General features: G+C 54.2%; 27 protein-coding genes across 27 annotated transcripts; 12 read left to right on the forward strand and 15 right to left on the reverse strand.

Annotated features, from left to right (window-relative positions):
- Positions 1-6,142: 6,142 nt before the first annotated feature.
- BDZ83DRAFT_716570 (uncharacterized protein) lies at positions 6,143-9,221 on the forward strand (the record flags this gene model as incomplete). Its single annotated transcript, XM_060511859.1, has 3 exons — positions 6,143-6,863; positions 6,928-7,887; positions 7,933-9,221. 3 exons carry the CDS (start codon positions 6,143-6,145, stop codon positions 9,219-9,221), a joined length of 2,970 nt encoding a protein of 989 aa, XP_060369180.1.
- Positions 9,222-9,918: 697 nt separating this feature from the next.
- Positions 9,919-10,249, reverse strand: BDZ83DRAFT_748577 (uncharacterized protein; the record flags this gene model as incomplete). Its single annotated transcript, XM_060513634.1, has 2 exons — positions 9,919-10,099; positions 10,242-10,249. The coding sequence occupies 2 exons, from the start codon at positions 10,247-10,249 to the stop codon at positions 9,919-9,921; spliced, it is 189 nt and encodes a 62-aa protein (XP_060369181.1).
- Positions 10,250-12,422: 2,173 nt separating this feature from the next.
- Positions 12,423-13,877, forward strand: BDZ83DRAFT_67871 (mitochondrial 39-S ribosomal protein L47 (MRP-L47)-domain-containing protein). The gene is made up of 2 exons (XM_060511182.1): positions 12,423-13,405; positions 13,466-13,877. The coding sequence occupies exons 1-2, from the start codon at positions 12,884-12,886 to the stop codon at positions 13,862-13,864; spliced, it is 921 nt and encodes a 306-aa protein (XP_060369182.1). The 5' UTR covers positions 12,423-12,883; the 3' UTR covers positions 13,865-13,877.
- A 455-nt stretch (positions 13,878-14,332) lies between these two features.
- On the forward strand, positions 14,333-16,895 carry BDZ83DRAFT_606843 (GDP dissociation inhibitor). Its single transcript, XM_060507399.1, has 8 exons — positions 14,333-14,850; positions 14,975-14,999; positions 15,070-15,129; positions 15,198-15,225; positions 15,292-15,637; positions 15,708-16,247; positions 16,303-16,457; positions 16,516-16,895. Exons 1-8 carry the CDS (start codon positions 14,805-14,807, stop codon positions 16,708-16,710), a joined length of 1,395 nt encoding a protein of 464 aa, XP_060369183.1. The 5' UTR covers positions 14,333-14,804; the 3' UTR covers positions 16,711-16,895.
- A 548-nt stretch (positions 16,896-17,443) lies between these two features.
- Positions 17,444-19,835, reverse strand: BDZ83DRAFT_648119 (nucleolar GTP-binding protein 1; the record flags this gene model as incomplete). The annotated part of the gene is made up of 6 exons (XM_060510150.1): positions 17,444-17,485; positions 17,560-18,802; positions 18,866-19,094; positions 19,163-19,294; positions 19,410-19,732; positions 19,825-19,835. 6 exons carry the CDS (start codon positions 19,833-19,835, stop codon positions 17,444-17,446), a joined length of 1,980 nt encoding a protein of 659 aa, XP_060369184.1.
- A 594-nt stretch (positions 19,836-20,429) lies between these two features.
- On the forward strand, positions 20,430-21,134 carry BDZ83DRAFT_648120 (orotate phosphoribosyltransferase; the record flags this gene model as incomplete). The annotated part of the gene is made up of 1 exon (XM_060510151.1): positions 20,430-21,134. One exon carries the CDS (start codon positions 20,430-20,432, stop codon positions 21,132-21,134), a length of 705 nt encoding a protein of 234 aa, XP_060369185.1.
- Positions 21,135-21,779: 645 nt separating this feature from the next.
- BDZ83DRAFT_748582 (uncharacterized protein) lies at positions 21,780-22,987 on the reverse strand (the record flags this gene model as incomplete). The annotated part of the gene is made up of 4 exons (XM_060513635.1): positions 21,780-21,842; positions 21,899-21,985; positions 22,056-22,469; positions 22,709-22,987. The coding sequence occupies 4 exons, from the start codon at positions 22,985-22,987 to the stop codon at positions 21,780-21,782; spliced, it is 843 nt and encodes a 280-aa protein (XP_060369186.1).
- A 1,534-nt stretch (positions 22,988-24,521) lies between these two features.
- Positions 24,522-25,339, reverse strand: BDZ83DRAFT_68529 (uncharacterized protein). Its single transcript, XM_060511249.1, has one exon. It carries the CDS (start codon positions 25,235-25,237, stop codon positions 24,818-24,820), a length of 420 nt encoding a protein of 139 aa, XP_060369187.1. The 5' UTR covers positions 25,238-25,339; the 3' UTR covers positions 24,522-24,817.
- Positions 25,340-29,060: 3,721 nt separating this feature from the next.
- BDZ83DRAFT_569181 (methyltransferase-domain-containing protein) lies at positions 29,061-30,662 on the reverse strand (the record flags this gene model as incomplete). Its single annotated transcript, XM_060504160.1, has 2 exons — positions 29,061-30,104; positions 30,183-30,662. The coding sequence occupies 2 exons, from the start codon at positions 30,660-30,662 to the stop codon at positions 29,061-29,063; spliced, it is 1,524 nt and encodes a 507-aa protein (XP_060369188.1).
- A 5,713-nt stretch (positions 30,663-36,375) lies between these two features.
- BDZ83DRAFT_68875 (uncharacterized protein) lies at positions 36,376-40,354 on the forward strand. Its single transcript, XM_060511288.1, has 6 exons — positions 36,376-36,923; positions 37,040-38,014; positions 38,071-38,677; positions 38,735-38,797; positions 38,853-39,807; positions 39,924-40,354. Exons 1-6 carry the CDS (start codon positions 36,773-36,775, stop codon positions 40,266-40,268), a joined length of 3,096 nt encoding a protein of 1,031 aa, XP_060369189.1. The 5' UTR covers positions 36,376-36,772; the 3' UTR covers positions 40,269-40,354.
- Positions 40,355-40,701: 347 nt separating this feature from the next.
- On the reverse strand, positions 40,702-41,626 carry BDZ83DRAFT_748586 (proteasome A-type and B-type; the record flags this gene model as incomplete). The annotated part of the gene is made up of 3 exons (XM_060513636.1): positions 40,702-40,875; positions 40,975-41,513; positions 41,602-41,626. 3 exons carry the CDS (start codon positions 41,624-41,626, stop codon positions 40,702-40,704), a joined length of 738 nt encoding a protein of 245 aa, XP_060369190.1.
- A 1,201-nt stretch (positions 41,627-42,827) lies between these two features.
- Positions 42,828-45,503, forward strand: BDZ83DRAFT_648126 (Spc97/Spc98 family protein; the record flags this gene model as incomplete). The annotated part of the gene is made up of 3 exons (XM_060510152.1): positions 42,828-42,945; positions 43,010-44,973; positions 45,054-45,503. The coding sequence occupies 3 exons, from the start codon at positions 42,828-42,830 to the stop codon at positions 45,501-45,503; spliced, it is 2,532 nt and encodes an 843-aa protein (XP_060369191.1).
- Positions 45,504-46,097: 594 nt separating this feature from the next.
- Positions 46,098-46,682, reverse strand: BDZ83DRAFT_748588 (Yqey-like protein-domain-containing protein; the record flags this gene model as incomplete). Its single annotated transcript, XM_060513637.1, has 1 exon — positions 46,098-46,682. One exon carries the CDS (start codon positions 46,680-46,682, stop codon positions 46,098-46,100), a length of 585 nt encoding a protein of 194 aa, XP_060369192.1.
- A 532-nt stretch (positions 46,683-47,214) lies between these two features.
- Positions 47,215-48,091, forward strand: BDZ83DRAFT_68996 (uncharacterized protein). Its single transcript, XM_060511300.1, has one exon. It carries the CDS (start codon positions 47,372-47,374, stop codon positions 48,032-48,034), a length of 663 nt encoding a protein of 220 aa, XP_060369193.1. The 5' UTR covers positions 47,215-47,371; the 3' UTR covers positions 48,035-48,091.
- A 1,326-nt stretch (positions 48,092-49,417) lies between these two features.
- Positions 49,418-51,651, reverse strand: BDZ83DRAFT_716580 (UMTA methyltransferase; the record flags this gene model as incomplete). The annotated part of the gene is made up of 8 exons (XM_060511860.1): positions 49,418-49,508; positions 49,588-49,681; positions 49,735-49,893; positions 49,950-50,131; positions 50,203-50,294; positions 50,607-50,768; positions 50,834-50,934; positions 51,648-51,651. The coding sequence occupies 8 exons, from the start codon at positions 51,649-51,651 to the stop codon at positions 49,418-49,420; spliced, it is 885 nt and encodes a 294-aa protein (XP_060369194.1).
- Positions 51,652-55,318: 3,667 nt separating this feature from the next.
- Positions 55,319-55,758, reverse strand: BDZ83DRAFT_69015 (uncharacterized protein). The gene has a single exon (XM_060511303.1). The coding sequence runs from the start codon at positions 55,633-55,635 to the stop codon at positions 55,366-55,368; it is 270 nt and encodes an 89-aa protein (XP_060369195.1). The 5' UTR covers positions 55,636-55,758; the 3' UTR covers positions 55,319-55,365.
- A 953-nt stretch (positions 55,759-56,711) lies between these two features.
- Positions 56,712-59,248, reverse strand: BDZ83DRAFT_569050 (phosphatidylinositol 3; the record flags this gene model as incomplete). The annotated part of the gene is made up of 3 exons (XM_060504144.1): positions 56,712-57,645; positions 57,743-58,525; positions 58,581-59,248. The coding sequence occupies 3 exons, from the start codon at positions 59,246-59,248 to the stop codon at positions 56,712-56,714; spliced, it is 2,385 nt and encodes a 794-aa protein (XP_060369196.1).
- Positions 59,249-61,303: 2,055 nt separating this feature from the next.
- Positions 61,304-61,804, forward strand: BDZ83DRAFT_748591 (uncharacterized protein; the record flags this gene model as incomplete). Its single annotated transcript, XM_060513638.1, has 1 exon — positions 61,304-61,804. The coding sequence occupies one exon, from the start codon at positions 61,304-61,306 to the stop codon at positions 61,802-61,804; it is 501 nt and encodes a 166-aa protein (XP_060369197.1).
- A 2,015-nt stretch (positions 61,805-63,819) lies between these two features.
- Positions 63,820-67,331, forward strand: BDZ83DRAFT_648132 (SNF2 family domain-containing protein; the record flags this gene model as incomplete). Its single annotated transcript, XM_060510153.1, has 2 exons — positions 63,820-63,844; positions 63,994-67,331. 2 exons carry the CDS (start codon positions 63,820-63,822, stop codon positions 67,329-67,331), a joined length of 3,363 nt encoding a protein of 1,120 aa, XP_060369198.1.
- Positions 67,332-69,364: 2,033 nt separating this feature from the next.
- Positions 69,365-70,857, reverse strand: BDZ83DRAFT_716583 (cytochrome b5-like Heme/Steroid binding domain-containing protein; the record flags this gene model as incomplete). The annotated part of the gene is made up of 2 exons (XM_060511861.1): positions 69,365-70,679; positions 70,739-70,857. The coding sequence occupies 2 exons, from the start codon at positions 70,855-70,857 to the stop codon at positions 69,365-69,367; spliced, it is 1,434 nt and encodes a 477-aa protein (XP_060369199.1).
- A 2,271-nt stretch (positions 70,858-73,128) lies between these two features.
- BDZ83DRAFT_69133 (uncharacterized protein) lies at positions 73,129-74,118 on the forward strand. Its single transcript, XM_060511315.1, has one exon. It carries the CDS (start codon positions 73,416-73,418, stop codon positions 74,013-74,015), a length of 600 nt encoding a protein of 199 aa, XP_060369200.1. The 5' UTR covers positions 73,129-73,415; the 3' UTR covers positions 74,016-74,118.
- A 1,448-nt stretch (positions 74,119-75,566) lies between these two features.
- On the reverse strand, positions 75,567-78,453 carry BDZ83DRAFT_569159 (kinase domain-containing protein; the record flags this gene model as incomplete). The annotated part of the gene is made up of 2 exons (XM_060504158.1): positions 75,567-77,486; positions 77,536-78,453. 2 exons carry the CDS (start codon positions 78,451-78,453, stop codon positions 75,567-75,569), a joined length of 2,838 nt encoding a protein of 945 aa, XP_060369201.1.
- Positions 78,454-84,157: 5,704 nt separating this feature from the next.
- On the reverse strand, positions 84,158-87,576 carry BDZ83DRAFT_569087 (lon protease; the record flags this gene model as incomplete). The annotated part of the gene is made up of 2 exons (XM_060504149.1): positions 84,158-84,352; positions 84,427-87,576. The coding sequence occupies 2 exons, from the start codon at positions 87,574-87,576 to the stop codon at positions 84,158-84,160; spliced, it is 3,345 nt and encodes a 1,114-aa protein (XP_060369202.1).
- A 1,426-nt stretch (positions 87,577-89,002) lies between these two features.
- BDZ83DRAFT_748596 (uncharacterized protein) lies at positions 89,003-89,542 on the forward strand (the record flags this gene model as incomplete). The annotated part of the gene is made up of 1 exon (XM_060513639.1): positions 89,003-89,542. One exon carries the CDS (start codon positions 89,003-89,005, stop codon positions 89,540-89,542), a length of 540 nt encoding a protein of 179 aa, XP_060369203.1.
- A 143-nt stretch (positions 89,543-89,685) lies between these two features.
- BDZ83DRAFT_69739 (URE2 protein) lies at positions 89,686-91,324 on the reverse strand. Its single transcript, XM_060511382.1, has 5 exons — positions 91,148-91,324; positions 91,012-91,076; positions 90,596-90,823; positions 90,281-90,432; positions 89,686-90,042 (listed from the first exon to the last, which is right to left on the reverse strand). The coding sequence occupies exons 1-5, from the start codon at positions 91,182-91,184 to the stop codon at positions 89,829-89,831; spliced, it is 696 nt and encodes a 231-aa protein (XP_060369204.1). The 5' UTR covers positions 91,185-91,324; the 3' UTR covers positions 89,686-89,828.
- A 4,460-nt stretch (positions 91,325-95,784) lies between these two features.
- Positions 95,785-97,765, reverse strand: BDZ83DRAFT_648139 (uncharacterized protein; the record flags this gene model as incomplete). The annotated part of the gene is made up of 5 exons (XM_060510154.1): positions 95,785-96,208; positions 96,247-96,343; positions 96,726-96,882; positions 97,399-97,478; positions 97,723-97,765. The coding sequence occupies 5 exons, from the start codon at positions 97,763-97,765 to the stop codon at positions 95,785-95,787; spliced, it is 801 nt and encodes a 266-aa protein (XP_060369205.1).
- A 1,390-nt stretch (positions 97,766-99,155) lies between these two features.
- On the forward strand, positions 99,156-100,522 carry BDZ83DRAFT_716587 (guanine nucleotide-binding protein alpha-3 subunit; the record flags this gene model as incomplete). Its single annotated transcript, XM_060511862.1, has 6 exons — positions 99,156-99,279; positions 99,350-99,695; positions 99,758-99,886; positions 99,943-100,072; positions 100,134-100,372; positions 100,423-100,522. The coding sequence occupies 6 exons, from the start codon at positions 99,156-99,158 to the stop codon at positions 100,520-100,522; spliced, it is 1,068 nt and encodes a 355-aa protein (XP_060369206.1).
- Between the last annotated feature and the right edge of the window lie 3,034 nt (positions 100,523-103,556).

Consider the following 103,556-nt stretch of genomic DNA (forward strand, 5'->3'; position numbering starts at 1 on the left):
CCGGAAAACCCAGGACAAGTACCTAGCGTGGTAGGAAGGTTTGCCCAGCCTCCTTAGTTCAAGGCCGTCGAACCACTGGGTTTCTGGATGTTCTAAAGAATTTCTGGACTTGGGTGCTCAGCTCGACGAACGAGGGGTTGCCTTGCTTCCAACATGATTGCCACTGCCGCTGCTGGACCATCGTGTAATTCCAAGGCTGGATGGCATGATGGCTCGAAACAGTAGTTTTGGACGATAGGTGACGGTAAATTCGCGAAGCCCGAGTGGCTATACTCAATTGATTCATGCTCGTTGCTTGCGATCAGTAAGTGCAAAAGATGGACGGAGTGGCAGAAGCAGCTGGCAATACGTGACAGCTGGCAGCTCACCGCGGTTGATGCTGCCCTCCATGTTGCACAGGATGGATGCAGGGTGTGATTGGGACGCTTCGGCCATGGTGTCCGAACATTGCCCTCAACAGAACATGCCAAAGAATTTTGACATACGTCATACTGTCAAAGTGAAGGAAGTGTGATGACTGGGAGGGTGCGGCGGTTACGCCTGCTGTGAACTGCCGTAGCGAATCACCCAGAGCAGTGTACGCTCCATTCTAGCCCAGCAGCAGCCATCGCCCATCTATTCTTCGATGGCGCCAGACGATTCGTGTTCGTAGTAGCGTGACCCTGCATGCTCTTGGAGGCCAGGAGGTTCGTTGATAACGCTTGGCGTGGAGGTTCCTAGTGTTTTTGTCGGTACTCGGCCCCGAAGACCCCGCTTTCCGTTACTTGTACATCGTCGTGATGTATCCGTACTTGTGCAATCGGCGTGATGCCGGCCGCATTGGACTGTCAAGATTGAGTCGACCCATATGACAAGTAGGCAGCTCGGAGCTCGTCCGCACTCCGGCCACCGGACGTGTTTCCTCACCACCCCAGGGGTTACTTATTTCTCTCGCGTGCAGGCTGCTGCTGCTGTACATTCGGGATGTCAGAACGAGCCGACCATCGCCTGTATATCCATACGGCTAGGAAGATGAGATCAAAGTTGACTTGTGCGCGGTTTTAATATACCGCGTATGCAGCCACATCCCTGGCGCGTGTTTTTGTTCTGCAGCAGACAGACAGCAGGTGCCGCCAAGAAGCGTTCCCGAATGAGAAGAGAGGTCTGAATGCCGCCCAGTATCCCACGCCCAGCGAGCATCTGCATGGTTGGTGCATCCATAGAGCAGGGGCAGATCCTCGTAAGATGCAGCTGGCGGGTACCTCGGATCTCGAGGCGGCGAGCAAGGCAGTGGGCAGCAAGGTGCCCTACCCTGCCCTGCCCTTTTCAGGTACCCATACATTGAACGTGCCGTGGCCGGACTGCAGCAGTGCAGAGTAACGATACCACGTCGATTCGCGTGCGGCGGTCGTGACGCTTGCAGGGTTGGCAATCGTCTCATCAATTTTGGGCGAGCATGGTCAGAGATATGTACCTTGCCCAATTGGAAGGACACCCATGGCCATGAACTGTTGGAAGCGGCGGATTTTCCGTGTGTACTGTACAGAGTACAGAGTAGTAGCATGGTTTGTAATCTGTATGGATGGTCAATGTCGGTGATGAGAGCTCGTGTGGGTGTCGTCGAAGATAATTCTGATGATTGTGTGGCCACCTAGACGGTGCGACATGGATAGTCCAGGCTGTCAGCGATGTGAACGAGCAACGAAGCTCGCGTTGATGGTAGGATTAGCAGGGGTTGACGTAATGATGAGTGTTTCCCCGGCGTCTTTTGGGTGTAGGAGAGGCCGCCAGAAGACGAATTGGAGCGATTCAACCGCGTGTATCGTGTGTCGTGGGTGTGTCAAGTGCATTGTAACAAGAAAACAGCCGGGCGGCATCCAGGAAGGCCGAGATACGGAGAGCAAGCAGGGCTCCGAGAGGATGAAAAGCTGTTTCGAGTAGCTGTGCGCTGGCTGTTATGGTGGTGAGAGAGCGATACGATACAGTATGATATGTTGAAGTGCAATTGGCAGCATCAAGACAAAAATAAGGGTTCATCACATCTGCTGGCGCGTGCTGGCCTGCAGGTGGAATCCAACCCGGAATCCACCCACGCACGTACGGTATTCTCATCCTGAAGAAAACGGGAATTGGGGAGGGGACCTTTTTTTTGGGGGGGGGGGGTTGACGGCGTAAGGTAGTGAGAAGGGACGAGGAGGGGTCGAGATGGCGGGCGGGCGGCTGTTCCTTCTGGCGGATACCTTACTTCTCCTGTATATTCCTTGGGTTTGGGGAAGGAATCTCACCATCCATCATACCCGTTGGCCGTACCTACCTTACCTTAGGTACGGAGTACTCCGTACAGGCCACTTACTCCAGCTGACGGGAATCGAAAGGAGCATGGTCGTGGGAGACTAGGACCACAATCGCGGGAGTGGCATGCTGCAGTCTGCACAGGGCATGTCTCTTTTTGGGGGGAAGAAGCCACTGAACGACACCGCCAGCAACGTGCCAGCGTGGGAACCACAGCGGCACGGCGGCAGTGCCAGACAGTTCGGGGTGTGTGGACCCTACGAAGTAAGGTAAGGTATGAGGTGCGATGATGGACGTTGTTCACTGCTGGGCCCCTAGGGAGGGGCAAGTTAGAGATGGATCTCTAGCCATCTCAGTTGGGTCGGATACATGGCGGGAGTGGTGGGAAGGTCACTCGCTGTCAAGATAGAGCAAATTTTCTACACAGAGTACCAACTCAAGACGTACTCTTCCTGAACCCGGGGGTTGGGAAGGGTGGTGGATGCTTTCTTGCTGGTTCGGGGCAAAGGCGCACGAGGAACGACAACCAGGACGGGAACCAAAGGAAGTGGGAAAAAAAGGGGGGTCATGGAAGTATTGGAAGAATTCGAAGAAGGGAAATAAAACCGGGACAAGACTCAAGCAACTTCATCTTCCTAGTCGACAAGGAAGGAACCACAAATGCTCGGCAGGCACAGATTAGCATCGAGTACGAAACTACGAAGAGTATCCGTACTCCGTACTGTGCCTTCGCTCAATCACCTCAGGCTCTTACGATACAATCCAATCCAATGCGACACGACACAGTGGTGCAGGTGCAGTAAACCAGCGTGCCAGACCTTTTGCTCGAATGCGGTTTCATTTTCAGGAAGGTGTGCGGATGCGGAGTTCTTTCCGCCCATGCCCACGGCAAACTGGCAATAGAAAGACATGGCAAGCGCCAGGGCAGGGCATCTCAAGCAAGGAAGGCGGACAGGCAGACGCTACTACCTTGGCTTAGCACGGCATGGTTGGCATGGCATGGCACCGCCGCAGGAGAACCGTCTTGAAGAAACGTACGGAACTCTGTACCAACCACCAAGGTACCGGCCTGTTTGCTGCCACCTTTGCCTCCCTGAAATCGTGCAAAAGGCTGTCATCTGGATGGTAATGATGAGAAAGTTTAAATGTCCCGTCCTTGTTTTCGCGACATTTTTCCTCCCTTATGTTTTTCCCTCCTTTGGGGAGCTTTGAAGGCTGAAGTCATGAGATACTATCGAGGGGAGGGTTTCCCTGGAAGATTGGAACAGCGTTTAATAACGAACCTACCGCGAGGCATGTAGCATTGCTCGGGGAATTAGACTGATATTACGGTAAAAGCAGACGGTGAGACAAGTGACTCGATACCAGCTAAATCATTCGATCATTACTCGCTAACCTATGCACTACTTCCTCACGATGTACATACGGTGAGGTGAGGTAAATAGGATACCTAGGGCGCACAGAAAAAATATGATGTGCAACCGACCGTTTAGAGTCATGGAAAACATGGCAGCGTCGAGCATAATAATATAGTAGTGCATAGCCCAGCCGATCTAATGCAGGCCTTGACAGTGCTATGCCTGTTTCTCTCTCCCGCCAACCTCTACTTCCTCTCTCCCGGTCATCTCTCTCGTTAGGTTGTGAAGCGCCAAACTAACACCGCACGCAGTCTCACCTCCTGCGTAGGCACCTACCCATTCCGGCCCTGAGCAGCGGAAAGGAAATACGGTGGTTGACGAGATACCTTATTCCGAGGTAGCTAGCTGCGATACCGGGTGCACCTCAGGTGGAAAGGAAAATGGAAGGGTGTTAGAAAAAGGGTTCGCGTCACCGCCCTGTCGCAGACCACAGTCACGGTAGGCGTAAGCCCTGTACAAATACTGACAGGTTCCCTCGGCCAGGTATCTTGTTCCGTACCGCCTTCCTCAGGCGAACAGACATGAATGGATTACTAGGTGCAGCTAGTTCGATTTTTGACACTCGCCTGCACAAGTGACCATGGACGTCGACCGAACCAAGCACCCAAGTTCGCATTACCTCACCTTTTTCCCCCATTCCCTCCCGTGTGTCTGTTTCCCAGCACACACCACCGTCTCTTGAATCGCGTACCTCAGGTATTCCTCAAGGGCCTCGTTTCTGCTTGACTGCGGGCATACACCGTAGATCTGACCATACAGTGCTCGCCCTGTGTACAACGAGGGTCGGGTCTTCGAGGCAGGCGTGCCCAGGCAGACGCAGGCATTGGCAGGCGCTTCCTCAAAATTTTCTCAACTGCCCTTGGAAATCAGGAAGGAACATGGGTGCTTGTACCTTCCTGGCTTGCTGCACAGCTTGTTGTCGTCTTGTCGCGCGGTCTCTCCCCGTCTCTCTCCTTCTTTTGCGCGGTCCTGGGCTGTCTGCGTAATTTATTCTTCCTTCTGCGTGTAGGTGTGCCTAGGAACATTTCCTTCTCTTTCGGAATTTCCTACCTTTGCCTTCCACCTTTCACTTCTTCTCTGCCCATTGAGCCCTGCCTCTTGTTCGTCTTCGTCATCCAGCTGCCGCTTACCTATTCTTTGACTGCACGACTGACTCTGACTCGACCAAAAATTCCATCACCGAGAATCAGTCCTCGAAACGGGACACACAGGCAAGAATCCGGCAAATCCTCTGATATTTATTACCTTAGCCCAAAGTGGATTGAGTGCAAAAAAGGAAAGAAAGCCAAACGGGTCACCCTCCCACGTCCACCTCAGTCACCCACCATACTGATTTTCATTTTCGCATCCACCCCCCCCCCCCAAATTTCATACCGTTCGCACCTCACTCAGATGCTTTGATCTTGGACCGCGGTGACCTCCAACTTTCTTGTTCTGCTTCGGCCAAGTCTTCTCTTCTCTTCTCTACTACCCAAGAACTCGAGGAGCTCGTTAAACTCTACCTGATCTACACGACAACTTCAGCAAAAATATCACCTACGTGCCATTCGCAGTCACCTGCATCAATACCGTACTGTATCGGAGTATCCTGCCTGCCCTTCGTGCCTTCCTTGCACAAAAAGGAAGAAGAATCCACCGGTACACACCATCCCACCCTGGTCTGCCTCCTGCCCACCTTTCCCTTCCTCACCTACCGATCCATTATCCGTCAACCAGGATTCCGACCAACGGCCAACCTCCCACACTTTCTCCGAAAAAGGCCCTTCATAAAGACCACACCGGATCCACTCCTCCCAGAAGGGGCGACGTCCAAACCCACTTCTTCCCTTTTTTCCCCCCTTCACCTCTTTGGACGGAGTGACCATTGCTCAACGGTTCCTGCCTCGCACACCCTCGGCACCCACCCCGGCACCCACCCCGGCAAGACCACTTTTTTCTTCCCACCCACACCCCCTCCCTCCTTCAACACCCCTCTCGGCGGCACCAGGTACCTGACAGCTTTTTTTTTTCTTGCCGAAGACCAACGCGAGAGAAAAAAAAATAAAAAGGATCGGGGCCCATCTGCTCCACTCCCGACCCTCCCCAAAACCACCTCCAAACGGGATCAACTGGAGCCTCATCCCACCACAGAAAGTCCACCTTACAAACAACACCTCTCTGCGCGTGTTGTCTTCTTTGGGTTCGCGACTTCCTTCATTCGTCTGGCGGAAAGCTTATCCTGAAGAACTCCTCGACTGTGCATCACTACACTCGAGTTTACTTCTTTCTCGCCCTTGCATCAACATCTCAACTGGGTCGGCGACTTGACTGTCCTTGTCCCACAAAATTTTAACACGAGGCCCTCGACGAGTCCCGTACAGACAGACGTGAGAACGCGTCTCGATCTCGCAACAAGCAAGCTGCTCTGTGCGCCTTTGTCTCGACAAAAGGCCAACAGACCTGCCGCGGATAGCATGGACGCTTCCCAGTACCCTACCAACGGTATAAACACGACCTCGGCCTCCTACCCGTCGCCCCCCGCCATCACGCCTCATCAACTTCAACACACCAACTCCCCGCTGCCTCACCAGACTCTGCCGCCTCTGCAGCCGCAGACCTCCGCCGCCATGAACCAAATGTACGGCAGCAACCCTCACACACCTCGCACTCCTGCGACGCCCAACACTCCGGGCTCCCAGAACAACATGCCGCCGTACCAGCCTCAGCAGCAGCAGCAGCAGCAGCAGCCTCGCGGTCCGTACCAGCAGATGGGCCAGTACCCTCCCCCGCCTCAGGCGTACGGCACTCCGTCCATGCTGCCCCAGACCACGATGGCTTCTTCTCACCCGCAGCCCATCGCGCCTGCCCCCGCGTCTGGACGCGTTCCTCCTGTCCTGCGTCCCATGCCCGCTGGCGGTGTCATGCCCCAGCCCGGTATGAACTCTCCCTACGGCCCTGGCGGTGTCATGCCTGGTGGCATGGGCGAGGCTGACCAGCCTACACACGTCGTTGGCTCTCAGGGTCGCCGTGGCATTCTCCCCAGCGCTCCTGGCCGCCCTGCCGCTACTCCCGCTGGCGCCGGCAACACCAAGAGCACTGTGATCCCGGTCAAGGATGCCGATGGCAAGTTCCCTTGTCCTCACTGCACCAAGACCTACTTGCACGCCAAGCACTTGAAGCGTCACCTTCTGCGCCGTAAGTTGCAATCCACTACTAACTCACGCAGCTTATTCCCTTTGCTGACATGGCATATGAATAGACACGGGCGACCGCCCCTACATGTGTGTGCTTTGTCGCGACACTTTCTCGCGAAGTGACATTCTCAAGCGTCACTTCCAGAAGTGCTCTATTCGCCGAGGTAACCCGACTGGTGCTAGTCACTTGTCTCACCCTCAGGCTCATGTCAAGAAGAACGCTGCTGTGCAGAAGGCGGCTCTTGGTCAGGATGGCGGTCTGAACCACCTCAATGGTCTGGGTAACATGCCTGCGGATGGCATGGTTCAGCCTTTTGGTATGATGCCTGTGTCGGACGGGATGAGCAACCTTGCGAACGATCAGAGTCAGTTGTCGCGCGCCAGCAGCCTGACTAGGCTTGATAATGGCAGTAACCAAGACAGACGGGATTTGACAGGATCTGTCATGGATGCTTCTGGCCGAGGTGGCAACTTCGAGCAGGCATACAACGGCAATGTCCCTAGCTCCATGACGCCCAATATGAATCAACAGATGCAAAACTACAATATGCCCCCGGGTCAAAATGGAATGTCCATGTATGGCGGGTCGAACTCGAACCAACAATCGGGCCTTGATTGGTCTCAAATGTTCCAGGCTGGTGCGCAACAAACCTACGCAAATCATACTCAATTCCCCCCTAATCTTGGACAGACGCAGATCGCAACCAAACCAGAGCCTAATACCGGCGTCGAAAGTACAGAAGGTCCCCTTGGCCACTCCAACCACCCCGATTCCCTATTTTTCTCGACCTGGGATGTGCCGCCATCGATCCAAGACCCCTTTACCCATCTCTCCAACCAGATCCTCAACTTCTTTTACCCTCCAGGTTCCCCGATTACCGATGAAAGCGCCGGCTTCAACTTATACTTCTCCGCCGAAAACATACGCGACTTCTTGGAAAAGTACACTCATTTCCATGTCCATTTTCCCATTCTCCACACACCCACCTTCCGCATTATGGAAGCCTATACTGGCTTGCTGGCTGGCATGTGCTGTATGGGCGCCTGCTACTCTGACCGTCTTTCCCCAGATCACGTGCGCGACATGATGAATTTCCTTAGGTCCGCACTTGTTCGCGACGTGCAGTTCTTGGCCAACTCGGTGGGCCAACAGCAGAATGGTAACGCTGACGCTGGTGCCTCAAGTAACGGTCACCGCGACCTTGAGCAACTCCAGGCCGTGATGCTGCTCCAAATTCTGCTGATCTGGAATAGTACACCACAGCATCGTGAGAGCGCTCGTGAGATTTTCCCAGCCATGGCGGAGCAGACTCGTCGTCTTCGTCTGTTGGAGGTCTCCACTAGCATGCCCCTCTTCAGTCCGCTGCACCAGAGCAACTTTACCCCTCAGAACTTCGATGTCTCCACATTCGATTGGGGTGTGTGGGTTGAACAGGAAAAGCGGATACGCCTGATGCACATCATCCTTCTCTGCAACTCCGCCATGGAACTTTATTTCAACGCCCAGTCTCAACTAGACAGCTTCGAGATGCACATCCCGCTGCCATCTGATGATGCAGCTTGGGACGCACGGACGAAGAAGGATTGCGAGGATGCTCTGGGCTTACATGGAGATGAGTTGGCACAGCAAAAGAATCCAAACGGAACACGGCGCAGCAAGCAACCGGAAATGGACTATGCTCTCCAAGCTTTGCTTCACGGGTCCTACCAGATTCAGCCAGGCAGAACGAACCTGTACGGAAAGTTCATCTTGATACACGCCATTCTGTCCTTGATCCGACGAGCTCAATTGGACGGCAGTGCCGTGATGAAGGGTTACGCAACTCCACCAATGAGCGACTGGATGGTGAATGGTGGATCAGACAACGGCATCAACAGCGGCAGGGCAACACCTGTTGATCCCGCTTTGCAGGGCATTCCGGTACATGTGCACGAATCATTCCGCATGGCTTTGCAAAAGTTCAAGACCAACTGGGATACCGACATGGTCAACCAATTCCCTCCTGGATCAGCAAAGAACGTCCGTAGGTATGGTTTCTCTAGGGACGGCATCCATTTCTACTGGCTTGCCAAGTACCTGTTGAAGCATACCCGGTCATCAGAGCTGCAGATGGAGTCGGATGCGCGTTTCATGCAGGTGATGCAACTATTGAAGTCGGTGAAGGCGTGGGTAATGTCGGACGGGGCGTCTAGGGGTGAGGATATGGGATCGGTTGGAGAGATCGACAAGGATTTTGGAGTGTCGAATCTGACACTCGACATGGCGCGACTTTTCAAACCTCTTCCGGCGGTGGTGGAGGATCCAGGCATACCTTCTGTGCAAACGAACATCGGCACAACGGGCGGCGGCATGCTTTGACATTCACAAAAAAAAAACCTACTGCATTTGGTCGGCGTTTTGTTTCTTTTTACTCATTTCCACCATTTCTGTTTTGTTTCCTCACGGATCCGTTCTCATCAACTCATATGCTTTGTTGCGGAAAAGCATCTCGATTCCCTCTTGCATCAAAGCCGGATTGACGGTGGTTACTTCTGATATGCATCTTGTGGCGGGTGGTTTCATGCGATAGACGGGGAGGTGGAGTTGGCACTGCATTAGACTGCGATCAGATAGAACTTGGGAGGCTCTCGGGTGGCACCAGCGGTGGCCCGATGAGGTTGTCACGATATTCATGGCTTTTCGCTCATAATGACTTGTTTCGGCGGTTTGCGTGGCTAGGCTGGTCTGGTCTAATGTTAGATGTCTCAAAATGGGTGGTACTCGTCCTTTTATCGCGACAACGAAGAAAAACAAACGAGATGCAGAGGCAACACTGCCAGCACAGTTTTTCATTGTTCTTTTGAACTAGTAGCATGAACTTAGACATTAGAAACTGCAAAAATCGACTCGACTGTATAAACTCAACCACCTTGGACATGTCTAATCTTCTTACCATCCAGTGAAGACAGTTTCTTAATCTCGTAGACAATGCGGAGTAGAGACACTATGTCTTCTGTCCTCAATAACAAGACCAGTCATCTTCCCTGAGAATGAACATCCTGCTCGCTCACTCACTTCATTCGGACCTATCGACGACGGTGACCTTGGGGACGTACTTGTCGACGACGGCCTTCTCCTCGGGCGTGGGCTGGTACTTTTCTTCGGCCCGGTCGGAGAAGTAGAGTCCCGCGCCGCCCCAGGCCAGGACCGCGACCCCGAAGCCCAGGCGGGTCTTTGGGGTGAGGTTCTTGTATGCCCTATTGGAGCGGGACGGGGGTTTGTTAGTATGGTATCAGAAGGACTTTAGGTTTCCGAGTTTGGGGGCCGTGGGAAAGGGAGCGGGAACGCGGGGAGGGGGGGGGGGGGTGGAGGTGAGGGTCGTGGTGTGGATGAGCTTACTTGAACATCTGGTCTATGGCGAGGCCGAGGGTAATGTGAGATGGAGTGGGAATGCGGGTTGTTGGCGGGTGTGATTTAAGGGGGCCCTTATGTAGAGAGAGGCACGGTACTTCCAACCCAGCTTTTCGAGGAGCGCCAGAAGAAGACAAGATAGACACGAGAATGACAGCCTCTTCTGGTGAGATTTCTTGAGTTTCGAGGAAAGGTTTGTACGTCGGACGCGGCGGTAGCGATGGATAGCAAGTTTTTTGCGTGGATGAGTTGACTGCTGCTGGGGATAGTGTTTCTAATGTTGGGAAAAGCTTGATCGTCATTGGTAGGCGAAACTTTGGGCAATGGAAATAGTGGGGACACGGAGGACGTCAAGGCTTCCTGACCAAAAAAAAACAACTTTTGACACTGCTTTTAGAGGTTCCGGGCATGCGTGCCCTGGATAGAAGACCCGGACTTTCAAGTTGAAAACAACCAGATGAGATTATGGCAACTCAAGGTTCTGGGCGACGCTGTGTGAAGTCAGCTAGTATTCTCCACCTTTAATCACCGCCCAGCTCCCTCGGCGCTCGTGTGAGACGCTGTCTTCTAGATTTATGTCTTGCTCTTATGTTTTGTACATGAATCGCCGTATTTATCTTGGCGCATGATATCACGAGGCTTGACGAATGGAGTGGGGATGACTTCCGCCGTATGCGCTGGGCATGAGGGCAGGCGAGCGACTTCAGCGTCATCGAGCGTCGCTTTTCAAAAAAGCAGGCTGGTTTTCACCGAGAACCTCTGAGAAGCCTATTTTGTGATTCCTGAGAAAGGATATGTAAGTCATTCCCAGAAAAAGGTCAATGTGCATGGTAAGCCCGTTGCGGCGGCGAGAATAAGAAGCGCAATGGGTATAGAATCGTTTGTTTGGAGCTTCCGCTGGATATGTAGTCGGATATCTGAGAATGTTGGTTATGGCATCTTTCACGATTCCCAAGGGGCAAAATGGGGTCTCTATACCTTTGGGCGTTGACGAGGATGCGAGCTTGAGAGCCTCAAGGATGGGCTCGGATAAACTACTGCGATAGCGGGCCTGAAGACCGTGGCTGAGATACCTGAAAATGATCGATTCGGGAGCTGGAGATGATTTCTAATGAGGAGGGGATTGGGAGGAACATAGAATGCCTCCGCACGGTAAGTGCGCGCGCCGTCTGCCCTTTGGGCAATGGGCAAGCTGCAGCGCGACCTTTTGAAGAATAGGGAGACGATGTATCCAGGTTCTTTCCTCTACACCTCCAGATTTATAAAGGCAATAGGCTCGGATGCCTGGTTATATCAAAGACTGATGTAAAAATTCAGCTTTTAGCATCACCGTCGTTAGGTAGCAACAGGATATACAACCAAGGCACGTCTGAATGACCAGAATGGTGGCAGGAAAGAGCTCAACAACGGTGTGACTACATCTCTCGGCGGTTACTTTGGCGCATTTGCTGGGATCGTTTGCAAACTCGGACTTGTATGCTGTCGAAAGCAGGCTGTAACGCGGCTGTAATTGAATGTCGACCTGTGACCATTCCACAGTTTGTCCTGACCAACCGACCAAGGAAGACGCCTGCTGTTGCTGGTGCCAGGACTGGGATTGGAAGGGCCTATAAAGTCTTCTATCTACCTGGCACTCATCCGAAAAGACAGCACATGGCAGAGATTGTTGATGGAATATGCCAAGAACACCTGGTGGCGCAAGTGTAGCTGTGCGGGCTATACGGCCAGAACACTGCTCAACTGGCTTCCTTTGCTTGCCCAAGAGTGAAATATGGGTCAGTTTGATGAGTGTGTGGGAATCAGCTGGCGCTTTAGTCAGTAGAGATTAACCTGTCACCATATGTAGTCGATTAATACATCTTCAACGGCCTCGATGATCCAGAGGGCGAGCTTCCGACGGGGATGACTACTGTGAGATGACTGGCGGGCACTAATGAAGATACTAGGTACATCTTCGCCACTAAAAGTCTCGAATAGAGTTTGAGCAAGGTGTTCATGTCGTTCGCTTAGGAATAACTGAGCAAAGGGCTCGGGAGATGAACTTGAAGACTTCATGAAAAGCCATGCCGGCTCATGGCTGATTTCCTAGGTTTACCTCATGGTTCAACTGATCACTTCTTGATGCAATGAGGTCTGGTTCTGGATCACCATTTTAAACTTCGTGCTGGTCCGTCAGTCGATAAGTGCCTCGTAGCAAGCGGGGGGATGCGGTTAACAGGGTTGAGAGCAATGAGTAGAAAAGGCTGGCCTCTAATCCCGGTTGCCTCATTGAGAATCGATGGAAAGAAGACTCAATCAAATTCCATGATCGGGGAAAGAATATGAAGAAGGGAGATAGAAGCTTCAGGTGAAGCTGGGATTCAGCAAGATCGTAGGACGTTGAAGAAAGAAAGAGGACAGGAGGTTGTACCCAAGCCACACATGAGCTTGTCAAGCCACAAGTCTGTGATTGTGCTTGTCCTTGACAGCTGCACAGACCCACCCGGTAGCTCGTTCACCCGCAGCCGCAGCGATCCGGCGTGTGATTGGTTGGAGGCTTTGCCAAATTTCTGAACTGGCGAAATAGTACGAGCTCTCAGAAAGGGATTCGTGATCCTTACCAGCACCCACGTTGACACCAATTGCCAGAAATGGCGAACCCCAATGCGATGCGGCCATCGATAGGTCGCGTATTGCGCCTCCAGGAGACTCGGCAATGGCTGCCTACGACACCCGCAACGGCCACCCAATCCCGAACCGCAGCGGCATGCTTCTCGACTTCGGCTGCGCACTCGGTGCGCAAGACGCGCGACAATAACCGCCTGCGAGGTGTCAGTACCATGAAGAGATCCGGTCCCCGTGAGCCGCTGTCCGTGTCATGGGAGACGCTACCCAAGCCGTCAAACTACAAGCGTGAGGTTCCTACGGACCCGAACCACGGGCTCTGGGATTTTTTCTACGGCAAGAACAAGCTCTTGAACACGCCTAAAGAGGACCAGTCTCACGGCCGTGCATGGACGGTGGAGGAGCTGAGAAAGAAGAACTGGGAAGACCTCCACTCGCTGTGGTATGTCTGTCTGAAGGAGAGAAACCGCATTGCGACGACGAGTCTTGAGCGTGAGAGACGCAAAGTCGGTTTCGGAGGCTTCGAGGCCAATAGTAGGGACGAGACGGTTCGTATTTTGCCTGTCACATAAGTTTTGGGAGATGGGTGCTGACCGGCGCTTTTCTAGGTTGTCACGACGATGAAGGCGATCAAGCACGTCTTGACGGAACGTTTTTACCTCTGGGAGGATGCGCGCAGGTTGGCCGAAAACGACCCCGAGATCAATCTCTCTGGTGAAGGAGAGGCATACACGCCGCTGGCAGGATACGAGAACATGGAAGAGGGCAACAAGTACCTCGCCGAGGAGGTCGAGGCCGCAGCTGTCGAGTCACCAGTTATCGAGGCCGCAGCTGTCGAGACGCCTGCCGAGCCTCAGGCAGAGAAGAAGGAAGCCGCACCTGTCACGCCAGAGGCTGAGGAAGAGGTCGAGGTCAAGGTAAAGCCACCGCACCCAGCGAAGAAGGTCAAGCCTAGCAAACCGGTGGAGAGCAAGCCTGCGCCGGCGATGCCCAAGCCGAAGATCTGAGCAACTTTGTTTGTTGTCTCCCCGTTCAGCGCAAGGGTCGTAAACGGGAGAGCCATGTACCATTGTATCCAGACATGTATAGAATCTTGTACGATACGAATATTTTGTGCCAGGCGTACTGTGGAAGCCATTCCCAAGACATCATTCTCCCTCCTGACACCGCTGGCAACGTACAATTGTCAAACAGAACGTAAAGCGTGCGTGATATGACAGCAATGCTTGCTATGATTAATTTCAAAAAGAATTGAATCAGATCTACAAAAAGGTCTTGCATAAGAGAGAGAAACTGAATAATAGATGAGACTTGTATTCGCATAATGTTACAGAACTGGGACGGGGAAGGGCGGGAGCTGGGTCCTTGTAGCAGAGACAAGCCCACTCACACCGCCGAGGGCGCCAGGTACACGCAGAGTAGAGAAAGGTCGAGGTACCTTTAGAGCTAAGGCACTTGCAACTTTGCGGCCTCGGTCGGTCCATGTTCAGTCTGCTAGCGGTGAGCAAGTGGCCAGCATAGTTTGCAGTGAGAAGAGCGGGCGGAGAGCGGACCTTGCATGGGCCATTTGGAGGTACAACTGGAGCCAGGACGGGCCCCCCCCAGCGAGCATTGGCACTGGTCACTGGCCACTGGCCACCGGGCTGGCCCCCAGTGACACTGGATGCTCGATGTGCTGCCGCATGCACTGCTGAACCCCTCCATGTCCCTCCAAAACCCAACTGTTTCTAGCAATCTACGGCAAAGTAGGTGGCTCTTGCCCCCCCACTTGATCCTCCTTTGCTGCATGTTGCTCCCCCATGTCTCTTCTTCACAACACCGCAACTACTTCTCCAGACATCCAACACCTCATACTTTTCTCTTCCCTTCTCCTTCCGCTGCGAAACTACCGACCGACTTTAATATAACAACAACCGTCACACACGCACATACCCCTCAGCCGCAACCATGGATGAGATTGCAAAGGAATACGATGTCATCGTGCTGGGCACTGGTAAGTGACGTTACGCCATCCTCCTTTATTTGCCCCGCATCGTCGCTCGTCGGCCTGTGGGGTCCCCGACTGCTCGACAGAGCTTCCTGGCTGACCGGTCGACCTCACCGTCTTCTCTTTCTAGGCCTGACCGAGTGTGTTCTCTCTGGGTAAGTCAGCTCTCGTCGCCATCCGCCCATCCATGTGTGCGCTCCGCTAATCGTTGTCCTCCCCGCGCAGTGTCCTCAGTGTGAAGGGCAAGAAGGTCCTCCACATTGACCGCAACGACCACTATGGCGGGTAAGTCTCGCTGCTCCAAGGCCACGATCTGGCTCCCGCCCATGACAGACCCAGCTAAACTTTACCAGTGAGGCAGCTTCGGTTAACCTCGAGACGGTATGACACCCACGACTCCCCCCTACCCTCCCGTCCGAATGGGGCTCTAACCCGATAAACTCGCAGCTCTACAAGAAGTACGGCAACTACGCAAAGGGCGAGGAGCCCTGGACGAAGTATGGACGTCTGAATGACTGGAACATCGACCTTGTCCCCAAGTTCCTCATGTCCGCCGGCGAGCTCACCAACATTCTCGTCTCGACCGACGTCACAAGATACCTCGAGTTCAAGCAGGTTGCGGGCAGCTACGTTCAGCAGGGCCAGAGCTCCAAGGCCACTGTTGCCAAGGTTCCCTCCGATGCCGGCGAGGCTCTGCGTTCACCCTTGATGGGCATCTTTGAGAAGCGCCGCATGAAGAGTTTCATCGAGTGGATCGGCACCTTTGATCGCAAGGACCCCGGTACACACAAGGGTGAGTTTCGTCATTTCGAAGCATCGAGGGATAGAGGAATCGTGGGACAAGACTGACAATCATGCGCCAGGTCTCGACATCAACAATGTCACCATGAAGGAGGTCTACGACAAGTTTGGCCTTGAGACCGGCACTCGTGACTTCATCGGCCACGCCATGGCTCTTTTCACCACGGACGAGTACCTCACTAAGCCTGGTGCCGCCCCCGAGGCCATCGAGCGCATCCGCCTGTACGGAACCTCTGTGTCCCGCTACGGCAAGTCTCCTTACATTTACCCTCTCTACGGTCTCGGCGAGCTTCCCCAGGGTTTTGCCCGTCTGTCGGCCATCTACGGCGGTACCTACATGCTCAACACCAACGTCGACGAGGTGCAGTACGAGGGCGGCAAGGCTGTCGGTATCAAGGCCACTATGACTGGCGTTGAGGAGATGAAGTTCGAGACCAAGGCCAAGATGATCCTTGGTGACCCCAGCTACTTCCCCGGAAAGGTCAAGGTTGTCGGACAGGTTCTGCGCGCCATCTGCATTCTGAAGCACCCCCTGGCCGGTACCAACGACGCCGACTCTTCCCAGCTCATCATTCCCCAATCCCAGATTGGCCGCAAGAACGGTAAGTGCAGTGGAATAGAACAGTGAACCTTGAATGTACGACTGACGGAAGCTAGACATCTACATCGCCTGCGTGTCATCGGCACACAACGTTTGCCCTAAGGGCTACTGGATTGCCATTGTCTCGACCATTGCCGAGTCGAACGCCAACCACCACGTCGAGCTTCAGCCCGGTCTGGAGCGCCTCGGCAAGATCGAGGAGCAGTTCATGGTAAGAGAGAATCCCGAGTCCACGCAGTGTAAGAAGCAGGGTACTAATTCTTTTGAAGGGCGCCCCGATTCCCATCTACGAGCCCACGGACGACGGCACCGGCGACAACGTCTTCGTCTCCAAGAGCTACGACGCCAGCAGTCACTTCGAGAGCACGACCGACGATGTCAAGGATATCTACCGCCGCGCCACCGGCGAGGAGCTCAAGGTTGAGGGTCTGAGAGAGGGCCTGCAAGTTGCGGATGAGCAGTAAGTGTGAGGGGATGCTTTATGGAAACTTTTGTTTTCAAGCGGGTGAGGGGAGGAGGGGCAAGTCTGAGAGGCATTGAGTCCTCGCACATCATAACAGACGGCAATCCGGGGTATATATATCACATATCTTGGACGTAAACATCTGAGGGTGGTGCTCTTCAAAGTTATTCAAGCCATTTTACCACATTTTTCGGTTCCATCTCCCTATGCAATTGGTGCAACATGTCATGATGTCCGACATACAATGCTGATGGGTGAGCTCATTTCAAGTCTTCTCGTGTTTTCTTATAGATTTCTCATTCAGGGTATTCAATTGTCTTTGATTTGATGGCTTTTGAGAAAACCATCAAATGTCGAGACACGTAGAGCTGGTAATGCTACGACACTTTTTCTTTTGACATACGTTTCTCAAACAGAAAAAGGCATCACAGATTCTCCCCGTCTCTCCTATCCCTCTCCTTCTCTCCCTCGTAGCTTCCCAACTCATGGGAGCCTCGTGCCGACCGACCTCTTCAGGTTGTGATGTGATTTGTGTCGCAAGAGAATTGAAGGAATGAAGAAGACAAAAAACACAAGGCAGCAGCAAAACGAAACAAAGACCGCAAAACGCCTCCATGCCCCCCAAAATAAATAAAGCATATTTACTTTTATTCTCTTTCCGTAAACATCCATTACCGTCTTTTTGAACCCTACCGCTGCTGGCGATGACGGGGTTGGTGGTGGTGGTGGTTTTCTTAACGTCTCTGGTTCTTGCCGAGGCCACGCTTGCCGGCAACCTGTAGTAGTGGGTTAGCATTTGCTTTGCATTTGGATACGATATTCCAGGGTGGCGCATGAGATCGAAACTTACCAAGTGCCTTTGCAGCGATACGGTAGTGTGACGATCACCCTCACCCTGTCTCGCCATGCGGTTGCGCTTCTTCTGGGAGAGCTTGGCGAGGCGGTCGGCCTTGTCGCGGGCTTCGTCGTCCTGGACACCGTCCTCACGCCTGTTGACAATGGGAGCGCGGCTCTGGCTGCGGGCGCGGCTGTGGGAGCGCAGGCGCTCGCGCGGGGTGGCGTCCGTGTCCATCATGTCGACGTCCTCGGTGCCGGCGCGGGAAAGGCCGGAGGAGCGGCCGCGGGGGCGGGACTGGGCGCGGGCGCGGTTGACAATGTCGGTGGTGTCGACACCGAGCTGGTCGAGGGCGTCGTCCATCTGGGAGAGGGGCACCTTTTGGGACTTGCGGGGGATGATGGCCTGGTTCTTGAGGCGCTTCTTCATCTTGGCCTCGTTGCGGATGAGGGCCTGCTTCTCGCGGATGATCTCGGCCTTGGAGAGGATGTCGGCCTCCTCCTCGTCGTCGAGCTCCTCGTCCGACTCGTAGTAGCCCTCCTTCTCGAGGCGCTCCTCCTCCTCCTCGAGGGCCTGGAGCTTGGCGTCGATATCCGGGTCGATGAAGTCGTAGACGTTCTTGCCGTCAAAGACCTCGGGGATCTTGTCGTGCTTCCACTCGTCGTCGGCGAGGAGCCAGTCCTGGCGCATGTCGACGCTGTAGACGCCGGCGCCGCCGTTCTCGGCCTCGACGTCCTTGGCGAGCCTCCGGCGCTCCGGGTCCTCCTTGTCATACTTCTTCATGTTCTTGATGCCCTCGGGGATGAAGGTCTGGAGGGGCTGGCTGGTGCCGGGCTGGGCGACGTGGATACGCGCCATGACGTCGGCGAGGCGGCCGCCAATGTTGCCGCTGCTGTTGGTGCCGGCGTTGAGCTTCTGGGAGACGCGCTCGGCGATGAGGCGCTCGCAGACGGTGTTCTTGACGTTCTGAACGCCCTCCTGGGTGTTGCAAGAGAGCTGGAGCATCTCGACCTCGCCCGACTTGAGGAGACCCTGGAGCTGGGCCTGGGTGGCGGCGTCGAGGTCCTCGGGCTTGACCACATCGATCTTGTTGACGACGATGAAGACAATCTTGTTCTGGAACAAGGGCTTGATGCTCTGGAAGAGGTTGATCTGGGCCTGGATGGAGTAACCGCACTGCTCGCTGAGATCCATGAAGTAGAGAATGGCGGATCGCAGATGGGCAATGGCGGTGACGGACTGCATCTCAATGGTGTTCCTGTATGGGCTGTCAGCGTCTGAAAACCCTCCACTGCGTTTTGAACATTGAGATTTTGCTTACATCTCCTCGAGAGGGTGGTCGAGAATACCAGGGGTGTCAATGCACTGGAAACGAAGGTACTTGTAGTCAAAGTGACCGCAGAAGAGCGACTTCGTTGTGAAGGCGTACGGCTGGACATCGACGTCGGCTCTGGAGACGGACTTGAGGAAAGAAGACTTTCCGACGTTGGGGAAACCCGTGATGAGAAGGGTTCTAGTGTTGGGATCGATCGAGGGAAGACGGCCAAGATCTGTTTGTCGCTCGCAGTCAGTAAAAAAACTCTTGTGCGCGCTCTCGTTGTCGTCGGATGCCACTTACGCTGTCTAACCTGGTCCAGGTAAACCAGAGGGTCTTTGAGGCGCTTGATGAGCGTGGCCATGCGACCAAGCGCGGCACGCTTCAGCTGCTTGCACTGGAAAAGCGACTGGCCATACTTCAAGAGTCGGACGTCTGCACGAATTGCACCAGGTTAGCCATTTTGCATTTCCCCTCCCAAAATCGAAAAATCGCCTTCCCCCACACCACGCAGGGAGAAGGCCTTCTGAAAGAGCTGGATTCTACGCACAATCTCTGGAGATAGTCTCGATAAGGTGCTTCGCGGTCGAGAGCTGACCGAGGGCGATCTTGAAGTGGTCGGCATCGTAGAGGGTGTTGATCAGGTCCTTGTGGAAGGGGTGGATGTCGTTGAGGCGAGGGAACGACTCGATGATCAGGCCGAGCTTCTCGCTGATGGTTTCCTGGGTGAACTTGACCTTGCGGGTGTAGAAACCTCTGATTCTGGAAATCTTGAAACCCGAGCGGATCTGGGTCGGCAGCCGGCGCTGCGTCCTCGAGAGAACGATGTCGAGGAACTCTTGCGAGTTGGGGACCGGGGGGAGATCCTTCCACCTGCCGCGCAAAGCATGGTCAGCAAAGATTGATTCTTTTGTAACATGGCTTCTCTTTGAGAAGTGATCGCATGTAGAAAGGGTCCAACGTACTGAGTCTTCATTTTGGCGGCTGGGGTCTGCGTTGGAAAAACTTGAAGCAGTCCTCAGATGTTGCGATCGGTCAAGGTGCACCGTCGGTGAACTGCAACAAAGTATTTGGGACGGGGGGCGGTGTTCAGCACTCGAATTTTTTTCTCTCGTTCGCTTATCTTATCGGCACGGACAGGTGGGGCGGGGGGACCCCATGCCAGTAGTGGCCGCTCAGACGTTGTGGTTGTGCACTCAACGCTGATGGACACAACTAGGTAGGTACCTCGCCCATCTGGCTTAATTATTAGTCTTAACTACACTCTTAAGGATACCTCCGTTCCAAATTGTCTCAGTAGACCAAAACATCAGTGAGTCCGTCGCGTTGGCTGAGTCCATGCAGGGTCCGGCGGTGCGGATTCCTCGTCTTATCACAACTTTATCGCAATAAATTTTGCTTGGTGGGGCCTCTCCGCGGGGCAGACTTGAATGGAGGGGTATCCGTTTCGCGGAGCAAGTTCCCTTCAATTTTGAGATCTTTCATCCTCCAGCCTCCGACAAGCACAACCCTCTGGAAGACCAACCCAAATCCCATCTCTTCTATCCACTTGCAAACGATAACCCCCAAAATGTCCTCCCAACTCGCCCCCTACAAGCAGGACTTCCTCAAGGCCGCCATCGCCGGTGGCGTCCTCAAGTTCGGCTCCTTTGAGCTCAAGTCGAAGCGCATCTCCCCCTACTTCTTCAACGCCGGCGACTTTTACCGCGCCGATCTCCTCCGCGCCATCTCCGTCGCCTACGCCCACACCGTCATTGAGGCCCGCAAGTCCTCCGGCCTGACCTTTGACATCGTCTTCGGCCCGGCCTACAAGGGCATCCCGCTCGCGACCTCGACGACGGACAAGCTCGCCGAGCTGGACCCCGAAAACTACGGCACCACTTGCTACTCGTTCGACCGCAAGGAGGCCAAGGACCACGGCGAGGGCGGCAACATTGTCGGCGCGCCGCTCAAGGGGAAGAAGGTGCTCATCGTCGACGACGTCATCACCGCGGGAACCGCCAAGCGCGAGGCGATTGCCAAGATCCGCAAGGAGGGCGGCGAGGTCGTCGGCATCGTCGTCGCGCTTGACCGCATGGAGAAGCTCCCTGCTACCGATGGCGACGACAGCAAGCCTGGCTCCAGCGCCATGGGCGAGATCAAGAAGGAGTACGGCATCCCCATCTTTGCCATCCTGACGCTCGACGACATTATCGAGGGCGCCAAGAGCTTCGCATCCGCTGAGGACATCAAGCGCACTGAGGAGTACCGTGCCAAGTACAAGGCTACCGACTAAACCTTGAGAGTCAGAAAGCCAGAGCAGGAGGCGGTTAAATTTTGCGGGCAGATGTGACACCAAGAACATCATGTTCAACGGTCGGCGCTCGAAAGGATGGATGGATGGATGGGATGGAATGAACGGAACTTTATAGGACCTCCCGGGTCAGGCGCATAGGATGATAAAAGTGATTTGGGAAGTGACTTTGCAGGGCCTTCAAAACCTCACGCATAGAATAAAGATGAACAGAGGACACTGTGAAGGATCGTATCTTGATTTTGCCCTGCTCGCCCTCATCCAGGTGGCAAGGCATTCTATGTCATGTCCTCATCGTTAAGGTAGTCTTCGGCCCTGTCGTCTCATGATGCTACCACCCTTTTTTTTTGAGATTGTAACAATCTCGTGGTAACCCGACAACATGGACGCGGGTAACAAAAGAAAAGAGGAAGAAAAAAAAAGCAAAGCCATCATGCAAAAGTGAGGTTGTCAACTCAAGACAACCCACTCAGTATGGCACTCCCAGTTCCTCCCGGTTTGTTCGTCTGGAAACAATTAGGAGCGTACTTGTCCTGTCTAGAGCTCGGATAGTCATGACTCATAAGACAGGACTGCAAAAAAAGATGACGAGAAAGTCCCGCAATGACCTCAGTGACCACGGCGGCACTACTCAGCGAACGCCTTAAGAGCATCGGGACCCTTCTTGGGCGGGCCGGAGAGTTCAATGACCTGATGTCATGTTAGTCATTCCGCCTGAATGGATGATAGACAGCAAGAGGTTTTACCATGTCATTCCAGCCGCCACCAGCGAAAGACGCCTTGCTGGGACCAACGCGTTTGAAGCCGAAGCGCTGGTAGTAGCTAACCAACCACTGCCGATTCATCAGTGTCTTGCGAATATTTAAAGAGTAAGGATCACTCAGTGAGCTAGAAGAAGCTTACGTCCTTGCAGATGAGCGCCACGCGATCCGCAACGCCAGAGTTGTTGATCTGCTGCAGGTACGACTTCATGAGAAGCTTGCCGAGACCCAAGCCCTGGACCTTGGGGTCGATGGCAAAGGAGTGCAGACACAGCGTGCGACCCATGATCTTGTGACCGACATCCGTGCTCTTGGCCGACTTTTGATCGCGCCAGTTGTCCGGGTAGGCCATGTCGTCATCGCTAACGACAGGGCCGTCGCCGAGGGTCGCGACGGCGTGGCCGAGGAGGACCAGCTTGGCTCCGTTGGCGCGACCTGTCTCGACGGGGCTAGCGACGGTCAAGGTCGAGAGAGGGAAAGCCTCGGCCTCAGCCGGGACGACGCTGCAGAAGAGACCTGTGGATATGTCTGAGCAGGTCGCGAGGCGATACATGAACTGCGATGAGGTGTGTAAGCTTTGCGTGAATCATGATACGAGGTGACCTGGCCATGAGATGGCACGCGAGTATCCGCCCTTCAACGGTGGGAACTCGCAGAGCTCTCATTCTCATGTATGAGCCGAGTTCTTCTTAGTTCAGGCTCGGCAGAACCCTGAGACTCGATGGCACAAGGAAATGAGAATGGGAAAAAGGACGAAGGTGACGTGGGAAGAAAGATAGGGACAAATCGGCTCACCTTGACGCGGGTAGCGCGATGACTCGGATCGGTGAACGCAGCGTCCTCGAGGGCGACGCAAGACTCAAGGTTTGACTCGGTCAGAGGCAAAACCAAAGGGCTCCATTTGAAAGGAACGATATGCTGGATCGTCCGGCGCTGCGTCTGCTGCTTCTTCTTCAGCTCGGACTGGGACATCTGGGTCTCGATATACTCGTCGTCGGCATCGTCAGAACTGTCGATGGCGCAGTCGGATGCCTCCTCAAGCTTGGTGACCGGGGAATCTTTCTCGTCAGGCATGATGACGAAAGATCGTGCAATCGTGTATGCCGCGTTAGGTAGAGAACGCGGAAATGGAAGAGAGGTTTGAGGAAAAGGGGGAGGATACGTCAGGAGAACGTATGAGAATTTGTAGAGAGCTGGGCAGAGTTGGGGGGGGAGGGGAGGAAGAAGTTGGAAGTGGGAAGGGTTGTTGGTGACACAGAGAGAAGAAGCGAGGCAATGGAATCAGCCCGAGAGCGGCTTGTTGGGTCAAACTACCCCCGTCAGCTGGCAGGCAGAGAGACTAAAGGTTTCAAACAAGGCAGGAAGACACTTCAGGATAACAACCAGAAGAGGCGGGTGCTGTTGGTAACTGGGAGTGATGGTTGAAGGGGTTGATTGGGCGATTGCACAGGTAGCTCCGGAGGGGCATCGGGGAGCTGCCGGCCGTTGAACTCGGCGCTGTCGTTGCAGAGCGGGGCCTGACGGGGCTGTGAGTCAAGTAATGCCCGGCCGGTGTGTGCCGACAGGCAAGGCCGAGTAAACACCTTAGCTCGGTGCAGTGGGTGTCGGAACGGAGGAGGGAAGACGTCTCAGAAAGGCTAAGGTCAGATCGGGTGGTCCACGGCGGAGAGGGGACAAAGCATTGGGACAAGTCAAGTGAACCTGAGCCGTGAAGGCGATAACGGGATTGCAAAAAGAGGAGTAACCTGGCTGCAGACCAAACAGAAAGGTATGGAGTTGGTAGAAAATGGGATTGGTATTGCAGCAGCCAAGGAGGGAACTGGCGGGAATTGGAGTTCAGTGACTTGCCATGGACCAAGGCAGAGCAACACCCTCCATCATTGGACACTCTATGTGAGGTGTGGTTGTGGTTATGAGGTGTTTGTCGCGTGACTGGTCTACCCGCAGTGGCACAGTTGTGGCCTGTTCAGCCCATGGGTATTTCTAGGCGACGCTGGAATCGTTGCCCGGCTCCATCTTATTTCCCACTCTTCCCAGAAATCTTCCCCAAGTTGTGGCATTGGTGAAAGAGACATGACACTGTTCATGTAGCATCCCAGCCTTGCGATGTGGAAAATTGCGGAAAAGTTCTTCTTTGTAGGGCATGACGGGTAATAATGGGTACTGTTGCTTTCTTTCGATCCAGGCCATCGCCCAAGGACAGGGTAGAACCGAAAAGAGATGCTTGAATGGCTTGCACATAGGGCAAGGTTGGTTGGGATCAAGGGAAGAGAGAGTGAGAGAGAGAAAGTGACCTGACTTGTACTCAATTCCCCACAGTAAGCCAACTTCAACATCACTCCATGCTCCGATACTGCTATTCAGATCAGTCTTGCCCACGCCCCTCAGGGTTCAACCACAGAGTTCTTGAGTCTGTAAACTCAGGGTCGCATCATGATTTTTCCGGGGTTTCGGCGTTGAAAAATTTGGTCTTTGGCAGACTGAGGAATGCGCTGTTTGCTTTCAGACCGCTAATTGCTGGTCCGTCCCGTCAGATTGAGGCTGTTTTTGGCCAATGCGGCCGATAGAAACCGAACAAGATCTAGGCACTGTCAGCGACTGCAACGACAAAGTTTGAAAAGAGGAGTTGCGATACAATGTAGATTCAGACTTTTGGTTTCGCGTGGGTGGGCGAGGGACTTACCTTAGTTGGGTCTTGGCCGGCATGCTTGTTGCTCCTTTCCCCTGACTCCGCCTGCTGCGGTGTGCCTCACACTTGTATGGCACACCAACCCAGCCGCCATCGAATTGTATAGAATTTACGCAGACCTACGGAGTACTCAAGAGTCAAAAGCGATGGATATTGCCTTGAAGAGTGAAATAACTGCAGCAACACCATACTGTGCAGGCAAGAAGACCCTGAGCCTATCGATCTGCATAGGCCTTGGCTTTCGTCTGGATCTTGACCGATAAGACAGCTGCAACCCGGAGGCCGAAGCAAGCAGACGAAAAACTTTTCGCTGTGGCATGTTGACAGCTGCAGGTATTCACCGAAATGGACATAACTGCAGTATCGACTTCGAGAATCTTTCCGGGTCGGCGATCCAGAGTTGCATTGCCCCGCCGCAATGCAGCATATGCAGCAGGCTCAATGAGGTCTAGGAAGGGCCCTGAGGCACTTTTTGGGCTTTCCCACCATGTCAGATGGGCGAAGGCCGAAGGCGTTCTGACTTGTAAGTTATGACTCAACCCGCTTGGGCTGTGGTCATGGACCTTCCTAATGAATCGGCGTGGGTTGCAGAGGCTGAGAGCGCATACTGCATCAAGTACGAAGACGCGGAGCATTGCAACTGAACAGCGTCGAGAACCCGGAATGCGGCCACCACCGGAAGCCGGATCCGACCGACTTCAAGGCCGGCATCCGAGCTGACTGCAGTTCCGACCCTCCAGCGGAGCGAAGTTGGCACGCCGATCTCTGCTCGCCTTCGAGACGTCGCATGCGAGATATTGGTGGGAGCAACGGCAGCTTGGAAACATGATCCCGTGCCGTCAGATCATGAACATTCCGTTCAGGGCAAAATGCCCGGTCCTTTGCAGTCGCCATCTAAACGAGATATGCAATGTCATTGACTCGAAGCAGACCTGCGAGCCTGCTCTCCGAGCGGAGCGTGAGTAGCGAGGTCGCAGGCTGGTAGATAGATGCTGGGACCTCTTCAGCATGGGGTGATGAAGAAGAAGCTGGACAGGATGTCTCTTCTTCACGCCGCGTCCATCGTCGGCCATCCGGGCAGGTCATGATAGACGTTCTTCGTCATGACCAAAGGCATAAGACGGACGCAGGTTCCAAGCGAGGAAGCAGGGTGCTTTTCTGCCTCGAGCAGCAGCAAGTTGAAGTGCTCGTAGGCTTGTCATCATCGCACAGAAACCCACGGGCGGAGGTGGCAGGAGATGTCGCTGCTAGACATCGATTGGCGGCACATCCTGAGGATCTATGACATGTCAGTTTGGCACAGGAAAAGAAAGAGATGCAAGTGCAGAAAAAGTAGAAACAAGAGGGGATTCTCAGCTCTTGTACCTGCTCCAGAAGCAAGTACACGAGCAGATTGCAAGGGTTGTTGAGGTCGCTTGCTTGGCTCGCGCAGCTGCCGCAGGTATAGGTCAAGTACTTGGTTGCGCCATCCTCCACCTGGTTTGGTGTCAAAGATACTTTGAAGACACTTGATGGCTTAGTCAACGATTAGCTCGTGGGGCTGATATGCCGTAGGGGAACCTGCCCGTGCTGCTGTGACCTCAGCAACCTTGGAACTGGGAAGCTCAAGTCATCAATGGCCTCCTTGCCGCAGGCTAGGCAAGTCGATGCCTTGCGAGGCAGAGATTGACGCGCGAAAATACCCAGATTGAAGAAAAAAAAAACAAAGCATGCGTCTGTCTGTCTGGCTGGCAGGAAACACACCGTCGGAGTCTCTGTAAGTTAAGCTAGGGTAAGCGGAGAAGTTCCCGAAGCCTTCCATGAGCTTCTGTTCGCCATCTCGTTCCGTGGCCAGTGCTTTCCCTCCCGTCTCTTTGGAGTACCTTAGCTGCTTAGGTACCAGTGCGGATAGGTAAGGTATTCGTGCCTTGGGAGCACACAGGTTTGCTTTTCACAGTGTTTGTATTCCGGTCGCCCCATTCTACCTTGCCTTGCCTTACCTTACCTTACACTAGCATACTCCTTACGCAGTAGGTAGCTAAGTCCGCAGTACGGAAACATTCCCCGTCCTGGTTCCCCGTCGACCCCATCTTGAGCCACTGCAAACGGGGAAACGTACTGTGTAAGGTAGGGGTCTCGTCACTGCACCCACCTTCCTTACGAAACACTCAAAAAGGTACCCCAAGTACCTGAGCCGAGCTCTACCTTGCCTTTACCTTCCGCTACCTCCCCCGGCTCCCTTTCACTTTACCTTGAGATCCTGTCTTTGAGACCAAGTGTCTCTCAACTCATCAGATACCACCTGTCCAATCGTTCACCACCGCTACAAGGCTGCGGAATCACGTCGAAACTTTTCCCGGAGCTCTGCTTCATCCCACCGTCCATCCAGCAGCTCTTTACTTTCCGGATGAGACGTCACTGTTGTGTTGCCTGAATTTCGGTCCCTCCAACACCCCTCCTCCGCACCTAGCTCCGTGCTGAGGGTAACTTCAACTTCGCTTTCGCAACAGTGAAACCCGGCGATTTCCCTCGACCAGATCCGGCCTCTTGCCTTCTCGCCGCCAGTCCATTTCTTCCATCAACCGATCAAACCCGCGGCAAACAGTTCCTGCCTGTACGCCAGGAACAAAAACCCATCATGTATGCTTTGCCCCTTTGTCGGGACTTGACACGTTCTTTCTCCGCTGACTCTTCTTCCCTCTGACAGGCGCATTACACTGAGCATAACGAACCCCGAGGTCGAGGACCAGGACCTTCTCACCCTCGAGATCTTTCCCGATATGCCCATGTCCACACTCCGCGAAGCCATCCAAGCCGAGACCAACATCGCACCCACCTCCCAACACCTCTACCACAACGGTCGCTTGATCCAAGATGACACTCAGACGATGGAACAGTTGCAGATTGCCGACGGCGAGATGTTGGCGCTACACGTGAGGGACATGCAAGGAAGCACTGGCTTGCCGGACCAGGGCAGAAGGGCACCGCAGCAGCGCCGGCGACCAGGAGGGCAAGACCCAGAGCTCATTCGCCTCCAGATCCTAGGCGATCCAAACTTACGTGCCGAAGCCACCCGCCAGCAGCCCCAGCTCGCCGCCGTTCTCGATGATCCCCAGAGATTTGCCCAACTTTTCAACCAGAGCTACGACCGTGAGCAGCGGGACCGCGAAGAGCGGCAGAGGCAGATTGCCCGTCTGAACGAGGACCCCTTTGACATCGAGGCTCAGCAGAAGATTGAAGAGATGATTCGTCAAGAGAGAGTTATGGAAAACCTCCAAAACGCCATGGAGCACAACCCTGAAGGTATGGCAGAGAACCCAGGCACCACAAGTGCATACCTAGAGGCTAACTTTACACAGTATTCGGACGAGTGCACATGCTGTATGTCGACGTCGAGGTGAACGGCCACAGAGTAAAGGCGTTGGTCGATTCTGGAGCACAGGCAACCATCATGTCCCCCTCATGTGCCGAAGCCTGCGGTATCATGAGACTTGTTGATAAGCGGTTTGCGGGTGTGGCTCGTGGTGTAGGCACAGCCAACATCATCGGACGCGTGCACTCTGCCCAGATCAAGGTCGGCACCATGTTCCTGCCTTGCAGTTTCACCGTCATGGAGGGCAAGCAGGTCGAGCTTCTCCTTGGCCTCGACATGCTTAAGCGCTACCAAGCCAGCATTGACTTGGCCAAGGACAAGCTGATCATTCAGGGCGAGGAGGTGTCGTTCTTGGGCGAAGCGGAAATTCCCAAGGAGAGCGAGGAGGCTCTGGAGGAAGAACCCAGATTGCCTGGCCCAGCTGGAACGACCATCGGTCAGCGTTCAGGTGTGGTCAGTGGTCCCGAAGGCGCTGCTGCCGCCGCGCCGACGCAGCAAACCCTTCCACAAGGTCGGCCAGCACCTCAGCAGCAGCAGCAGCCAGCGGCGCCAACTTTCCCGGAAGAGCATATCAACCAGCTCATGGCTCTGGGTTTCCCTCGTGAAGCCGCGATCAATGCTTTGCAAGCTACAGGTGGCAATGTCGAGTTCGCAGCCGGTCTCTTATTCGGGGCATAGACTGGATTAAGGGGCGTATCGGAAATTCTTTGGTTGAAATGGACCTGCATGGTCGGACAGCAAAGGTATGGGACAATCTCGGGCTGGACAGGTGGGATGAATTGGAGTCGTCGTATCATGCATGCGCAGCTCGACATGGTATGCGTTTATAGCGGTTTGATAGACACACTCGGCACTTTTGAATTTCAAGTAATGCCAACTAAAGCTTTGAGACTCGCCCATGCTTTGTGTAAACGACGACGCTCAACGGCATCCGCTATGATACCCTACACGGTGATCGCAGTACACCCAGCTTCATTCAAACAAGTCCGATTGCAGTTCCGACATATAGGCATTTTTATTTTGACAAACGTGATGTTACCCCCCAAATAAAGACAACTTTTGTATGTACCAAAACCCTGACAAGAACAATATACAACCGGTCACCTCTACCGGATCTTGTACACACACGGCTTCAGGATACCCGTCTCATCAACCTTGTCCTCCTCCGTCTCCCACACAAACCTCTTTTGCTTCTTCTCCTTGTCGACATAGCCGGCCGCCTTGGCCGCGGCAAGACCCTTGCCCTTGGTGGGCACGGCGCCCTTGATGAAGTGCATCTTGACAAACATCTTGTTGGACAGGTCCACCGCACCCTTGTTGCCCTCGCCCTGGCCCGCCAAGACGAAGCCGCGCTTCCGCAGCGCCTCGACAAAGGCGGAGACGTCCGTCTCGCCGCGCTTGTCCTCGTGGCCGTCGACCTCGACGGCGAGAGCCGTGCGATCCTCCTCCGTCTCCTCGGGTTCTTTGGTTTTCTTTCCTGCGGCGGCCGCTGCCTTTTTGCGGTTGCCGACGCTGTGCGAGACGACGGCATTTTTGCGGTGCACGGGGCCGAAGCGGGACTTGATCTCGGCGATCCAGAGCTCGCCCTTCCAGTGGAGGATGCGGTAGGCCTCCTCGATGAAGTCGAGCCAGTTCGTGCCCATGAGGGCGAGGCAGAAGATGGCGATGTCGACCGAGTCGTTTTCGAGGGGCAGGTTGGCGATGTCGGCCTTTGTGACGTGTTTCGCGGGGGAGTGGAGATCGTAGCTCATGATCTTGAGCTTGAGCTTCTTGGATTCGGGCTCGAGAGTCGAGGCGAGGCGGGCGTCGCCGCAGCCCAGGTCAGCGACGTAGCACGTCCCGTCGGTACGGGGCAGAGGTTGAGGGCCGTCGGGCTTCGATGGTGCGCCGCCGGGGCGTCCACCACCGCGAGCGTTGGGGAAGCGGGCTCTGGCGCGGAGCTTGATGTCGCGGATGTAGCCGTCGACGGGGTTGGAGGGCCAGACCTCGACCTGGCGGCGGAAGCCCTCGTGGTACTCGGAGAACATCTCGGGGGAGTCCTCGAAGAGCTGGTAGGCCTGGGCCGAGGGGCGGGTGTAGAGCGTCTCGTTGAGGTGGCGGAAGCGGGCCGAGACGAGCTTCTGGCGCATGGAGCGCTGGAGGGGGGTGAGCTTGGCCGCGGCGGGCGGGACGGGGGGTACGGAGGCGGCGATGGCGGCGGCGGCGTCCTTGTTCTTCTTCTTTTCGACCTTGTCTTGCTTGTCTGTCGAGGCTGTCTTGTGTGTCTTTGACGGTGTAGTCTCTGCTGCTGCTGCTGTGGCTGGTTCATTTTCGTTGTTGAACTTTTCTTTGCGCTGCTTCTTCTCCTTCTTGTCGGATTTGGGCGTCTCCTGCGTCTGTTCTCCTCCTTCGCTCTTCCTTTCCTTCTTCTCCTTCTTCTGCTTCTTGCTCGGCTTAGGCGTCTCGACCTCAGCCTCATCCGCATCGTCACCATCGTGATCAGCCTCAGCCGTAGCAGCAGGAGCATCCTCCCTCTTTTCTCCAAAGACGCGAGGGTTCACCAGGACGGAGTTAGCGCCCGATGTAGGCGCCTTCTTCTCCTTCTTCTCTTGCTTGTTGGCCCTCTTGCGCTTCTTGCTCTCGTTCTTGGCGGGGTTGCTGGCCTTCTTCACCTGGGTCTCGGTTTTGAGACCCTCGGCCGCGACGGACCATCCTGGGACGGCGAACATTTTTCAATTGCCAAGAGTGATGTTCTTCGAGATGTCCGGATTCTGTGAGCTTCTCGTCGTGCTTACGAATCTAACAGGATGTGGTCGGCGAATGAGTTTGTTGCTTGAAGCTCATGCGCATCTCATGGCTTACTCTCATGGCTTATCGACGTTGGAATTTTTTTTCTTTCCTTCCTTTCCCCAGAGGTCGCTTATCGTACCCCTGCGTTTTGATCGACGCCAGGATGGGCCGAGTTAGACTGGTGGACCGTGCATCCCGTCTCTGTTTCCTCTGCTTCCTCACAGTTGCATCCCGTCTTCAACTTCCTCACAACCTGCCCATTTCATCCAAACTTCGGACAAGATGTGTTCGAATCATTTCCTACAATGGAGAGGCCTTGGAGAGTGCTTTGTTCATTCTATCTCAATCCCTTGTCTAGTCCTATTGTCGCTCGACAACCTTGCTCTAGTTACCAACATGGTAGTCAGGCTTCAACGGTCGTCGCCACAGCGGAATAATCATTAGAGTCGATCCAACGGCGCTGGCTGATATTACTAGGCCTTATTCTTGTCAATCTGAAAGACCCGCAAACGCGGCATTTTGCGCAGCCCGGCGTGCCGGCGTATTGTTCATGTCGACCCGAAGGAACTACAGCCAGTCGATTACGGAATACGCTATTGGCGAGCTAGGCCGCTGATGAGCTCGACCTAAGCCCAACACACTGGAAACCCCTGGAAGTGTTTCTACACTTTGCAGCTGGCCGAGTGGGTGATGGCCTGATTTGGGGACTGGAGAGTTCAGGCTGGTCTTCAGGACAACGAGTCCGCGTTTACATTTCATGCCAACACGAGCTGGGGGCCTCGTCTGACTTGGGGTTCTGGGCAGCGCTGCCGGGGCCATACTGACTATTAATCAAGCTGCATACTGTTGCGGCTGCAACAAGCTCCAAAGCTGCGCTGATTGGAACAATAGAAGAAAAAGGCAAGTATATCGGACCGGCGATTTATCAACTGCACGTAGCCTTCATCGACGTCAACGAGAAACGGTCTACAAATTGTCACCGAGAGGCGCTGCAAGACAATCTAATCACTTCAGACGGCTTTCACTCCCGGATCCGGCCGCATGCAACTCAGAAGACGAAAACGACGTGCCCGGAGTTATGAGCCTATGAGGCTACCCCACCTTGTTGGGTCTTTTGGCGCAGGTTTACGACACCTCCGAGTTGCGGACGGAGTATGATCCAAGACATCAGCCATTGGTCGCATGCTCTACAAGTTCGTCTTGCTGAAACGGAATGTACTTTACGGTTCTCGATTCCCACGTCAGACGTCAGCAACCCTCATCATCATAGGGCTTTTCGCACTATCATGCCAAGACGTTTTCGCGAGGCGCTCCTCGACACAGCCAGATCTGCCTGTCTGTCAAGTGACTCCTGTGTAGATGCATACGTGTAGGAATACCACCTGCCAAAATATCCCTGGGATCCCCACCGACCAACTCCTGTGCCCGAAGGAGGAAGGCCACGACACTTGGACCCCGACTGGTATGCGGTCAATTAACCAGTTTCTCGGCATGGGCCGGTTCAACACAGAAGCCCCGATCTTTGGCCCGAAAACATGGGTACGGCGTATTGCCCGGCTCAACGGAAGGTTGTTGATGGACGCTTTGCTACATTCGGCGTAGAAGAGAGACGACGAGGTGGGGAGGAAACGGTGTGGCAGGTCAAGGTACCTTACCTGTTCGAGTACAGAGACCCGTCTTTCAGATTACTCTCTTCTCAAGAACCCAAGTGGAGATTTCTAAAAGACTCTATTCCCAGCATCGAGCTTCGAGAGAAATAGTCGAATGGTACCGCTGGCTTCATAGATAGCTGCCTCCGACGCAAGTCCCGCGTTGACGAGGCGCATGTCTGGAAGACTATCTGGACCATCGACAAGAGGGGCGTCCAGCGAAGGACCGACTCCAAGGTCCCATACAACCCGCGAATCCAACGCTCGAAAGTAACCCAGGGATGTACTTCAGGAGGGCCGGAATCTGTTTTCCCTACGGCCATGAGCCGGACTCTGCGGCTGCGAGAAGGCAGAGTGCATATCTGACTTGCAGTTACCGTTGTTGCAGGCTTCGACCGAGATCAGATAGAGTAAACAAACGTCTGGGGCAATCTGCCAAGGTGCGGTGTTTCCTGCGCGTATCGAAGGGCACCGGGAGTGTACCAGGCGATCGACGATATAGGGAGCTGGATGTGACCGGTTCGTTCAAGAGAGCACAGGCAAAGGTGGCTCGCGGTGATCAACACGCCTCCTTTCGTTCAACAATGCGCGACGTTTGTGTTGCACCGTATGCCAGTCAACGATGCTGCGACCAGTGATCGGTCACACCATCCAGCAGGTCGGAAACGCGACGATTGGCCCCAGCTTGGATCTTGGATGTATTGGAAAGCGTTCTCAGACGGGGGAATGTTGCCGGAATCCTTCAGTAACACATCGTTTCCGGCGTCTTGTTCTCCCGCCCAGTGCGTGCCGGCGAAATGCTCGCACCCAGCAGATATGGACCCTGACATTGCTTAGATGATGAGCACCTAGTCGAGCAGGGAACGTGACATTCGCCCGAGTACTAGGTCCATTCTTCTGCCACGCGTGCCATTGTTCACAACGCTTGCGCAGGGCGATATGGAGTATCAGATCATGCCCCTCCATTCGCAAGAAGAAAACGAGACGGCTTCTATACAAACCCCGGCCTTGCAGGAAGTTGGAAAGGAAAAAAAAAAAAACCTTAGTTTCCCGCTCGGCACATGGTAATTCGGCTCAAAGCCAGTGGATCCATCCCGCCTGGACTGAGACGCCACCGGTGCGTTGCCTTTGGCGGCGACCGAGAACCTGTCAAGATGCCTCTCGAACAACGACTGCCCTCAACAGTGGTCCAGACCTGGCTGAGGGCCGACTTCAGACCTACGGACGGACAGTTTTGTGGTTTTCAACGTTGACGGGCCCTCAGGAAGACCGATCCCGAGCCGAAGACCTTGCGCAAGGCCTCAAGGAATTCCGCATGCCATGTCGACCGTCTTTTTCTCCCCACCAGATTACCGCTTGGTCATTGCTTACCTCAGGGCAGAGGATTGGTGAGGGGCAGAAGGCTGGCAGGCTGGGCAACCCTGTCGGGAAGTGAGTCCAGACCACTCAAACCTCGGACGAAAATCAGATTCGGCATCTACATCTCTTGCCCCCATGTCGTCTGCGAGAAGACTGTGACTTCAGGCGGGCTGTCTTGATCGGACGGCATGTCACGTTGATACCTAGTCACGCAGCCCAATGGTTCATGCCGTCTACGGAGTATCCGTCCTGCCAGTGTCCACAGACTCCGTACCTACGGTCCTACGGATTGCCCTGGGCACGCCTTGTCGACCTTGGCCTGACACCCGGGAATGCGAGGACAAAGTTTGTTGGATGAGGCCGTTGGAATTTTCAGCTTGGCGGCTCCCCTACACTACTCAATTTCAAGCTCTTACGGCTCCCAATCTCCGTGCGCAATTACAGCTGTACAGTTTAGCTCATCGGAATAGATGGCTTGTCACCCAGGGGAAAAAGAAAGCCACGCGAGGCACGAGGAGGCTCGGTGCCGTGGCCCGTGGGTGCCTTCAATACCTCGCGGAATTCCACGCAGGTCTTGGCTCCCCGAGTTTCCTCTACTTTTCTCACTCATTCAGCCTCAGCACACCCACTCACCTCGACTGAATTCGGCCGCTGGAGATCATCAGTCAGAACCTTCTTGTGCCAAGGATGTTGGTACTTGGTTTCTATGGAGTTCTGGCCTACCGGCACCTACACTACCGACAGACGACAACTGTGTGTGTAGGCTGACTGCCTGAGCGACGGAGGCACGTTAGCTGGCCTTACCTTAATTAGTGCCGCGCGCTATATCCACCGATGGGCTGTCATCCGGGACGTGACAGACCCCTGGGCCCTGCCGCCCTGGAAGAAAGGAGGAGGTGGCCGTATTTCGTACACCACAAAATACGTCGCCGTCGCTGCCCGCCGCCCCTCGGCCCCTCTCTCAGCGGTAACCGAGAGACCCTAAGGCCTAAGCGGCCTAAACCTGGGCGGGCCCAGCAGCAGTGCAGCAGCGCATCACCCTAGCGCGGAACCTTGGTCAGAATCATGACGGCGGGGAGCTTCGAAGCTAGACCATCTTGACTGCTACCACCCTGCGCCCCCTTCCGATGTGGCAGTTTGATGCCCTCCTGACGCCACGGGGAGAATGGAAATGGGAAAGAAGCAAGCAATCTTTTCCTGCGGCTGGTTGCCCTGCCCGAGGACAAGGTATCCATTCCGTACGAGGTACAGATGCTCTGTGCTGAGATGTTCACCTTGCAGGTTATTGTCCAGTTCGGTGCCAGTGTCTTAGCACCAGCAACAGGGGATATCCAGTACCAGATGGAACCTGACCTTGAACAAGAGAACCAAAGACCAAGCCCAGCCAGCGGGAAGAGGTGGGTGTGCTGCGCTGTGTTGCAATGCTGTGCGGCGTCCGCAAGCCACCGTAATGTTTCCTCCCTTCCCGTCGTCTTGCCGCACCACCAACATGATCCACGAATAACTCAAGGGTACCCCCGTCCCCGTCATTGCTGTGGCTGGCTCACTAGCTGCGCCTTTCTTCTCTTGTGCTCCCCCCTCGAATAGTACACCCAAGTCCCGGGAGCGATCCCATACAAACTGTTGGTGCGTTTTTTCTCTCTCTCTCTCTATCTCTCTAATGTTTCTCTCTCGTCACAATAGCAGCAGGAGAGACATTGGCGGCTTCCATGACCCCCCTGTCCCCCGCGCCTACCAGAGAAAGGCACAGAGTCAGAGAGAGAGAGAGAGAGAGAGAGAGAGAGAGAGAGAGAGAGAGAGAGAGAGAGAGAGAGAGAGAGAGAGAGAGAGAGAGAGAGGAAGAGAATGAGAGGAAGAGAATGAGAGAGCGAGCGAGGCAACTCAGGAGCAGGAGACACACGATAGAGACGAGACGCACATACTCTTATCTTGTTCTCCATTCTCGCCCTAGCGGTCAGCGCTCTAGAGGTAGTTCTGTACCTCTCTTGATGCACCTAGGTAAGGTACCTTGCCTTACGGAGTACTCGCCAGTCACGACAATAAGGCACACTAAGGTACGGATACTGAACCATGACTGCTTCCTAGGTGCCGGCTTCCATCCTCGTCGTCCTTTTATCAACCCCGGTCATCCCGGCCTCCTCTTAGTCCAAAGAGAAGGTACTTGCTGCTTGGCGGCTCCCCCGTTGTTTGTGGTCCATCTGTTCTCCCCACGCTGGTCTTCTCTAGTCTCGAATCAGATACCCTAACTCAAGGCACAATACATTGCCTTGGGACCTCTACTTCTTCCTTGGTCTATCCTTCCCTGTCTAGGGTGGGCAAGTGCCTCCATCTCACTGTCTCTGTCCCTCTCACACACACTCTCTCTCTATGGATACCTAATCGTCGTTCCTCGTGTCGTGAGAAAGAGACGGATACTTTCTCCTCCTCCTCCTCTCTCACCTTCTCTTTCGCTCTCTCCCAACTGCTGCAGACATCCCTACCCTTCCTTTACCCCCCGTCCTACCCCACGAGACCATGCATCTTGTCTAACCCATGACAACCCATTCGCCGAAGACAAAGTAGCACCGGCCTGTTTCACTTCCTTCCACCATCTATGGCTGCTTAAAACTCATCTACATCCTTGGGACCCCATACCTGCGTCCTCTTGATTCTCTCCTTCGATCCGGGTGCCGCGCACAAGAAACGGGAACTATCCACAGTGTCTCGTTGCGCTGCCGCTAGACCATTCAACAACACACCAGAAGCTTGGTGGCTCAGAAGATTACTTGTAGTCTTTCACAAATTCGACAGCGGGTCAAGCCTCGGAACTTGGCTTGTCTCGTAACCATTCTTATTAGCTTCACGATACCTTCCTTAGACTACTACACGAATCTCAGAGAGGAACCCTCCCACTGGCAGGGACGAGACATTCGCAATATCACCGCGCCGCAGAATTACAGACTACTACCAGACAATGCAGTGTGTCGCCGTCAATATACTCATGGATTAAGAGCCGCGTCGCAAACTCCCATCTTATTCGTAGCGCATTAGCATCTACTAGGATGGATTCCGCCGAAGTGGTCATCGAGGACGACAAGTCACCGTCCAAGACCTTGGAGAACAACAACAATAACGACGACAATGAAAATGAAGACGCGAACCGCAAGAAAGAGAAAGCAAATGTGCGGAAAAGGACGAAAACCGGCTGTCTCAGTATGTTCCATGTGTTGAACCCCAACTCTGACCCTTAGCCTCCATCCACCTCTTTTCCTCCTGGCCTCCCCTACTCATATTTATACTTGGTCTCGACGTCTGACTTGACTCCCAAGCATGTCGCAAACGTCGCATAAAGTGCGATGAAGGGCGGCCCATCTGTAACAACTGCATCAAGTCCAAGAGGCACTGCGAAGGGTACAATCAGCGTGTCATTTTCAAAGAACCCATCGCCGGATTTAATATCAATGGCAGCTATGGTCCTATTGTTTATCCTCCCGAGGCACCGAACCAGTCATTCAACCAACTGCCCAACCCGCCACCCAAGTCCATCAATGGTCCTCCCCTGGCACCGATTGCGCCTAAGCCGCCGCAACATCTAGATTTCCAAGGCCAGCCGATGTTTCCCTTTGGTCAAGGCTTTTCCGGTCAGCCTCAACACCAGGCCCCTCCTCCTAGTGCCTTCGACTTCAACCAGTTCCCGCATGGCGAGCAACACATGCATTCAAGTTCTTCCATCATCTCACCAGCTAGTCAATTTCAGCCGCAATTTGGTGGTCAACAAAGCAACTTGGTCAGCCCCAACACAGACAGTGGCGCGTTTGTCCACAGTCCGACAGAACCATGGAGACAGCAGCCGCCGAGAGCTCAGGCGCGGGTGGAAGATATGGATGTGTATCCCAGCGCCAGTGCCGCCCCTCAGATGGATCACCCTGTGGAGGATGCAGAGTTCCAGTACCCATGCTCGGACGACGATGCCTCCATGCCCGACTCCGAGGACGCATTCGAAGATCTCATGGGCGAGGAGAGCGCGTACGGCCAACTAGTGCAAAGCCGGAACGACGGACCTTGGGATGGATTTGGAACTAAGATGAGGTCCTTCTCTGCCTTTGCTGACGAGACCATTCTCACATCGTACATACCTACACCCAACAATTCACCACTCAATGACGAGCGAACTGCTGCTTTGTTCTGGCACTTCATCAACGTCACGGGGCCAAGCATGTCGCTATACGAGCGACATCCTTTCGACCACTCAAAGTTGACAAACAACTTCTCCGTGCCTAAAGCAGGACACAACATCTGGACCTGTAAGATGATGGAACTCCGACTTTTGAGCTTCCCCCCTTGACTAACCTTTGACCAGACACATTTCCCATTATATCATTTACACATCCTGCCCTCCTGCAGGCAATGCTTGCATTGGGCGCCTTGCAGATCGCCAAGCTACAGCAGATACCGCCGACAGCGGCCATGAAGCATTATCACCTTGCCATCCGTAGGATCGCAAAGAATCTACGGAGCCCTAAGAGGAGAACGTCTCCAGCAACGCTGGCCGCCTCCCTCTTGCTTGGGTACTTTGAGGTTTGGAACTCGGATCACACAAAGTGGTGCAACCATCTCTTTGGCTCCAGGCTCTTGATTAGGGAGATCCCCTTTAGGCAAATGACAAAGAACATTCTGCCGCTGAAACAGGTCAGGAGGGCGCTGTTCCAAGAGAGCCAAAACCAGCCAATGGACCCTTTCTACATGGGCCACGACAACACGCACATGATGAGCCACGACCTTGATGATCTCGATCTCGGCTTCCTCAGCAAGCTTACTAACCAGCACGTCTCATACGAGGACGACGAGCCATCTCCACACTACTACACAGACCGCGATATCGAGCACTACGAACATCTAAGAGATTTGTACTGGTGGTACTGCAAGATGGATGTGTATCAAAGCATGTTGGGCGGAGGGAAACCTTTGTAAGTTTTGGAAAATCTGGATACTGATGCAGTCTGTTGGCTTACAAGCAAATACAGCATGGATTACCAGCACTGGACGCAATGTCCGCCACGAGCACCTATGGGCCGACTTGAGGCCATGTAAGTCTACCCATGGTCGCCATATGTGAGGTACGACTTGGCTGACAAATAGAAGATACGGGACGTACGACCATCTCATGCTGCTGCTCGGACGCCTGTGCAGCTTCGCATCTAAGGATCTGCCGAGAAAACGGAAATCCTTCAAGGGTTTTGGTCCTCCAGGAGGCCCCCCTGGCGGACGGCCTGGAGGACCGCCGCACGGGGGACCGCCGGATGGTGGACAACCACATGGAGGACCACCAGGTGCGGGTGGGCCACCGAGAGGTGGGCAAAGTTGGCCGCCGCCAGGGATGGGAGTGCCGCCGGGAATGGCAACGGGCATGCACGGAGGAGGGCCTCCCGGTGGGATGATGGGAGGGATGCCCGGTGGGACTCCCGGCGGGCCCCCGTTGGGTATGCCGCCGCCAAACATGATGGGAGGACCGCCGCCAGGAATGGGGCCGCCACCGGGAATGGGTCCCGGCGGTCCCGGCGGCTCGCCGCCCATGTTCCCGGGTATGCTCCCCAACCTCGGAAAAGTAACGCTGCCAATGGGCTTCAGCCCCCCGCGCGACGACTCCCCGCCACCGCCCGACGCCCGAGACGAAGACGACCTTGACTCGGACGCTGCCGCCGACGCTGCCATGCGCGAGTGGACCTCCCTTCGTGAGGCCTTTGAGATGCTCCGATCCCGCTTCGGCCCCGAATTCCAGCCCTTGGGCGCCGAGTATGCCGACCGCCGAGATTCACCCTTTGGTCCCACGCTGCAGTACCGCACCTTTTCAGTGGCGGGCATCTGGATGAATTACTACATGGGCCTCATCCACCTCTACCGCGCGCATCCCAAGATGCCGCCCGCCGCTATGATCGCCGCGGGAATACAGGCGCAGCACACGGCCAAGTTCGCCATGGAGATTGGTCGCATTGCGGCTGGGTTGACGGACGATTGTAGCAATGTGCTCGAGATTAGCACCCTCGTTGGCGCGGCGCTGATTGAGAGTTCGTTCTGTCTGTTCGTCAGTGCTATTCAAGTAAGAAGAAGCCCCTATCTTTGCCCCTTGTTTTGCCCACTTTCTCCCTCAAAGAAACACTCTTCGAATTCCCCTTTAACTTTCGTATGTATTACGCCTGCTAACACGGTCCACAGTACCAAAGCGACGCTCAACGCCACTGGATCGTCAGGCGCATGCACGATATTGCCCGCCTCACAGGCTGGCAGTCGGCGCGGCAGATCGCCGAGGGCTGCGAGTCCGGGTGGAAAAAGGCGGCGGCCATGGGCCGAGGTCCGCCGTACGCGCGCGACCCGAGCCTGCAGACTGTGGTGCCGCCGTCCGTGTGGTCGAACCCGCGGCGGATTGGCGCACGGATCGAGCAGCTCGATAGTGACGACACGGTGCTCGTCGTCGCCAAGTCGGAGAGGGCGTTTTATGCTCTCGGTCTGATTAGCGTGGAGGAGGAGATGGAGAGGTTGGTGATCAAGGATGAGGGATAAGAGGACGTCGACTCCCGACGGAACATAGCCAGTGTTCTGAGCGATCATAAGCGTTGATACAAGCGTGAGCACGAACGCATCCGCGTCAGCAGGTGGAGGCGCAACTTAGGTAACGTCTTGGAAAGACGTCACAGCCCTCAGTTTTATAGATACATTATGCCCATTCACAGCATCACACCAAAGATGAAATCCAAAGCACGAAGCCATCGTCACGTTGAGTACAATAGTGATACACTTTCGGAGGCGAAATTCGTCTAGACGTCAAGTTCCCAAGTTTCGTAATCGGGTGATTTCTGGGTCTCTCGCTTTCTCTCTTTTTCGCGCTCTCTACCTCTTCCCCCATTCAAGTGTATTCTTTCACTTTTTCCAGAGTCGCCGAGACCGAAAAAATTACACCCTAGATCCTCTTTCAAACACCACGGACCCCCTCCCTTTAGTTCGCAGGGAGTCTCTCCACCACAGCGGCCATCTCCTCATCCGTGTATATTCTGAAGCCCTTTTCCTTCGTTACGCTCGCGAGCTGGACGTTTTTCGAGTCGAGCTTCTCCTCCATAACCTGCTTGAGCGTCTTGAGCACCAATGTCTCGGCATCCGTAATTGACAGGGACTAATAGGGTGTGTTAGTGCTTGTTTGAGAGAGTCGGCGGGGCACCAAGTGAGAGAACAAACGTGTCAGCGCCTTGGGTTGGGGAGAGGAAAGACTCACCTTGTGGTACTCGTTCTGCAACTCAGCCTGCGCACCCTCGGAGCCGGAACCGATAGCCTTGGCGTCGTAGCGGTAAAAGGTGCCGCTGGGCTCGGCGTGGAAGAGCTGGGGCCCGTCCTCATCGTAGCCGGCGATGAGGAGGGCGACACCAAAGGGGCGGGACATGATGGTCTCCTCGCCTTCGGCGCCCTCGCCGAAGCGGAGGGCGAGGTCGCAGATGGCCTGGGTGCACGACTCGACGCGGAGGGGCTCGTTGTAGTTGAAGGAGTGGGACTGGGACTCGACGCGGGCGTGCTCGACCATGGAGCGGGCGTCGGCCTGGAGGCCGGACATTGCGCAGCCAATGTGGCGGTCAATCTCGACAATCTTTTCGACGGACGAGGTCTCGAGCAGGGTCGAGGTGACGCGCTTCTCGACGCCGAGGACGACGCCCTCTGCGGTAGCGACGCCGATGGCCGTGGAGCCGAGCTTGATTGCCTCGAGGGAGTATTCGACTTGGAAGAGGCGGCCCTCTGGGGAGAAGGTGTTGATTCCTCGGTCTGTTGGATTGGAGGGGATATGTTAGACAAGAGAGCTCTCTGGCGAGGGGGAGGAGAAGCTGGGGTTGCTTAGTTTGAGGTGCTTTACCGTATTCAGATCTTGCCATAAACATCTTGGCGGTGTTATGTGTGTGTTGATCCTAGAAGGAAATGAGGGGTATTCGGGTCGGTAGGGTCAATGGATTGGACGTCGTCGGGGTTGAGGTCGTCGTGGTTCGGGGATTGCGTGGATGGGGGTGGTTTGGATTGAGGTGTGGATGAATGGAGGGGGAGCTTGGAGGAAGGTCCAGGTAACAAACGGTGACGGTGGAAGGCTGAGATGGCAGGCGTGGTTAGGCATGCACCTGGCCTACGCAGCCGCACCTCACTACCTAGGTAAGCTTCCAGTGGCCAGGTTCCCTTTGGGGGGCGCACGGGGGTGTGGCCCAGCACCTCAGCAATTGGAGCGGGCCCCGGGCCCCCTGTTCTCTGGCTTGAAGCTCCATGATTGGTCATCTTGGCCACTCCCAGATCCCCCTCCAACAGCTGCCGTCCCTCCGAACGCTAAACCCGGAATATTCCAGGGGAGGTTTACCACATCCGGGACCGGGGTCAACAACACGCGAGGATTTTCCGACTAGACGCGCTCGAGATTAATGGCCCTTTACCGCGTTGAAGTACCTGAGTATAGCTAAGGTACCGTACGCAGTGCCCAACCCACCTTCACGCGCGGAGTGTAAGACTGCGACTCTGCGATAGAGGGGCAGAGAGACAAAGACCACAAACCGCAAGACCAAGCAACGAATACCTCAAAAACACCACCAAACCCCTCCAAATATCACGGCCGAGTCGACGTCTTGTCATAAGAATAACACCAAACCCCTCAAAGACGGCTCCCACACTTCAGATGCAGTCGGCGATATGTCGTCCGGCACCACCAGGGTCTCAACCCATGAGCGGCGCGTAAACGGCTCAGCCGCCGGCGTCGACCAAGACCGACCTTCACGAACGGCACGCATGAATGCAGCAGGCGCAGCGGCGAGCGGCACGGGCACAGGTAGCGGGCAGACGAGCTTCAAGAGCGAGCGCAGCGAGAGGAGCGATGCGCGACAACGAGAGAGGGAACGAGAGCGGCCGCGGGAGCGCGAGCGTGAGCGTGAACGGGAGCGGGACCACCACCAGCAGCGCGAGAGGGGGGAGAGAGAGGCGTCGCCTGGGGGCAATTCGCACAAGAGATCTGCGTCGGGGAACCCCAGGGCTACGAGCAGGATGCACGACGACAGGCGTGTGGAGGAAAGGCGGACGGAGAGGACGTATGTGACGGAGCGCGAGACCATGACGCAACGGACGAGGAGCCCCGCGAGGGGCGGAGGCGATAAGGGGAAGAGCGGCGAGGCCAAGTCGCGGACGGCTGAGGCGAAGCCCAAGGAGGCCAAGGCTGACACTCCGCAAGGTTAGTTAATGCGATTGCATTGGTGTTGGGAGTAGTTACGGCGTCTAACTAAACAACTCTGTAGCACCTTGGAACCCAGAGGCGACACTCCTACCTCACACATCGGCCCCCCTGGCCTGTCGAATATCCATACCGCCGTTGGCGGCACAGGCGCCGCAGCCTCAACAACCGAAACCCCTAAACGAGCTATCCCTCGAAGCGCAAGAGGCGGTGATGCTGGAGGATCTCCTCTTCGTCTTCATGGGCTACGAGGGGCAGTACATCCGCTTCGCAAAGACGTATAACCCGCATGAGGAGAGGGACCGGTTGTCGGGGCCCACATTCAGGATACTGCCGGGCCTGGATCCTAGTCTGCAAGACCTTACGCTGTCGATGCTGAAGATGGCGACGTATTATTCAGCCCTCGAGATGTTCATCGACGTGCAAAGTAGAGAGGAATTTGGCGCCGTCAATCACGCTCTTTGCGCCTCCATCAGGAAGTTCTTGCACGACTACCTCATCATGATCGCGCAGCTGGAGACACAGTTCCTAACCAACGAGACTTTTACACTCCATGTCTTGAATATCCACACATTACCGACAAGCAAAATGATGTCGCATCTATACTCCCTGGCGCACGACTTGCTCAAGAGGAATGCGCTCCTAGACGACGATGACGAAGAGGAAAGCGATAGCGCAGACGACTTTGAGAATATACTCGAGTCGCTGCGAGAGGGCGGCGACCTGGTCCCGGGCTCGGGCAAGAAGATTTGCAAAGGCGGCGTCGTGTTGGGTCTCATCACGAAGAGGCTCGAGTCCATGTCCGGAGACCCGGCCGCGCGCGCGCTGTTGACGTCGCTTTTGCGTGATGCAAGTAAACCTTACATGGTGATGCTCAACGAGTGGCTGCACCACGGCAGCATCAACGACGCGCATGCCGAGTTTCTGGTCAAGGAGCAGAAGAGCATTCGGAGAGAACGGCTGGAGCAGGACTACACGGACGAGTACTGGGAGCGACGGTACACGATCCGGGAGCACGACATTCCCCCTCAACTGGAAGGTGTCAAGGACAAGGTACTATTGGCGGGCAAGTATCTCAACGTCGTCAGGGAATGCGGCGGCGTAGATGTGAGCAAGGTCGTGCAGGACGTGCCCACGTCATTTGATGACAGCCGTTTCCTGGAGAACGTCAACAATGCGTACGCACACGCCAACGAGTCCCTCATGCAGCTGCTGCTCACGACGCACTCGCTACCCATGAGGCTGCGGTCGCTGAAGCATTACTTCTTCCTGGACCCGTCCGACTACTTTTCCTACTTCCTCGAGCTCGGCACGTCCGAGTTGCGGAAGCCTGTCAAGTCCGTTAACACCGGCAAGCTGCAGTCCCTGCTCGACCTGGTGCTGCGCCAGCCGGGCAGCGTCGTCTCGCTGGACCCTTTCAAGGAGGACGTCAAGGTGGAGATGAACGAGATCACGCTCGTCAAATCCCTGCAGCGGGTCGTCAACATCACGGGCATCGAGCAAGGCGAGACGCTGCAGCCGCTCGCGAACCAGCAGCCCATCGAGAACGACAAGAACGCCATCGGCTTCACGTCGCTCCAGCTGGACTACACGGTACCCTTCCCCGTCTCCCTCGTCATCAGCCGCAAGACCGTGTGGCGGTACCAGGCGCTGTTCCGGTACCTCTTGTCGCTGCGCTACCTCGAGTCCCAGCTCTCGACAACGTGGTACTCGCAGACCTCGGGCCTGACGTGGTCGCACAAGAGCTCCTCGCGCGGCCTCGAGATCTGGAAGCGCCGCGTGTGGACGCTGCGCGCGCGCATGCTCGTCTTTGTGCAGCAGCTGCTGTACTTTTGCACGGCCGAGGTCATTGAGCCCAACTGGGCAAAGTTCATGTCCCGGCTCAAAGTGGGCGAGGAAGGCCAGGAGGCGACAGCGCCGGGGGGCACAACGCCGACGCGGACGGTGGACGAGCTGATGCAGGATCATGTGGATTTCTTGGATACGTGCTTGAAAGAGTGCATGCTCACCAACAGCAAGCTTCTCAGGGTATGTTTTTTCTCCTTCTTACCACCACTTTTAATGTCGCGCCTGGTACAGCCTTCAGCTAACATGCGAACCTCGGGCAGATCCACTCCAAACTCATGCAAACCTGCACAGTCTTTGCAACCTACTCCAACTGGCTTTCCCGCGAGCTAGAAAAGGCCGACCCAGACCTCTCAGGCGCCACGCGCCCGCCCAACATGACGGCAGACCAATGGCGCGCCTTCCAGGCCGTCAGGACGCAGAAGCCCTCGTCCGGGCCAGGCGCGGGCGGCACCTCACACAACGATTCGACTTCATCGGCGGGCGGTGGTAATAGCGCCGCCGAGCAAGAAGCCCGTGTGAGCAACCTCTTTGAGATTATGAAGAAGTGGGAGGGCAACTTCAGCAGGCACCTGCAGATCCTGCTCGACGCGCTGAACCACTACGCCGCGACGGAGACGGTCGTCCTGCTGAGTCTCTGCGCGAGGTTGAGTACCGCGAACCAGGGGACCGAGTATGCGGGATTGAGAAACGAGGACGATAGCGTTGCGTAAAGGAAAAGAAACATACCCCCCTCTCTCCACTCCTAAAAGACGTCTTTTTAATGTTTCCAAAGAGAGAGATTCATGGCATGGCGCATGGCTTTGCGGGCGTTTCTGGCGGCGTTACAACGGGGATGGGAAGAATGGCGGGTGCCTAGTAGCTTCAAGTACTGCGGAAAAGTCGAAGGAGTGTGTGCGCATGTGTGAGAGAGAGGGAGAGGGAGAGAGGATAAGAGAGAAAGGGCCAGCTCATACGGAGGGACTGAGCCCTTCAAAACCTATGCTAGACAGATACCAAGACCACGGATCGAGTGTTGTGCCTCTCATTGCTAAGCCCAAACATTGACCATGGTCTGAGCTCCCGTCCGAGGTATCAGCATGCGTACACTTAATGGGGCATTTTGTGCCGTGATGTTTGTACAGTGACATTATTTTATTCGTCTCAGTATCATCCAAGAGAAGAGATGTTTCCTCTCTCCCCAGGCGCCCTTCTTCTTCGCCATAATTTCGTTCCGGGTATACAGATATGATACACGATTGTTGTTGGTACAGATTGGTACAGCTTTTTACAGCAATATGATTCGAAACCTTAACCTCTCTCCTCCTCTAATCCTTCTTGAGGGCCTCCTTGACGAGCTCGGCAATACGCTTCTTCTCGACCTCGAGGTCCTTGTCCTGGGTCGCCTTGTTGATGAGCTTCATGACCTCCCCGAGCCCGCTCTTGCCCGCTGCGATGGAATCCTCAATGGCCTTCTGGATGAGAACGCGGACGTCGGCCTCGGTGACGGCGACGACGCCGCTGTTGGCAATATACTCAGCCATGACCTTAGCCTGGGTGTCCTCCTTGTCGGCGAGGTCATCGCGGCCAGCGTCACGGAACTGCTTGGCGGCGTCCTGGGTGGCGCGCTGCGTCTTGCGGAGGAGGGCAACGAGCTGGGCGTCGGTCGCGATGGGGGAGTCTGTCTTGGCAGCGTTGTTGGTGGCGGAGAGGACGGAGCGGAGGACCGAGAGACGGGGAGCGTCTTTTGCACGCATGGCGGTCTTGAGGTCGGTCTTGAGAGTGGCCAGGAGCTTGGGCTGGGCCGGAGCGGCATCGGAGTAGAAACGGATCGTCGTCCGGAGGGGGTGGACGCAGCCCGGCACCAAGGGCCGGAGGGCTTGGGCGAGACGGACTGACGTTCGTGAGGCCATTGTGAATGGAGGGAGGACTTTCGTTTGTCTAGGCTTTAGTGTTCGAGAGATGTTGACGTTTTCCCCTCAAATGACACGGTTTTTGTGTCGTTCTGGCAGTAATGAGGTAGCGGTACAATGCAGTCGCCAAGCTATTGCTATGTCAGTTGCAGTCATGTAGAAAAAAAGTTACTGCTGGGAGCTCTCAAAATGCATAAATGTTCGGGACAGCTTCTGATTGGTTAGCAACGGTTGGCTGTTCTGGCCAGGTCCACTGCAGCAGGAACATCCCCGGATCCTCTCCTCCACAGGTGGCGCGAAGTGGCACCAATGTCTGGAAGTAGCGTCCGTGAGGATGCATTGGCGGGGGGGCCGTTGAATAAAAGTGTTTGACATATTGGATACACTATTGGCAGTAGTTTCCTCGCATTCTCCCGTTCGAGGGTACCATCATGTTGGCTGAAGATGCAGATGCCAGATTGACAGGTACAATGAGACCTGATGGTTCGGATGGCACAATCAGTCGCACACTTTATGCGTTCAGGGAATCTCGCGGGTATTCCAACTTCCAAGCCATTGATGCGCGCATAAATGAGGATACGCGGTCCGTCGATGGTCGTCTTGGGTGATAAGTCGCGGATCAGTTGAAGCTTTTGTGAAGTAATGTGAGATTGCGAAGCCTATGCAAACCCCGAGGCCCAAATCACCTGATGTGCCGAAGATCAGGGGAGCTGCAGGAAACAAGGGTCGGGGCATCCGCGAAAGCTTCCCGATATCACATCCACCGGGTGTTCCAGGTTCGAAGTTCCAGCAGCTGCCACCAATGTCGATTTGGCCCCGGTGGTCAATCTGCCAGCCAAGCTGAAGGGGGTTGTGCGTCCATCGGATCGACATGCATAGAAACTTTGACCGTTGCATGCTTCATCATCGCGGCAGCTTCAGTTGATGTCCCTGGCATTGTGGCATTGTGGCATTCCAGGGGCAGTGTCGGTATCCGCATCCGAACACTGCAGCTTGCCCCAGCATCTATCTACTCGGCCAAGAAGGAATCGTCAGCCGAAATGTCTGTGCTCCTGATCATGCTAGGGAGGAAGTTTCTGAAGCCGGGGATTCTAGATGGCGCAAGGGCTCTGGGCACTCACCGGCGTGGAACTTGGCTTGAACGCTGGCGTGGATGCTGGCGTGGAACTTGTAAGGGCGGCAGCGAGTGCGGAGGCGGCAAATGTGGCATGGCGCCAGCAAAATTATCTCATCTTCAGATGAAAGTGGATTCCGTTTCTCTATTTGTCAAGGACGCAAGAGTCAAGCCACGACTCGACAGACCATTCCGCTCTGACATGGGTTCGATGTGCCCAGCTCTGGTGGTGTTGTAACTTGTGTATATGTGAGAGATTGTGCAGGCTCAATGTGACGTGAGTTGTTCGTCTGCAGTCCACCTCGGTCCTCACCGAGAACCCGAGGAGACGGTAGCGAGTAAAAGCCCATGCAGACCTCTTGCGTTCCTGGCGAGGCCTGGCGTCTTGCCTCCCTCCAATCTAACCCAACGTGGAACAAATAAAGCAACAGCAGCGGATAACAAGGTAAGGTATCCGTCCAGAGAAGGTAGAAGAACAAGAACTCGTGCCATCCCCCTGGCCCCTTGAGCCTACACGTTCACTTCTTCCACCTTCAAGACGTCTCTTCCAAATCGATCAACGTGGAGGGGGGGGGGGGTTCTTACCTTCCCTTACCTTGCCCTACCATACCAACTTACCTTACGTTCACACCACCTCAGGCAAGTTCAGATTGTACGGTACTTACCTACGTCAAAAGTAGGCAGGTACCTTCCTTGCCTTGAACATGGGCATGGGAAGCCGCCGTCGTCTTTCCCGTTTCTTCCTTCCCACCACCATCCAATAAGGCACTTGCCTTAGCTTCCGCCGCTCTCCACATGCGCCTCACTTTCTTTCAACTACACGTTGATCCCTTCGGCTTCAACCTCTGGACATTATCTCTTCAGGACATGTTCCCTTCGATGTCTGCCTTGCATAAGGTGCTTCTTATCCTGAGACAGGAATAACAACATCCTCGTTGATCCACAGCATCCATTTCCGTTCTCTACCCCTCTATTTGCCGTCTAGTCATCGACAACTAGTCTCCCCTTGTCACTTCCGACTCATTTCGATAACAATAACAACCAGTCGGCAGTCGAAACGAGTCCACGTTCTTTGCAAAGCGACTTAAACCTTGCTCGCCGTACATTACTTATCTGCTGCCACACCATCGATGACTGTCTTTCGAGAATCAGTAATGATGCGGGTACGGAAAGGGCAGCTTTAGATGAGCTCTCACAACTCCGTCATACAATCCCCAAAGCCGAAGAATCGTACAGCAAACAAGCACTACAATAGCGAATTGATCAAATAGGATTGCGAGCTAGACACGGGGTATTTGCTGCCGTCACATCGTCATTATCGTAATCCCTGTCCAAAAGAAAAAGCCCATCAAATCCTGGCTGGGAAACAACGCTCTACGCCACCATACGAAACTTGCTCTGAAAAAAGCAACAACATCATATGGCCCTTATCTACTCGGCTCAACGACGAGCCTTTCGTCCTATACAAACGTACCTTGAGGGCCAACAAGTCAGTAATCGTAGGAAATTGGGCGGCTGGACAACTTGGGAGTCACTTACATTGGAAAATACGCCTAGAAAGAGCCGCCGAGAGTGGCCTGAATGTCAGTAGGCATTCCCACTCGAAAAAAAGAGACGAACATTATAGGGGTAGGGAACTCACCCTGAACGCCGGATTATCAGCCTCGCTCCTTGCTTGAGCCACCAAGACTTGGAACTCTTGGGATGTCATTCTGCAGTGCCAGTCAGTTCAAATCGATCGGAACTCAGCGTTAAAGACTGCAGAAAACGGGAAAAGGAAACTTCTCTTACCCTCGGAACTCTGTCATGGGATACATCGCCAGAGACGCAAGCATCCTCCTCACATTTTCTCTATTAGCCACACCGATTTGGTGCTGCCTCGGATCTAGTCGAAAATCAGGTCAAAATTTCTGCACTTCGGTTTCGAGGTTTCAATACCATTTGACCAGCCGCAAGTCGGGAGAGGGATCATTTGGGTTTCCACCGAGTCGAATCCAGCACTTTGCATCCAGCTTTGCATCTGCATCGGCGCCCTGGGGTCTTTGTATGGTTGCATACTATCCAGGTATCGTCTCGACCACCTACGAAGGGCGTGATCTGGCACAGCAGGCGGTCAATGGTGGGCTCAATCTCTAGAAGGGAATCCGACCTACTTTGAGTCAACGTTCCGTTGTCTGACTGCGCATTAAAGTATATCTCCACCATTTGGCACCAACCACCTGGCCGAAGGACGCGATGAATGTCTCGAAGGTAATCTCGCCATCGGTTCGAGTGGATACCGCCTGCCATCATCTGGCTATGGACGAGGTCGAAATGATTCGATGGAAAGGTGAACCTAGGCCAAGTCAGCTGAGCCAGGGGCACTTGAGGCTCCAGCCTGCGCCCTAGACCCCTCAGGGGACATACCTGCTGTTAAGGTCATCGACTTGCAGGTTCAAGTTTGTCGGCGTCTGGCTTTCGTCGGGCCAGATGTGTGGGCAGATATCGATGGCTACCACCTATCGGACAAAATCAGTACTGCTAACGCAGCGGCACCCAGAGCGGTGAGGCGATAAATCCGTTCCTGTCACTCGCCATCATGATATGGATGAGACAAAGAGAACTGTAGTCCTCTTAACCAGAAAACATGGAGTCTTCTGCACATGAACAAGCGCAGAAGGGGGAGACGACACCCCGTCGCGTTGGCGATGGATACGAACGGCTGGCTGGTTCGGTCATCCCACCACTACCGGCAAAACGCGTCAAAGGCACGGAAGCCGACTATCGTACAATCGCGAAAGGAGTAGGACTTGAGTGTGTACAGCACGTACCTCGCAGTTCTGGTATTGTTGTGCAACGTCGATAGCCCAGTCGCCGGCTCCAAAGCCGCATTCGAGAATTCGCCGGGGCCTGGTGATCGGTGGAAAAAGGAGGCGATTTTCGAATACTATGGAGAGTACGACGTGCATCATTTGCAAGCGTTCAACTTCGTCCTACAGCCGGGTTGGAAAATACACTCAGCAAGGCGTGGTGTCTTCAGGGGCGGCATGTCTCCTACCTCATCTATCGGCGCGAAGTATGCTCCATTGTCAACTGCGTATCGTTGGTACTCTCTACCTTGGTACGTGATTGTTTCCAGGAAGGCGTTATCCAACGGAACTGTCTGTGGATCACTGAGAGTGGTTTAGCGATCACAGGAATCCTTCGCAAGAGGAGATGAGTTTCAGCAATACCTTGCCATGTCGACAACCACAATGGTATAACTCTTGTTACGAACAAGTTCGATTAGACTGAGTGTCTTTCGTCCAAAGTTTGCCTTTGGAATTCGATATTGGGATGAACTAGAGCTTGTATGTGGTGGTTACGTTGCTCCAACGAGGCGCTGTTCCTAGGGATCCAGGACGGGACGGAAGGCAAGGACTAATTCTCAAGCACTGCCCACAAACGAAACCCGAAAGTCCGTCAAAGGAGCCATATCCGAATCACAGGGGTTTTCACGAAGGCGGCAGTCGTGTCTAATAGACATAAAATTAACTGCCTACTACGTCGGAGGTGGAGACATCGGTCAAGTCGAAGGGTACTCGACATTGGCCGGCCATTGTTTTCTACACCCCACGACGTCGCTGTCGATCTTGGGTTAGTACACCATGACCTTCACTGGAAAAGTTGGGAGCCTGTTCGGTACCCTTTGGTACGCGGTGCGGTGCGGATGAGGCAGTCTTCGGGTGACATGGATATGTCCTCTGCTGTTATTGCTGGCCCCGGACCCCCCTGTACACACGAAAATTCGAGAATGGGGCCGGCAGACAACCAAGACGTGCTAATCCCAGGCCATTGAGTGGTATAAGGCGGGTGTGGCAGCGGGTCCCAACCCATCCTGGCAACTTGGACACCGCTTTTACCAGTTGCCAGATCCATGGATCCCGTTAACCGTAGCTTACCTTTCAGAGGCTGTTCCGGAAGCCAGGTAGACGGTTGTCTTCCTGAACGACCTGGTCGTTGTCTAGCGGGACGCACCATCACAGACCAACATCCCACAAGGCTGCAAAAGGGTCGGATGTGGCTTCTCTATTAACCTAGGACGATGAGTTTTCTGAGCTTCTTTGAGCGGCTCACCGCCGCCACCCCGGAGTCGGGCGAACATACCGATGCTTGCTGCTACAACTAGAGCACCCAGACCCACGACAAAGCCTAGTGGTGGATGTTGTCTTGAGACCAACTGCATGGCCCGAGTACTGGGCCCAACACACGAATTCCTGCTGTAACCCCCCAGCCAGTGCCCAGGCTATGGGAAGCTCTTCAGCAAACACGGCTCTCCATCCCTTGTTTCCTGATCAACCCCTCCCCCCAAACTCACTAAGAAAGGAGCGTTACTCAAAGGAGGGGTTACATGGTCGATCCGCTCCCATCGCACGCGCAGCTTTACTCAAATTCCAGCGGCTCACATGTCCCAAGGATCCGGTCGTTGGCTTGAGCATGAAGACACAGCAGCTACAGGTGGTGGGAGGTCGAACTGGAGCAGCATTGCACAACTCCCGATAGGATGCAGAATTGGACTAGGGATTACGTTGGCACCACTTCTGCTGTCTCTCTCGATAACCCGCGATTTCCACTTGCTGAGATTTCCCGAGAACACGGACTTGGATCCTTCTCGGTGTCGTTAGGCTCATTCGCGACTTGCACGACCCGGAGACGAATAGAAGAAGGGAGGCCAAGAGCACACAGTTGCGACTCGACTGCTACCTCGTCCGAGGCAAATCATCTCGTACGACAAGAAGACGGGAAAACTGTCATGCTGCTTTACCTGTCTGGCATTAACCAGGCTAGGGTCATATGCAGCCGGGCAGTGACCAAAGGCGGAGTTCATGGTCTGATCCTCACACACAAGGCAGACAATCACCTGCACTGATGCCAGCAAGGTGAGACCCGCGCCAGGCCCGTATCTCACGACAACGGCCAGAAAGGGGAGACGGGCGCCTCAGACAGAAACATCGATCTTTACTTTGCTCAGCACGCATGCCTGCTTCCTGCGACCTCAGGCCTCCACCACACCACCTCCCCGAGACCATGATGGTAATAATTCGGTCGGATGGCGGTACAATATGCACGGGACAGGCAACGGTCTGCAAAATATAGGTAGGGGCATGGCTTTTTGCTGGTGGGTTGTGTTGCTGCGCGTCTTGACACATTGGCGTATTCGGGTACGTGCTGATGAAGGTTTAATTATCTCACTCCCTCTCTCGGCCCCTTTCCATCAATATCTCATCCCTTCTGACCCTGGACTAATTGTTTGGCAGGCGTGTTACACTCTTAGCAGCAGAGCTCACGGAGGTTGAGCTAACAATGTTTCCTGGGCGGGGGTGATTTTGATGAAGGTTGGAAGAAGAAATTGGCTGGGCCAATTCAACGAACGAACCCCTCGGCGGGCCGCTCTGCAGGTTTGAAACTAACATAGAGGAGAGCCTGGCCTGGCTGACTAGGTAGCTGCTGGCTCGGACAGTGGGGTTTCGGGAAAGGGCGCGATGACGCGAGCCACAAAACTCTCCTGGTTCCAGCTCTTTGGGAACCGAGGAGCGAGGGTCGACAACCCTTCCTTGCCGGGGGAAACCACATCCTGGTGCTTGGGAGCACCATGCCTGTCCACGGCGGCCACGTACTCGCTGCACTCTGCAACCCTTGCACCAACGGGTTCAGATGCATTGCATGGCGGACGGGTAAAAAGCAAAGGGAGAGACTCTTTGAGACGACGACATACTGTGGTTGTGCTGGGCGCCAGGCAACTCACCAACCCACCGCGGCCCTGATCGTTCATTCTTGACATCAAGACGAGCGGTAAGACAGAGGTGTCCGGCCTCGATACAGACCTGCCTGAGCTCCCAGACCAAGTCACAGCTGTGCGAGAGGCTGCAGACAAATACATGCTTGGGGAGATGGAATTGCCGAGTATGTTGCGCGGATGGCCCGGAGGCGACCCCGAGGACGGCAGACGATGTCATTACAACAAGCAAGACCGGTTATAGGGCGGCTCTCAATACATTGTAACGGCCGGGATGCCGCGCGACAAGCAATTGGCAAATTGACGCTTATGGCTTGCTAGGTAGCCACAGGCTTACCTAGCAAGTGGCCACGGTATAGAATTCGGAGTAGGGCTATGATCCATAACTCGGCAACTCGAACGAAATGGTTTCCCTGCGCATGCGTTTACCGAGCAGCTACCCAAGTAAGGGTAGCTGTTGTTTATCGACTGACGCAAGACACTCCTCTGCATCGGGGATTCAGGCAAGAAATTAGCCTGCCAGAGACGATGCACGTCAGAGGGGAGCATTCGGCCCATCGCTCAATAGGTTGTTCCTGTGTGTAATGATCCCTCCAGCCACTCAACTTTGACGAGTCTGATGGAAACAAGCAGGTGTCTGTAGAGGAGATCGAAGGGAGCGTGACTTGGCGGCCGTTGACCGTGACCTCTCGCCTGCACGGTTGCGGACCATGCATCTGCGTATCCGCACATACACAGTATTCCACAACTCACTTTACCCGACATGAGAGAAACTTGGCCTGTGGTCTGGTTCTCTTTCCTTCGTTCAACGGGTTTTCTTCTTCCCATGCAGAGAGGGGGGGGGGGATGAGTTGGCTGTCGATTAGGAGTCACATTCATTCCCGCCAGCAGGGAACCCTAGTCGAAAGACACCCTGCTCGTTCCTCCGTCTTCATTTTGCTCTCGAACAGAACCGTACTCTCGGGTTCCAATAGGACGGGATGCTGGGGCATAATCGTCCCCCTTATCGAGGTCAACCGGCCCCCTACGACCCCTGTCTTGCTGACCGGACCACAGCTTACGGACTAATACCATGACACTGCGATACAAAGATACCCAGCTGAGTTCCCCCTATTATTGAATCCTGGATGACGAGCGGCGTTGCCTGCCATCTACGATCCAATCGTCTATCAATGGCCCCCGGTTCTACGGAGAGCATATCCAAGGACCAGGTTTCTGTCGTTTCACCAGGACGGGGTAACAATGCTTCTAGAAGACCATGGTGTTGCGAGCTGACCTTCTGAAAAGGCATGGAGCGCGCGGTGCCGGTCCTGCGAGCCGGCGAGTCCTACCTCCCGCACTCTCTTTTCCGGGTGTTCATAGGAAAGAGATGAAAGGTGCGGCTGCGGCTGCGGCTGCCACTGCGGCTTTACTGCGGCCATGAGCACATGAATCGACTTTTCCTCTTTCATCTCTTCTGCCATCTACCGACGATGCGGAATTTGGACGTAATACCGACGCCCACCCCTCCTATAATATTATTCTTGCGCGCACAGATCACGGGCTGGGCGGTACCCTGGCACATTCACACACACATTCACACGCACGCACACACATACCTACCGTGTATTGCGTACAGCCCTCCAGGCCAGCAACGACGAAGGGAAGCGGCAGCGCCGCTTCCGCCATATTCTTCCTCCATGAAACGCGACTTGGGATCACAACTGATGACCGATGGATGACAACCTCGAGAGGATTCGAATACCTATCTTTGACAAGCTTCAAAGAGCATTGGCAGCAAGAGACAACCGGCGCAACTCGTCGAGAGCGGACCGTTATCGTCCCAACCGTCGAACTAGGCCTCCTATTGTGTGACCTGAGCAGTCACTTCCTGTTCTGGTGGCACAACACAACGCATTGTCTCTTTTCGTCCTCGTCCTGCAAAACGTGTCATTACAAGGTGTCTCGCGGCTTCTGGCCGGGCCGTGAACACCTGGGATTTCTATAGGTAAGTCCTTTCTGTATATTTGCTTCTTCCTTCTTCCTTCGGTACCATGTTTGGAATTACGAGAATTCGCCGGTTGGCGCATAAGCCCTCTCTCCATCCCCTGAACCGGATGGGCGCGCGAAAAGGTACAGATATGTAGGTCTAAGGTGACAAGGCCAAGTTGGAAATCCTTGCCTGATTCAACCCAGGGCCAAAAAAAGGACCTTTTTTCTTAGTTGCCGAAAAAGGTCATTTGCATGCGCGCCCTCTTGTTTTTTCCTTAACCCTCTTTCCAACCTCCCGCAAAAGGGAAAAAAGGATCAACAGTAATAGCAAATGTAGGTACGGATGCAACTGTTGCGGTATGAACCCCCCTTCTCTCTCTCCCCTCACTTCACGGCCCATACCTAGCCTCACCTATTCTTTGCTTTTCCTTCGTCTTCTGCTCACAGCTGCGCCTATCCCTTCAACCCTTGTTCATCTCACAATGTCCTTTGAGAGTTCTGTCTCCTCTTCTGACCATGGGTCTGACTCTGCGGCCTGTTGGGGACCCACGTCTCTCCTCGCGTGTTGTGTGATACTGTGTAGTGTGTCGTGTTGTCATCATATGTCTCCCTCATCATGTCTCTGGCTGTTATCCGCCGTCTGGTTTCGTGTTGTCTGTCTCTGCGACTCGAGGTCTCTCTCTTTCTCCCTCTCTCATGTGCCCAGCCACGCCAAGTTAAGGGACGAATGCACAACAAACGCCACCAAATGCCATGTGTATCATGATTTCTCTTCTCTTCTCTTCTGTGCTGACGCGCTGAAAGGTGGGATGCGCAGAAAGAGGAGAGGAAGAGGAGGGGGTTAGTCAACTATTCTAGACATACGATCCGAAATTGAACCCAGTAAACTCCTCCCCTGGCTCCCCTATTTCGTACTCGGTGGTAATAACCGCCCCAAAGCAAGCAAGTGGGAATAAAACAAAAAAAGAATGAGGAAGAGAGAGGGGGAAAACACCACTTTCTCGACTCCTCCTCCTCCTCCTCTCCACCCCGGAACCCCTTCCCTTGCATGGGACAACCGCAGGCGGAGCGAAAGAAAAAGGGACCCCACCAACCGATAACCCAGCTCCAACTCCTCTCCAACTCCGTGCCGCCCCCCCCCCCCCGTAATGTTTTGCTCGATGCAGCCCCCCGAGTGGATGGGTGTGGATCACCAGCAGGTGAAAACCGGGTTCCTGGCTTTCACCGGCTCCAACCTCTCCACAATAACCTTGCGTTGGTTGCCCTCCATGCCCTCGGCGGCCGCATAGCCCAGGTCGCCCTCCTCAACGTCGTCTTCTTCGTCATATTCTTCCATGCTCCGGCGCGAGCCATACAGGTGCTGCGCGATGCTGCCGCTGTTGCGCCGTCCAGCTGGCGTCGCGAAGGAGTACCGCCGTTGCTGCTGCTGCTGCTGGGACTGCTGACGAGCGGGAGAATACATGTTGAGGGCGCGCGTGCCATGGTAGCTCTCTCGGTGCGATTGTCCCGAGAACCTGGGCCGTTGCGACGCCGTGTCCTTGTTACCTAGCGGTGCAGACGACGCCAGTATGCCCGAACCGCTCATGGACATCTCGTCCGGTGATTGGGCTCCCTCGCCCGTCGGGCTTAGAGCGAGCTCAAACCTGCCCGGATGAGGCATGTCGGCCGGGGGGCTAGCGAAGCCGAGCAGGTCCTCGTCCACGCGGTGGGTAGGTGCAGCAGACGTGTTGGCTTGGCCAATGTCGCCCTCGTCAATGGAGCGTCGGAGCTCTGCCTCGCGCATCATCTCGGCGGACGTTACCCGCATGGGCACTGCAACTGGCACGTCGACAAGATCGTCCCAAACGCAGACCTTGGCGCGCCGGGTGAGCTCTAGAGGGCCGTGATCCGGTGTCTTGAGCGTCTCTACCACATTCCATGCCTGGCCCTTCATGACTGCGATCTGCCTAGCAAACATCTTTTCCTGAAAGTCGGGATCCAGCTGGAATACCTTCCGCAACGCCAATTGTGTCTGGCTCCACCAGTGCGTTGAGGTCAGGAGGGGGAGGAAGTGATCTCGCGTCTTCTGCGAGAACGGCCGTCCAATCAGATCAACGGGAAGGAACAGCCAGCCAAATGGAAAGCTGTATGATATGGGCGGTTAGCATTCCTTTCTACGCGCGTTGCTGTTCATGTGGTACAGATTGAAGAGGAGAATTGGACCATTAAAGGGACACATACCTTCGCCATGCATCGGGGTGTTTCCAGGGCCAGGAGAGTGAATTATCGATAGCACCAATCGTTATCTTAGGATCTTGTGAGCTTGGATTGGGACTGGACGCCTTCATGGGCTGTTGCGTCCTGTAAGGGTATGAGGAGCGGCTTTCTGCTGCTGGTCGCTGGTTCAAGTCTACCGGGCGAGGTCCGCTCTCTTCCGATGAAGCGGTTTCTGTGTTCATTTGAAGTGGCTCCGACACGATCGACACTTGCTGTGTGCTCCAGTCCACTTTGATCATCCAGTTATCCAGGCCGCGGTCGGTGTTGCGCATCATGTAGTCTAGAATGACTAGCTTCTCGAGCTCTTCACGGAATGACTGCTTCAAGCCTTCGGTCCACACAAAGTTGTCGGGACCTGGCGGTAGCCGTTCCCGGCTGCCTTCATCGTCGCTCTCAATGTCATCCAAGGCTGCCGCACTGCTCGGCCGGCAGTTGTCTGCCCACCTTCTCCTACGTTTGCGATGTGGATCGTTGGTCCTGAAGCCGGACCAGTACTGGTCTGGCCATGGGTGTTCTCTGAGGAACACATTGGCGTCTTTGAAACCTTTCAAGAAAACCTGAAAGCTCCCGGGCTTTTCTGGAAGTGGCTTTTGCTTTCTATAGAAGCTGCGACGGTCCCAAAACGGATAGTGGAAGGATTTTGAGGATAACCAGACGACATCCGTGTAAGGCACCATATGGGTGCGCAGTTGGCAATCTAACGTGTATGCCGCCGCTTCGCTGACGTATGAAAGGTTGGGAATCAGACTGCGATGCGATTAGCCATGGAGCTTCCTGAGGTACTGTATGGATAGTATCATACCATGCTCGCCCAAAGCAACAAGGAAACAGGTTCCGATGAATCCATTTGTTCCACTTGGGATTGCCAGCCGCGTACGGCTCCTCGTCCTTGGGTTTGAAGACACCCACGACCTTGCCCTCCGTATTCCGGGCAAAGTAACTGCCGGAACTTCCCTGTGCGATCATTCGAGGATGCGTGCCCTGAAGGATGGCCTGTCTGACACTGCCCACGATCTGTTCGAACTGCGACTTGGACATGACATCTTGCGGCGCAGCCAGGCCTTCAGGGGTAATGGGCCGGACGCCCTCGGGAGCTTGGAATACTGAATGATGAATCTCTAAATGTTCATCATCTCCCGTCTTGCCGCGCCCCTTTGTGCGCTTGAACCGGCTGGCGATCTCATCGGCCCATCGTTCTAATCGAGCATTGATCGCTTTTATGTCGACACCCGAGTTGCTGCCGCCACGACGGCGATTCTTAGGTCTGGAAGGGCCGGCTAGCGCTGGTTTGGGGGTCGTCATGCCCGAACGGGGCCGCGGTTGCGTGATGGGTGCGAAGCGAGGGGCCGAGGCCGGCTGGAGGGAGGCATATGACTGTGTGAGAGGGTCGTCGTCTTCGGAGTCGGAGGAGAGGGCATCGGCTTGAGCGAGGCGCTCGTAGCCCGTCGTCGGGGGTCGAGAGCGAGGCATCGTGGCTTTGGGGTGGGCCAGGGATGAGGGACCGTCTCGGCGAGGAAAGGGCGAGGGAATTATCGAGCAGTGGCAGGGCCGGAAGTCAGAGCCATGTGTGTTGGTTTGCAGGACTTTGGATGAAGACTCGCGATCGAGAAGGCTTGGGTGCTGGTTGATCGGCTGTATCTCCGCTTGAATGCGATAATCGTACTAGGGAAGGGAATGCGGAATCTTGGCCTAAGGATGGAGGAAGCGACGAAGTCTAGCCCTCAACAGGGAGAAGAAAAAAAAGATAGCACTGCAGAAACAAAGGTGGCTTCAAGGAGACAACAGGCAGCAAGTTGACGATGGAAGCAAAAGAGGGAAGTAGAATGGTAGGGCTATGGTGGTGCTCGTGGTCGTGGTGGTAGACACAGAGCAATTTCTCGGCGAGTCGCGTCGTCGAGCATGTGTCGTTAGGAATCCGTGGTTTCGGCGGAGCGCGATGCTGTCATTGGGGTGCAACCGGCGCTGCTGTCACCCTGGTACCTTTTGAAATGTACCTTTACCTTACTGCCCCAAAAGCTTCAGGTTGCTTAAGGTTCTAGAGCGCCTGAGGTGCACCGAGGTCGCCAGTTCTAGGCGTCCTTAGCGGTTTAGCACTGGGCAGTCGGCCCCTTGCCTCCGAGCTTCCCCGTGCTAGAGCTTGGGCCGGCGATTGGGGTAAGCGGAACGGACGCAGTGTTTACCCGACTCAAATAGACTTAGGTAATATCTTACATCAAGTACCTTCAAGGCAACTTAGCTTGGAAGCTGCTAGACTCTTTTGATTAGCAGAGATAACTCATCAGATATTGAAGAATCAGAAAGCTGCATAGGACTACGAGAAAGACCTTTTCACGCCTTTCAGATCACCTCATCCTCTACTGCTGTCAGCCAACGTGTGCCGTTGAAGGCCAGCTGATACCAGGCCGGACACTTGTCAAACGTTGGCCAAAGCCTATGAAATGGGGAGACCTGAGTCTGAGAGCGGCGGTGCCAGCGTTTGCCTGTCACTCTCAAGCGAGACACAGGCGGCCAGCAGTTTTGGGCATCTCCACATTGAACTTGCCGCAACAGACCTAGGAGGGATGATGCTCGTCGATGGTTTCTCTGGAAGGCGAAGGGGGGCCTAACTAAGTAGCACGCACGAGATGGTTGACATACTAGATATTATGTGCCTACTCGCTAGCTTGGCAAGCCTAGATAACTTGATCGAGCCAGGTGGATGGCATTCTGATCAACACTGTCAAATACCCATCTTCGCTTTACTAGCTAACGGCTTTGCAGGCAACCAGACATGCCGCGGAAGATGGACAGAAGCCGTCGACTGCACACCCAAAAGTGATACCGACCTTTCTTAGCCCAGTGGCCAAGCTACTGGTAGTAGGTAATGCTCCTCAGTCGAATGAAATGCCACGGCTGTCACCCCAGAATTCCCCCAAACTCTCGGGTCACAGCCATGGACCCCACCCACACGGCATCCCCTCCGTGAATTGGTTCGATTCATCACCCGACCTTTCGATTCTGACTTGATCGTTCCGGGCCAAGGTTCCGTTTGCATGGCGTAGGTAGGATTGTACGACCCGACCAATCCCATCCCAACGAATTTCTTGATCCTCCGCGTCTTGTTAGTTTCTTTGGTGACTGATCAAACCTGGGCAAATCCCCCCTTGCAGAGTGACAGATTCCCATTACCGTTTGCTTGCGGGTTTGGACGATTGAAGCGCGCCGTCTAACCCGAATAATCTTCATACGTCAAATACGTCAAGCCTCCCCGGTGTGTTGCGAGATCCCGATCAGGTCAAATCCTCAGCTACGCCCGCCGCACATCTTTCCATCACCTCGTGATTTGCTCTCCTCTACTGGCCTAGTCCCTTGACATTGGTAGTTGGAATTCTTTATCAAGTCTTGAACCCGCTCCACCCTTTGCCCACACCCAGTTTCTTCCTACACAGCAGCTCAGGTTACATTCCCATATGTGACTTCTTGCATCAAAACGTTCGCACTAACATCCCATCATCTAATTTTTGATCAAATTCTCGGTGGATCAATATGACGTCCCAACTTGAAACGATTGCCAAGCTTCGTTCGGTAACGTCGAGCCCCTTCCCTCCCGAATCAGATGCTCTCCGCGGCCGCAAGAGGCACCGTAGCCTCACGAGATGTGACCTAGAGGCCACCCACTACGGCGGCACGGGCGAGTCCAGCACGCTCCGGGGCCGACCCCGTCGTCGATCAACCTCGCCGACGCCGGTATCGTCCAGAGCGTCTTCGCGAGCCGGAGCCGGCGGCGGCATGTCGAGTACGGTGGAGGTATCTCCCATGAGGAAGCGTCTCCTCCGCGTGGTGCTGCTGGAGCGTCGACGGAGCCAGAGCCCCTCTCGGTCAAGGTCGCCTGACCGCAAGCAGGCCCCACCCCGACGCCGACACAGGACCCGGAGCCGGAGCCGAACACATCATGCCAAGGATACGTTCCAGCCGAAGGATCAGCTGCCTCGGCTTTTGCTTGGAGAGCAGGCACACAAGAAGGTGGATACATCGGTTCAAGTCTGATTGTCAGCTGATCTGGGAGCACGCGAACATGAAAGGAAGCCCGGAACGGTCTCAATAAGGACGAGAAGGAGAAGAAAATAACATCTGTATAACGCCAATCATGCAACCGCTCACATGGGATTATGCGGTGTGCTACCAAACAATATCCTTGGTATGCTGGCTCTAGTCATTTAGTCGTTCGAAGTTTATAAGCACGCCGATGAGACCCAGCCCCGAAGGAAATGTCTTGGACACCTCAGATCAACACAAGACAACCATCGAGGCACCCAGGGCCACGGTGAGATCAACCCGGTTGGGTGGGTTAAAAGAATGGGTGTGGAAGTCCAGTCTCTTATGGCCCATCGTCCGGCTGGTAGTGGGGTGAGAGCAGTCTAAATTGGCTTGTACTGGAGGTGGTGGGCAAAGCTTGGAATCAGTGAGTAGGGAGTACACGTGTAAGAGACTCAGGTCAAAGATGGGCCGGGACGTATTATCTTGGGGCGCACTCGAGGCACCACTGCCGAAAGATCCAGAGGTTGAAAGTTGAGTAACAGCCGGGTCTCGGACTGAGAGAGAAAGCGGTGACGCTGATGGCTCAGGTGGTGTTGATGAATACGAAGAAGAGTGTCAAATGTATGATTCTCACCGGTAGATTCGAGTGACACTATGGGTAAGGCGGGCAGGTTTGGTAAACAGGATATGCCTGATTAGGAACATCCATAATGATACTAGGTACCTACCTAGGCAAGGTAGACACAAATGTCCAGAAAGAAAGAAAAAAAAGTTGTTTGGTCAAGTGATCATCCACTCTTTCACAGGCTGCCTCTGGGGAACCACTCGGAGGCCCTGTCGAGGAGTACCTAGGACCTAAGAGGTGTAAGAGAGGGTAGGTGAGGTACCTAGTAGGTAGGAGAGGGTAGGAAGAGGGTGGAAAAGGCTTGGGCTGAGATGGGAGAAAGTGGGGCGCTCAGATGGTAAAGGGTGGCCACGTGAGGGTGCGAACTTTCCAGGTAGCTAATCGGAAATCGGGAATCAACGGGTCTCCACTGCAGCTGCCCCGCTGCGAGAGGCGGAGGGAACTCAGGGAGTGACCTCAGCTGCAAGAAGGCTGCAGCCAACTGCTGCACCACATTCCATGTGCCGCGCCTACCTTCACTTTTTTTTCCTACCTCCACGACCACCACCACCACCACTACCTTCACTCACTACTACCAGCCTACCACCACCTTACCGCGACCTGGGTTCTTTTTCTATCTTGTTCTCCTCCTTCAGCCTGCACTTCCATCCGTCGCCCGGGGTGTTGTATTGGTTCTTTTCGTTTGAAGTGCTCTCTTCATTTCGCCTTGCGCCGCCCCTCCTGCAAAGAACTTCTTCAACCGCCACGAATCTGATGAGGAGGCAAGAACAATGACATGGAACAAACGACACTTGTGAATAGGCGTCGGACTTGACTCGACCTTTGGCCTCCTTCTTTCCCCGACTTCTCGCGCCATCCACCTCCTCCGCCTGGGCTCTCTTTTGTGTTTCTAGAATCCGGCTGAGCCTGCCCAAAGTACGAAGTACCTTACCTCACTTCAAGTGGACTCGACTCACTCGACGACTTACTATTGTGGAAGTGACTCTTCTAATATCACACTCTCACCACCCCCCGGACCAACTCATCTTAGACTCGATATAGCCTTGCGCCTTCCTCTCCTCACCTCTCACCATCTGCATCATCGCTGCCTTCAATCTATGCCCCTTGAGCGACACTCGTTATTCGGAGCATTACTGCTTCTGCCACTTCTTTCACATATTTCCTGGATTTGGGGTCGACTTATCTACAATACCACTGTTCATTGTCACGCCAATATCAAACAACGACTCCACATCTCGCTCTCGTTTGTGATGATCGCAACCACCTCTCTCAGACTGCTCTACTGAAGCCCTTCACCCGTGTGCAAGCAACAGCACCTTCCTCACGACAACAGCAACAACAACAACAACAACAACAACAACGACAATAACAAACTAGACGCCAGTATCGAAACGCAGTCATGGCATCGCCAAACGGGCCAAATGGTGAGTGAGCCCCGCCATGGACCGCCTTCCTACCCCTCCAAGCCCTAGGTCGACTGCTCTTTCCCTCTGCCAACCTCTGCCACAATCACAACCTCTCTTTGCCCATTATTTTGTGGTTTTCAAATACTTACAACCTTTCCCACAAAAAGGCCGAGCAAATTACATCAACGCCCAGCCTCAAACGCAGTCGTGGAATGCGCAAGCATTACTAAACCCTCGATCCTACGCCGTTTCAAACGCTGTCTCGAGGCGCAACTCACCCAAACCTCAGCACTTGTCGAATCGATCTACGCCAGGAATTCAAAATACCGCCAACAATCCTGTTGTCTTCCAGTTCGCGAGTCCCAACGACACGACTAGCGAGTCTCTGACACCTAGCATCACCTCGCGCGCTTCAACTCCTGTTCACGACGGCGGCATTTCACCATACGGAATGGCCAACATGATCGAGAGAATGAACGACGTCCAAGATCGCGCTGCGGCGCCCCTGCCTAAGCGGCGAAAGGTTGATACCCCCGACCCCGAGTCCGACGTCGATAACAAGAAGAGAATGGGGCCTGCCGGTAGCGGAATGCTCGGTGCGTATGTGAAGGAAAAGCAAGACGAAGGCAAGAAGGAGAATTCCAAGGTTTCTACCCAGACTGTGGACTTGACTGAGGAGGGCGACGATGTGGTCATGGTGGAGGACCCTGCAACCGAGGAGGTCTGCTATGGCATGCTCACCGGGTTCCTTGACTGCCACAAGGTACCTTCCGCCAAACCGGGCACGCAGAGCATCTTCGGAGCCGACTTCATGCCACCAGTTAAGATCGTTTTGAAACGAATCATCGGAGACTCGACCAAGAAGATCCAGGCCTACGACTACACGCGCGACATCATCGGAAATGTGGATGCCAATACAGCCAATGCTCTTGTTCCCCTGCTGGACTCCAACGTACGCCTCCGAACGGACTGCAAGATTCCTGCGCGTAGAAAGCAAGCGGATGAGCATCCGGGCCAGGCGATCTCGAGATCCTACCCCGTGGAAATGACACTGTACGGCCAGTACAGATTTGTCAAGGCTGTCGGCAAGCACTTTGAGAGATTCAAGATTGTTCTGCGCCATCCTAATAGAGTCGACAAAGGCGTTAGGTATGAGAATGTTCATACCGACAACAAGCCTAACCCAGCGCCTGGTGCCAGAAACCTGGCCGGAGCTCTCGCTCAGTACAACAATCATTCCTCGTCTACCTACTACACCAACCCCACTCCCCGCACTGTCGAAGAGATCAGATCGGATGTGATGGGCGTCTTCGACTCCATGGGAAAGACCGATGAGCTTCCTGAAATGGACCCGGCTCCTATCGTCACCACGGAGTTACTGAAGCATCAGAAGCAAGGTCTCTACTTCATGACTGCGAGAGAAAAGGAGTCGACGGCTGAGGAACGAGTGAAGGGATCCATGTGGCAGCTCAAAATTGGGCCCACTGGACAGAAGTTCTACTACAACGTCATCACTGGCCACCAAGAGCGGACTCTTCCCGCAGACACCCACGGTGGATTGCTCGCCGACATGATGGGCTTGGGGAAGACCCTTAGTATTCTCTCGCTCGTTGCCAGCTCGCTGGATCAGGCTAAGGAATGGGCAGGTCGCACACCAGTCCAGCCCGAGATGCCACCCCAGAAAGCTGGAGGGAAGGCAACAGCTTCGAGCTCCTTGCCTCTGACAGGCATCGCAATGAATGCCAAGGCTACATTGCTCGTGTGTCCCCTGAGTACGGTCACGAATTGGGAAGAGCAGATCAAGCAGCACATTGCGCCGGGAGAGATAAGCTACTATATCTATCACGGTTCGAATAGAATCAAAGATGTCGAGAAATTGGCCGAGTTTGACTTGGTCATCACCACTTACGGCTCTGTCTCTAGTGAGCTAGGCGCTCGCAGCAAGCGAAAGTCTGGCAAATATCCCCTCGAGGAGATTGGTTGGTTCCGAATCGTGCTGGACGAGGCGCACATGATTCGCGAAGTCGCGACTCTGCAGTTCAAGGCCATTGTTCGTCTTCAGGCCGCCCGTCGTTGGGCTGTGACTGGTACGCCCGTCCAGAATCGACTCGAAGACTTGGCCGCTCTCCTTCAGTTTGTCCGGCTGAAGCCATTCGATGACCGCAACAAGTTCAACCGGTTCATCGTGGACCCCTTCAAGGCCTGTGACACGGAGATTGTTCCGAAACTCCGCGTGCTTGTTGACAGTGTCACACTCCGCCGGTTGAAGGACAAGATCAACCTTCCGCCCCGAAGCGACCACATTGTCAAGCTCGACTTCACGGAAGAGGAGCGCGAGGTTTATAATCTCTTCGAGAAGAATGCTCAAGATCGCGTCAAGGTGCTTTCGGGTAACGGCGTACAGAAGGCATTGGGTGGTCATACCTACATCCATATCCTTCGATCCATTCTCCGGCTTCGACTCCTTTGTGCCCACGGCAAGGATCTCTTGAATCAGGAAGATTTAGAGGCCTTGCAGGGCATGACTGCTGACATGGCTATTGACCTTGACAGCGACGATGAGGACAAGAAGCCCGGCCTTTCTGATCGTAAAGCATACGAGATGTTTGAACTCATGCAGGAGACGAACACGGATGCTTGCAGCGCCTGCTCGAAGAAGCTAGGAGCCAACGACGACGCTAGCATCGAGTCCGAGGGACAGGAGGACATTCTCGGTTACATGACGCCTTGCTTCCACATCATCTGCGGTTCCTGCATTAAGGGTGTTAAGGAACAGGCTAGACGACTGCTCCCTCCCGGCCAGGCTCTGGGGCCTTGCCCTATCTGTTCCACCGTGATCAAGCCTGCCTACGTGGACATTCGTCGATCTCGACTGAAGGTAGAGCACGAGGGTCCTGCGAAGGAGAAGACTGCAACGAACGGCCGCAAGAGCTTTGGAAAATACACGGGCCCGCACACGAAGACGAGGGCGCTGGTCGAGGATCTGCTCAAGTCAAAGGCTGACACCGATGCGAACCCCGATGAGCCGCCGTACAAGTCGGTGGTGTTCTCCACATGGACCTCCCACCTTGACTTGATTCAGATGGCTCTTGACAATGTCGGTGTGAAGTACGTTAGGCTGGATGGCAGCATGACGCGTATCGCTCGAACGCAGGCGATGGACAGTTTCCGGGAAGACCACTCAGTCCACGTGATCCTAGTGTCGATCACTGCTGGTGGTCTTGGCCTGAACCTGACAGCAGGTAACAACGTCTATGTTATGGAGCCTCAGTACAACCCTGCGGCCGAGGCCCAAGCTATCGACCGTGTTCACCGTCTTGGGCAGAAGCGACCGGTTCGAACAGTTCGCTACATCATGAGAAACAGTTTCGAGGAGAAGATGCTCGAACTGCAGGAGAAGAAGAACAAGCTGGCTAGTCTCAGCATGGACAGAAAGGAGAGGGTTTTTGACAAGAGCGAAGCGGCCCGGCAGAGACTGCTGGATCTGCGAAGTCTTTTCAAATAAGCCTCGATCAAATCGGCGATGTGGAATTTTCGGCTTGCGCAAGCATATTATCGTGGCGTTTGGGAGTATAGGGAGGCAGGAATCCAGCAATGGAGTGGGGCGAAGCGAAGGCTTCAACGGTTTTCTTTCTTTTTTCATTTTAACGGCCCCTTACGAATGAGCTCACGACAATCTTATTCGGTGGCTGCGATTTCGGTGTTAGGACGGGGGAGGCAATCTCACCTTTCACGCGTTAACGGCGTGACAATGCGATCGATACCACTGCTTCAAGGTCTTCTATTCGATGATGAGAGCAACGGAGACGAGGTCGTTTGAGAGGAGGTAGGGGGAGTTGGGAAAGAGGCATCGAATCGTTCTTCCATGATTTGGTCATGGTTATGTCAACGTGTGTCAGACTAGAATTGCATTAGACGTACGTAGGCGTCTTGCTCTTGCAAAAGGCAACGCCCTTCGGATAGTCGAGGATAAATGATTGGTACAACTTTGCAACAGAGACTCCGTAGCATGGAGGGACAAGAAACATCCTGTCCCTAGGTACTTTCACATGTGATTGCTCGAGGACCCTAGGCGTATATTTATGGTCCTACGTTGGTCCCCGAAAAGTAGCTAGTTGTTGAACAGCCATGCAAGTCATTGTACAGAGCTGCTAAATGTATCTGGGAAGAGCAAGAGGGGGGGGCATCCCTGTTCTAGAGCATGTCATTGTTGAATAGCCCCCCCCCTCCCCAACCCGAGGTAAACATCCAAGCTATAGCGAGTACGCAGTATACTGTAAACGTCATGCGGTTCGTTTCGCCTGTTCGTGACTTGGGAGTTTGGGCGGGTGGACATGCTCTGCGGTGAGATGGTCCCGCATGAAATGACCAAAGCCTTTGTTGTGTGGAGTAGTATATTGACCTTTTTTTCGTGGTATCTCCCGAGCTCAAGGATTTTTTTTTTTTGTTGAGGGTGTGAGTAGGTAAGGTTGTAGTGTAGTAGGTAGGTACTGGTGTGAGTGTCGCTTTTGCGGCGGACCGCTACCTTAGTCGCCTTGGGCTCGTGCCCGTGTGAGACACGGATAGTCAGGCGGTTATATGGGCAGTTGGCAGGTGAGTGAGCATTGAGCGCAGACAGACAGCATTGTGAGCGCCGCGCCCCCCCCCCCCCCACCGCGCGGCGGCCGCGCCGTTCGTCCGGGTCTCCGCCCCAACCTGGGAGATCTGTTAGGCTGTTTGTTGACTTGCTTACCTTTTGGTCTTGGGCGCCAGCTACGGCACCTTATCGGCCGTGTGGAGCATCTCTCCCCGCCAGATTCCGTCAGAAGGGGGCAAGACGGCTCGGTAGATGACGAGAAGCGTACAAATAAGGAAGTGAACCAGGGGCAAAAGAAAAGCATGTGATTGAGGCTTCAGGTTGTATGAGAGCGTGGAGACGTACCTGGCTTACCTGGATGGTATCAGCTAGTGTAGATGGGAGAATGCTGATGAGCTTCTTCAAACGTGGGGAGAGAGATGGCGAGGATGAGTTAAGCCCTGAGCAATCACCGCGTGATGACCGACACAACTGTCTTGGTCCAGCTGGCCTAGCAGTATTTTAAGGTTATCCCTAGAGACCAAGTTATAATGATCAGTTATTCACAGATATTGGCAAGTACAAGGTTTGTTGAAGTGAAGCTTATTGTTATTGTCATTCTTGCCCTTTCGATGGGCTTTCCATTTTTCTAGTCTAAACAGTTTCTCGTTACTGTTATAGTGAACGCCTTCTTGCAATGCCTAGCCCCGCAAACGCCTAAAAATGTCCCATAAGTGTGAGGTTGGCGATTGCTCTCATTTTCAGTCGAAGCTGAAGTGTCGAAGGCGCGTCACCCTTCAACGGCTTGGCTATACCGTGATGACGATGGTTTCAACAGAGCCAACCCAAGACCAGCTCGTCTCTACCAATCTGTTGAAGTGAAAGTGAAGCACTCCCACGTCATCCGCCTCGATTTGTTTGTTTTTAAACAAGCCTCCCAAAGCCTCCCAAAAGTCATTAAATTGCCCCATCCATCATCTCGTTCATGCAGCGTCGGCGCTGGCAACGGGGACAGCAACACGAGTGAGCTGATCTCCCGCACGAACAATGCGCTCGCCACTTGAGTCGGTGACGGTGGTCATGTCCTTGTTCTCGTACTGGGCACGCTTCCAGATCTCAACCTCACAACCTCCACGGAGAACACCGACACGCATGGTAGAGAGCAGGTTGTGGGCGGCGTTCGAGTGGAGGTAGACACCACCGTTGAAGATGGCAGTGGCATCCTTTCCGAGTGCGGAAGAAATGAGAGCCTTGCCACCGGGATGTTCCTGAATGAAGTCGGTCACGTCGTGAATGACACCGGCAATGGCAACAAGACCTCTGCCGTTCTTGGCCTGTGCCTTGAAGTCGTCCCAGTCGATGACAGGTAGCTGCTCCAAGGGAACACCCCAGTCGAGCTTCGCGCGCTTCTGGTCGAGCTTCTTCTGCAACTGCTGAACACGGCCCTTCTCGATCTCGTTCTGGCGGAATTGCTTGAGATCGGTGGCGAGGCCAAGCTGCTTCCAGGTCCAAATGCACCACTTAGTGGGGTCGTACTGCCACCACTGAATGGCGTTGCGGTAGTCGGAGGGGAACTCGTGGTGGAAGTTGTGGTATCCCTCACCAAGGGTGACGAGGGCAGTAATGACGTGGTCACGAGGTGAGTTGCGGTCGTCGAAGGGCTGGTCACCGAGCCAGTGAGCCAGGGAGTTGACGCAGAAGGTAGCCTGCTGAACGACGAAGATACGGAGAATTCCGCCGTAGACGTAGCCACCGAGCCAGTCACCCCAGCCGAGACCGCAGAAGACCGTGGGGAAGATGACACCCATGGCGAGGACGCACTTGATGAAGTGAACGTGCTGCCACATGACGACGGGGTCCTCGTTGAGATCGGAAATGTCGGTACGACCCATACGCTTGGGATCCTGCTTCATGACCATCCAACCGATGTGGCTGTACAGGAGGCCCTTACGAACGGAGTACGGGTCCTTGTCGGTATCGGTGTAGCGGTGGTGGGCACGGTGTCCGTGAGACCACCATCGGATGGAACCCTCAACGGCACCGGCGCCGACAGCGGCGAGGTAGATTCTGAGAGGGAGGCTGGCTTTGTAGGAACGGTGAGCCCACAGACGGTGGTAGCCAGCGGTGATACCGAGACCGGTGTTGAAGTAGTAGATAACGGCGAAGACAGCAGTCTTCCATGTAAGAGGAATCCAGTAGGAGCAGATGAATCCAATCAAGGGGACAATCAAAATAAAAGTCGTGTTGAGCCAGTTGACGTGCTTGTACCAATTGCTCGCGGTAATAGGCTGAGTTGAGCTATTCTACACGTTAGTGGCCATGTCATATTGGTTTTATTGAGGAAGCTGTGAACGTACATGTGAGGCTTCTTGATATCGTAGGCCTTGGCACGGGTAGGAACGTAGTCGGAAGTTCCATCGGGGAAGTTCTCGGCCTTGGTGACCTTGGCGTCGGAAGATGAAGTCGTCGCCGACATCTTGAGGAACGGAGCCAATAGGCTACGAATCTGGGGATCGTAGGTTGTGATCGGAAAACGAGTAATCCGAGATGTCTCTTGGTAGACAACTCCAACGATGCTTGGTGAAGAAGCAACGTTTGCAATCAGACTTGCTGATCAGAAGTCCAAGTGGGTAGTGGACTCTCGAGGGAAGAAGAGGTCTGAAGGAGGAATAACAGAGTGGAAGGGGTGGGTGAAGAGTTGTGAATTATATAAAGGGAAAAGGATAGATTGAAAGGGCCCCAGTAAGGAGGGAACAGGTACGGAGGCCGGGGTACCTTTGGGCGAGGTGTCCGCCACCCACCAGGTTCAAAATCCCAGCAAACGAGAGAGTGGAAAGGGTGGGATGGTGGTGGGGAGGGGGGTCAGTGAATCAGATCAGTTAGTTTAGACCCAGGTCAAGTCACAATCAGCCGAAAAAATGCAAAGACAGATGGGTTTCGTGGGCCGTGGGGTTAGACTTGACTTGACTTTTTTTTTTGCCCTCGTTGCTGGCACGCCGCACCGCTGGATGGGAGGAAAGGGCGGGACCCTCTCGATCTGGGCCCGGGATTTCCAGGCGGAAAATGGGCAGATGGGAAGGGGGAAGAAGAAGCTTCCTCGCGAGACCCGCCCACAGGATTCGTTGTCCTGCCTCCTTCCCGAGAGGTACCGGGCGACGCGTGTATCCGAATGGCGGGAACACTGAGGGCTCTAATCAGTACTTCGTACCTTCCATTCCCTTCAAACACCTTGCGGAGAAGGTACCAGCAGGCTGCGCTTCTCGACGATGCAAAAACATCAGGTTGACAGGGCAGGAACGAGAGAAATGTACTTTCCCCCATTGCCTCCTTCCTGCCACAAGCCGGAAGGTGAAAGGTACCTCACTTCTAACCTGGGGATGGGCAAAGTCCATGTCCCCCTTGCAGGTGCACCAATGAGTGTGTGTGTTGCAAACCGACCAGAATAGGAAGTGACCTTCTCCTTGCCTCACATCTATCACAGTAAATAGCCATGCATAAGCAGCATAAGCAGGTATTTTTCTTGACTTTGGGTAGTAGCTACACCCAATGATTACCAAATCGGCATACGAACCACCCAGTTACACTTCGGTACTCTGCGAGTCTGCAAATTGTAAGCGATGAATGATCGGTGTGCGTTACGACTGCCTTGTGATTCAGAGACCTCGAGACTTGGACACTTGAATTCATGCAATTTCTCAGTCTGTCCGCCTCTGGTCTGACTTTTGGGCATCCAACAACTTACATCCTAACCTCACGCCCACTTGCTGAACATCTTCATCCATCAAAGACGTACCTTTCTTCGTTGGGATTGAAGCTTGGAAAGATTCAACTCCTATTAAGATCCCGCAGAGGAGCCCTTCGAATTGAACCATGGACCAACAAAAACCGATCCAATGTCATCAATATCGACGCGAACAGGAAGAAACATGCCATGAACAGCCCGACAGTCGATAATCAGAAGCAAATTCGGAGCCTGCCAACGCATAGGAACACTCCGCACAGCCGAGGATAGGACGATGAAAGGCCCCAGATCAGGTCACACTTTCCGTTGGCTTTTTACGACACCCTGTCTGTCCCGCAAGCTCTGGGGTTTGTTCACCATGCCGTAAAGTGCCTTGAGGTTGTCAATCTGCAATGGGCGACTGGGCTGGTAAGCACGCACGAGATGTGGTCCGAAAAAAATGTCCCGGCTCCCAACAAGTTCCCCAACGCTTTTCAATATGACGGCCCGTTCATTGGCGGAAGCAGGGGGCTGCCCCTGCCATGTGGCCGCCGCTGGGGCGGGGCGGATGGGCGGCTGGAATTGACCATTCTCCATTAGGAAGTCAGCTCCACATTCTACCTCCAGATCCCACGACTCCAATGTGTCTCCAGGGCTGAAATGAAGACCTGCCATTCTCTCAGAAATCGCACCAGACATGTTCATACTTCGCATCAACCATGTTGGCTCGATCATCATTCCCAGACTGAGGATCGCTTCTTATTCCGACGCTGTCCCCAGATCCCCATGACGGTGGCAAAGTCTCGTACATCACTGTCGGCGCTCGGCTCCTAGGCGAGTTACGACGCAATCGAAAGACGTTTCGACCATCATCGAGCGCCGTGAGCCTTTGGGTCCTTGGACTTTCACGTTCCCTTGGCTCCGTAGTTTCTGTCTCACCGTACTTGCGGCTGTAACTTTGTACCTGCAGCTGCCCATCACACTGCCGATTAGCACATCTCATCAATAGCTCTTTACCGCCCTTCAGGCGATTACAGGCAACGACCACTTCTCAGACCGGAGCGCATCACTTACTTTTGTTACTTTTGAGAAACACTCACCAGTCGCAAGCTCTGAATTGGCTGGTTATCATACCAACTGGTTGATGAGCATGTCTCCAACAGTCCAACTCTCTGTTCACTATTGCGCCCCCGTTGGATCATGCGCAGAAACTTACATGCCGAAGCAGCAGAAAGGCTCGGAAGATAGAACCACCAAAAAAAGGGAATAATCAACAGTGGCGGTGGCTTGTGCAATCCACGTTCGCCCTCAACATGTTCCCCACCAGAGCTCCATTCAATGACGGAAGTCTCTCGTCGCCCCCGAGCTTTCCTGTGGTAAGGCTCCCCCATCGACAGGGGCTGGCCTTGTCTCTTTTCCATTCCTTATCGCCGAGGCGATCACATCGCCCAACTCAGGATTACGCCAACTGCCTCACCCACTTTCCTCCATGGTCACTCTCTCGAACATTCTCGGTCAGCGGCAAGAGAACACCGATGACACCCACGAGCCAGCTCCTTTTCGGTGTGCCAAAAGTATCCTCGGCAACTCCAGCTCCCAGGTCCATATGCGACACACCCAGTCCGGCCCTTGATTTCGCGTTCCCCGGTGATCTTGTTAAAGAGAAAGACGACATCCGCTCATCCCACTCCGGCATCCCGGCCCATCCCCAACAGAAACAGGACCCTGCCCCGCAATCCTCCGCCCCAGTGCTGCAGGACACAACAGGGATGAAAGTTATCTTTGCCTCGCTATCGTCCCGAGGTTGTCTGCCCGTGATTATTTGGCGAACAATCTTCTGGCCATGCACATTCTCGATGCTCCCTCTACAGCGGTGGCAAGGGTCACGTGGTTTCTCACCATCATACACTTGAACATTCAAGGCCCACGACGGTCATTTGCAGTGTACAATCGTAAAGGGACTCCAGGGCACTGTCTTCCAATCTTCAGCTGGTTGGGCTGACTTATTCTGGAAGATTTCTATGCTAACCCGATCTGGCGAGGCGCGCCCTCTCGCACTTGGCCGACGCCACACCCGATCCGCCCTGCCAATCCCCGTCATCACCACAGGAGCAGAGAGATGCACTTTGGCTGCTGGCACTCTTCTTTCTCATCCCATCCTTTTTGCAGCCGCTGCTGCCCAGAGCTCTCTATCCGTACCTTAATATCCTTAGCCGCACCTGAGTTGTGTGAGGCGACCCAAGCTCCAAGCTCCCTTCCCGAGCTTGCCCAGCTTGACGCCCTTGTCACACACCTACCTTGCCGTACTTACTCCAAAAACTCGGGAAAGGGGGATCAGCATACTTTCACACACCGCTCTGGTCTTTCCAAAGTCCAGACTCGCCGTTTTTTGCTCAAACGTACACTAGCATCTAGGCCGGTTTCCCTTGAAAAGACTGCCAAAGCAGTGGCAAATCGACCGCGGAAAGCCCCAAGTGGGTGACAAAATCGATTTCCTCTCAGGACATCCGAGCACCCCTTTTCAACATCATTCAAGCATCACTAACTTAGGAAATAATATTTTTTTAAAAAAATAGCTTCTAAGGCCTCATTGTGACCTCTATACGGAGTAGAAATTTTGATTCTATCAAATAGTGGTTGTAGTGGTATAGGCGAAAAGGGTATTTCTGAGGATGTATGGCCGGAAATCGATTTTGTCACCCACTTGAGCCCCTTGAGCTCACGGAGTACCTCCACATCTTATTACATGACTTACACTGACTATTGGTCTCGTTGTAAGCTCTGCGCGGGCTAAAGGGTCCTGGTACAGGAGCCACTCCAAGAAATACCTATGTCCTAGTGTACACTAATAAGGGGCAATTGCATACAGAGATATTTGCAAAGGGTGAGCTTTTCTAGGCACTACCGTGCCTAGAATAACTTCGGAACCCCAATTGATCTCGTCGTACAGCTAACTAGACAGTAGCCATCAACGGCAATCACCCATGAGTGAATAAAACAACTGACCGCTTGTATGTGGCTGATACAACTGATAGGAAAGATGGGCGATCCATCTTGTCACTGGGGTCCTCACTTTGGACAAACCATTCACTTGAGCTGCAAAGTCCTTTACGCATACATGATTACGTTTCTCGTCCAACTATGGTGTTCAAAGCCAGAGCTCTACTTTCGATTTCACGATATCCCACAATGCAAGTCGATTCACGTCCCGAGTCGTGGTGAGGATCGAGGTTGACCCAATGTCGTCTTCTATTTCACGTACAGTGTTCCCCGGACCTCTACACCAAGGCTATGCCGCAAAAAAAACCAAAAAAACGTTGTGACCACCAACTCGATTCGTATGCCGGCAGCATCACCGTCAAGAAACAGAAAAGTAGAAACGGCGCCTTCCTATGCCTAGACAATCAACATGCGCCTATGCAAAATCGCCTTCAGTTTTCCCCCACTCCTAGTCTTACATCATATCATTTCTGGGCATCTGTTGTCGTTGCTGTCGTCGCCGTTACGAAGTCATCATCAAGGGATGTCTTCTCTCGCATCGTTAGCTCGTCAGTATTGATATGTGCCGCGCCAACCCCTTTGAGTTCTGGCGTATCTGCCCCTTGAGCTACCGTAGGACCAGCTGTAGAGGGTACCTGAGTAGTAGTGAGTGGCTCCGCCGTTGCCGCCTCTTGTGTCGTAGATTCGAGCCCTGGTTCGGCCGTCTGAGCGGCATCGGTTTCGAACACAGTTTTAGCGACTGTCAGGTCGTCAATAGCTGGCCCCTTTTCTGTCGAGTCCGCTGTCGTGACATTTTGTTGCCCATTTCTGTTCAGTTCTTCGGGTTCTGTTTCCCCCGTCTGTCCGGGCGCTGATTGCCCTGCTGTTCCTATTCCGTTTGAAGAGCTCTCTTGCGTACCTTCAGATTCTCTCACATTTACCTCCTCTTCCTCCACGTTTTCCCCATCTGTTTCGATATCCTTGATCGTCATAGGACTGGCCATTTTAGTTCGTGTCTCAACGGGATTGACAGTAGCATACGCTGCGTCCAACTTGTGACTTCGCAACGTGTTAACTAATCCTTCTCCAATGAGCCTTTTGCCATCTTGTCCTGGCGTATGGTCGAGTTCAGCCCGATCGAGGGCAGCGAGATCGCTGGATAAGGGAGTCCACTGCAATGCTTCCAGCTTTTGTCGGACTGACTTGCTTGTCTCTTCCAATGGCTCGGGCGTGACGACGGAGTCCTTGCTTGTTGTCGGTGTTGCGCTCTTTTGATCATAAACCTCGTCTGCCCCAATGTCGCTGTACGATGGTGCAATATTTCTAGCTTCAGCCCAGCTGGAGACATTACGTCCCATATTAGGCGAGTCGCAAGGCCCATAATGACTTGGCAGCGGGCTAGGGGGAGAGCGGCCTCTAGTGTAGTAATACGGGTCCTGTGAGAAGCCCCTTGTCGGTTCGTCAACGTAAGGTTGGCCCAGGTTTACGTACGACCAGTCGTGAGCTGGCTGAACGGTCTTGACCCTCGCAAAGCCGTGGTTGCTGTCCACGAAGTATTCCTGCATGGTATAGCCATCGTCTACCGAGATTGACGGGGGTGCCATGTCGTGTCCATCCGCAGGCTCGGGAAAGAGGGACATGAGAGACGAGGCCTGTAACCGAAGGCGTGGATCTTCGCTCAGGCAAATGTCTACGATTTGACGATACCAATCTGGAACCATGTATTCGTCTCCGAGCTGTAGCGGTCGTCCTTGGGCCTCGGGCTCATCATCCTGTGCTGCCAATGCCCACAAGACCATGCCCAGTTGATAAAGGTCGGATTTGACGCCGATGTACATGGAGATGCGCTGGTTACTTTCGATGAGAGGCGTTGCTTCTGGAGGCTCCCAGCCCACCGGACAGCCCCTTCTGTTAATGTCAATAATTTTGGCATCATCGTCATCGTCAATGACTATGTTTGAGAGAGTAAAATCGCCCTGCACAAAGCCAGATTCGTGAATATCTGCCAAGCCCTGTACGATTTGGCGTGCCCACTTCTCACGAATCGGCCAGGGCAGACCTAACTCTGAGTCCTGCTTGTTATCATAAATAACATCAATAAGCGCACCATGAACGGCGTAGCTGATGAGCAGTCCCTTGACGTGCTCATCTTCGTCATCAACCACGACACCATAGAACCGGATAATGTTCCTTGAATACCGGAGCCGGTTCAGAGCGTTGATCTCGTAGAGGAACTCGTCAATAGTGTCGGGGCCGGGAATCTCCTTTTTGATGAGTACCTCCCCCCCTACGGACACCTTGTAGACAAAGCCGGACATGTGAGAGTCGAAGACAATGTCCTTTTCTCTTATCCTGCGACACCCCAAGTGTTGGACTTGGCGGAAGGTAGGGTACTGGATGATTTCCTGTCGGATATTAGCACTGACTGATTTTCCTCGGGACCCATCAACTCACATTGACATCTTCAACCACATGTACATGAAGGCGACCTTCCGTGGTTTGGAGTTTCAGGTTGGTGACTGATGGGTAAAATTGTATGTCCTGCAGGCTATCTCTGATGGCTTCGTAGATCTTGGAACTTTTGTCACGTTGAGATTTGGTGTGGAGCAAGTCCATCTCGAGAGAGTTGTCCGGGGCGTTGCGATAGTCGAGAGAAATGGTTACTCTACGCCAGTGGGTTGGAGTCTCTCGGTATGTAACGAAAAACTTCTCTCTCTTGGACTTATCCCGGAAGTGCATGCTGAGGTTGAGAATCCAAACATTTTCGAGCTCATCATGAATCATAGCCTCGTAGTGAGATTGAGATGTCGTTACTGAGTGGGCGTCCGAATTAGATTGAATCTCTTGCGCATGTGATTCGTCTGTCGTGGGTTCTGCTGCAACTTGGGATACCATCTGACCAAGACTGACTTCGGCCTTTTCCTCGACAGGGCTGACGGGGGCAGATGGGGCAGACTGGACCTCGTATGCATTTTCGAAAAAGTCCGGTGCGCTAGCTCGGGGAAAGGATTGTGTCTGTGACGCCGCGCGTGACGACTGCACACGTCTGTCCACTGATAGAGCACGTCTCTCTGCCGGTGAGGGTTCAACTGGTGCGAGGTTGTTTCTACGCTCCGACTGTTGGCGTTTGAAGGTCTGCACGCGAGGAAGTCCGGGCACGACTTTTCTCGAGACTCGACGCACCAGGCCAGTACTTTGCTGGTCATCGGAGTCGGGGTCAGCCTCGGGTTCGGGCTCGGGCTCCTTGGTCTGGAGCGGGCCGACGGATGCCGGGGCCGCATTGTTTCGTCCGAAGAGTTTACGAAGAAAGCTGGTGGACTGATGGCCCGATGAAGGCGGCGGTTCCGCAGAAGACATGTTGGGTTGCGCCATGATAAGTTGAGGAAGATGTACAGCTTGCCAACTCGGTTGGACTTTGGAGGTCGTCAAGGTGAGCCGATCAGGACACTGACGGTGTGAGGTGAGGCTCTAAGCGGTGTGGTTCTGGGGACGAGGTGTTAATTATGGATAGTCCCGCAAACCTGGTCCGGAAGCGAACCAAGCGGGTGACAAGGATGGGCCTTGAAGCGAAAGACGGTCAACCTCCAGCCTGGTTTTGACCGGGCTTGGTGCCAGGTCGGAGCTAAATTGGGCTGGCAGCGGCTGGGATGTGTCCGGGCGCGGGGAACGCGAGACAAGAATGACGGCGGGCGTCTTTTGCGGACGTTAAATTGTTGCAATTCGAGCGCGACGGAGTAGATGCAGGCAACCGTGGGCAAGATGGGACATCAGACGCTGTGACGAGATAGGATGGAAACGTGCAGAGAAGCAAGGGCGAAGATGACCATGTTCAGACGAGAATGACGGTGGCGGGGGTCGAGGGATTGGCCGGTACTGGACGGGCCTTTGGAGGAATCTCAAACCCCCGAATCAAGAGGCTTTCGATGATTACTTGGTGTGCGTGTGTCCGTAGGTAGAAGCTAGATGCGGCGCATGTGTTTTTTTCGTCCGGGGTTGTTCGAAAGAGAGTTTTGGCGAGTCCGAAGCACTGAATAAGCTCGGATGGGCTCACTTTGGATGGCAGTTGTACAAGTAAGAGCGGCAATAAGTCGTCTCACGTCCGCACGTCTGCATATGCTTTGCTTCGTCTTATTTCCACAGCGATGAAGGTGATGACTTTGGCGAGCGACGTGATTCGTTTGGGCCAAGGCGGGGTGGCAGTGTAGCCTGCGGGAAGAGAGCTATGTTTGATCGCTCCGCGGCTGGGCTGATTAAGGGAGTACAAATAGGACAGTAGCGTCAGAAAGGGTAGGATGACGGAGGACGACGTAGGCGTAGGGATAGATAGGCGAGCGGGAGAAATATGTATTGATTGACGAGGATGTTGGATGGGTGGACGTATGTCGTTAAACTCGGGGTCTGGATATGTATGGCTGGGTTCGCGTTGACCGGACGTGCGTCGTGAGCTGCTGGGCGGCGGCAGTGTTGTTGGTGGTGGTGGTGGTTGGCGAGTACGCAGGCTTGGTGAGATGAGGCGAACGTTGGACTTTGGATGATTTGTATGGAAATCGGGCGGCAAGAAGATGACCGGGGGCTTTCGAGAAGAGGAAGAGGGGGAGGGGCACCGTTGACGGTTGCTGTGGACACAATGAAGGTCGTGGGGTCGTTCAGCGGTTGCGTCTTTTGCGGTTTTCCTTTTTCTCTCTCTTTCACGGGACGGTACTGTGCAAGGTACGAAGTCGAATCTGCAAAGAGGAGCTGTAATGTACCATATCCAGAGTAGTGCAAGCGCATGCAGGAGAAGCGCGTGAAAGTGAGCAGGGCCGCTGCGAGGGCAATATTGGGTCCCACCAGGTCGTGTTTCTGGTTTGCTGCGACTCTAACGAGAGGCTGGGAGGCTGGGCACCGGGTGAGGCCTTGTCAAGCTCCCGTGCCAATAGAAATACCGGGTGAAGGAGCGGGAGTTCTAGTGGCGCTCTTCAGATACCGTAAAGTACTCCAAAGTATGTACGTACGGTACGAATAAGGCATGTGCCCCTTGAAGGAACGAGGCCACTGGGAGTGCATACATTGAGAGTATTTATTTCATGGGGAGAAGAAAAAGACGTGGCCAGTGATAGTAAAGACTCTAAAATGTCAATGGCTGACGGGAAAGTGCCTATGAGCGGACGCTAAGGCGCTTGATATTGTGACCGAGTGACAACCCACCAACAATGCGGGCGGGAGACGCACGTAAGGTATTTTGTACCTCACTTTCCCACTTACCTTAAGGTGATACCTTTCTCAACTTGGTAGATGAGCATTGTCAATCAGTGAAAGCTTACTTCCATTTTTCTTGCCCCTTTTGCTTGTCTGAGATAAGGTACCTAGTTGGCTCTTTCCTCAAAGTTCCTGAAATGTGATGCTTAGGTAGATGGAAGGGAAGGTACATACGGTGACATGCCTTGAGGAAGGATAGGTAGGTTCCTCAATTGGTAGGTAGGTACCTTCCCAGACTCAAGATGGACGGTTGCGCTACTAAGGCGGGAGGGCACGCCTGGCGGGGAAGCTTGGCCATTTCTGGAAGAGGCGGGTGGGACTTCCCCTACTCTGATGCGCTGGCTGTCCCGATATTTCCACTTGGGCGTTAAACGCCGTTGATTTGAAGCTGACTAGACTTACTTTAGGGGCCTAGAAGTTAAGGGGGCTTCCCCTCTCGTTGGCAAACGTGCCGAGTTAGGATGGAATTCCATGCCTTCCAGGTGGTGTTGGTTCAGGTGCGTCGTGAACCTTCCATAGTCCCTGGCTTCTCGCCAAGGCAGGGAGTACAACACTTTGACGTCTATCCTTCTTCCATCATCGTCACTTCATCCCTTTTTCTGTGCACACCTCACCCCAAAATCATCTCATCCACAGACAGCGTCAAGGCGAGCTGAGACCGGGACCGCGGGACCCAGAACGACAACTCAGCTGCAGCCCGAGCCCGCCCTCCTTCACGAACTCTTCCCCATGCTGCTTCTCTTAGCGCATCTCGTCTCATGTACGATGACCTCCGAATCCAGCCCTCCTCTGGCGATTGGGTCCCGAATTATAATTCTGTGGGCGTTGGGTTCGTTGGGCTCGCATCCAAGCCCTTTCTTCCAAACCTGCAAACATCCACATCGTCACTAGGGACTGCAGTTTTCCAGATCCCTCAATCAATTGGCCTCACATTCAATCATCCATCCATTGACCGCCCTTTGCTTTCCATATTCGACCCACAACTTGATATAGGGGAATGCCATGGCACTCATGGGTACGGGCACTGTCAGCAGACCAAGATCAGATACGCCCAGCACTTTCGATGATACGATCGCTGCCGCTAAGGCCAGGGCCCGGCAGGGCATGTCATAATGGACCCCCGAGATGCTTCGTTACCTTGGTCAATTGATGGGTCAATCGCTCAAGGACTGCCTATCTTGCTACAGATCTGATCAGGGGGTCTGGCCGATTTCGCTTCTCCGCACTCGTCGCTTCCGGCTCAACAACCTGGTTATTACCAGAATCAAGTCTCGGCCGTGCGAGGCAAAGATGGCTCAACTCCAAGAAGAGCAATGCTTCTATACATCTATTGAGAGTCAATGGGTCACGCAGAGATTTTGGACCCGCTATATCCAAGGGACGACAGCTCAATGGGAAGCTCTTCGCTTACCGACCTGCGCCAAAGATTCCATTATTGCGCAGTCTCGCAATTGATGCATCTCCTCCGTTTTGTTGCGTCGAACTGCGTCGGACCATACCTCTCGAAGTATTAAGCAACAAGGACGAACCTACCCACGTGCTCGTCTCTCCTCTGCGTCAAAGCCGTCTGCTGCACGACCCAGAATGTTCATTCGTAGTCTGGAGGCCAGCACATCACCAATCAACGATGCTGGACATACTTTCAACCTCCACTGCCTGACACTACCTTCACTACTTGCAATGTGGCACGACAGGGAGTGAGACTACCACAGACGATGGAACCGCAGCATAGCAATGCAGTGCATACAAAGATGGACGAACGAGCGGACTGGCCCGGCGTCATCCAGCATAACCCTGTAGAAGTCGGTTGCAGTGCCACCATCTCATCAAGAATTCAAATCTTAGAGAAACGAACCAACGACGGCCTATCTTGGGACCGTTGATGCGTTTGAAGGGAGCTTACGGAGACCATAACAATAAAAGTGTCGGATGGCCTCGGGTGTCTGCACTGTCTGTTGGCTAACATCAGCGGCCGGGTCAGGGGTGTGTCTTCCACACGCTGCGTGCATTTAGGCATCGACGCAGCCCAAATGATGAGGCTGTCTTGCTGTTGACAGGCTGGCAAAGTGTTCCGCGGGACGGCTTGTATCTCTTGTCAAGCGCACGCTGACATCAAGGTGTTGAACTTTGCAGACGCCTGCCTGCGATATGCAATCTTTGAGTAACTACACAGGAACTCCTGAAAGCCCGGATGCTGACGCTTTTGTCGTTGCAACCTTACCCGCCATCCTGTTCGCTACCACAAGCGCCAGGAGCAGGCATAGCCATGCCTCGTCAAGCGCCGCATCTCAACCGACCTGGAGATCTCCCGTGTCCGGTGCACTGAGAAGCCGGCTTTAGAGATGAACGATCGATGATCGGTGGCGAGACGAAAGAGCAGAACGCAATACAAGGGTCGTGTCGTTTGCCCTTTTGACACTCACACATCCCAGCCAGTCTGGATGTCTACCCGCGAACCCCACCGATCCCGCGTGGACGGATGGGCGTGGCACACTGGGTCAGACCCTGAGTAACCCAGAAGAACCCACCCCACCTCGCTGTCAAATCGAAATGCTAAAAGGGAGCTAGAAGCGTTGTCACCAATCTGGACGGCATTCGATGTCGACGTCGTCGGAGCCTCTAGCTGCTACGGATTGGGCCACAATCAGGCACACAAAACATGTCACCATGACTCGGTTCTATATCGTACTGTAACCTTCATCATATATCACAAACGCGAAGACTTGTGTCCTGCACTCCGGCAGCACGGAGACGTACGCTCCACCGTTCGATACCCCCGAGGCTACAATGGCCTCTGGCGATTGGCAACCAAGATGCGCGGCACCGCCGTCTCACCAGCACCATCGCTGCGGCCGTTGACGTACATACTACATACGCGGTGGCCAGGTTGGCCGCATCTGCAAGCGACAACGTTTCCGGCAAGCTGGTCCTCTCCTCCCTTGGCTACCGCTCCACACGTTGTTGCTCGCCTCGAACGGCATCAGCGGGAGGTCACCACACCCCCTGCTCATCGGAAAACCAATCGAAGGGGCAATGCTGGCACTAACGAACTGTAACTCATGCCGCAACATACCATTTGGGGAGGAAACAAGCTTCGTTATGTGGCTGTTCGCCGAGTGCCTTACGACGGACGGCTTACGACAAGTGGTGGTAATATACAAGAATTCGCTTACTCTGGCCTGTCCCGAAAGCTAGCTACCATACCCTATGCAAGCATCGCGCGCCCTGCTATTCCCTCACACAGCCGCCACTGCCTATACGCGAGACTGACTGCTGCGCAATCTAACCATCCTATGCAATTGGGTGTCGCTGCAACCCTAGTCTTACAAAGCCGAGTCCGGTTGTTTCTTCCGATAACACCGCCTGAAAACGGCAACCAGCCAAACAATTAAAATAGAAAAAAAAAACCATCTAGAGTAGAGATGCAGTATCGAGAGGAGGGGTTGTGTGTGTGTGTGTGGTTGTTGTTGATGTTGGTATGCCGTAACATTTTTATGCGAGTTCGTCTAATCGTCCGGCTTTGGTTTTTGATTTTCCAATAGACAGTCAGTCCAGTCTGCTATCCGCCCTCATCCGCCCATTGGCAATCTTTACCTTGCCAGAATCCTCCCTTGCGGCGCCTCTGTGGCCCCCACAGGGCGTTGAGGATTTGGGGGTTGAGGCGCGGGGGACGGGTCATCCCAAACGGGAAGGGGGAAACTGGGTGTGTCAATGGATTGAAACCATCTATCGCGGGTGAACAATGTCGTGGAAAATCTGTTTGTAGATTTTTTTGGCTCTCCTCTTTTCCCTCGCCCCTAAGGGAGGAGGCGAGTGGTTGGAGGTGGTGGTGATGCATCTAGTCATCGTCCTCATCGTCAGAATCGTCCCTCTTCTTCTTCTTCTTGTCCTTCTTCTTCTTATCGTCCTGGTCCTTTTTCCACTCGCACGTCTTGCACTTGTTGGCGGCCTCGCGGTCGAGCTCCGGGAAGATGAGGTCAAAGACGTCAGAGTACCATGCCACGGGCTTGCCCTCGATGCCCTCCTTGATGTTCTGCAGTGACATTGTCAGCATTATTTCTGTGAAGTTCAAGTGTGAGTAGTAGTTGTAATTGTAAGAGAACGTACCTCTGGGAGCTCGAGCCAGTCGGACATGCAGTCCTTGGGGAAGATAATCATCTTGCAGCCGGCGCGGCGCGCGGCGACCGTCTTCTCGCGCAGCCCGCCGATGCGAAGGACCTTGCCGGTGAGCGTGAGCTCGCCCGTCATGGCGACGGTGGGGTTGACGGGGGTGTCGAGGGCGAGGGAGAGGAGCGAGGTGGCCATGGTGATACCGGCCGACGGCCCGTCCTTGGAGACGGCGCCGTCGGGGACGTGCAGGTGCAGCCTGGCCTTGTCGAAGAAGTGATTGTCGGGGAAATCCCTGACCATGAGGGACTTTGCAAACGAGTAGGCAATCGTCGTCGACTCCTTCATGACGTTCTTGAGGTTGCCCGTGATCTCGAGCCCGGGGCGGCTGCTGGGTCGCAGGGGCGCCTGGAGGATGGACTCGATGTACATGGCGGCGCCGCCCATCTGGGTCCACGCGAGGCCCATAGCCACGCCGGCGGGGTTGACCTCGTAGAGGCGGTCCGAGGTGAAGACGGGAGGGCCGACATAGTCGACGAGGTTCTCCTTGCCAATGGTGACGTGGACCGTGTCGGGAACGTTGAGGGCGACGCGGGGCTTCTCGGCGGTCGGCGTCTCGGCCGGCTGCTCGCCCGTCTCGCGCACCTCCTCGGCCTTCTTCTCCGACGCCTCGAGCGCCTCCTTGCCGTCCTCGGTCAGGGCCTCCTTCTCCGGGAGCACCTCCTCGCCGAGGTCCTGTACGATCTTGAGGGCGGATTTTCGGTAGACCTTTTCAATCTGCTTCTTGAGATTGCGGACGCCGGACTCGCGGGCGTACGACTTGATGAGTTCCTCGATAGCCTCCTCGCTGAGCGTCACGTCGGCGTTGGCCAAGCCTGCGGCTTCGCGAGCGGCCGGGGCGAGGTACTTGTCGGCGATGGCCTTCTTCTCGTCGGCGACGTAGCCCGACAGCTGGATGAGCTCCATGCGGTCGAGGAGGGGTCGCGGGATGGTGTCCGTCATATTGGCGGTGCAGACGAAGAGCACCTTGGACAGGTCGACGGGGACGTCCATGTAGTGGTCCAGGAAGGAGCTGTTCTGCTCCGGGTCGAGGAGCTCGAGCAGAGCCGATGAGGGGTCACCTTGGTAGCCGCGGCCAATCTTGTCGATTTCGTCAATGAGAATCAGAGGGTTCTCGGTCTGACACTTCTTGAGCGCCTGGATGATGCGACCGGGCAGGGCACCGACGTAAGTCCTGCGGTGACCCTTGATTTCAGCCACGTCCGTCAAACCACCGACGCTGAATCGGTAGTACTGGCGGTTCAGGGCGCGGGCAATGGACTTGCCGATGGACGTCTTTCCGACACCGGGAGGACCGACGAAGCAGATGATCTTGCCCTCGACCGTTCCACGAAGCTTGCCGACAGCGATGAATTCCAAGATACGATCCTTGACATCCTTAAGCCCGTAGTGGTCCTCATCCAGGACCGTCATGGCGTTTTGAATGCCAAAGTTCTCCGCGCTGCGCTGGCCCCAGGGGATCTGCGTAAGCCAGTCCAGGTAGTTGCGCGTAACATTAAACTCGGACGCTGCAGGCTCGAGATGGGCAAGCTTATTGATCTCGTCATCAAACACCTTGCGCACGGCTTCGGGCATGGCCAGGTTGTTGGCCTTCTCCTTGAACTTCTCGACCAGCTTGTCCTTGCCGTCAGACTCGAGGCCCAATTCGCGACGGATGCCCTTCATCTGCTCCATCAACCAGTACTCCCGCTGACGCTTAGTAATCTTACTCTCAACGTCCTTGGTGATCTTTGACTGGAGCTGCGCGTTCATGAGCTCCTTCTTCAAGACGATCAGGGCCTTTTGCATTCTCTCCTCCACGTTGAGACTCGACAGGACCTCTTGCAGCTCGCCCTGCTCGCCGGAAGACACGGCTGCGGCAAAGTCTGCCAGCTTCGCCGGCTCGGACGTGACGTTGCCAGTGGACTGGCTCATCGAGAATGTCGAGATCTGGTCACGGAAAAGGCTATTCATCGTGGCGACCTCCTTGAACACGTTGACAATCTCGTTTGTGACGGCACGGATGACGGCGCTCTTGGGGTCGTAGGGCTCCTCAGTCAAGTTCTCCACGTTGACGAGACTGACGGGGTATCTTTTGAGGAACGCAGTGGGCTCGTACTTCTCCGCCGCCTGGTCGGCTTTGGGGGCCACGGCACTCTCCTCGAAGCTGGCAACGACGTCGCCCTTCTTCTCTTGTTGAGCCTCCTCATCAGTGGGCTTCGAGGGTATCGGCTCGGGCACCGGCTCGACCTTGGCTTCGCTCGGCTTCTTGTCCTCCGTTCCCGGCGGCAGCAAGCTCGAAAGGCGGATACGGCGGTGAGGGTAGAGGATAGCCGTCAGGGCGCCCTGCTCTCCATGCATGGGGAACGCACTCGTGATCTGCGCAAAGACGCCGGTATCGTAGACGTCATCGACATTGCGGATAACGTCCTCGTCTTGGTTCTCGTCCTTGAACAAGAAAGCACCGACGTACGGCTGGCCTCTCTTGATCATCTCGGTGATGGCCGCGGCGACGTTCGGGTCCTTGATGGTGATAGCCTTATAGAAACCGGGGAACAGAGGCCGTTTCGCAATCGGGATAGCGAGAACTTGGGGGTAGACGTCAGGCACAACGGGCTTCTGCAGGCTCTTGTCAGAGGCTCTGCGTCCGCGTCTGCCGCTGCCGTCACCCTTATCGTCGCCGCCGCTGCCGCCGGATCCCGCTGATGAACCACCAGCCGCGCTACCGGCCTTGCCATCTTGTGCAGCTCCCGAGCCTTCGCCCTTGGCGGATGACTCGGAGTTAGAGCTCTTGGCCTCGGCTAACTCCTTCTCCTCGAGCTCGCGCTGGTGCTTCAGGTTCGCCTTTTGTTCCTCCTCAGACAGGGGCTCGACGGCACGGTCAAAGAAGCTGTTATCTTCTTCCTTTAGCCATCGTGTTGACGTTGAGAACGGGGCGACGGCTCGCAGGGACGGGCGGGTGGTGAGGAGAAGGCGGTCGAAGGTGGATGCGGAGCACCTCGGAGTACTCGCTGCGGGTAACCTGCTACTCGAGGCCGCGTAGGGGTTTCTGAGGTAGTTTGCCGAGCGTCCGAGGGCCAGGCGCCTGGGGAAGCTCGATCGCATCACCATGTTGGCGGCGGTTTGGGGAGGGTTTGCCAATCGACTTGGAAGAAGCTCCGGTCGCGGCACGTGGTGATCGGGTAATACAGGGCCGAGGGCGAATTAGGATATGCCGCTGTGTTGGTTGAATTGGTAACAAAACAAAAGAGATGGGGAACGCAATTGAAAAGGTTGCAGATGGGTGTATTTGTGCAGAAGGGTGGTGAAAAGGACTCCGAGTCCTAAATCGCAATGCGCATCGCCTCCTGACGCCTTACAAATACAGAGTGTAGGTGAGTTGAGTAGGCTTTCTGGCTATTATGGAGACAGTCGGGGGGGAGACTAGAAAGTAAACGACATCACCAAAAAAATCAATGAGCACTGACGTTGCCGCCCGTGCCTGGCCACTCAGCGCGCGGCGGAGGCGGGAGTTGGCTCTGGAACCAGGAAGAACATCGGCCCCGTTTGCCGGCGGGGCAGCTTACCTAAGGAGGGTGCTCCAGAACGACGTCCCCCCCCCCCCCCAGATTGAAGTGTGGCTGGCGTACCTACGGAGTATAGAGGTACCTACGTATAGGTAAGGTAGCTGGGCACAGCAGTGGTTACTGCCGCAGCTATCCGGCATTCCGTACGGAGTACATCCATCACTTTCGTATAAGTACAACTTGCACATTCCTATAGTTACTGACTTGCATGGAAGCATATATATTGTGTCGAGTCACCTCCTTACGGTAGTACCAACTTTGGATGGTCTTACGTTCTGCTGTACACAATAAAGAATACATGAACCAAACTACGTAATGCCTGTGCCATCTCCCGAATTGCCTGCAACAGTGCCTTCCAGACTGCCGTCCCTCTGACTCGCTGCGGGGAAAGGGTCAACCCAACCCCACAATGGGAAAGGGTTCCAAGCACAACCAGCCCATCCACGTCCCGCCATCCCGTCGTGCCCGTCTAACAGCAGTCCGTTCGCACGCCTGAAAGGAGCCGAGGCCACTTCCAGTTACATCAACCTGTTTACCAGAACTTGTTTCCTGCTACGGACACTGTCTTCCTCCTTTCGTCCATCCTGTTTTCTTCCAGGAGCTTCACATCGCACAGAAACTCGGCCATACATTCATCAACCCTTGGCCTTCTCATAGTCGTCTCGGAGGATCTCTGTCAGGTCTCCTCCAGCATCACTCCAGCTGCACGCTGCACCTCACCTTGTTGATCCTTCATTGGCGTCGTCCAAACACCACCGCCCCGTCGTCCACCGATCGAACTTCCCTGCTACCCGGAACTTTACCCACTCTTTACCTCGCTTCCCGACGGAACCGCAGCCGGGTTCCTAGCCATCTCAACCTCCTGTCCATCTCAAGCAACGTTCTACCGCCTTTCACACACACATCTCTCTCTCTCTCCTCCTACTCCTTTAATATCTATCCATATATATATATATATATTCATCACCATCATGCCATCCTCAAGTCAAAAGCCAGACGTCACGTCCTCACTCTCCAAGCTCTCAATAAACAGCAACAAAAAGACCCCATCCACCAAAAAGACCAAAGCACCAGTGGCAGATTCTTGGGAAGATGAGGATGTAGACGAGGACGATGATGAAGAAGAGGAAGAAGAGGCCGTGAGGCCCCAAAGCGACGGCGCCAAGGCCCCGCCGCCGACGCCCATCTCACCAACGTACAACGCCGCAGACAGGTCCTTCCCCAACCCCTATGGCAGCGTCGACTCCGTTGCCGGTGCAGGTGCGTCCTCGGGTGGTGGGGGACAAGACGCCGCCTCATCACGGCCCAGACCAGAAAAGACAGACGCCGTGGCCCGGCGCATGATTGCCAGCGCCCTGGGCGTGAAGGTGCCTCGGATGACGGAGGAGCAGAGGGCCTACGACAAGGCTGTCAAGGAGAAGGAGCGGAAACGCAGGGAGGATGAGAAGGCTGCTGAAAAGCGCCGGCTAGAGGACGCTGAGAAGGCTAAAGTTGCCATCTGGGAGGACTAGATTTTACTTCGTGGCCCTCCTGCTGTCGCCGGCTCTGGTAATTCCTTGTCTTGTGAGAAAGGATGGAAGAGCCGGAGAAGGATGGTGGACTTTTCCCCGAAATCAACATGTTTTCATTTGCACATATTCACATGAAAAAGACGATATCACACGGAGTTTCCTCTGCTGGAGAGACAATAATTATCGACTCCCTACACTGACTCTTACGTTGACTCCCTATGTGACAACCGCCATACGAACATGTAGCCAACTCAATCGACTCTGGCCTGGCTCGACTCCCCGTCACTCACTCCTGAGTTTTAGCCTGCTCCTCCTCAGCAGCCCTCTGTTTTCCCATAGTCTCCAACACGTTCTTGACCACAGGCCGGGCGCGGATCCTCTCAGCCCAGGCAGCGTAGTCGGGATACTTTGTGTCGACCTCCCACTTATCGTTCCACCCTTCGCCGATGAGTTTCCTGGCGAGGTAGTCCCACGGCATGAAGGAGATATCGGCGTAGGTCCTACACAGCACACAGCTCCCATCATCGTCAGTTAAAATGCGTAAAACCATTGACAAGGCTCTATATGGGTGGTAAGTAGTGGGTTCTTTTCTGGGGAAAGTGGACATCTGGGTCAAAGTTGCTATTCATAGCCCAGAGGAGAGAGATCCAGAGAGGAAAAAGGGGGTGATGGAGTCGGGGATAATGGAAAGTGAGAAACAGGGACGGGTGGGGAATTTTCTCTGTCAAAAAAACGTACGCTTTGTCTCCGACGAGATATTCTTTCCCTTTGAGAGCGCGGTCGAGGACGGAAAGGACGCGGACGGTCTGCTCCTCGTACCTCTCCTTTGCGCTGGGGACGTCTTCGGGGTGAAAGAGCTTGAACCAGCCGAGCTGGCCAAAGTACGGGCCCTAGGTGGGTGAATTCATGGTGAGCTATTCATCGCCTTTTTGAGACCAAATTTTCATGCTCTGCTTTCAAATGAATAGATAGTAACGTCCAGGAAGGGGGGTCGGGGTCCCTTGTAATAGTAGATGGACGAGACTGTATAAGTTGGGGAGAAGCAAGACGCACCTGGCCAGACACCTGGAAATGCAACCACTGCTTCAAAAGGAACCGATCCCCTCTCGACGCGAGGGATAGCGCGCCGGCGTCGTCGTACGTCTCGACCAGGTACTCGACAATGGCGCCGGACTCCCAGAGCGTGATGCCCGTGTTGGGGTCCTTGATGGCCGGAAGGCGACCATTTGGGTTGATGGAGAGGTAGGGTTCTTCCTTTACGACGGCGAGGTCGATGATGATCTGAGGAGGAAATGCTTCAGGTTAGCAAATGAGTATAGGTGTGTGTAGTGGTCTTGTAGTGATGTTGGCTTCATATCGTTAGGCGCTATTGGATTTTGTTTTGAGGGTTGGCGGGTTGTCGTAGGTGAGGTTGGTGTGTAAAAGGACCCAGGACGGTGGAATGAGGAGATAGAGGGAGGAGACGTTACATGTTCGTATGGGATACTGAGCTCCTCGAGAATCATGACCACCTTTGACGGGTTGGGGGTGTAACCTGCAATGGAGATATCAGCATCTGTCCCAAATTCATCGTGTGAGGTGAAGAAGGCAAGTTCAAATCTTTACTGTGGCCGTAGAGAACGACGGGCTTGGAGGCAATCATGATGACTTTGTGATGTTCAAGACGTCGTGTCTGTGATATTTCTTCTGGAGTTATTGGTATTGATCTATGGCTGTGATTAATGTTTCTGTTTGATGATCTCGAGAACGATATAGTAAAGGATAGAATGGAGGATGTCTTGATATTTATCCTTTTTTTTCGCAGGAAGAGTCCGGCGGAGTGATCAACATCCTCTAGACACTCCTACTGTCTATCTGTTTCCTCGCTTCGATGCTTCTCTCATTCCCTTCACACATGATGCAATCACCAGTCTCCTCGACACCATCCATGGAAGCTGCTCTGGAGCTCCCTACCGCGACCAAGCTCGCAAGCCGAGAGAACGGGGGAAATAACCACCAACATTCTTTTGTAAACATAGTTCCTCCTCATGTAATCATCACCAATCCCAAAACCTCATCTCTGCTGATCCCCTTCTTACAAAAAACCTCCCGTGCGGTAGATGACTACGACCGAGTGATCTCGTCATCTTCTGAATATACTCAGCTTTGTCACGCTTGGAAATGCCCCCAGAAACACCTCACAAATTCTCTCTCCCTCTCTCCCATACCGAAAAGGATCCTTGGTACACCGCATGATGCGCCACGTCGTGGCTCACGTACCACTCAAACACCCGGAAAATATGGGACCTTTGTTCGGCCGCGCCCCGGACGAATGGTCCGGACAACCAACCGCGTGCCGAACAGCTTATTGCTGACGAACCCGCCCCCGGACTACGGACAATTTTCGTATAAACTGCCCGAATAACCACCAATCTCTCTGTCGACTTTCCAACATCTCAGCGCCGCCCCAACACTGCTGCTCAGTTTCCACCTGCTCTATACCATACATATCCCAGATTATGCTCAGGATACTCAGCTTCCCTTCCAATTCAAAGCCCAACTCACACTCGGAGGGACGTCTCAAGACACAGAAACGTACACTCACGGCCTGAAGAAAGACGAGAAGAAAAGGAAAACATCGGATTTGCGGGCTTACAGGCTCCTTTTCGAGAAACAAGAAGCCCAAAACTCTGTTTCGAACTCGCAAGACAACACATCCCAGAATTAATGTCCCCTCAAGCACGTGGCAAGAAGAAAAAGAAGCTTGATGGAATCGTCGGCAATGTTACCACACCCCCTTCCATTTCACGAACCCGAAAAAGGCGACAACTTTTTTTCCCTGCCGCTTTAACAAGCCCTTAACAACCCGATGTTTTCTATGCAAAAAGGACTGACGTTGCGAGATTCTGGAGGGGCAAATCATACGCTTTGGAGCCCTCCGTTCGTCCCAGATTTGAAAAGATCTCATCACCTGTATAGGACAGAAAGTTTCTCGACTCCTCGACGGCAGAATGCGATCAGAAATCAAGAAAAGAGTCAGAATCCCGTAATGTGGGCAAAAACATTACTCAGGGACAACGGGGGCTCATCATGAGATGACGTGAAACATTCAGGACACCCACGAAAAGCCCAGCACACCCATCTCCCGACCTTTTAACTTGTGGAACACGTTGCCGGTGAAGTCGGGAAGGCCATTCGCCTGAACTTGCCGGCTTGGCTGAAGGGGTTCCAGAAGACCAGACCCGTTGTCCGTCGGAGTCCGGATGCTAAATGTTGACCAGAACCAGGAGGCCTTTGAAGGGTCGACCCCAAGACGACCAAGGGCACTATCCGATCAAATCACCACCCATACACTTTTACCAAGGTATTTGCAAACATTTCGACGCAGCTTCCAGAAGCCGAAAATGCCCCTGTCTGAACACACGGAGAACATACTGGTCCTGGATGTCATGAAACAGGTCTTTCTAGCGATGTCGCCAAAGTGTATATGGCGATCTCAGGTACGGCATTATTCATCTTCGGCTGTTTCTATTGTCCATGGATCCAGGGCGGATACGTCCACCGCGTTGCCAATGTCCATTGGCCACGTTTGGGATTTATATTTCAACTGCTGTTGAGAGGTTTGTATGATTTGCCGGCTAAAGAGTGGGCCGTTGTCGCAAAGTCGGACTTTGAAAAACTTCATCGGAGAGAGAAAGTCCTGCATCCCGGCCTGAAGTGCCTGGCTAAAATAACAGACCAGCCGGCTGAGCGCCGAGCAGAGGCATGAAATCTGGATATGCGCCGGCGAGAGGCACGGCGTCCACCAAAGTCAGCGTGCATCGGGCCTCGTCTTCTTCGGGAAGCTGATAAGAAAGTCTCGCAGGGGATTTCGACGAGAGTACCCATATCGCTGAAGAAAAGTATTCAGGTGTAAGCCTTGCTCGGATGAAGATCTTATCAGACAGCCCTTTAGTCGTGCCGCCTCCATGGCATGGCGCTCGTCCCCAAATCAGACTTTAAATACGATTATGGCGCTTGAGAATTACTGCCCTGGCCGGCCGAGAGCACTGACGCACGTGGAATAGCTGGAAGTAGCCTTGGCCACGCTTTTATGATCCGACGAGCTCGAAATTGCGAAAGCAAGGTCTATTGAACATTGATCACACAGGTGCTTGATGGCGAGCCGGACCGTTTGGTTGTTTGGTGAATGACCCATGTCTGTGTGTCTCGCCCTTCAAACTGGTCAGAGAAGATGAGACTTGATGCCTCCTTCTCCCACGTGTGCTCCCTGCTGATATCTGTTCCAAAGGGCCTGTGAACCGCCAGGCCATTGACGCTAGCCGATTGGGCGAGTCGCTCAGAGGATACTCACATTGGGCCCAATCAGGGTCGATTTTCTGACGAAAACGTGAATGAGACCGGGGTTGTCCTGTCACCAAGGGAAGCGGCCGATGCCCCTGCAACGCTTGAGAGGTATTCGGTCGAGCTTGACACGAAAACAGCCTGCAGAACTCATACGGCAGGGTTGCCGTGAAATGTGAAATGCCGTCACGACACAGTCGCGGAATCGGCCATTGAGCTCAGGCCGGTATCAAATTCCTTTGTTAAGGGGCTAGACTGACGTTGAGAGGAAGAGTATCAGACATTGGCGTCGTTCAGAGGGTCCCAAGTTAGAACTTCTCGTGTAACCTCGTACAAGCAGTAGCTCGTAGCCTCATCATGTGGCATTGAGGCACAAATGGTGACCTGCGGCTAGATGACCTCCAAGTTCCAAGGCGAAGGTGCAGCCTCATATTGAGGCGAGAAGGGCCAAGAGCCAGGATGGGGTTGCAGCCAGGCTGGAATTCGAGGAGCGATGAAAGTGCCCAAAGCGTGTATAAGGTTTTCGTGGTCCGAATTCTGTGCGTCCGACTTGGATATGGTCAATTGCCGTGCTGTTTGTATACCCCACCACCAGTGCTTCACAAGAAGAGTCTGGGCACCGTGTAACAGCTGACAATTAGGGCCGGACAACTGTCTCTTTGAAAGTCGTTTGGGAGGTTTGAGGGGGTGAGGTGTATGGTTTGTCGAGCAATTGAGTTGCCGAGTCCTGGCATGTTGGAGCACTGCGACGTTGGAACGTGGCCAGTAGACCGCAGTTCAACTAGACGGGAAACCGGTCCAACGATGACAGAAGGTTTGTGTCCTGTTGTATCTGCACTCGCAGGCGCATCGTAACCGTAGCATCGCCGACGTTCTGGCCGCGTGCAGCTTCCATGTGTCGCCTCGCCTGTGTACATTTGTGACTCGTGAGCGAGATGGGTTGCATTCCTCGGTGTGATGCGGGGCGGCGACCGAAGCAGTAGGTATGTCGTTGAGGATCAACCCGTACATGGCAAGCCAGCCGATGCTGGATGGGTAGATCTGCACAGTCAACTGGCAAAAAAGAAGCCCGGACTCACGCCACAGACGCCTAGTCGGCGGGTAGAGGTTATCCGTCTTTCCTGCTCAAACTGTAGCTTCGGGATCCGATGACTGAATGTCACTTAGCTCGTCATTGATGGTGGTCATTTGCTCTTAGCCCGCCTCAGGTCGAGGCTCGATGATTCGTAGCAGCCAGCCAGAAAGAAGAGGAAGATCGATCATTGCTGAGCCATGAAGCTTTATGCCGGGGTTCGCCAAGTCGCTACGCAAAGTCCGTAGTGAAGACGTCGGCATTTGCATCGCATATTGTGAATGATACTGTTCCTTGTTTGTTTTTGTCGTGAAGCGGTAACTTCATCCAATACTAATTGCCCAATGGTGCAGCGAAGGGATGGTCTGTCGACAAACCAACGTCTCGAAATGTTGGCGGGCACGCGGGTCGGGATCAGACTGGGGGCGGTGGAGGGTCATTACTCGGGAGCGATGACTGAAACACTTGTTCCAATGCCTAGCCCCCTCTTCCATTCAGTCTGCAAAAGACGGCGCTCGCTCATCGACAGCGTCTGGGACTGCCGGATGCGGAGACGCGTTGCCGGGCGCGGTCGAATCCTGCGTGACTTTGCTGGATGAGCCGAATTTCTCGGGGCCCAAGAACATATAATGAGGGTCCAGACAATGTCAAGATCCGTATCCGTCCGTACCTTGAAGCTTATAGCATCTCCCGCTTCTGTTGGGGAATGGTGGAGAGAGCGGAAGTCGCCCGCAGAGAAAGAATCTTAATTGTCCGGGGCAGAACAAACCATTGAAAACACGAGCACGGAGATAGTCAACACAAAGACGAGAATTTTGAGACTGGGAGAAGGAGAATGCAGCGGGATTCAATATGTGTGATCTACAGTGGCGCCTACCTTGGTTGATGGATACAAAGTAAGGCAAAGCAAAGCAAAGCAGGTGCGGGTTCCAGTCATCTGGATTGTGGCAGGAGACGACATCCGGGTGCAGATACCGATCGGGTCGGGCGGGAATGGGAAAGTGAGAGGAGAGGGCAATACCTTCTCCTTCGATCCATACCTTAGGTGGTAGCAGAAGATTCGGGAGCGGCCTGAAAGCACGCCCTGAGGTGTTCCATTGCAAGTGCGAACCATGGGGCGGTAAGGGTTAAAACTAATTTGATTTGAGGATGAAATTTTTCTGTTGTATTGCGGAACGAGGATGCCCTTCTCAGAGGCGGAACCTTGTCTGATGGACTCGCGTTGTCGGATGGACACTCGGTGCAGGTTCAATTTGCAGAGTGTCCGGTACCTACGGATGAGTATTCGTACGTGATGCCTTAGACGGACCAAGACGTGGTGGGATGAGAGGCACGCACGTGGACCTTGGTTCCAAAAAGGTTGAGGCCAGGAGCGTGGCCCATTAAACTTTGCACTTTGCCTTTTGCTATATCTGTATCCGTAGGTACTCCTGTTAATAGCGTAGGCCTTGCCATGCCTTGCCTCAGCTTAGATGGACAAGCTGCCCCTTGCTCAAATTTCCAATTTCCAACAGCTTCATTTATTTTCTTCCAAGTCTCCGATTGCCTGATGCCTGAGTTTACCTCAGGCCCTCCACCTTCATTGAGGCTCCGTCTCCAATGGCCCCATCACTGATCAAGCCCGCCTCGCATATTACACATGATTGGGGGCCGCCTGGGGGAGATGTCAAATAATCAAAATTGATCAAAAAGGATGAGAACAAGCGCCAGACCAGCCGGGATTGGCAAGAACAACAAGGAGCAGAAAATATCCCGAAATGCCTGGAGAGATGAGAAGTCGGTACGTACCGTGAGCTGTAAATATCTGCGAGAGCTTGAGTTGGCCGGGGTCAACCAGGGTGTGCGCCCAATGAAAGTGATTTAAATGCCATGCATGCGGCAGAGGGAAGACACTAAAACGAGTGGAGCTGCCCGCTGGTCTGTCCTTAGCGGTACCGCCAGTAGGCTGTTGCCCACGTCGAGAAGGAGAGCTCCTGCCCGCTCTTTTCATTGCTCTGCTCTTGCCCCAATCGCAACCTGAGACTGCAAGTGCCTAGGTACCGCAACCACTTGCCAAGTATCTTTTCATGCTTACCTAAGATTACCTTACTACACCTGCCTTATGAGGTAGATTGGTAAAGTCAGTGTCAACTCTCGAGAACATGTCCGCAGGCGTGATATTCTGCCTTGCTCTCACGATGATAAGTCACTCGAGATATTCACGACTACCCGCGAACCTCGAAGCCCTGGCCCGCCATTGTCAGCTCGTGCCTTGCACCTGAAGGTTCCTAAGCTTGTTCACCCTGTGCCATGTGCTAGTCCCAAGCATCCCGTCCAGAACCAAGCCACAAGTGGTAAATGCCTCCATTCATCTGAAATACACTCACCCAGAAGCAGTCGGCCGGCGTTCAACTGTGCTTCAGAACCAAGCTGAGCTAAGGACGTGGGCAACTACCTTAGAGTGTGTACCTAACCACATTACCTTAGGTACATCCGTCCCTGTCTGCATACCTCTCCCGGCTACTCCCTGCTCGGCCTGTTCCCCCTCCGGCAGGCCAAGACCTGTCCAGGTCGATTGAAGAAGCTGTCCGCAGGTGGCATAGGCCGAGTCCGCCCCGTCCACACACACGTACAATCTCTCTATCCTCTCTCCCGCACTCTTATTCGTACACACTCACTCACAGCACAAGAGACAAGGCCCATACATACCTATCCCGATCCACACACCACACACCACACGCGCACCCGCACCCCGCCGCCCTGGCCTTGCCTTGCCAACTTTGCCGGGGCCTGCTGCACCACTCACCTACTCCGTAAGTCTGCGCTGAGAACGTGTCCCTGTCACCCATGCCGCCGCATACCTGAGGAGTGAGCACTGAGGGATTGAGGGACCCCGACGGGAAGGGAGGGCGGGTGGTTGGTGTCTGGGCTGAATGGGTCTGATTGTCTGAGCTGACTGCGTATGGGATTGGGGGACGTGTGTGTATGCCTTGCTTCACCACCCATTTCTCCCCGTCTCTCTGTCACTCTCTGGCTCTGGTCCTCTCACTTCTTGTAGTCAGTGCCCTTAAGTAGTACATCGCGATGTAGGAGGTAGCGGCAGAGGTATCCGTATCCGTAAATTCCAGTGCAGAGGTACCTGACCATCGAGACCGCTGCTTCTCGCAACTCCACGAGTCCAGCCTGCCCGCCACTAGCATCAACTTTACACTTTCCCGCACGACAGAATTCCTTTTCCTTTTACCCACACCTGCTCTCCTCACTGGTCCTCTCCTCCCATCCAACTCGTTTCCAGTCTTCTGTCCGGCGTTTCTTTTTCCGATCTCCCTCACAGTTCACTCCCCTTCATCACTTGACAGATCAGATCCGAACCGCCAGTACGGCCTGATCTCTTGACCCATTGATTGATTCCCTGGGCCGAACGCGCTTTCTTGTCACACCCAGCCTGTCTACCTTGCGGTCTACATCACTTTCCATTCCCAAATTACAGCCGTCTCTCTGATCTCAGTCTTACGAGGCTTAGGTCTCCAGGTTTCCTCCCCATATTGCCATACCTTATACCCACCCACCCGCGGGCACCTCTCACACAGCACGCTCCTTCGCTGCCAAGGTACTTCCAAAGACACCCAAAGGTGTCGCTCTCGGTACCAAAGGTACATCGGTGCTTACCTTAGCTTGGGCCCGTACCCAATTGCACTTACCCGCCCGCCTGTCGAGGTCCTGGTGATACCCACATTTATTCCTCCGACACTGTCCTTGCCCGCCTTCCCGGTCGCACTCTCGTCTTCCGTCCTTCGCTACCCATCTCCCTCGACAGCTCCCGCCCATCCCCGATCTTCAGGGTCGTCGCTCATCATCCGTCCATCCTCGCTCCGTCCGATACACAATCATACCAACTCATCGCTCTCGCTATCAATCGTCGCCGTCGCTGTGTCCTCTCTCGAAGCCTTCTGATCCGAAACGCCTACGTTACCGCCGAGTCCTCCGCCGACCAAACGATCATCACTACCAATCGACGACGACGACGCCCTGCGATCCATCTCAGCCTCTCCATTAATTTTCTCCTCGCCAGCGTTATCTAATACTACTATGGGCATTTAACGTGCATCCATTCGGGATCTCACGCGCGGTTAAATCATTTCGACGGCTCCACGAGCCCTGCACTCGAACGTTTAACGCACCCAAATCCCATCATTACTCCCGTCAGCGGCTCAACCGACGCCCCGGCCTCTCTCGAAAATGGGTGCCTGTATGAGCTCAAACAATGAGGAGGTGGAACAGAAAAAGAAGAGTCAGGCAATCGACCGACAGCTGGAAGAGGACTCGAAAAGGTTACGCCGGGAATGCAAGATTCTTCTGCTCGGTAGGTTTTGACGCCAGAGTTCAATTTTGCGGAATCTTGAGATGGACTTGGCTCGCTGACAACCACGCAGGATCCGGAGAGAGTGGTAAATCCACGATAGTGAAGCAGATGAAGATTATCCATCTGAAAGGCTACTCGGAAGATGAATTGTACAACTACCGCCCGACCGTGTTCAAGAACCTGGTGGAATGCGCAAAGGCAGTGATCCAGGCCATGCGACAATTCGACATCGAACCAGTAATCGAAGAGAACAAGGCATATGCCACCTTCCTCATGGAATACACAGCCGAATCTGGCCCCCAAGCACACATCGATCCCCAGATCGGAATCGCCATCCAGTCAATATGGAGCGATCCCGCGAGGGAACAGCTCATGGAGAGGCAGACTGAGTTCTACTTGATGGATTCCGCAGAATAGTAAGTGTGCTCAATTGGACGTTAGGGTTCCTGGGCAAGAAGTGCTAACAAAATGACATCAGCTTCTTCCAAGAAGTCATGCGGATCGTCGCACCAGACTACCTCCCGAACGAAATGGATGTTCTCAGAGCCAGAACGAAGACAACTGGTATCTACGAGACAAGATTTCAGATGGGACAACTCAGCATACAGTGAGTCTTTGTGGTCGACTGTGCGCGTACTTGACAATTACTGACGATTCCTACAGCATGTTCGATGTTGGCGGTCAAAGAAGCGAAAGAAAGAAGTGGATTCACTGCTTCGAAAATGTCACTTCAATTATCTTCTGCGTTGCTCTTAGCGAGTACGACCAAGTTTTGCTGGAGGAGAGCAGTCAGGTATGTCATACCATGGAGCCATGTCTCCCATCCAACGCTGTGTACTAACTGACGACTGCAGAACCGAATGATGGAAAGTTTACTGTTGTTTGACTCGGTGGTGAACTCAAGGTGGTTCATGCGCACCAGTATCATTTTGTTCCTGAACAAGGTGGATATCTTCAAACAGAAGCTTGGACGTTCACCACTGGGCAACTACTTTCCAGACTACTCAGGCGGTAACGACGTCAACAAGGCAGCCAAGTATCTCCTCTGGAGATTCAATCAGGTCAATCGAGCACACCTCAACCTGTATCCCCAGTAAGTGGAAGCGTCATTGTTTCGGTGGGCGGGGGCTAATCCAACTGTAGCCTGACTCAAGCAACCGACACATCCAACATCCGATTGGTGTTCGCGGCCGTCAAGGAGACGATCCTTAACAACGCTCTTAGGGACTCTGGCATCCTATAAACCGCCAATCGCCTCGGCCACAAATTTTCCTTAATGTTTAGATTCATCTCCTCTGTTGCGGGTCAGCGTTTTACAGCATTGCCGGGCGTTGTGGGCGGCACCTCGTTTGGACGGCGTTCACTCTGGTTTACACGCTCGCTTGCGATACGACACGGGTGCGAGCGAATCGTCGGTTAGTGCCTCGACTGGAGGACAGCACGGCACGACAATTCCTTTTCATTTGCATCACGGAACCAATCGCTTGAAGATGGACATTCGCAACCGGTTGCTGCCCGCCTACGCGAGATACGCCGGGTTACTGTGGTGGAAGAGAAGCCCATGCGAAAGCGTTTCTGGGACGAAAAGTACGCCATGGGTTGGAGTATGGTATGGGAAACGGGAAATTCAAAGATGATGTGATGAATTGGCCGTTCGTTTTCTTTTGTCTTTGTTTTGGGATGATGCTCGCAACTTGGGAAAGCGACAGCATCTACCCTACTGGAAGCGGTAGCGTATGGGCCTGATTGATAGCTGGAGAGAGTTGCGACAGCCAAATGAAGCACGTCTCTATATGCGAACCATTCGTGTGCCAGGAACGTGCCGGTTTGTCGTGCGTACACAACGTATGAATGCTCAAAGAGCCCATTCCTGATTCCTGATTATCGGATTGGAGAGAGTGGGGTTGGTCGTAGGAAATAACAGCGAGGATGAGGGAGATGGATCTCACGAGAAAGAGAGAAGAAGAGAAACCCCCCCCCCCCGGCACAACGCTGGCTTGAGGCCTCGCGATTGCGGCAGATGATGTTCTTTTTCTTTTTCTTCTTCCTCTACCTGTATACTATATCGTCTTAATCATCACGCAAGGCTGTGTATGCGCTGCTGGAAGCAGCCGCATCTTTTATTCTCATTTTAGTCGTTTCGCTACAAGTTGTTTGATGTGCGATGCTTGATTTTGGGCATTCGAAGCCTTGTGACTGCAGGTAAGGGGTGTTCAACAACGATAGCTACTAAGACCAAATGTGATATCCAGAGATGATCCGTAAATCTGTGATATCTTCAGTGGGCCTTGATAGTCAAGCATTAGATACTGGTAGTAAGAGAAGTTGTGCTGCGTTGGTAGGGACTAGGAATATCAGGTGATGCATTTTTTTGTTGTAGACTTTTTTTTTGGGGGTTGGGTGGGTTATGGCAGGATGATATTACATTGCATTCCGACTGGGAGGTGAGTGAGTGAGCTAGCCCCAGCCTACCTTGACATCCAAGGTAAGGTAGTGGTTGTGTCAGGCACCCTGTTCGCACCCCCATCATGTCGTGCTCGCTTTTCTGTCTCGGTCTGTTGGACGACAGGAAAGGTGGGGGGGAGGAAGAGCTGTCTGATGCATGTTGATGGAGACATGGCCCGTATTCGAAGAGGTTGGGGGTGTTTATCAGACTTTTGAAGAATGGAGCTGAAGAAGAACCCACCCGAGGAATATACGGAGTATGGAGTACGGATACTGCCTAGGAAAAGGAAGGAAGCGGTGGGGCGGGCTGGAAAGAGAGTCGCAAACGGGATGTTCGGCGAGAGCGGAGAGGTTCTCATCATTTCATGATCCAATTGTCAAGCTATCTATCTACCCCGGGCGATGCAGCAGAGTTGGCGCCGTTATCAGGAGGTAGTCCAGTCCTCTTGCTGTGGAACTTGGGGAGTAGTGAGGGGCAAGTCTAGTCGAGTCGAGTTGGTCGGGGGTTGGTGAATCACCATGTTCCCTCACTTACTAAGGCCAAATAAGAAATCTACGGATACGCCGTCCCGTCAAGCAAACGTGTGAAGGAGCAGGAAAGGTATTCGTAGGCCGGACAGCCGTGGGCGAGCTTACGGGTTACCGGGGTGCTGGCATTCTTCGCTTGTCCCGCATCCGCACCCGGGAGGCGACTTGCCAGCCAAAGGTAGACTGGAATGGCGGGAAGCGTCAAGGTAACGGATGCCGCATGCCGTGGGCAACGAGAAGAACGTTGGTTGCTAGAGGGACGAATGGTATGAAGAGATGGATCCGAAAAGTTCTGCCCTCCTTCTTGGGGATTGGAAGGAACCGGGGTATGCTTATTTGCACGATGCGGTTTCCGGCAGGCTTGGGATGTCTTTCAGCTTGCTCTGGGTGAATACCGGTAGGTGAGAGTGAGTGGTTGAGTCAGCGGCATGAGGTATCATCGTGAGAGCTGAGGGCAGACTCAGGTAAGGTGTAGGTATTTCAGCAGAAGTGCGCAATTTGATGTGGATGCATCTTTTACTGGGTCCCCTTGAACCTTCTTTCCCTCCTTTTCGGATTGCCTAGTTCGGGGTTTGCGGTTTGTTGGTACCGTCACAATCGTGCCATACTCTCAGATCCTGATATCTTGACCTGCCTTGTTTTGTATCTCAAAGATCCCCCTCCCTATGGCACCTTTTCCTTCTCTTGGAGTCGAATCATCGGGAGACGTGGTAGAGTAATATGAACGGCGATACCAAGACATGGAAGGAGGCACGACATGTATCTGTCTGGGATGAACATTCCGGGGGGCGCTGGTCCTACCTTACCTTGGGTTACTTTCCCCACGTTCGTCAGGTGTAAGGTAAGTACGTAGGTATTTTGGTGTTAGTCTGCCGCCCATTGCTTTTCTGATGCACCGCAGCATCACTAGACTGGCGGCTGCCGCAGTCGCATCAAATGGTGTCTTTGGGGCTGCATAAGGTTGATGAGGTCCCTCGTAGGTTGCTGAGGTATCGGTAGTAATACGCCACAGCAATTGGGCAATGGAGTGCTCACCGCGTCCTGACCGACATCTTCACCGCAGTGGGATGGGATGGACTGGTTGGCCGATTGGGTTCCGTCTTATCATCAGCACCGTGATGTGCTGGGCCCTCGATGACACAGATCTCACGGGATAGCTGCTACACTGCCCTGCCTTACTCTGCCTTTAACTTCTAGGCCCCAGCTTCAACACCATGGATAGTTAGGGAGGCTCGAGAGGTAAGCCAAGGTCTGCGACATTGTATAAACCGTTGTTGGGGTTGCGTTCTTGGGACGCTTGCCCA

This window comes from Colletotrichum acutatum (genome assembly GCF_030867785.1).
Source record: "Colletotrichum acutatum strain CBS 112980 chromosome Unknown BDZ83scaffold_13, whole genome shotgun sequence".
NCBI lineage: Eukaryota > Fungi > Ascomycota > Sordariomycetes > Glomerellales > Glomerellaceae > Colletotrichum > Colletotrichum acutatum.

Excerpts from the sequence above, each read along its gene's own strand:
- BDZ83DRAFT_67871 (XM_060511182.1), top strand. The coding sequence starts at position 12,884 with ATGGCGAACCCCAATGCGATGCGGCCATCGATAGGTCGCGTATTGCGC. Across the intron at positions 13,406-13,465 it reads CCAATAGTAGGGACGAGACG|GTTGTCACGACGATGAAGGC; the intron begins GTTCGTATTTTG and ends GCGCTTTTCTAG.
- BDZ83DRAFT_606843 (XM_060507399.1), top strand. The coding sequence starts at position 14,805 with ATGGATGAGATTGCAAAGGAATACGATGTCATCGTGCTGGGCACTG. Across the intron at positions 14,851-14,974 it reads TGTCATCGTGCTGGGCACTG|GCCTGACCGAGTGTGTTCTC; the intron begins GTAAGTGACGTT and ends TTCTCTTTCTAG. Across the intron at positions 16,458-16,515 it reads AGATCGAGGAGCAGTTCATG|GGCGCCCCGATTCCCATCTA; the intron begins GTAAGAGAGAAT and ends ATTCTTTTGAAG.
- BDZ83DRAFT_68529 (XM_060511249.1), bottom strand. The coding sequence starts at position 25,237 with ATGCTCCGCGTCTTCGTACTTGATGCAGTATGCGCTCTCAGCCTCTGC.
- BDZ83DRAFT_68875 (XM_060511288.1), top strand. The coding sequence starts at position 36,773 with ATGGATTCCGCCGAAGTGGTCATCGAGGACGACAAGTCACCGTCCAAG. Across the intron at positions 36,924-37,039 it reads GACGAAAACCGGCTGTCTCA|CATGTCGCAAACGTCGCATA; the intron begins GTATGTTCCATG and ends TTGACTCCCAAG. Across the intron at positions 39,808-39,923 it reads TGTTCGTCAGTGCTATTCAA|TACCAAAGCGACGCTCAACG; the intron begins GTAAGAAGAAGC and ends CACGGTCCACAG.
- BDZ83DRAFT_68996 (XM_060511300.1), top strand. The coding sequence starts at position 47,372 with ATGTGCCGAAGATCAGGGGAGCTGCAGGAAACAAGGGTCGGGGCATCC.
- BDZ83DRAFT_69015 (XM_060511303.1), bottom strand. The coding sequence starts at position 55,635 with ATGGAGAGAGGGCTTATGCGCCAACCGGCGAATTCTCGTAATTCCAAA.
- BDZ83DRAFT_69133 (XM_060511315.1), top strand. The coding sequence starts at position 73,416 with ATGTTCCCCACCAGAGCTCCATTCAATGACGGAAGTCTCTCGTCGCCC.
- BDZ83DRAFT_69739 (XM_060511382.1), bottom strand. The coding sequence starts at position 91,184 with ATGATTGCCTCCAAGCCCGTCGTTCTCTACGGCCACA. Across the intron at positions 90,824-91,011 it reads TCAGTATCCCATACGAACAT|ATCATCATCGACCTCGCCGT; the intron begins GTAACGTCTCCT and ends TTTCCTCCTCAG. Across the intron at positions 90,043-90,280 it reads TATCTCGTCGGAGACAAAGC|GACCTACGCCGATATCTCCT; the intron begins GTACGTTTTTTT and ends TGTGCTGTGTAG.